Source organism: Syzygium oleosum, unplaced genomic scaffold (assembly GCF_021117445.2).
Source record: "Syzygium oleosum isolate NSW1041296 unplaced genomic scaffold, Sole_v2.1 Sole_v2.38, whole genome shotgun sequence".
Lineage (NCBI taxonomy): Eukaryota > Viridiplantae > Streptophyta > Magnoliopsida > Myrtales > Myrtaceae > Syzygium > Syzygium oleosum.
In genome coordinates, this window is record NW_026607522.1 from 1,985,269 (window position 1) to 2,129,447 (window position 144,179).

General features: G+C 39.4%; 10 protein-coding genes across 16 annotated transcripts; 6 read left to right on the plus strand and 4 right to left on the minus strand.

Moving 5' to 3' along the window:
* The first annotated feature begins 30,563 nt into the window (after positions 1–30,563).
* On the plus strand, positions 30,564–37,147 carry LOC115693821 (UPF0613 protein PB24D3.06c). 3 transcript variants are annotated; one of them, XM_056305719.1, is made up of 9 exons: positions 30,564–30,953; positions 32,028–32,104; positions 32,276–32,381; positions 33,250–33,342; positions 33,432–33,497; positions 35,575–35,720; positions 35,985–36,093; positions 36,425–36,489; positions 36,683–37,147. In XM_056305719.1, exons 1-9 carry the CDS (start codon positions 30,693–30,695, stop codon positions 36,738–36,740), a joined length of 981 nt encoding a protein of 326 aa, XP_056161694.1. In that variant the 5' UTR covers positions 30,564–30,692; the 3' UTR covers positions 36,741–37,147. The 3 variants fall into 3 exon arrangements, with proteins under 3 accessions (XP_056161694.1, XP_030476745.2, XP_056161696.1); XM_030620885.2 differs by having other exon boundaries at positions 36,705–37,147; XM_056305721.1 differs by having other exon boundaries at positions 36,642–36,814.
* A 5,631-nt stretch (positions 37,148–42,778) lies between these two features.
* Positions 42,779–45,626, minus strand: LOC115693823 (heavy metal-associated isoprenylated plant protein 32-like). Its single transcript, XM_030620888.2, has 3 exons — positions 45,261–45,626; positions 44,901–44,976; positions 42,779–44,649 (listed from the first exon to the last, which is right to left on the minus strand). Exons 1-3 carry the CDS (start codon positions 45,288–45,290, stop codon positions 43,193–43,195), a joined length of 1,563 nt encoding a protein of 520 aa, XP_030476748.2. The 5' UTR covers positions 45,291–45,626; the 3' UTR covers positions 42,779–43,192.
* A 3,933-nt stretch (positions 45,627–49,559) lies between these two features.
* Positions 49,560–50,728, minus strand: LOC115693817 (uncharacterized). The gene is made up of 2 exons (XM_056305645.1): positions 50,669–50,728; positions 49,560–50,305 (listed from the first exon to the last, which is right to left on the minus strand). The coding sequence occupies exons 1-2, from the start codon at positions 50,726–50,728 to the stop codon at positions 49,766–49,768; spliced, it is 600 nt and encodes a 199-aa protein (XP_056161620.1). The 3' UTR covers positions 49,560–49,765.
* Positions 50,729–64,078: 13,350 nt separating this feature from the next.
* Positions 64,079–68,086, minus strand: LOC115693825 (dual specificity protein phosphatase 1-like). 5 transcript variants are annotated; one of them, XM_056305728.1, is made up of 8 exons: positions 67,961–68,086; positions 67,247–67,409; positions 66,964–67,099; positions 66,487–66,607; positions 65,950–66,012; positions 65,250–65,395; positions 65,010–65,053; positions 64,079–64,564 (listed from the first exon to the last, which is right to left on the minus strand). In XM_056305728.1, the coding sequence occupies exons 2-7, from the start codon at positions 67,352–67,354 to the stop codon at positions 65,037–65,039; spliced, it is 591 nt and encodes a 196-aa protein (XP_056161703.1). In that variant the 5' UTR covers positions 67,355–67,409; positions 67,961–68,086; the 3' UTR covers positions 64,079–64,564; positions 65,010–65,036. The 5 variants fall into 5 exon arrangements, with proteins under 5 accessions (XP_056161703.1, XP_056161704.1, XP_056161702.1 ...); XM_056305729.1 differs by lacking the exon at positions 67,961–68,086 and adding an exon at positions 67,832–67,946; XM_056305727.1 differs by lacking the exon at positions 67,961–68,086 and adding an exon at positions 67,813–67,837.
* Positions 68,087–70,694: 2,608 nt separating this feature from the next.
* On the plus strand, positions 70,695–71,714 carry LOC115693818 (probable glucan endo-1,3-beta-glucosidase BG4). The gene has a single exon (XM_030620880.2). It carries the CDS (start codon positions 70,695–70,697, stop codon positions 71,712–71,714), a length of 1,020 nt encoding a protein of 339 aa, XP_030476740.2.
* Positions 71,715–76,711: 4,997 nt separating this feature from the next.
* Positions 76,712–77,737, plus strand: LOC115666386 (probable glucan endo-1,3-beta-glucosidase BG4). The gene has a single exon (XM_030588123.2). The coding sequence runs from the start codon at positions 76,712–76,714 to the stop codon at positions 77,735–77,737; it is 1,026 nt and encodes a 341-aa protein (XP_030443983.2).
* Positions 77,738–83,662: 5,925 nt separating this feature from the next.
* Positions 83,663–84,688, plus strand: LOC115663350 (probable glucan endo-1,3-beta-glucosidase BG4). The gene has a single exon (XM_030585356.2). The coding sequence runs from the start codon at positions 83,663–83,665 to the stop codon at positions 84,686–84,688; it is 1,026 nt and encodes a 341-aa protein (XP_030441216.2).
* A 14,308-nt stretch (positions 84,689–98,996) lies between these two features.
* On the plus strand, positions 98,997–100,022 carry LOC130135845 (probable glucan endo-1,3-beta-glucosidase BG4). The gene has a single exon (XM_056305646.1). The coding sequence runs from the start codon at positions 98,997–98,999 to the stop codon at positions 100,020–100,022; it is 1,026 nt and encodes a 341-aa protein (XP_056161621.1).
* Positions 100,023–119,383: 19,361 nt separating this feature from the next.
* LOC130135896 (probable aspartic proteinase GIP2) lies at positions 119,384–121,314 on the plus strand. Its single transcript, XM_056305732.1, has 2 exons — positions 119,384–120,204; positions 120,278–121,314. The coding sequence occupies exons 1-2, from the start codon at positions 119,656–119,658 to the stop codon at positions 120,983–120,985; spliced, it is 1,257 nt and encodes a 418-aa protein (XP_056161707.1). The 5' UTR covers positions 119,384–119,655; the 3' UTR covers positions 120,986–121,314.
* A 15,825-nt stretch (positions 121,315–137,139) lies between these two features.
* Positions 137,140–138,708, minus strand: LOC115665142 (probable aspartic proteinase GIP2). Its single transcript, XM_030587027.2, has one exon. The coding sequence runs from the start codon at positions 138,668–138,670 to the stop codon at positions 137,345–137,347; it is 1,326 nt and encodes a 441-aa protein (XP_030442887.1). The 5' UTR covers positions 138,671–138,708; the 3' UTR covers positions 137,140–137,344.
* Between the last annotated feature and the right edge of the window lie 5,471 nt (positions 138,709–144,179).

Genomic DNA, 144,179 nt, shown 5'->3' on the forward strand with positions numbered 1-144,179 from the left:
CGGCGGATTTTAATGTATAAGCTATTTTATCTCGACACTATATTTGGCCGTCAAGACCTCAGGTTCGATCAATAGGTCAAGTCTTCACCAAGGCCTGCTTCACGTAACAACACCCTCGGCTTGAACTGGTCCCGACTCATCGTCTTTGCGTAGCCCCTTAGCTAAACGAGAGTAACACTTGCACAAGGGGGACGAACATGCCTTATTCGATTATACTTGGGTTAGACCATGGTTCTCATGTGGATCCATCCCTCATTACTCAAATTATACCAATCATTGGAACTCGTAAAACCTAGATCCTAAATGGTTAAGATTCACCCGATCTATGATAGACTCAAATTATGCTAGAAATTGCGCGCAACAAGTTGTTTAATAAGGAATTAAGGAAGGGACCTATCGTACGGTCACCTACTTCCCATATCTCTCACTTGCAATTGGAGTGAATCCATAGGGCCAAAATAATACCATGCGTAGATTTTTTTAAAGGTGCAAGGGACAACATCTCTGTACGGCCCAGGCCGATATTCTCTTGACCTAACCTCGTTCAGATCTACAAAGCATAAAGCCAGTCTCTTGTGATACCAAGTGGCTAGGTTCGCTCAACCCTTCACACTTGCGACTTGTCTTTTGTACAGTCAAGAGTCAGAAAAACACGAAAGCAGCGAAATAATGAAACCCTATTCCCTACTCTAAAGGGAGAACGATTTTTTTTTTAATTTAAATGCATTCAAATAGAAAAGCTGATATAGATCATCTTACTGTTCAAAAGCACACCTACACGACTACTTGTGGAACGAGATAGAACTCCCAACATCATCAAGGAGTGACTCAATAAACCTTTAACGCTCTTTAAAAGATTAATGTCTTTTCTTCTTCTTTTTTCAATCATATAAGGTACCCAAATTATCAGCTTGACTATTCCCCGTGAATGCTTGCAAATAAATAGTCTTGTATACTCGTCTATAGATACTTTGGCATTGAAAGGCCAATCAGAAATCCAACCTTGGACTAACTTCCTTTATTTAGGTATGGAAGCAAGCACGCCTAAATTCACCGGTGAATCTCGGGCACATGAAATCCCCCACTAATTCCACGAACTAGATGAGACATGAGCTAAAGAAACATAGACGGTTTGTACTTGGCGGCATGGATGATCGAGCCTATGTCGTGTACTTAATACCTACACAGAGGGTTCGCCCCTTACAGTTAAGCAATTGGCAAAATGAACACGCGGGCACCCAAATTGGTCCCAGCCCTAACAAATAATAAAACATAATTGATGCCTCTTATGTCGACAAAATCCAAAATAAATCCCAAACCTCCAATTTCTATGTCCAGACTACTGAACTAGTCTACGGTAGGTAAGACAGTTGACCTACGACTTAGAAACTACCTATGCATAGGGATGACAGTTTTGCTAGCAGGAAAGACGGGTAAATCTAGCCTTTCAGGTTGGAGTTTTGAGTCAAATGGCAAGATAAAGCTAAGGAGGCAGGTAAAACTGAACCTCACAAATCTGGTATTGACCGAACAATGATTATATGGGTGAACTTGACTTTAGTCATCTCATTTAGGGTCAAATCTCCTTTTCATCTAAAGATGGGTAGGTCTACTGGTTATAATTCCCAAGGATCAAATAAAGTATTATGTCGGCAAAGGAAATAGTCTATCTTCCGTGAAGTAATAGCAAATTCAATTACTATGTAGTTGAGTGGAAATTTGACCTCGGTTTGTTTTGCGAAAAAAAAATAATTTTAAAAATATTTTCTTAAAAATGATCGCTTATATTTTTCATGAAAATAAATGAACGAAAAATATTTTCATCGTCCAAAAAAATATGCAGATATAAATTGTTGTCGACAATGAAAACATTTTTCATTAATTAATTATTTGAAGCTATACAAGTAATCATATTTAGAAAATTATTTATTTTTCGTGAAATAAACAGAGCCGTGGTCTTGCTGATGTGTCTATGAGTAATTTTTTCCTGTTAAGTGATGCAGAATGGAAGCGAGTAATCAAAGAAAGGAAAGAAGGGAGAAATTCAGAAAAAAAAAATAAGGGAGCCATTAGTCAATCACGCAAGGAAGCTGACTAGAGAAACTTCTAAAGCCAGTATATAGTTCTAGCGTCCACAACTAAACAATAATTCTTATAAGGGTTAATATCACGAAAAACCCTAAACTGGTACACATGTGACAAATTTACTCAAAACTAAATTTTTTACCGTGAAAAATCCTAAACTAGTACACCTGTGATAATTTTACCCAAAACTAATTTTTTGACCACCAAAAACCCCAAACCGGTACATTTATGACAAATTTACCCTCTGTTAAATTGAATTAATATCATGAATAATCACAAACTAGTACACCTCTGACAAACGGAGGGTAAAACCCCAAACTGATACACCCGTCAACTGCCACGTGTCATCCAACTTAGAAATTTGACAATAAAATTTAACGGAAACTAAAAAAAATAAAGTTGTCACATATATACTAGTTTGGGGTTTTTTGTGTTCAAAAAATTAATTTGACATAAATTTGTTGCAAGTGTATCAGTTGAGATTTTTGGTGGTATTAACCCTTTTATAAATTAGTTTCCTAAATTAGTCAAAAAAATAAGAAATAAAATATCCTAACAAAATAGGAATAAACAGATAAAATCCTAAAATAACTTAAAGGATAATCATCCATCCATTCTCTATCATTTTGTTAAGGAAGAAGAGGTTTTCAACGTCATTTCAAGCACAATACTACCGTCCCATCCACCAAGTTGGTAACAAAAGTCATCGAGAGAAGCACCAGCTTCATATAAAACTAGGATTTTTTAGACTGATATGACTTGACACTTAGCTTGTTAAGGTCGTGAAATCATGATGATTGTGTATGGACATATGCTTTGGTGCACAGCACACAGAACGACCATTATTATTAGCCTAATCTATCAATAAGGAGTTCGTTGATAGGCTTGATCAATTTGACGTTGCACCAAAATTCACCTTTAGAGTCCATTCTTTCAATTCTTTCTTACATGGAAATAATTACTCGAGCACCAATTTCCAACAAAAATTGACTCGTGATAATATGGAAGTGTAAATTATTGATGAGGATATCATTTTCCATCACCTCGCTATTTGCATCTCGAGTGTTGAACTACCATTTTATTTTGATTAACATAAAGTCTATTTGGTTCGTTGGATTTTCAATTTGGCTCGGTTTTACTCCGCCACGCAAGTTATGAGTTCAAGCTTTTGTCGCAAGGTTTTTGGTCCGAGAATGTATGGAGGAGACTCGCCGGTCACATCATCAGTTGGCGTAGTGCGTGACTACTGACCGCATCATGTCGAATAACACGAAAATTAGTTTATGATAAATGTGACACGAGATATACCAGTTTAGGATTTTTCGCAACTCGAGAATTAATTCGTGGCAAATGTGACACGAGTATACTGGTTTGAGGTTTTTTGTTGTGTTAGCCCTTAATAAGTTGATTGGCCTTTCCTTGGTTTTAGGCCTCGACTTGCCGTCATCCCAAGTTCAGCCTCCGCGCGGATCCGTCAACGGTACGAGCAGTGAGACCAATGTATGCGGCCGGATTTCTCGAAATCCGGTTTTTCTTCGATCCGGGGGCGGCGGGTTTGCCCCGGCCACGGTTTTCCCTTAGTCTGTCTTCTGGTCCGGCGCTCGTTTCTCATCCTTGGGCCCAGCCTGGCCTCCCAGAGAAATGGCCCTTCAGTCATCTTGGGCTTTCACGTGATATGAGCCCAATCTTTTTTAGCCATAAGTATTAGCAGAAAAGAGTGCTGAGATTGAGTCAAATCTAAGTTGGTCTTGGGCCCAAGCAAGCCCATTCACGAGGTTGGATTGGATTTGACTGTTCTTCAGGACTTAAACTTAACTTTGGCTGACTATCCGGCTGGCATGCCATTTCAATTTAAGATGGAATAATTGAAAAGATCCCAAAAAGAAAGGAGCAAAAAAAGGTGCTGACTACTGGAAATTGGTACGCGTCTATGCAAGCTATACATGTGTTCTGTGGATTTTTGCAAAGTGATGGTCATCAGAAACTCAATGGTTTCAATTTGTAGTTAAAGTCCAATCGAGGATGATTAATAGCCAATTAAATTGTCAAATTCAACTTTGGATGAAAAGTAAATGGATTGTAATATGCCTTGAAGTTTCGAGGGCTTTAGTATCGCTCGAATTACTAAGTAACGTGAAAACGGTAAATTGGAAACCCAAGGGAATTGCATGAAATCTTATTGAATTAAAACAGATGGCCTACATGGCTTACATTCTTGGAGGACATGCTTGCTCAATGATTGAAATTGAACATATATGCTAATGTAGATGATTGGAGTGCGTGGAGAAAGTAAAAAAGTTGCAAAATGAGACTGGAATGCTTATATAAGCGGAGGTAAATCTTGAAATCAATAAACCTAATCTAATTTGGAATTCAAGGTCAAACTCAAGTAAAGTCTAATTTGAATTAATATGCTATAAATGATCTTCTCATCTTTGCATCTTTAGAGACAAAAATGTGTTTGTTGTGATTTCGTGATGATGACATGTCTCTGATTGATACTTCTTGCATATTTTAATGGACCTCATTCCATTATGCATTATGATATTCTCTCGCAAGAATTTCAAACCATCTTGACTGGCACGCCACTTTAGGGATGATTTGTAACTGCTCCCGATTCTTTAGCGATGGTTATTACTTGGTTGATGGATCCCCCTAAACTTAGTCTTTAACTTTTGCGAATGCTTAGAGTCAATCGATTGTCGTCACATGTCATGTACTTCACTTGAATAATGTCCAATTAGGAACTAATTCATCGACGAGTTTATCAGGCATTCTATCGCTATGCTTTGTAGATTGAGTATATTGTCACAGCCTATATGATAGATGCGCTTATCGGTCATGTCAAGATGAGCCTTGTGGGTGTCGAGTATGTCTTGAATTTTCTATGGGCTTGGGCCAACATTAGGGCTTGTGAATAATATAAATATTATTTTTTTAAGTTATTTGATTAAGAAGTTGAGACAGAAAAAGTCTTAGATTTTTTTTAGCCACCTTTTGTAACCCTTGAATTTCATAGTAGATTTTGCTTCTCCCATTCCCGTGATTTTTCCCGCAAGAGTTTTCCATGTAAATCTGTGTGTTCATTATTCTTCTCAGTTTTAATTTCGTTATAGTTTCCATGTCAATTATAACAATGGGTCATGTGTATTGTGATGGCCTAATTTAGGCCTTTGGCTTCTTTACATTAGGGCCCGATTTTTCCGCTGCAGTTAAGTACTAGGACTAGAAAGGAAAAAAAGAAGATAACTTGGAGTTTATTGGGCCAATATGCAGTGCCAGACTTATTTGCGTTGAGCAGAATGGATGTGATGAAATTAGAAGATATAACACGCAATTATAACACGTTAAAAAAATGAAAAAAAAATCCAAAAAAAAAATTCATGAGATTAAGATTAATCTCATGTAGGTTTTGCAGGTAACTTGCCATAGAATGTCGGCATAATGATGAAACTTATATCCATTACAAAAGTGGACTCCTATTTATTAGATGGTGATCCATCGTCTCTTATTTAACATTCATTTGTTGTCTGATAAACAAAATGCCGACACCATTGCAAAAGTTGACTGCTGTTGATTAAATGGTGATTCATAATCTCTTAGGCTATGTTTGGTCGTCTAGATTTCTAGTCAGGATAGGACTGGATAGAATAGGATATGAAATCCAAGAGATTTGCTATATGCTATCTATTGTTTGGTGAATCGCAGTAATAAAGTCGGAAATTTTCACATCTTACCATATCCATTATCTGCTATGAACATCATATTAGTGTAAATGAACCTAAAAATTGTACAAACGAATATGATAAAAATCTCTCACGACAATCTTACCTACTTCATTTTTATTTGCTTAATTTTTTTTTTATTTTTCCACCTCTTTTTTAATTAATTTATTTTTTATTTCTTTTTCCCCTTCCATCATTCTCTAATAAAATTTTATTAAATAGTAAACTATACTAATATACCTAAAATATTTAATAAATATAAATACTCAATGCATTTATTAATGTATATGAAATTTATATCATAAGATAGGAAGAAAATTAAATATATAAATAAAAACAAGAATAAATAAAAACGAAATTATTTTTATGTTTTTTTTTATTTTGAATTTTTTATATTAAAATTTAAATATTATTTATATTCAAATATTATTTTAATTTTATTAATTTAACAAGTTTGTTATCCGAGAAAAATAACTTTTATATTATGGACATTAAAAATCCTATCCATCCTTATCCCATCTCCCTCATGGGATAATTTTATCCGGGCTATATCCCTTATATATCTGACTTTATCCTATCTTGGATAAGCACCAAACACGGGATGGGATAAAAGATATCCTATCGTGAATTTTATCCCGACCATCAACCATAGCCTTATTCGACATTCATTTGTCGGGTGATAAACAAGATTCAAACATGTGTTCGGGATCCCTAATCTCTCTCTCTCTCTCTCTCTCTCTCTCTCTCTCTCTCTCTCTCTCTCTCTCTCTCTCTCTCTCTCTCTGGGGCTAGATCCGGCCACAAAAGAGCTCAATGGCCAACGTCGAGCTCTACCATGGCTTCCATGTTGCCATGTTGTTAAGGCTCGTAATGACCGTGGAGGAGTTCGCAAGCTCAAAGTAAAATGAACACTTGATCATGATATTGTGAAGAAGACTACATATAAATATGAAAATGCAAACTTTCGCAACATGCAAAGCTGAAATTCATTATGTCAATGCTTTTGTTTAGTCTAAACCTTTTCTTTATGGTATTAAGAATAGTTAAATGTTACCAAAATATTGAGAAACGTGTAATATGCATTATGAATCTGTCTTCTAAAATTCAAGGTTTTGAAAAAAAGAGAGAGAGTAGATGTCCTGCATATTGATCATGAGTTTGAATCATAATACGCTCCTTAGAACAATTTCAATGCCGTGCTAAAGTTCTCATGACACATTAAAACTTTCATTTTGTATATTTAAGTCCTAAAACTTGTCACTGACGTCCATTTTAGTTCTTCCGTTAACTTTGTGCATTTTTCTCGAACGGAATATGCCATGTTGGCATGGCTAACATTAATGTTGGCAATTTTTATAATTTTTAATAACTTTTTTTCTTTTTTTCCTTTCTTTTTTTCTTTCCCTTTTCTTTTTGCCAAAGGTCGGTCGTCGGCCACCAACAGGCTAGCGACAGCCAGCGAGGGCTTACCTCGCCTGGGCAAGGGTCACCCATGCCTACCACAGGCGAGGGTGAACACTAGCATGGGCCCCCCTCGCCAGCGAAATCGAGCACTGCTACAAACGTCTCTATCACTCTAAAACTCAAGTGTAGCCATGACGGTCATTGGGCTCGTGCGACCCAGATCTATGGTTGTGCGAGGTCGGAGACCTCCATCAAAGCAAATTGATGAAGCTTGTGACCTCCATTGCCATACCTCTGGACCTTCGTGCATGGTGAAAGAGAGAGAGAGAGAGATGGAGGAACAAGTTGCAACCCTCCCTTGGGTGAAACACCGTGGGGATAGATGATGGATTACTAAGCCTACACTCAAGTTCTCCTAAGCCCTTACTAATTCGCAACTTTCGGATTAATTAACATGCAAAATCAATTTATTTAGAAGTCGCAACTAATCAATTTTTTATGAGATGATTAGAAACCCAAGTAAAGTGTGGGAGCATATTTTACTACTATGAACCAGAGATTCAATGAATTCATGGACTTAATTACGTCTTTAATACTCTTTCAGCACCTTTTCTCTTTTATTTTCAAAAATATTTTGGCAAGCAACTCGGATTGATTTTAAACTTAACAACTAACATGTGAGAGGTGATCATGCAAATGCACAAGTATTGAAGTAACAAGCAATAATCAAAGCATGAAATAAATAAATTGCTACAAAACAAGAATTAAAACATTCCATGAACTAATTAAGTAATTTTATCGGTTTTACTATGTGCAAAGCATGTTATGCAAACTCATAACTAAATCATGACTTAATTCTAATGAGATGCAAATAAAATAATTACTATTCTATCATGACATGCAATTTTAACTAAATGAACCTAAACATGCAGTCTCTAAATGACATGATGATATGTTATGGATGATGACGTGGCAAAGATGACATGGCAAACATGATGAGTGGCAAAATGACATGGCATGATATAATGACGTGGCAAGCATGACATGGCAAATAGTAATGACATGGCAAGATGTGATGACAAGGAAAGATGATAATGCAACCTATTCTATATTATATGCACATGCTATATTTTGGATTTTTCATTAACATTCGAAATAAATAATTAGGTTATCCAACTTGAATTAGGAAATAAACTAAATATGCAATCCTATCTAAAAAACTTCTGTAATCAATTAAGGGATGCAATCTCTTTTCTTTTTTTTGTATTTTTCAAAAAAGGAAATCAATCAAACAAGATAAGCTCAAAATTGCAAAAGATGGACTCAAAATCACATAACATATTCAATCAATTCAAACTTAGCAACAAATAAACTAACACCCTGATCTTAATGCTTAAAGATCAAGTTTATTGATTTTCCGTGCAATCCATAACCCTATCTTAATGCCTAGATATTGAATTACTAATTATGCGAACGTTTTGAATTAGGACATTTTCCTAATTTGGATATGCCTATAATCTCAAGATGATCAAATTAGTTCACAAAAACTTCAAGTTAGGCAATAAAATATTGAATTCAAATTTGGTTTGCATAATTACCTAATTCGAAGATTCATCTCCAAAACGGGGACCAACAGAGGGATGCTCATGGTGGTGGCCAGTAGTGTATTGATCAAGGATTGACGGCTCTGTGTGGAGAGGCCAATCAAGGATCGTTAGAGAGGGTACTCGACTTCCGTCGATGCAAGGAAGGCTTGCTCGATGACTGCTCGGTTCAAGGGTCGACGGGTGAGCTTTGAGAAAAAACATGCAAAAAGAAACTCGACGCTACTTGGCTCGGTGGGAACTTAGTTGGTCGTTGAGGATAGCTGCTTGGCTGTGCTAGCAATGGCAATGATGAGCGGTGGATGCTACAAATTGTGGCCGGGCTAGCATCGTGAAATGTCGACCAGTGGAGCAGCTCGATGCTAGTTGTTGTGGTGGAAGCTCAGCAGTGTAGGGTTACAGATGTGGGTGCTCGAGGGCTGGCAACGGCAGGAACAACAGGTCGTCGTCAACTAGGGAGGTCAGTAGCATCGTCATCGAGAAGGGATAGGCAGCAATGGAGGCGTCACGATAGTGCAGTGCAGGCTCAGATGTTCGCGACTGCTTCATTGTCGAGGATGGATCATGGTGAGGTTGAGAGGGGCAAGGTGAGGCAGCAGATGGCAGCAAGTGGCCGCCATCAATTAGGGTGAGCATGTGTGACATCCCTGAATTTGGGACCAAGATGACCAAAGGTGAATGGTAATAGAATGAGCGAGCAGCTCGATCCAAGGGTTGGCAATGGGATGGGCAGTTTGGTCGGAACGAGTGTACTGGGGGTTGGTCATGGTTCGATCAAAAGATTATCTATGAATTGGCCTAGGGATCGACAGCGAAATGACTCCCCGATCACGCAAGTCGATTAGAGTGAGACAACTGTGGAGTAACCCTTCGACCATAAGGGCTGTTAATGGAAAGGTTTGGGACGACCATGGATCAGTACCATATCGGTATGTGTAGGTCGTGGGTGATTCCGCACGGACATGCATCGGTCTCGGATGACAATGGATTAATCCCGTGGTACTGAATTCCACATGGCTACATGACAACCGAGGGTCGACCATGGGTCGTCAATACTCAAACATGGACCGGTCACGAATCGGCCATGGATCGTTGCAACAAGTCAGGTAGGCCATGGACGAGATATGTGCTAGGCCAAGAGCCTAGTGGCTTGGTTGCGGACCAAGCATTGTGCTAGCCGTGCCGGCCAGGCCTCGTGCCCGGACATGACCGGCCGTTGTGCCCATCAGCTAGGCCATGGACCAACTACGTGCCCGGCTGTGTGCCAGTCATTATACCTGACCCTTGTGCCAGGCATTGTGCTCGTCAGATCCAGCTCCGACCTAGTTCCGTACCCAAGAGACTTGGCTATGAGCCATGCGTTGTGCCCATATGTGAGCCAATGCACGTGTTTGGTCATGAACCGGCCCCTTGTTCGTACAGCCCATCATTGTTCTCGGTGTGTTGCTCGTGCAGCCCGGCACCGCAGCCGTGCACTCGGTCCCGTGTCCGGCCATGTGCCTGGCCCTGTGCCGTGTGGCCCGGTAGTGTGCCAGGCCCTGCGCCCAGTCAGACCCGGCCGAACAGGCCACAAGCCTGGTCAACCCGATTGGTTTGAACTTGTTTCATTCAACTTGAAGTTTTACTTGATTATACTTGGTCATATTTAAAGGTTTTAACATACCGAACCTCGGACCAAACGGGATTAATAAGAGTGTTTTATCACGGAAAACCCTCGAAAGGCAAGATGAATAAATATGATGCGGGGTTACAAGTTAGGTGTCGCTTAGCCAGTATCGTGTAAACCGATTGATCCGACCTAATTGTGCGTAGAATTAGCACTTGTAGAGGACCAAGGTGAGGTCTCACGCCTAAGGAGATGAGAAAACTAGAAGACATATTGACCAAGTCAAAAATTAATCTTCTTCTTGAAGCCCCATTATTGAGCCATGCTTAGGTGTTCCCTTCCATAATTGCTTAATAGCTGAGTTGTCCACCTTCATTATTGATGGCATAGTGACTCATTGCCACCAATAATGAGCTAGAGACAAGGAAGGAGGTCAGCCAAGGAGAAGCCGACAGAGAGAAATAAGGGAGAGAAAGAGAGAAAGAGGAAGAGAGAGAGAGAGAGAGAACCACATTAATGACTTAGATTTGCAAAATCATCTCATTATGATCTTTTGGCCTTTCTTCATTAATGCCCAAGATCCTTAAGATCAAAATAATGATAACTTTGTCTTTTCTTCATAATAGCTTGGTGAGGACCACTATAAATAGGTGAGGTCCTCACTTGAATTAGGGAAAAACACACACCAATCACCGTTCTCCTTCTTGTTTCACGCCCAAAGAAGCCTCACCGACCTTCCCATTTTCCCTCTTGTTATTTGGCCATCAAGAGTCCACGTCCAAGACCCGCCTTGCTCACGTGTTTGAGCCGCACGTGTGGTGTCCCAGGCACGTCCCTTCCTAAGAGTCACTCTAACTTTACGAGTACATAAGAATTCGCATGCGGAAGATGCTTCTGCTTAAGGACAGCATTTATAACATGAATTATAAATAAGGAAAGTCTACTACTATAATTGACTACACGGAAATTAAACTTTAAGTTTCTTCTTATTTATAAACATAGGGTGATACAATGGTGAGTTTGCATTCAGAGAGACTATATACAGGAACCGCTCCAATCCGAACTATCCACATCTACTCACCTACCACAACAAGCTTCAAAATTTTATCACCCGAGCACATGACTTTGTCTCAAAAAGTGCCAGTCATGTCTTCCCAAAAATGGTCCATCCCCCAACTCCTCATCATTAGCCTCACTAGATCCCGCTACTAGCATCGCCATCTGCCCCATCCTCCCCCAGGTGTGGAAGAGGTCCCACTAGCCGCCCTCCAGTACGAACATATATGGCTACGAACCCCAATAGTATGGGTCCCACTGGGGACCCAATGTCCACAGTCATAATGGAAATACATCTAACAAAAGCCATTCCTGGAAGGTCAGGGTCCATAAACTCAGACAGATGACTCTCGAAATCAACAGGTGCTCCATAACTAATGGAGGTCGATAGGGAAAGTATCGGCATGGCTATAGATCTGTAAAAGTTTGTCACAACAACAGTGACCTAGGCTCAACAAGTAAAATGTCTGTCAACCTATACCAAATAAGAATAGAATGCATATCAACAGGCATAGGTATAACAGTCTTCTAGCTGGACTTACTAATCACAAGAATCATATTTTATTGTTCCCATGCTAGTAATCATCTCAAGTGTGATACTTTAACTCGGCAATCATAATCAATAGCACGATTCAAACATACACACACAACTTCACTCTTGCTTGGGTATCATCATCTCACTTCAAGTCACATGCCCGGTGCGCTTGCTGGACACACAAGGAGGAAAACTCCCGTCTAGCGGGGTTCGGTGTGCACTCCGATCCACCGCGGTGTACGCCGAAATTCTCAACGGCCTGCGCAGGTTTCGTGATCGACTGACCATGGCATCCCGATCAAACTCCCGGGACATCTAGGGCATTCTCATCCTAGGCATCGTAGTCCACTAACCACAGCATCCCGCATTCCCTACGGCTCCTCGGGGCATCGTCGGTTCACTGACCGACGGCATTCAATAACCCAGCAAGCCCACACGCATAATCAACTCATATAGTGTACAGATCACCAACAATAATCTATCTTTTTCAATGTCACACAGACAACAACACAACAATCGAATCTTTCTAGCAATGCTTGCCAATTCCAAGTTTGTTTATGAACTTAGCCTTGCTTGCCCCATCATTTGACATCCAATCATGGTCTACCATAACTTATTTGAAAGCTCAAAATGTTTAGACTCTAACTCCAGAAGATACCAACGCGTGATTCCCACGTTTTCACTTAGAAAATAGTAAATATTTGAAAAAAAGTAAAACTGGTAGTTTTGCGCCGGTTTTGAAATCAGCTTAAAATAATTAGTGAATGAACTCCAAAAATTCTAGCATTTAAATATGTCACAGAGAACACCTTGATAAAAAAATTTCATAGGGATTAAAAGTTTAATTATTTCTGTAAATACCTCATTCGGGAGCTTAAAGTCAGACTAAAAATTATTTATTGGAACAGAATTCTTGCTTCTCAACATGAGCTCATTTCAGTAACCAAATCATCTCCAAAAATTCTAAACTTTAAATATGTTGTGGAGGAATAAGTCCTCAAGAACTTTTGTGAAGGAAGTTTGTTTATACTCATTCTAGAAAATTTTATAAAAAATCAAGAACGTGGAAAGATCACTGAAATAGAGTACCCGGGCAGTCTAGCACGGGTTGGAGATTTGGCGTTCGTGCTACCCAAAATAACTCCAAAAATTATGAAATTAAAATATATTATACTCCCAGATGTTTTGAACAACTTTCATGAAGAAAGTCTTGCAATATTCGAACCACAAAAATCTCTACAAAATTGGGAAGCAGTAAAGGTCCAGCAGAAACCGAATATGGAAATCACAACTCAAGTTCGAGAACAACTCAAAACTTGATCTACATGAATTTGGTGTTCAAAAACCCCCACAACCAAAAGCTAATTTCCATCACCACCATCCATTTTCATCAATATCCTACACCTACAACCAATTCAACATGCAAACCATTCCAATCTGATATAGGGAGGCAAAATTTCACTTGCCTTAACGGCTGAATACGGCGCGGTATAGTTCAAAAAGGAAAAGAGAACCACAGCAAATTCTCCTTAAGCCTTTTGTCGCACCTCAAGCCCACAGTGAGAAAGAAGTTGGTGGCATGAAGGTTTGGAAACAGCTCGCGAGGACGAACGGCAAGCTGGTGGTGTCGAGCAACGAAATTGATTCAGAACAGAAGAGAAACAACGAAGGAGGAGGTTCTGTTTTGGGCGGTACAGAATGAGAAGGGAAGAAGAAGAAGAAGAAGAAGAATAAGTCGGCGAGGGGGAAGGAAAAAAATCAGAGACTTGGTGGCTTAGCTGGATTGATATCCTTCGCCGGTTGACTGAAGAAGAGCAGAAGTTGTTGACCGGATAAAAGAAATGGATAGGTGGCTGTGGTGATGCAAGGGAAAGAGCAGCTAGCAGTGGTGGTGATGCTACTGTTAGTGAGAGGAAGCAAATGGCGTGGAGACTTAAAATGGCAGAATAATGTGTTGACCGAATGATTGAAAGTGGATGAAGTGCTGGTGATGGCGTGGAAGATGGAAAAGCAGAAGAATGAGATGACCATGTAAATTTGTTGCATGAAATCGGTGGAAAAAGAAATGGCATGCAACAATTCAACTCGAGTGGGTGACGTGACTAAAGTTTATAGTGTAAACGAAAAACATGATAATATCCAAGTCTTCCGAAGTTAACGTTTCCGTAGCTCGTCGACAGTAATTTAAATTCCCACATAACTTTCCGTTACATACGCTCGTTAAATTAACGAACAAAATTTTTGGGATGTCACAACTCTCCCCACCTTATGAAATTTCGTCCTCAAAATTTGGGTCCTTACTTGTTCCTTCAAATAGTTGTGGATATCGAAGTCTTATCTCTTCTTCACTTTCCCACGTAGCCTCCTCATCACCGTGATGTTGCCATAGTATTTTAACAAGAGGAATGGTTTTATTTCTGAGAGTCCGTTCGCCACGATCCAATATCCGTACTGGTCTCTCAATGTATTTTACCTTGTCGTCGACATCAATGGTCTCAAAATCTAGCACGTGTGAGGAGTCAGGCTCGTATTTCCTCAACATTGATACATGAAATACGTCATGTATATTGGAGAGCTTTGATGATAATGCTAACCGATATGCCAATTTTCCAATTCTCTCGAGTATTTCAAAAGGTCCTACAAACCTGAGACTCAATTTTCCTTTCTTTCCAAATCTTGATATACCTTTCATTGGTGATACTTTCAGGAACACGTGATCACCCACTTTGAATTTTAAGGGTTTCTGACGTCGGTCGGCATAGCTTTTCTGCCGACTCTGAGCCGTTCTTAGTCTATCCCGTATTACTTTCAATGCATCGGTAGTGGCTTGCACTAATTCTAGTCTTGTCAATTTCCGTTCTCCAACTTCATTCCAACAGACCGGGTCCTACAGGCTCTCCCATATAATGCTTCAAATGGAGCCATCTGAATACTTTTCTGAAAGCTATTATTGTATGCAAACTCCACTAAAGGTAGCTTCTCGTCTGAGTTGCCTTTGAAGTCAATAACGAAAGCCCGTAACATATCCTCCAATATTTGTATCACCCGTTCTAACTGTCCATCCATATGAGGATGAAATGCGGTACTATACTGAAGCTTAGTCCCCAAAGCCACCTAGAGACTCTTCCAGAAGATCAAAGTGAATCTTAGGTCTCGGTCTGACGTAATGGTCGCAGGTACTCCATGCAATCGCACTATCTACTTAACATATAAATCTGCATACTTCTCAAGTGAGTAGTCTATTCGTACAGCCAGAACATGAGCAGATTTAGTCAAACGATCTACAATCATCCATATTGAATCGTGACCACTTGATGTCCTTGGTAAACCTTGCACGAAATCCATTATTATATGTTCCAATTTCCATTCGGGAATTTCTAAAGGCTTCAGCATTCCAGCCAGTTTACGATGCTCTACCTTGACTTGTTGACACGTTAAACACCTTGCAACATGTTTGGCTATATCCGACTTCATTCCATTCCACCAATAATATTGACAAAGATTATGGTACATCTTCGTATTCCCGGGGTGAATACTATAATTACTTCGATAGGCCTCCGTCAAAATTTCCCACTTTAATTCCTTATTATCAGGCACGCATATGCGTCCACAGAATTTCATGACTCCTTCATCCGTTATGTGAAATTCTGACTTCTTTCCTTTCACGATTTCTTCCCAGACCTTTGAGATCTCGGGGTCCGTTTACTGTAGTGCTTTAATTCTCTGTATAATTACAGGCTCAATTCTCATCGTAGCCAATACACTGGAAAGATCCTCAATCTCAAGTTTAAAGTCAGATTCTGAAGCATTCTCAAGTAAACACCATTCCTTGACCATCAGACTAGCTACAGTCAAAGCAGACTTCCGACTAAGAGTGTCTACCACTTTATTGGCTTTCCCTGGATGGTATAGGATTTCACAATCATAATCCTTTAATAACTCCATCCACCTTCGCTGTCTCATGTTTAACTCCTTCTGAAAAAACAGATACTTCATACTCTTATGATCTGTATAAATTTCAAACTTTCCTCCATATAGATAATATCTCCAAATCTTCAGTGCAAAGACAATTGCCGCCAATTCTAAGTCATGCGTCGGATAATTCAACTCATACGGTTTTAATTGCCTGGATGCATAAGCGATGACCTTCCCGTGTTGCATCAAAACACACCCAAGGCCCATGTGGGAGGCATCGCTATACACAATAAATCCTTCCGATCCATACGGTATTTTCAAAATTGGGGCGGTAGTCAATTTTCGCTTAACCTCTTGAAAACTTTATTCACACTCATCGTTCCATTCAAATCTCGTGTCCTTCCTCGTCAATTGAGTCAATGGACCAGCTATATGTGAAAATCCTTCTACCAATCTCCGATTGTAACCAGCAAGTCCTAAGAAACTTCGAATCTCTATTACTGTTGTTGGTCTGAGCCAATTAACTACTGCTTCAACTTTAGCTGGGTCTACTGCTATACCTTCTCCGGTTACTATGTGACCCAGAAATTCTACTCGATCCATCCAGAATTTACACTTACTAAACTTCGCATACAACTTATGCTCTCTAAGAGTTTGAAGTGTAACCCTTAGGTGTCGTTCATGCTCTTCTGGTCTTTTCGAGTATATCAGAATATCATCAATGAAAACTATCACGAACTAATCCAAATAGGGTTTAAACACTCTATTCATTAAATCCATGAATGCAGCTGGCGCGTTAGTCAACCCGAATGGCATGACCAAGAACTTGTAATGTCCATATCACGTCCTGAACGCCGTCTTAGGAATGTCTTCCTTCTTAATCCTAAGCTGATGATAACCTAATCTTAAGTCAATCTTTGAGAATACGGATGCTCCCTGCAATTGGTCAAATAGGTCATCAATCCTAGGCAAAGGATACTTGTTCTTGATCATGATCTGATTCAGTTGCCTATAGTCGATGTAGAGATGCATCAATCCATCCTTCTTTACAAATAAAACAGGTGTGCCCCATGGTGATGCACTTGGCTGAATAAATCCTCTATCAAGCAATTCTTGTAACTATACTTTTAACTCCTTTAGCTCTGTTAATACCATCCTATATGGGGCTTTTGAAATGGGCTCTACTCTTGTGGCCAATTCAATAACAAACTCAACTTCTCGCTTGGGTGGTATTCCTGGCAATTCTTCAGGAAATACATCTGGAAATTCTTGAACTACCAGAATTTCTTCAAGTTTCGATTCCTTCCTAACTTGATCCTTAACCATTGCTAAATATCCTCGACAACCATTATTGAGGAGTTTATGTACATCGAGTGTTGAGATAAGTGGCATAGAAGAATTTATTCCCTTCTCGACAAATTCGAAGCTAGGATGATCTGGTGGGTTAAACTGAATCACCTTATCATAACAATCTACATTGGCCCGTTGCTTACTAAGCCAATCCATTCCTATAATAACATCAAAGTCGTACATAACTAAAACTACTAGATCTGTCCTCTGATCCACTCCACCTATAGAGATCTTACAATCCCTACATGTCAATGTTGATAATATCATATCCTTTAGAGGTGTAGAGACACTCAAAGGCACTTCAAGCAATTCAGACTTCAATCCAACTAATTGCATAAATCTTGTAGACACAAAGGAATGCGTAGCACCCGTATCAAATAATGTGTATGCCAATTGATCACACAAGGAGAGCACACCTGAAATAACGGTCATGGAAGCTTCCGCTTCCTCTTGAGTGATCGCATACACTTTTCCTTGCATCGGGGGTCTTTGCAAATTCCTTGGTGGTGGTGCTCCGCCCTGAGTTGGTTGTTGCGACTGTCGCGGTGGCGGTGCACTAGGTTGTGGTCTCTTTTGAGGGCAATCTTTAACAACATGACTAAGTTGTCCACACCCAAAACACCTCTTTAGCATCGGACACGGTGCATTCCCGTGTTGTCTCCCACATTGGCGACAGTTTCCATTTGGGAATGACCTCCGCTCCATCGACTGGTTAATCCATGATCTCATGTTGTTGCGTCTGGAAGGGCCTTTTGCCAAATCTGATGTTATCGCGTGTGGCTTGATGACTTGCCTTACCCTGTCCTATGGCCTCTAGTTCTCCTTCCATCAACTCCTGTTCAATGAGTTGGGCACGTCTATAAAGTACGTTATAGTCCCTTATATCGAAGGGTACTAACTGCCTTCCGATATTAGTTCTTAGGCCATTCAGAAATCTCTTGGCTTTATCCTCCCTATTTCCACCATATGAGGTGCAAACCTAGAGAGTTCAGAAAACTTAGTCTCGTACTAATCCACCGTCATATTATTCTGACATAGCTGTATGAACTCTACTATTTTCTGATCTTTAGCACAGTCAGAAAAATGCTTCTCATAAAATGCCTCCACAAAATTCTCCCAAGTTATTTCCGTACCTGCGGGAAACACTGTTTCTTTCGATGCTCTCCACCAGTGTTCCGCATTTCCTTCCAATTGATACACAGCCAAAAGTATCTTATCAGCATCGGTACAAGTCAACAGGTTGAATATTTTCTCCAAACTACGTATCCACCTTTCGACCTTGTTGGGGTCTTCCACTCCAACAAACTTACTTGGTTTCAATTTCAGGAATTGTTCAACAAGTCCTTGCACGCGGGGATCACCATTCCCTGCTACCACTTGATGTTGGGCTTGTTGCTCAAACAATGCCCCTACATTGGCCAAAGTCTCGAGAATTCCATCCACTCAAGGATCCCTTCCATGTGCAAAACCAAAGGATGATCCACCATTCCTCCTCATCTTGTCTTACAAGTCTTCTGCACATTGATCACCAATTACTTCAAATGATCAGTCATCACAGTATCTAGTAAGTAGCAGACGTTACTAACATTACATAAGTAACCATAGTTACTTGTATCTCCCAAATGCAAAACTAACAAACACATGCATTAAAAGTCTTATGGCAGACACATCCTAGCCTGTTCATCGCTAATGTACCTTATCTCTCCCATAAAACCAACCTTATTGCTCTAATGTAAGCTTCACCTTATCACTCCAATGTAAACCTATGCTTTGACACTAATCAAAGCGGCTGTGGCGTCCTAGGCACGCCCCTTCCTAAGAGTCACTCTAACTTTACGAGTACATAAGAATTCGCATGCGGAAGATGCTTCTCCTTAAGGATAGCATTTATAACATGAATTATAAATAAGGAAAGTCTACTACTATAATTAACTGCACAGAAATTAAACTTCAAGTTTCTTCTTATTTATAAACACAGGGTGATACAACGGTGAGTTTGCATTCGGGGAGACTATATACAGGGACTGCTCCAACCCGAACTATCCATATCTACTCACCTACCACAACGAGCTTCAAAATTTTGTCACCCGAGCACACGACTCTATCTCAAAAAGTGCCAATCGTGTCTTCCCAAAAATGGTCCATCCCCCAACTCCTCATCACTAGCCTCACTCGATCCCGCTACTAGCATCGTCATCTGCCCCATCCTCCCCCGGGTGTGGAAGAGGTCCCACTAGTCGCCCTCTAGTACGAACATATACGGCTACGAACCCCAACAGTATGGGTCCCACTGGGGACCCAATGTCCACAGTCAAAATGGAAATACATCTAACAAAAGCCATTCCTGGAAGGTTAGGGTCCATAAACTCAGACATATGACTCTTGAAAGCAACAGGTGCTCCATAACTAATGGAGGTCGATGGGGGAAGTATCGGCATGGCTACAGATCTGTAAAAGTTTATCACAACAACAGTGACCTAGGCTCAACAAGTAAAATGGCTGTCAACCTATACCAAATAAGAATAGAATGCATATCAACAGGCATAGGTATAAGGGTCTTCTAGCTGGACTTAATAATCACAAGAATCATATTTTGCTATGCCCATGCTAGTTATCATCTCAAGTGTGATACTTTAACTCAGCAATCACAATCAACAGCATGATTCAAACATACACACACAACTTCACTCTTGCTTGGGTATCATTATCTCACTCCAAGTCACATGCCCGGTGCACTCACCAGACACGCAAGGAGGAAAACTCCCGTCTGGCGGGGTTCGGTGCGCACCCCGATCCGCCGCGGTGTACGCCGGAATTATCAACGGCTCCGCAGGCTTCGTGATCCACTGACCATAGCATCCCGATCAAACTCCGGGGACATCTAGGGCATTCTCATCCTAGGCATCGTAGTCCATTGACCACGGCATCCCACATTCCCTACGGCTCCTCTGGGCATCGTCGATTCACTGACCGACAGCATTCAACAACCCAGCAAGCCCACACGCACAATCAACTCATATAGTGTATAGATCACCAACAATAATCTATCTTTTTCAATGTCAAATGGACAACAACACAACAATCAAATCTTTCTAGCAATGCTTGCCCCAAGCTTGTTTATGAACTTGGCCTCGCTTGCCCCATCATTTGACGTCCAATCAAGGTCTATCATAACTTATTTGAAAGCTCAAAATGTCTAGACTCTAACTCCAAAAGATACCAACTCGAGATTCCCACGTTTTCACTTAGAAAATAGTGAATCTTTGAAAAAAAAGTAAAACTGGTAGTTTCGCGCCGGTTTTGCAATCAGCTTAAAATAATTAGTGAATGAACTCCAAAAATTCTGCAATTTAAATATGTCACAGAGAACACCTTGATAAACAATTTTCATAGGGATTAAAAGTCTAATTATTTCTGTAAATACCTCGTTCGGGAGCTTAAAGTCAGACTAAAAACTGTTTATTGGAACAGAATTCTTGCTTCTCAACATGAGCTCATTTCAGTAACCAAATCATCTCCAAAAATTCTAAATTTTAAATATGTTGTAGAGGAATAAGTCCTCAAGAACTTTTGTGAGGGAAGTTTGTTTAGAATCATTCTATAAAATTTTATAAAAAAAATCAAGAACGTGGAAAGGTCACTGAAATAGAGCATTCGGGCAATCTAGCACGGGTTGGAGATTTGGCATTCATACTACCCAAAACAACTCCAAAAATTATGAAATTAAAATATGTTATACTCCCAGATGTTTTGAACAACTTTCATGAAGAAAGTCTTGCAAGATTCGAACCACAGAAATCTCTACAAAATTGGGAAGCGGTAAAGGTCCAGCAGAAACCGAATATGGAAATCACAACTCAAGTTCAAGAACAACTCAAAACTTGATCTACACAAATTTGGTGTTCAAAAATGCCCACAACCAGAAGCTAATTTCCATCACCACCATCCATTTCCATCAATATCCTACACCTACAACCAATTCAACATGCAAACCATTCCGATATGATAGAGGGAGGCAAAATTTCACTTGCCTTAACGGCTGAATACGGCACGGTGCGGTTCGGAAAGGGAAAGAGAACCACAGCAAATTCTCCTCAAGCCTTTAGTCGCACCTCAAGCCCATGGTGAGAAGGAAGTTGACGGCGTGAAGGTCTGGAAACGGCTCATGAGGACAGACAGCAAGCTGGTGGTGTCGTCTGTTTTGGGCGGTACAGAATGAGAAGAGAAGAAGAAGAAGAAGAAAAAGAATAAGTCGGCGAGAGGAAAGGAAACAAATCAGAGACTTGGTGGCTTAACTGGATTGATCTCCTTTGCCGGTTGACCGAAAAAGAGCAGAAGCTGTTGGCCGGAGAAAAGAAATGTACAGGTGACTGTGGTGATGCAAGGGAAAGAGCAGCTGGCGGTGGTGGTGATGCTGCTGTTAGTGAGAGGAAGCAAATGGTGTGGGGACTTAAAATGGCACAATAATGTGTTGACCGAATGATTGAAAGTGGATGAAGCGCTGGTGATGACGTGGAAGATGGAAAAGCAGAAGAATGGGCTGACTATGTAAATTTGTTGCATGAAGTCGGTGGAAAAAGAAATGCCGTGCAAGAATTCAACTCGGGTGGATAACGTCACTAAAGTTCATAGTGTAAACGAAAGACATGATAAGGTCAAGACGGTTAATTCGTAACACAACGTTAACGAATGAAATGATAGATAATTGTAGGATGGTCTTGTGGTGGTTGACAAGGTGATGGTACGGTGGTTTTGTGATAATATCCGAGTCTTCCAAAGTTGACGCTTCCGTAGCTCGTCAACGGTTATTTAAATTCCCACGTAACGTTCCGTTACGTACGTGTTACGTACGTTCATTAAACTAACGGACGAAATTTTTGGTATGTCACGGCACGCCTCTCGCTTTCTTTGTTTCTCACGTGTTCTAGTTTTATTGTTTGAGTAAGTGAATTCCCTAATACCGGGAAAGGAAGATGAGATACGTTGTGACATAGTTTGCTTGGTCCGTGTTCGGTCATTTGATTGATCGTGGTTGGTTCTTTCCATGGCTTGTTTCTGTTTCGTATTTGAATAGATACCGGAACTTGGCTAGTGATGTTCACGTGTGATAGCCATGCTTGATGTTCTCTAGTTATTTGTTGGCATGAACTTTGCTATTGATTTGTCATCGATGCCGGTGCGGTAAGACCCGACTCATGTTAACGGCGATTGATTTATCCTCGCTTGACATTAATGAGTTCACTTATTGGGTCTCCCCGACTCATTCCCCGTTATTTTCCTTTTTCAGGTCCGTAGGATGGCATCACCCCCAACCCGTTTCGGTGTTCCCGTGGAGATGCAAGTGGAGGTGCTTAATGTGATTGATGCCCGTGAGTGCCGCGTCTACCGCCGGGTTATGACCCATGTTATGGTGGATGAGGGCCTCGAGGATTTGATCCCCCACACGTATGTGACGTGGTACCGTTGGTCTAATGGAGACTTGGTTGGACCCCTACACGGGTTCAACGGGCCCTTTTGCGGAATGGGCAGGCCGGCTCCGTGGAACGCCATGGGTGGGGCATAGGATGGCCGAACGGACGGGTCACGGGGAGGAGACGTTCGAGGTGAAAGGAGCTATGACGTAGTAGTGGGATTAGGACTACCCAAGCCGAAATTTTGTTTGTCCATAAGTTGGCTTGCGTGCGGAAAAGCCTTTGAAATAGACATGGAAAATATGTGTGTTGTTTATAAGGGACCGAAGGACAAGCTTGTGAAATAAACACGAATCATGTAAATCCAACGTGCAACGATTTGCTCATGTTCTTCTTGTGATGTTTCATTTAGAATTGCTTCCGCTTGCGCATTGAATAAAATGAACGGGACGCACTAACTCATTCCTGCGAGTCACGAGCTCGGTCGAGTCGTGATCGATCAATTAGTATTGAAAGCGATTTCGGGTCAAGGCATCACAGCATGGTTCTAGAGTAAAACTTGGAATCTGGAACTGCCTAAGAACTGGACCGGTAGGAACATGTCGGTTCCAGGTTCCAAAGTATTAAAGGTAGGTTCTAGGTTCCAAAAATTGAGGAACGTGTTTCAACGGGTAGGTACCAAGTTCTACCTAGAACCTATAACAAGTTTTTGTGTTTTTTTTTCTGTATCTTCACATGATCCCGCGGTATTCCATAGCGTCCAATAATGAGTGTATAATCTGGAATCACTAGTTTAAGCTTTCATATTATGACTGAGACTTTTATTTTGTTAATATTTCATATTTTTCGTATGTCCAAATATAAATTGTAGTTAGTGAATTATAGTAATAAGTGGTGGTCATAAAACGTGATGTTTAACTGTAAGCAGGCAAAGGGTTGGTGTTGACGGCGAATGGAAGCGTGATGGTGAGGCCTCTTGGTAGCGATGGTCGGGCGACGATGCGGTGGATCTATGTGGCCAAGGTCAAGGATGGGAAGAAGAGGAAAATGGAAAAAAGAAAAAAAGAAAAAATTTCAAAAAATTTTCAAAAATTATTCACGTCAGTACCAGTTATGCCATGTAGGACGACTGGCGTTCACGTTAATGATTTCTAGCCAAAATTGGCCATGTGGACTTCATTGACATATTGTCAAGGGTTTATGACTAAATTGGTCAAATTGAAAGGTTTAAGACTAAATTAGCACAAATACAATAGATTTATAACTTTCTTGGTAATTTCCTCGAAGAAACAACATGTGCATTTTCATCCACTTGAAACTAATGGACTTGATGGAAGGATTGATTTAGACGAAGTGCTCGACTTTTAGGACTTAAATATATGAAATGAAAGTTTTTAGGACTTGAGTGTATGAACTGTAAAAGTTTTAGGACTTGTCCGATAATTATCCCTACTCTCCTCCATTGTTATTCTTTTATTTCCCTACCTCCAACTGTTATCGGGTTGTTCAAGTTTCAAACTGTTCATATTGATGCCACGTGTGAAGAAAAAGGTCATTGTACTAATCCATAAAAAAAATAACTTAGACTATTATATAAAGTTAAGAAAACATCCTACTTCAATAGGCTCTCAATTTTTTTCCTTCAAATATCCTCAATAACTTATGTTACAAATATTATGTCCATGGACAATTGCGTCATCTACAATTTTATATTATCTCCCACATATTTAAATTCCAGTCTTTTCTATTTTACAATATTCGTTCAAAAAAAATTTCAATTTTCTATTTCCAAAAATATGTGTATGATTTCCTTGCAGTGTGTATTTTCTTATAGTATATTTTCGTCAATTTCTTTGATTCAAATATTTGTTTATAGGGTGGTTTTGCTTAATATTTCAAATGTCGCTTTCTTGCATACACGCAAGCGTGTGTGCACGTTTGCTAGTATCCTTAATGGAAACTTTATCAAATCACACTTATCACTCATAATTTAATGGGAAGTGCAGTTCTAATATGTCATTTAGAGACTCCAACACGGAGGGACAAAGAAAAATTAGCTTTGAAAATATATAAACGAGGTTTATAAACATATGATTCAAGCTTAGAGTTTCAAACAGGAGGTAGCGACCGCCTCCGATAAGGGTTTGACCTAGTGTAGAGACCGACAATCCTTAGGACGAGCGATGCCCATGGCAAGGATCGCGATGGATAGCCTCTATCCAAGGAGAAAATATTCAGTGGTTTATGCACGCCATGTCACATACCTCTCTCTCTCTCATGTTTTCTTTGAATTTTGCTGTTCTAGCATAATCGAGACTTCACCATTTGAGAGCTGATTCAGACCTAGAATTGGAGAAAGATTTGCTCACTGCCTAGTATTAAAATTCCATCGCGTGGCAATGTTTTCCGTGTGATATTACTGTTAGTGTTTGTGTAGATGCTTTTTTATTATTATTATGATCTTGCTTGGCAAAGCACTTTAGGAGGAGGGGGATTGAGCTTTTGCATCCTCGTACTCTGCTGTTGTTGAGGCACAAGTATCCGAGTATTTGTACTGATAACATCGAATATGGTTATGTTTACTTCATCTTTCAACTATTGCCATTGTGTATGAAGATTTCGGCAAGTCTTTGCCGTGAATGGAGTCTATTCATGATGAATGGAAGTTCTTCAATGGCTGATTTAAGCAACTTCCCGATCCCTTTCGTTTTCGGGGGTAGAAAAAGGACATTTGAATGAAGGGACCAAATTGTTATTCGGTGCTTATCGCATCGGGAAATGCTGTGCGGGGATCCATTTTCTTGATATCCAGATCTCACTCTCAAAAAAATTGACTTTTTGCAACCGGCATTAAGAAAATTCCAACACGTTGCAACTCATCTATTGCAAACTCCAAGACAAGAAGGGAAGCCAATGCATGATCATATTGAATGAATGAACAAAGATGCACACCACAGAATTAGGACATAAATCATGTATGTTAAATGACTTTCACAGCCATGACAATGCAAAAGAATATTTTTGAACTGAAATTAGCCGATAGACCCACGGATAAAAAAACACATGTTGATACAGCATCTTGATCCTTAATCTAGCTTTCATGAAATGGATAGAAATCTCACAAGCTTCTAACACAAGCAGAGTTTGGTCACTCAAGTTGTTTCGGAATGGAAGTGGCAAAGGTAAAAGAACTCAATTTCATATAAATCTGCGACCGGTATCTTTTTACATGTAAAGAATGAATAAAATGTTCTGAGAGCCTCAATGCGTTCCTTTTCATCTTCCCTACAAGGCCTATGATCAGATGTGAGAGCCTCTGCAGTGCCAGCTCCACAAAGAACAGCTCAACAATCTCCAGCGTTAGACACCAAGTGGTTGCCCTTTCTAATCAACGCAGTTTTCCCAGCATGAGCTGCCTCGTGATTCCTCATTCAAAAAATCAAAATCAGTCTTCAAGAAACCATGCTTCACAGCGTCTCTGTTTCATCCTCGTCTCTTCTCACCACTTCATCTCTGATATTCTTATTCATGTTTTCCGCGGCAAACTCAGCAGCATATTCAACAAAACTTGAGCGCATTGCAAAAAGCTGTCACTCATGGAGAAGACAATGTAAGGAAGATGCAAATTTATCTTGTGTTCCCATTGCACTCGTTAAAGTGTGCTTTCGCAAGGGAATCAAATGCAAAGCCATTTGAACTTTGCAAGATAAATTAAAGTACGATTAACCATCAGAACGCAAAAATCAAATGCTAAAGTCACTTTGTGAAACTTTTAGCTGACCAAGAGAATTTGATTAACTGAGACACCCTTAGCAGTTAACTTTCTCCACTAAAGTTCTAAATTTTGCTTTGTGCCAGCGAGTCATTAGCATGTCCACCAACACGCTCAATTAACTTCGTAAATGAATGATCTTTATCAGATCGCATCGCGCAAGAAACAGGGGACAAGCACAACAGTTGTTATACACGTAGAAGCAAACAAACAAAAGGGAGGGGTTTACTCACAGCATTTGGAGGATTGATATCCATGGAAGTCACCCAGCATGCAAAGAGAGAGAGAGAGGGGCAACAAACGACAAGTCTCTGCTATCTTATTTCCAGGTAAGTGGGGTCGATGATGAAAAGCTTCAAGGAAAAAGACTGATCATTTGGCTTCTGGGTATTCTTACACAACAGCGGCACGCTTTTAACAAGGAAAAACTTTACCAAAACCGAAACTTTCTTTTGTTGGATTAAACCAAAACTGACAAATTGAAATGTCGGTTGAGTGTTCGAATCCCGGGTGCCGCAGGGTGACTTAACCGGTGCACGTATGTGGTGGCTAGCACGTGTCGCCCCCAGGGTTTACCTCCCGGCTGTCGGCCGTGCAGGGGTTCCCTGTGTTACCAAAAAAAAAAAAGACAAATTAAAATGTCTACGATTGGATTTCTGGGGGGTGGTTCATCCAAAGTATGTTCTTTTCGGGGGGAGGAAGAGGAGGAGAGGTGGAAGACGACCCTCCATCGCGGCCGTTGCCGGACCCCAAGGAAGAACATGCAAATGAGAGAGAGAGTCCCAATGCGGAGGCGACGAGGCGGAGGCGGAGTCTGAAAATATAGTTTTTCTTCTTATTCCAGATCAGAGCCACATGTCGCCCTACCAGTGGATCCACGTGAGTTTATGCACGCCACGTAGGCACGTGACGTGACATGCATAAATCACTTAATATTTTCCCCTATCCAAGGGTCTCGAAGCCCTCCTTGGGGCGTTGCTTGCCCTCAATTAGACTTCTTGAGCCCTTGCCTGTGGTGACAAGGTCGGCGCCTCCTCTCACTAATTTTATTTCTTATGTTATTGTCTATTGTCTTTTACTTTTTCTTTATTAATATTAAATTTATAAAAAAATAGAAAAGTAAAAGTTAGGTAGGTCAACCATCACGTGAGCAAAATTACAATAATTAGTGGCGATTAACTAATCTAGAATACATTTAGATTAAAGAGGTTTGACCAGCTCAAGATTGAATTGTTTTGGGTCGAAGTTTCAAAATTCGTGAAGAAATTTAGCCTATGTAGAAGGGTCAATCTCAAGAAGTTCAATCCATATATCACCATTAAATAAAATAAAAAAATTAAAAGAATCTTACCATATATTAGATAATAACCCTATAAAGAATATATACTTGATGATCTAGATTTATAGTTAGGATAAAATTAGATAAGATAGGATATAAAATCCAAAATTTTGTTATATCCAATCCACAATTTGGTGAATCGTAATAATAAAATCGGATATTTTCATATCCTATCATATACATTATTTGGTATGAATAGCATATCGATAATGAACATGAAATTGAGCAAACGGAGATGGTAAGAATTTCTTATAATTCACTGCTAAAGAAATAATAAATGCAGAAACAGAGATCACCTCCCTCAATTGATCTATAATTATTGTACGATCTACGTCTTAAACTGAAAAGGAGCTTATTGTAGCATTTCAGAGTCCTAGGTTCAGACTATGAGAAGAAATTTATACAGGTTACAGCAACATCGATGAGGTATATCAGTCAACATACGCCAAATCTAATAAAAGAGAGAAACATGATTATTCAACTTTGCAATTCCGAAAAATATATTGCTTTGACTCTCTTAACATTTTCGTGAAACTTCAATATAAACCACAAAGTTACGGAAAAGAAGGAGATTGAACTTTTTTGTTACTTTCGTGAACTTTTGATGTGAACCAAAAAGTTACGGAGAAAAATGAGCTTCGACTCTCTCATCGTTTTCGTGGAGCTTTGACATGAACAGAGAACTCTAAAGGAGTCGCGAAGCTTTAACATGAATTAGAAATACGAAGGAGAAGGAGACAGGGAGAATTAGAAAAATCCATTTCAAGTTTGAATTTGTTCAGTTAAAATCGGGGTTCTTCTACTTCATTTTTATTTACTTATTTTTAATTATTTTTCCTCGCTTTTTATTTCTTATTATTACCTTCCATCATTCCTTAATAGAAATTTTATTAAATAATAAACTATACTAATATACCTCAAATATGTATAATATATAGATACTAAATATATATACACAAAATATATATTACATGATAGAAAAAAAATTAAAATTATATAAATAAAAACGAAATTTGTCCATCAAATTTTTTTTGCTATTTTGAATTTTCTTTTGTTATATTAGAATCCAAATATTATTTCATATTTGATTATCATTTTAATTTTTTTTAGGTCAAGAAGTTTGTTATTCAAAAAAATAACTTTTATATCACAGAGATAAAAAAAATCACATTCACATTTATCCCACCTCCTCATGATATATATTTGGGAAATTATCAAATAAGGACCCAAAGTGGGTGCCTTTTTTCAAAAGAGGACCTCAAGTGGACAAGGTATCAATTAAGGACCCAAAGTGCCAAACTAGTATCAAATAAGGACCTGAGCTCGCAGCCGGCCAAATGTTCTCCGCCGGCGACCGGCCGACATTTCCGTACCGGAATAGGGGCAATTTTGTCCATTTTTTTTTTTTTTTTTTCTTCTTCCCCGGTCCCGTCCGCAACCGGCCCGAGCCAGTGAGGCCGGCGAGAGCTCGAGCTCGCGGCCATCTGGGCGAGCTCGGCCATAGTTTAGAGGGACGCATGTAACAAGAACGTCCGAAAACACAGAATGATTTTAACGGTACGAAGACAACGTAATATGTGCAACCGAGGACGAATATGAATATAATAACGACAGTAGTCAAGTAAATTGAAACATTCGATCCCAAAAAAAAAAAAAAGGTAAATCGAAATCGGCCCCTCAATTCCTGCGCGGTCTCTCCCACGCGCTCCGAGCTGCGCGTCCTCCACACGTCCTCCCCTCTTTCAAAATTTCACTCGTTTTTTTCTTGCTTCAATTTCCACGTCACCATTTAACAAAACGCAGCTTTAGCCCCCTCCAAAAAAAAATGGGGCTAATTCCAAAAAAAAAACACAAATCTTAGGTCGAGTGACAATTTTGACCCTAACTTTTTTTTATCTCATAAAAAATTATTAACTTTCACTCTTATCCCAAATCTAGCCCTCCGTTGACTTTTTGTCTGAAATCACCCTTATTTGAGAAAAAAGGTTATGGTGGTAAGCTTGGCGGATTTCGTCCATGGACGGGCGGTGGTCCACAACTTCAAATTACGACAAAACGACGAAGTCTTATCACAGAGATTCAATTTAGGTGAAGGAGATGCAAACTGTGACTTAGAGAAGAAGATAATAAATAGTGTTTTAAATCCAGTCAACAAGCTACGTGGATTTATTGCTAATGTGGAATAATCAAGTTGGATAATCAATGATTCTAAGTTGAGGGGGCCAGATTTGGGATTTAAGTGAAAGTTTGTGATTTTTTATGAAACAAAAAAAATTGGGGCTAAAATTGTCACTCAACTTAAAGTTTGTGCTTTTTTAAGAAAAAAAAAAGTTGGGGTTAGAATTGTCACTCGACTTAAAATTGGTGTTTTTTTTTTAGGAATTAGGCCCAAAAAAATGGTTAATATCATGAAAAATCCCAAATTGGTACACCCATGACAATTTTACCCTCTATTAGTTTCCGTTAAATTTTACCGTCAAATTTTTAAATTGGATGACAAGTGGCAGTTATTTGAGATCACAAATATATCGGTTTATAGTTTTTCGTGATATTAATTCAAGTTAACGGAAAGTAAATTTATCACGAATGTACTAGTTTTGAATTTTTAGTGATCAATCAATTAATTTTTAGTAAATTTGTCACGGTGGACTAGTTTGAAATTTTTCGTGATTAAAAAATTACTTTAGAATGAATTTATTATAAATGTACCAGTTTAGAATTTTCCACGATATTAATAAATAAATAAAAAACATGCCGAACTTTTTCGGTTGCTGCTTCGCTGTTACCACCTGACGACACATTTCGCTCTCAATTCTCTCTCCCTCCCTCGCATTCATCGATCGCCGCCGTAAGCCTCGGTTCGCCATGCCGTCGGACGCGAGGCCCTGACATGAACCCCGCCCTCTCCTCCACGTCCTCCCTGTCGGCCCCCTCCTCGGCGTCGGCGGCGGCGGCGGCGGCGTCGTCGTCCGCCGCCTCCTCTTCGGCGCCGACCTCCTGGTTCGCCGGCATCGTTCGCGGCCGCTCCGACAAGCCCGGCGGAGCCAGGATGTCCGGGAGCTCCGCCTCCGCCGCCGACGCCGCCGGCCCGATCAAGGGCAAGAACCAGTTCCGCGGCGTGCTCTTCAAGTACGGCACCAAACCGATTCAGGTCCGGTTCTTTCCCTTCTTGCTGTTCCGGTTCAGATCAGGTCCGTGGGAATGTTTGATTGGCTTCGTCTGGGTTGGTGATTGGATTTGAAATGTTCGTGTAGTGGAGCTAGAAGTGAATGCGCTATTGGGTGGCATCTGGAGTGGAAATGCAATTTTGACTGGAATTTGGTCTCGTTAGATTTCAGTTCTTCCTTAGCTGTTGAAGATTGTTTGTATCGCGGACCAGTGAAAGAGATTGTTTATGTTCGATGAATTAGCATGAGGATAGATGCGGTGGTGTCTTGTGAAGTACTGGAATGTGGAGGGTCTATTTCCAAATGTTTAGATGCAGTCGTGTCTTGTGAAGTAATGGAAATGGAGGGTCTATTTCCAAATGTTTTTGTTCACTGGTGGCGCATAGAATCATTAGAGTGACCAAGTGTTTCTTCGCGGTATGCTTCATTAGTTGGTTTCGAAAGTATCTGTAATTGTGAAATGCAAAAGATAGAAACTGTTCAGCTGCATACTGTTAACATTATTTGAAGATTCTACGGACTTTTGAAGAGAGAAGATATGAAAAGATATGTCTTTGGCATGAAGCAGATCGGGTGACATTACATGAAAGGTTTCTCTTTTACACTTGTGTCCAGTATTTCGAGTCTTCATGTGGATATAGTTATTATAACAGCCCTATCGAACCTCCAAATATTAGTGACAGAGCTGCAACAAAGTAGATAAAGTGAAATTACATGAGGATTTCTCTTTTGTCACAAGTGTCCTGTATTTCGAGTCTTCGTGTCAAAATGGTTGTTACAATGGCCCTAGCGAACCTCCTCAAATGAGTGATAGAGCTGCAACATATGAGCTTGCAACTTTTAAAAGAAGTGACAGTCTTACACCAAACCCAATTAACACATCCGTTCATGGCGGTACTTTTGTTCCATGTATCGCTTGAAGGCAGTTGTTGTCTAGACGCTCGCTTGAGGAAGCCTCAACCTTCAGGATATGCTTGATCATCTTAAAAGCTTCACGGCTGCTAGGTTCTCCTGTTAACGATCATAAGTTGATTTTTCTTATGCATCTCTGCATGCAGGTTGCATTTAAAACAGGTGAATACAAGCAGCAAGTCATTTTCATTGGCGGTCTCACTGATGGTTTTCTGGCGACAGAGTATGCCTTACCTTAACTGTACTATAGTTTAACTTTGTATTTTAAAAAGGATGCCATTTCTTTTTGACAGTGGTGCAATTTGATTTCTGAGAAATGTTCTTTGAAGGTTTAGGTTTGCTGTTTCCATTAATTTGTCAAATGGCTGGTGACATTGTCTGTACAAATCTACAGGTACTTGGAACCTCTTGCAATTGCTTTGGACAAGGAGAAGTGGTCACTTGTTCAGTTGCTGATGTCTTCTTCTTATTCTGGATATGGCACCTCCAGCTTGCAACAAGTAACATTTTTCTCTCTCAAAAGTGCTCTTTATTCCCATCTGCTTCTCTTGTGCTCTTTATTATTGCATTACTTCTCGCAGGAGCCATTATGAGACTCTGTATATATGAAGACCCATAGTGTCCATTAAACATATGTACACACATGAGCGTGTGCCATGTACCCATCCATTTGTTTGTGTTTAACACAATGTTTATATGCTTGTCAGCACACATGGGCTTTATGTGCTCTTGTGCAAGCTGCAGAGCCAATACAAGCAATATGCTGTGCTGCATCGATTTTTCTATAGCCTTTGGATCGTTGAATTGAGCAACATAAGTTTTCGCATTTCACTATGTTGATATGCTGTTCCTTTTCTTCTGATTGTGATGAGCTAATACCCTATCCTCATATGCTGTTGATTTTCGATCGAATATTCTTCTACTTTCCTTCTAATTAGTTTGTTAATCTTATCACTTATCGCCAATCCATGTCTGAAGCAAGTTTAGAAGTTTTTCCGTATGTTCTTGATAGTTGGGTAGGATTTATGGTTCAAGAAGAATGCAACACTGAATTCTATGGTTATCTCGGGTACCTGTCAATGTTGGAGCATTATTGAGTCTAGGTTGACCGTGTGCCTGTTTGGATCTGGAAAAAATGACACTAAATCTTTTTAGTTATTCATATACAAAGTTAGTGAAACCTTTGACAAGTTGAACACATTTCAATATGTTACTAATGCATTTGGTCAGTCTAATGGTCCTTGTTTACCAAGTTGATTTAAGCATATGATGGATGCCAAAATATTGGCATGGCTATATTCTTTTATCATATTCTTCATTTGCATAAAAAGGACTTTGCTTATGGTTCTTGAAATAACTAATTTGAAGGATGCCACGGAACTTGATCAATTAATCAGCTATTTAATCAACAAAGAAGATTCTGAAGGTGTGGTACTTCTTGGTCATAGTACTGGCTGTCAGGTTAGTGCTGATTGAGTTGTTTACTGGTTCTTTAAGTGTTACCTTCACGTAGAAATAGATTCATCCTACTTTTGTGGAAACAAAACTAGGATATTGTGCACTACATGCGTACAAATGCTGCCTGTTCGAGAGCTGTCCGCGGTGCCATCTTGCAGGTAGTTACTGATCTTTTTTATGGAAATCTTCTTTTGCTGTTAAGCTACATAGAGCTACATGAATTTGCTTGAAGTGGACACAGTAACATTCTCTCGTGGCTTGGGTGGCATGGTGATCTAGTTAATAGTTGTTTGAGCAAGTAGCTATTCCATGGCATAGTAGTGATTGGCGGTTTTCCATTTCTTTCCAATTTTCTTCTTTTCTTTAGTAGTAGCTGTTGCATGATCCAAAATTTCTATGTTTTAGCACCAAAAATTGGTTAATATCATGAGACATCTTCAGTTTCATTACCAGTCTTACCATTAATATGAACCACGTCTATCATTATACTGATTCAATCGTCATCACTTTGTATATATCCTGTCCAAATGGTGAAGCGAGCCAGATAACCTACTAAACATGAAGTGACGTCAAAATTCCGAAGTCAGTTAAATAGACAATTTGACGAGTAGCGTATGCAGCAAGTCACATTGAATACCACTTGAATGGGAACTAGCTAATTGAATAATGGATTTTGTTGCAATGCAGCAAAAATGTGTCTTCGGCAGGCACTGTGTAACGTGCTGCATCATCTTGATTGTACAATACGCCCAGACACATGACTTTTTTGAGAGTTTGAACTTGACCGAATAAAATGATGAGAGTTGAATGATTCTGCAGAGTATAGTAGTGAGAATAATTCTACCGAGTCCAGCAGTGGAAATAAAAATGGTCCAAAGTCGAATTTCGTCCCTTAATATTGTAAAAAGGGATTTTAAATCTTTGCCTATTTACATATATTAAATCAGAACATAAATCTCATATATACCAAATTTGAGAGGTGAGGACAACCTAAGAAGAAAAGACAAGTTATAAAGGAGGAACAACCTCATTCTGTTGACACCGGTACCAATGTGGGGTTAACCAGTATCGTGCGGGCATAGGCTACACAAATATCAGTTTAGATCTATGAACTTCTTAAAGATGGACCACATATCTCTTACCTAAATCACCATTGTGACTACTTGTAGTGTCCGGAAATAACTGTATTGAGCTTTTTGGAACTTTGTTCCCGCCTTTTCAGACAGTATTCTGCATGAACTTCTCTACAAAGTTCATGACATGCTTGTTTATAATCTCCAAGATACAATTTGCTAGATAGTCTGTGGAATGTAGTTTTTCTGGGATAAAATCCTGAAGAGAATTCTCCTGTGAACTTTATGCCCTGATATGCAATTGCTGATGGTCTGAACTCATTGTAGACTTTCCTTAAGGCCATTCATTTCACTGTCTAACAGGATCTGAAAAATTGCTATATGCACGACACTGATGTAAATCTGCATGTTATCCTTGTTTGCCTTTGTGTATATGGTTACATCTGCAGTAAATTTCCATCTACCATCCAAAAGTTTCCATGTCATGCTTTCATACTACTTTGGTCCTTTAATTTGATCATAATCTTTGTAATGACTCACTAAAGATGAAAGTATGCTCTTTTGATTTTGCCTGAAAGAGTTGTTAATTTATGCTCAAACTGCCATATGATGGTTTTGCTCTCATGCACTGAGTTTTTACAATCCACTGACGCTATCTAAAAGCTTGTGGCAAGTGAATACCCACTTGATCTATCTAAAAGTTACTTTTTTCATTGACTTAACACTTGCAATTTCATTCAATCACAAAAGTGAAGTGTTTTGCATATTCTGGATCATAAAAAGATAAAAGTTTTAGACTAGTGTTGATGCAGTACCTGTAGTAAGGTGGGGTTGGTTGAAGCCCGTGTTATGTAGTTCCACAGTAATAAAGTGGGATTTGTGGAAGCTTTCCTTTAGCAAGATATGGTAGCCCTCCTGAATCCATCATTTAGTAATGATGGAAAGTCTGTTCCGACAATTTAGCAGACATTTAACCTTTCTATAAACACTTGATGATAGGGTGTAGTGGAGATGCTGAAGAAACATCCCCACCTACGGTGACTCCTTGATTATATATATTTTAGAGATGCAAACATTTGGATTTATCCTTGGGCAATAGACTAAACTGCTGTCCGTGTGTGTTACTGATTATTTGTGTACTAATGCAAATTGGATATTTCAGGCCCCAGTTAGTGATCGTGAATACAAAGCAACTCTTCCAGAGACTGCTACTTTAATTGACTTAGCTTCAACCATGATAAAAGAAGGGCGAGGATCTGAGCTGATGCCCAGAGAAGCAGATGAAAGCTCTCCAATTACTGCTAACAGGTAGAGTGCCCCAATCTAAAGAAACTGGTGAATCAGTTAGGGTATGCCCGTGCTAAGCAATAATTAATGGTTGCTTAAGGTCAGTACAGACTATTCGGGGTGTCTAGGTAGTATTGCAATGTCTAATGGAGTATTACAATCTTTCTTGTTTTCTGAATTTACTTTTTCTTTTGAAAATTCACAATCCTATATTCTAAGTTTTATCTTGAAAACGTTGAATTTAGATTGCTGATGCAGCCGATTTGATCATCAATTAACTTGCAGGTACTATTCCCTCTGTGCATATATGGGTGAAGATGACATGTTCAGTTCTGATCTTACTGATGATCAGCTGAGAATGACACTTGGGCATATGTGCAACACTCCTTGCCAGGTATGGACATTGCCTTCTGGTGGTTCTCATAGGCTATTCTTTTTGCTTCACATCTCAATTTGTGATGAACATTTTGTGTGAAGTAACCTAAGTGAGTTACTATGAGGATGTTACAAACGTGTGTGACATGAAGTTTGAAGCGAGTGGCTTCTGACCATTTAGATGAAAACATAGAACTAAGAAATATTGTATAGTAAGTAGGTCAAGTGAGCTGTCATAACTAGCATGATCAGTGTCAATGAGTCTCTCTGAGACTTTGACTGCTTGTGTTTTGGTTGACTATCACAATATGCTGGTGCAATTCACAATTTACATTTCTCAAACTTTGCAGGTTATCTTTTCGATGGCTGATGAGTATGTGCCAGAGTATGTTGACAAGAAATCTTTGGTTGAAAGGTACTTGCCGAATCATTTCTCGTCTCTCACCTTTGAAACGGCAATGCTTGTCCCTTTTGCCTCATTTGAGTAATTCAAAACCTAATATATAGGTTATTGACTTGAGGTAGCTAATATGAGAATAATTTTCAATTATTGCTGATAAGAGGTAGATGATGAGGACTTTTACCATTGAAGTGGAATGGGATAACAGGGTATGTCTTCAATCAATGCAGATTGTGCAGAGCCCTGGGTGGGGCAGAAAAGGTTGAAATAGAGCATGGTAATCACTCGCTCTCTAACAGAGTTTCTGAAGCTGTCCAGGCTATTGTTGACTTTGTCAAAAGGGAGGGTCCCAAGGGTTGGGATGATCCATGGACCTAGCACGGCGCCTTTTCTACTTCCTACAACGTTTTTGCTTTACTCTCCCGTTTTTTTCCTTTTTAAGTCTCCAGGCATGTTAAATTTTTTTAATTCTTTTTTGCCTTTCTTTTTCCACATTATATTATCAATAGTTTCCATCTTGGTTTCCCTCATTCATTTATTTTCTCATTGTTAAAACTGTAAAGCAGTGAACCTTTGATTGGCTGAAGGGGTTGCCTTACAATTTCAATCATCAAGCCTGATTTTGTAGTTGTATGTTTTTAGAAAGAAATGGTCATATTATCAGGTTTGACTTTGTTTTGCTTCGACAGACCCAATTTGTGATGATCTGTTTATTTAGGAACGAATTTTCCACGACTGCATCATGCGTGTGTTTGTGTATATATAGAGAAATTAGGGACCAATAACATACTTGACTGTTTACTGGGTATTGAGATTGATATTTAGGTCTTCCATTTATTTGTCTTGTAAATCTTACTTTGATGCTATAGTAGCGGCTTGATATGGAGCAAAACTTCCTGATAATATAGGAACCTCTTGGCTAGTCTTCACGCACAATTAGCCAGCCACAAAGTTTCTGCATCCGGCTAAAATTGCCTTCCTTTGCCTATGTGCATTGATTGAAGAGTTTAGTTGTATTGTTTGCGAAGGTTCATCTTTGTAGGTGATCACATGATCCTCCCACTTTGTACTACAGGCCATCCAAAATTATACTAGCGAAAACCTAAAGAGAGTTACAGCCTCACCAATTGTTGCTCTCTGCCTCTTGTCATCACAATGAAGTTCCTCTATATCGGTAAATTGTTTACCTTTCATTTTGTCTTTATAGGACATTGTTCTGAAAAGAAGTTATCTGAGGGGATATACGATATTGTTTCTGGGTATGTCCCTGCTGTTCACAATAGTACTTAGCAGACCAGCTAAGCCAGGGCCAAAACCTAACCTAGTAGAGGCAAGAAAATCTCCAATCCATGGTAAAATAGCTAGGAAAATCAAGCTCAGCAAGAAAAGTCAAAGGTTGGGTATTGTGAGTGAACGAATCACCTTTCAGGAATTTGGGAGAACCCATAAAGAGAAGCCAATACAATCGTAAGTGGTGGTTTCAACTCCAATCGAACATGTATAGGAGGCAACTGCTCCCTTTGCTATCTTGTCCGCAAAAGTGCAAAAAACCCTAGGAAAGCTATAAAAGCAAAGGCACATGAGAAAGGAAAAGGAGTGAAAGAATGTTACATCACTTGAGGCTTTTGGTGAAAATTCTTATCCCTGGCCTTCTTCTTTTACCTTGCGAATCTGCTATCTTTTGGGGCCAAATTTCCCTTGGGAAGCTAACCATGCACGACCCCCAAACAAAACAAAAACAAAAAAGGTTAATCGCGCACATTCAAAGGTAAGATATTGAAAAGAGAGGGAAAGTTTAGTAGGGTCCCGATTGTTTTGGTCGTTAGCTAATTGAGTCTCGAATGGTTGTTGGCTAATCAAGTCTCGAAACTTTTTGAAAGAGACGCATTCGAGGCTTAATTTCATCGCAGGCAATAGTGGGTCACTAAAGAATGGGACAGTTTCGGCTTTTCACAAACTTAATTATGATTTTACCGTCATCGGTAAGTAAAACGCACGGATTTTGTTGATCATTGAGATCAAAGCTTGGCTATGATACTCAATTGAAAATTAAAACACGAAGTTTATGTGAATAGAGGGTATAGCAGGATCTTGTGCATCGATCTTTTCCGGTTTACTTAAAATCTAACTATCATTTTCCAACAAACTCTCATAATCGAGTGGCCCACTCAATTATCAACAAAATTTATGCGTGTTTATTTTCCTTGAATATGGTCGAAATCATGCTTAATTATATAGATAAGAAATCAAAAACCGGCAATCAAATGTCGCATGCAATGAGATTGTGACTTTTTTTGCGCCTCCTTCAAAAGACTTACGACTCAGATGACTGAAACAGAATAACTAGGATCCAAGCAATTGACGACTGAATATCTAGAATTTCTACTGTATTTATCCCGTGAGGAGAGCCTCGTGAAGTGAATCACCGCCTAAACAAATAAAAACATTTAATATGAGAGGGAAAAAAAAAAAAGCTAGAAGCGGCCAAAAAGTGAAATCAAGAGGGGAATATTTGCAGTGGAAGTCAGCAATGTCTAGGGACCAAGGGACAAGTCAAGAATCTCAGCGGACTGGATTACTTTTATCATAGAAGGATAGGAGCCAAAAAACTGAAATCGCCATGATCTTGTATGATTTTCTTGCCCTATGTTTTGGTTTTATTACATACATATAATATGGTCCATCTGATCTTCTTCCAAGGGGGTGTCTTCAGTTGTGGTCCATTCAGATTTTTGTGGATATCATATAGTTAAAAATAGATAATATTTGTGTCCAGAGCTATTAAAAGACAGGCAATTCTTATCTGTTTGTGAATGGTCTCTTGTGTGCAATGTTTACTATATATGTGATTTATTTACCCAACTAATTTTCCCAGGATTGTTTTCTGCAAGAAATAAGGCTTTGAGAAATATTCGTACTTATCTTCGGCATATTCAATTACCAATAACAATATCCGGCAAAAAATAATTATCATTAAGAATTTGCATTCGATCTTTACCGGAGTAAGTATCCTTTTCTATTTTGTATATTCTATATTATAAAGAGAAAATTGAAGTTTTGTAATCACTTATTTGGCCTTTATATTTATTCCTACATTGTAGAGTAGAAAGCCACTAGATAAGGACATAAGAATAATAAAAACATATAAAAAAAACTAAAAGTTTCCTTCAGTTCAAAAGATAACCATAAATCTCCTGAATCACCTAGCTTGAACGTAGCATGTGTCTCAACACTAATATGTTAATTATATATAGCTAAAGTCCAAGTGACAGAATAATCGCTTATAAACTCGTTACGTGGTACTTCACTTTACTTCTCTTATTACCTGTGGCCCATTATTAAATTGACCGGTACTCCCAAAACTTCTATAATCTAATCGAGTTCAAAATTTAAACTTCCAAAAATGGATAAAGAGAGAATATCCTCAAATAATCTTTGTCAAAAAATAGTTTCTTGGATGAAATAAATCTGATATAGTTTATTTCATTTTGCTTTATCTATTGCCTAAGAATAAAATAAATGATTTCCTTTTATTTAACTCGGCACAACTTATGTGATGACGAATGAAGTTAAGTAATACAGTTTCCATAATTCAACAAAATCGATTTAACTAATGATATAGTTTATCGCACTACATCAAAAAATTTTGCATTAACTTTAAGTCCAATATGATCGAACATATATATATATTGAATAAAAAATTATACCCTTGAAAAGTTTTTTTTGTTTTTTTGGGTCAAACCCTTGAAAAGTATTATAAAAGTAACAATCTTAAGGGGCTCTTGTCCCGAAAATTTGAAATACACAGACGAATAAAAATATAAAAATGTTGAAATTTTTATGCCCACCAATCTGGATGATCCCCAAGCAGAAGACCATGTGACTCTGCTGGGAAACCCTTGAATGCGCAGTTAATTGCAATTGCAGGTTGCATGACTGCCCGAGATATTCCCTTCAAGAATATCAACCACAAGAGGACAAAAAATTGGTAGAAATCACATAAAATAAATAAATCAAAAGCCCGATTCAGAAACCCTAGACACTTGCATTGTTATTGTTAATTTGTTGTACCAAGATATCAAAGCCCGACAACATTTGCTTCTTCTAGGTTTTATTTTTATTTGTCCTAAGTTCATCGAAAAAAGTAAGCGTTTGAGAAGTTCCTCAAACCTTGTTAGGCGCCTAATCGATCCATTCATAAGGAATGTGAGCGGAAAGTATGACTAATCGGACCTCGGAAGAGGTTATATAATCAGGATTTATCCACCTTCCACGTGACTTTTACATGGTCTAGTTTTTTATTGGTGTCACGAACAAAAGTAACTTTAAAAGTGTGTGGCTGTTCAATCGCGGTTTGGCTGAATCTATCACGTTAGCAGTAGTATTTATGAGAGAAAAGCAAGGGGAAATTTACATTCACAAGGACAATGAGTTCGTCATGCGCTTACCTCAACTCATGCTCTATATGTAGTGTTGTAGACAGATGCGGAAAAACAAATACAGAACACAGGGATTTATGTGATTCGATCACAAGGTGATCTACGTCCACGGGCGAGGCAAGACAAGATTCCACTGTAATCAAAGAGAGTACAATTTTCAGAAGTTGAAACAACGATAAAAGCTCACGGCTCACAAAACTCTCCGAAAACAAAATTCTCTCTGTACATTAATGAGAAAACCTAGCCGCGGTATAAATAGTGCTCCCCAAAAAATTTCCTCGGGGCCGTAGCCCCCGAACCCCCCGAGACATTTGTTCGCTTTCTCCAGCTCAAGTGGACCGCCATAGAGATTTGTTCGCTTGCTACGAGTTGGGCCTATCGGCCCAACCCTCCGCGTCGCGAACTAAATCTCAATTTTTTCTCCACTTTTGGGTCCCACAAAAATATGTCAGGTTGGATGATGAACCGGACCGAGTACATAAAATTCAAGACATATTTAACATGTAGTTTAGGAACCGTTTAATCGAGAGAAATTGTAAATCGGGATTACCTTAAATTTGGATGAATCGATAAAATCTAAGTCAGGTTGCTCTCGATATGTGTTATCCGATTATATCTCTCAATCCTATCTTTGATAATATGACCTTCGGTTAAGTCTAACCAAATTTTGATTTCTTTGAAAAAATCTAAGTCAAAATTGAAGTTTCTACTTATGGCCGGAAGGACTACATTGAAATATTGTGCAACAATTTAGAATTAAATTGATAAAATTAAAAAGTTTAAGACCAAACCGACATCTGTTCAATAGGTTTAGAATTAATAAGATAATTTTCACATAAATTAATATAGCGGTCTAATCCCACTCTAGTTTTGAGAGTTTTAACTACCAATTCTCTCACGAACCATCGAGCCACTTGTATACTTCCTTCTTCTAACACCGACATTGTATGCTATAATTACTCCGATAACAAAATCGCTCACCTTAAAATGCCTCACACCGTAAGCAGTGAGGTTAGGTTTATGTGGTTTGGCGCCTGCATGCACAGTGCACGTACAACCAAAGTTTTGGTTACCAAACGCATCACACCCATCAACCTCATCTCTCTCATCCCTATGCAGCCTCCCATGTGGGATTCCCTCTCTCCCACTCGCCCGGTCAAAATATTAGCACGATTTCCCTCCTCTCGGTTTCACATTTTGTGGACCCAACAAATTCACCAATCCTAACTTCACCTTCAATTGTAGTAAACAAAAATAAAATATCATTTCGCATTCATTTATATATATGTTAATACATTGGGAATTGTGTTTGAGAACTTAGATGATAATCCTACCTAGAGTTCTTCGCGGGTAAGCTCGCGGATCTGACGAGGCTGAACCTTGCCTTTGTTCAAGAATCTCATTTGCCTTGGCTCATAAAAAGTCATTAAATAATATCATCGTGTACACATATACGAAGACTCTATTTGTTTTGTGGAAAAAGAATAATTTAAAAAATATTTTTCTAAAAATAATCGATTGTATCGCTTGAAATAACTAGGCGATGAGATTTTTTTTTATTAACGACAACAATTTATATCTAAACATTTTCGTGGACAGTGAAAACATTTTCTAAATCATTCATTTTTCACGAAATAAACGAAACCTATATATTGACCATCAGATGTCGCGTTGTTTCGATGTGACGAATTTGAGCTAAATGGAAGCCTAGTCGAAGGGTGGGTTCAAAGGTTCGTATGGCAGGTTCAAGGGAGAGTTCCAGACACTCGACCGCCCCTCTAAATCGAAGCCCCGGCACCAAGGAAAGGCCGACAGCAACCCGAGTTGGTGCCCCGACCAGATAAGGCTGGGGAAAGAGATGGCCCTGCTAGAATGACATGTTGGCATTATGATCGATTGCAGGAAACATGAAGGGGTATGGAAGAGAGATCGGGAGAGAGATGGGTGCACTTTTTTACCCTAACTCCCCTTCTCCAAAAACATCTTATTCTGTTCGCAGCATATAAACATATATGAACAAACAAAAGCAAGCCCACTAAGCCTTCAAGTCCTCAAAGTTCACTAGAACTTCATCATAATTAAATCAGCTTCTGCCATTTTATGACAATGATCCCACTGACAAGCAAGCTTCAGTTAGCTTCTTCTGGTCATGGTCAAGATAAGAACCATTTCCATTGTGCACAATCCTTCATTCTTCCCACTCTCAAGCGAAAGGTCCACCTCCATCAACCGCAGAACCGCCCGCCATGGGTGGCGGCGCTCCTCTTTCGGGAGCTCCGTCACATCACATTGCAGCTTGATGTGTTCTCATCACTGAAGAAGTGGGTGTACTGATCCCCCGGTGGGGGCGGGTATGGATATGGGTACGGATAAGGGTAAGGCGGCGCGTAGTTGACTGCCGGAGGCGGCCGGGCATACATCATGGGTTGGAACCGCTCGTTGCCCATCGACCGTTGTTGATTCATTAAGGCGGCTAAGTATTGTTGTTGTTGTTGCTGTTGTTGCTGCTGCTGCTGTTGCTGCTGCTGGAGATACGGGTTGCCCGGGATGACTGCCTGTCCGGTAGCACCTTGAAAGTAAGAGCCGCCACCGGCTCCGCCAGTGGGCAGGCCCTGAACGGCCGGGATGCCGCCCATTTGACCCACGGATAAATTGCCCATTTGGCCAATCGGGATATTCATTCCGCCCATTTGCCCTAAATTTCCATTTCCCATGGCCACGCCTTTTGGTCCCCCTATGTGGAAATTACCATTGTTCATAGGGTTCAACCCTTCGTTCTTTCCGCCACTGCCGCCGCCGCCCCCTCCTCCCTTTTTGCCATTACTGTTGTTGACATTATGACCACCATTTTGACCACTCTTGTTATTAGACCCACCACCACCACCATTATTACCAGTTTTGGCATCTTGAGGCAATCCTCCACCTCCATTTTTCCCACCACCTCCACCAGCTTGATTTTGATTTCCTCCACCACCACCTTTTCCTTTCTTACCACCATTTCCACCACCACTCACCTGAGCAGGCAACGCCACACCTCCACCTCCGCCGCCGCCGCCCCCACCGCCTTTCTTCCCTCCATTTCCACCAGCATTCCCTCCCGTCTGCGCACTCATCATCTGTGGATGATTACCATTCATCATCCCATTGAACATGAAATTTTGACCCAGGAGCCCCTGCCCACTCCCCATCATGGGCTTCATTCTACTGAGATGCTGGTGTGCATCATCCAGAGCATCGTCAAACTCGTCATAATAGTCCTCATCATCGTCATCATACTCGTCATCAAAATCATCGTCACACAAATCCTCCTCAGGCAAATTGAACTTCACTGTCTTCTGGCTCTGGCCCTGGCTCTGGTCCTTGAAAGGCATCTTCAGGTCCTTGAACTGAGGCAGCTTCAGATCTTGAAACCCTTTGATCTGTTGGAGTTGCTGGAGCTGTTGCAAGTTTGGAAATTGTTGATGTTGACCTCCCTTTGGCTGGTTGTTGTTGTTGTTCCCACCCTTTTGGGCCTTGTTGTTGCCACCCACTTTGCCATTGTCGATTTGCATGTTCTTGAGCTGGTTGTTGAGATGGCTCTGGTTGTTGTTCTTGTTATTGTTGTTGGGCTTTTGAGCACCCCAAATCTCTGCATGTTTTCCTGATTTTGCCAGCTTCTTGATGAGCAAAGCTGGGTCTACATTCCCTGCAACCGTCACTTTACCCTGCTCTGAGTCTATGGTGGTTTTGAACACACCTGCAACATTTAAAAGAACAAAAAAAATGTGGTTAACGTTAAAGAAACAAGGATCTTGAAGCTAGACAGGCTGAAAAATTAATTAAATTTGGTCAAAGAGAGGAAAAAGAATTAAGAGATCCACAGAGAAGAAAGGAGACCTGCTATAGTCAATTATAACGAGCAAATTAGAAAATTGACCCTAAAAACTTCATGTAAAAACAAAAAGTGCTGAAATGAAAAGAAGCTAATGACAAGACAAGGAGCAGTACCGTCAATCTTCTGCAAGATTTTCTTGATCTTCTGCTTACATCCATCACAGTGTATGTTCACTTTCAGCACGCAGGTCTGCAGGAAAAGAAAAATAAACAAAAAGGAAATGAGCCACCAGTGAAATAACACGGAAGCTAAAAAGAACTCACCAGGACAAATGGGCACAACAAGAAAGGAAGCAATGAGAAGCAAATTGCAAAGAAAAAGGGGGGAAAAACCAAAAAAGAAGAAGAAAGAAAGCAAAGACAGTGTACAGCAGGTAAAACGAAATGCAGAGGAGCAAAATACTCGGAGAGCTCTCAAATGAACTACATTTTTGTACAGAGAAATGGTGGAGGAGGGGTAGGAAGATGAGGCACCTGGATCTTCAAAATCTCTTCTTTACTCATGACTTGGAATTAGAGCAGATGGACACAACAATGTAGGGGGGAGAGGAATGTTGCTCCACAGATCCGAGGAACAGGAGGAGCTCAACGAGAGAAAAACCCCTGCTCTTTCCTTCCGGGCTCTCGCAAGAAGCAAAGGCAAATGCGTCTGCGCGAGTGACAGAGAGAGAGAGAGAGAGAGAGGAAGGAAGGAATGGCTCTGTAGCTCGTTCGAGCAAAGAGCTTTGGAATCCAAGAAAGGCTCAGCCTCAGAGAGAAAGAGAGAGAGAGAGAGAGAGAGAGCAGTGAAGTGTGAAGTTCAAGCTTCGGTCACTCGACAGTGGAGCTGCTTTGGGGCGCGGTTAACGGGTAAAATTTGTACCAGCCACGAGCGTCTAAGCCGTAGCCATGTGGCCATTGGGGCTCGTGGCTTTGGCTTGCGGGGGCGTGTCGGTGTTGGCTTGGCTTCGAGCGACTCCTTCTGTAGTTTTTCTTTGTCCTCTTCTCTGATCGGAACTAGAGCGCATCGGTAGACAGAACCCCCAAATTTTTGTGTACACACAAGATCGATGTTTGACCCGGCGTGGAAGCCAACATGTTTGTAAGATAAGCAGTAGTCAAGCGTGCGTTCATTTGGAGCTTAATCTCTTTCGTTTCATAAACGAATTATGACCCGTTTACGAAAGACAAAACATGGTCAACAAGTCTCGATAAGATATGATTAGATGTAGGTAATGACATGTTTTATGTATTTTTAATGTCGAACACGTTAAGCGTGTCGTGCCGTGTTACTTGCTTAATTGACGGGTTGTGTTTGAGTTTTAAAAAGACGGACACGATCAATAAAAGCACCATGTTCAGATTAGGTCTTGATTTGCCCGGTGCGATTATAACATGAGGACACGAATCACTAGCCTTAAGTGTAGAACCCTATGTTACCTAGTACAGATGCACAAATGGTTGATGTGGAGGCTAATTATCGGTGGGATTAAAGAAGATGGAAAGTTGAGTCAAATGTGACACATGAAAGCTGTAAGAGAGTATAGAAAGATCGTTCAATATATAACTATGAGATATTTATTTTGGATGTACGACATATTTTTCGTTGAAGTTACTCCTACGATCTATTATTGCATAAAAATAGAGAAGTCAAAATATATGGAAGAAAATAATTTTAATTCAATAGTTAACCATATGCTATCCCGAATATTGCCTTGACCCGCATTATGGATGAATTATTCATTTAGCATATACTATGTTTGATAAGATCCACGATATTTTAATGTCGAATTATCTACACGGGCGATGTTATCTTCATGATACGATGAATAGATAATCGGAGCAAGAAAAAAGACACGAAACTCAAGGAAGACATATGATCAATGTATATAAATACGAAATAGCTACATCTTGGTAATAAGATAACTAAATATCATGTTTGACAAAAATGGCACCCTTATATTGACAATAAGCGAAACAAATTAGGAATCTATTTTTACAAATTGAAATGGTGGGTTACGGCGTGGATGCGATTTCTCCTAACAGAATAATGACAAGGCAAGCTCAACCTGATCACCTAATCAGTCGAGCAAATCGATCAAGATGGAAAATTACCTCAAATCGGGTTTAACTACAACTTTGTCATTACAAATTCATTATTTCGCAGCATATTTCTTTTTACGTACACTTATCGTAAAATTCAAGATAAAATCGACAATTTGTGCATGACGAATATTCTTCTTAATGAATCGCATCTCGTGCATTCATTACTCAACAACACACCGTGATCTCAAATGTCTTTGTAGAATCAGATCATGACGATCCTACGAATTACACAATTCAACTCAAACGCGGCCTCAAAAGGTAAATTTGGGCTACTAAGGGTGCGTTTGATAACTATTTTGTTTTCGGAAACAATTTCTACTCAGAAATGATTCTTTTTTATTCTGTGCCCAAAAACAATTTCTGAGTATTTGAAGGCGTTTGGTAACTGCTCAAAATTTCTATTCGTAGAATATAAAAAGAACATAAATGCGTTTGGTAACTGTACAAAATTTCTATTCCAAATTTTTTTCAAGTGTTTTTTTAAACTTGGTATTTAATTCAGATGGAGCACTCACCAATTTATTTTTTTCTTGTAAGTGAAGGAAACATGATGAACATGGTGATATGTATATACTTGGCATATACATGGTGATATGTATAAACATGGTATATAATTGGTATAAACTCTTCCTTCTATCACTTCTATCAGTGCTCTATCTCAATTTGAAGTACATACTGTGTTTTTTCTAGTGCTTTTATAATGGCCGTAACTCTTTCTCTTATTGCTACACTGCATTGCACATGCATGAATTGTCAGTGAAGAATTTTTTACGAAAAGAAATGATAATTATTTGACAATGCAAGATAAGGTTCATTTTTCAGCAGTTTGCCCAGTAGGGAAGTCATTGCACACAGTTTGCCAAATGTCTTCTTTGGAAAGTTGGACGTAAACATTGATTCTTACATAAACATGCGCAGCACTTTAAAAAATTCCAAGTGCACACCAGATATGCCATGAGCAGAGGAAGCTGAATAAGTAAATTTGGAGTACCAAATGAACTACTCTCATCTCATGGTGATATGTATAAACATGGTGATATATATACAAGAAATGCCACTAAAATTCATTGCTTCGTGCTTAAGTGTACAACCTAAAGGTCGTACTTAAACAAGTCAGCAAACAAGAGAGGCACTCAAAAACTCAAGACACATAAGGATCCTCTCCCATTGTCATCTAGTATTTAAAAATAATATTACAAAAGTCGGAAACACAATATCATGGAATCTCGGGCATATTGTAATCCCTTGCCATTTTATTTGCAATACTTTTTCTAAGAATGTTTATCTCAGATGCTTGCTCATGTGATGTATCATCTGCAACCTCCACTTTTCTAGCTCCAAACGGGTACTCCGGATCTCCATAAAAGGAAATGTTTTTGTCCATCCTGTTCTAGTCATGAATGTAATTATGGAGAGCACAACATGCAATTACAATAAGTGCTTGCTTTTTAATTGTAAATGGAGGCATGTGTCTTAAAATGGTGAAGCGATTCTTTAATGCCTCAAATGACCTCTAATGACATTCTTCAGTAAAGAGTGCCTATGGTTAAACAATTCTCTTGATGTTCTTGGCCGTCTCCCACGCCCCCTATAATTGTTCAAATGATACCGTTCACCTTTAAACGGAGTTAAAAATCTCGGAAGTTTTGCATAACCAAAATCTACCACGTAGTATTTGCCTATAACATGGTATATATAAATTTGTTATGATATGCAACCATAATACAATCATAAAGAAAGTTTCTTCTTATAGACAGAACAAATACCTAAAGGTGGTCGAGGAAATTGCAGTCGAGGAGTCTCGAGTGCTGCCGAAAGCACCTGACAATCGTTGGCTGATCCTTCCCACCCAGAATACACGAAAGTAAACTTCATATCAAATGAATAAACACACAGCACATTCTGGGTGATGTTCTCTTTCTTGCCTCTAAATGGGACCTGCTGAGATACAGGGACGGAAGCATTGATATGGGTGCCATCAATAGCACCTACGCAACCCTGTGCATTTATGAAAATCTAATGTTATACAAGATTATCAACTACATGTATTTGATAGTATAAACTCTAAAAATAAAAATCATACCATGAAGTATCGTTTATAATTATGATTCATAAGAATTTCCTGTGGGACAACATCAAAGGACGATGATTTGATAACCTCTTTTGAGAGTTTGAGAATTGCTTTCAACACTATATTAAAATACTTGCTAATTGTTTTTCCTAAACGTTGGAATCTCTACAATAAATCTCTATTGGAGTTATTGTGACAAACCATAAATAAGAAGATCATAACCTATTCATCTATTCTAACATACCGACTATCTTTCAACCAACCTTTTGCCCTCATTAATTCACTTAGGTTCAAAAAAACATGTCTTTCCATCCTAAAGGCTTCATATATTCTATTCGAATGTCCACAAACAATCTCCCTTTTCCATTCGGATCCTGGTAGCTTACTATCCCTAATAGGTTCTTTCGTATGCATTGACATGTCCTCCGCAACGATGCACAACCATGCTATCAATATGTGAAAATCATCATCATTTAAGAATTGTTCATTTGGATCTACCTGCCAATTAGACACATTATTTGATCTCCCTTCCATAGTACCTATATCATCACACAAATACAAGAACATCAATATAGATATCTATAAAAAAAATCCAATAACAACCGATAACATAAGTCGTAGAGTGAAAGCAAACCAAATATATAAATAGCACCCAAGCAGTTTGTCGTACCCATGGCACCACAAAAGTACAAGAGTCTCGAGATCAAAATCTCTAAAAACCAAATATCAATTACTAATATAAGTCATACAATCAAATGAAACCCCATGCAATCCACATTACATTTCCCAACATCTACTAAAGAGATTGAAGAAGTGCATTTTTCTATTCAGCTGTGGTTTTGATGAAAGCCTCCCTCCATGTGGCACTAACATATGCTCGTTTCACTACTTTGCTGTAAAGATTTGGTCCCAACTCAGGCATACTAAGTAGGCCATCAATGACAGCAGATACGGAGAAGGGGTCCACGGGTGGTGGTGTGACCTGTGAGGTGGCAGAGCCACTCACAGATTGACTTGCCTTAGGTTTGATCAGCTCCTGTATAGCTTTGCAAGTGTCAGCAATGCAAAATGAGGTACTCTTTCTTCTCCTCTTGGCATTTGGAGTCCTATCTAATTTGTGCTTGTCATGAACTGGAGCTGTAGTATTGTCGGATGTAAAGATTGTCTCATCAATGTAGTGCTCACTTAAGTCCTCTGGATCACCGTCTGCATCACCACCATTGTCACCTTCCTTTGACATCGTCAAATCTTCGGCATTTCCTGTGGCATGATCCCCGGTAGCATATGTTCCACCAAATACAATACACAGCTCGGGATACTGGGAAAATTCATCCTTCTTGAATTTTGTCCACTCACTATTTTCCTTTAATTTTCACAATAATGACATATGTCAACCACATAATCAAACATTTTAAAACTTACATCTACAATGACATCAAAATAATCAAAAGTTAAAAGATACCTTGATGTAAGATTCCCAAATAGTTGAATTGTCGACAACTTATGTTTTATTCACATTATCCCAGTCAAATTCGGATTGCAAAAGAAGCTTCTTAAAACTACCATACTGTTTTCTCAGTTTGTTCACCTTGAACTTCAACTGAAGTAGGGTATATTGGTATTATGTTTGTTTAATAAATTCAGCCTGTATTTTATTCCACCCAGCTTTGTTGTAAGTATAAGAGGTGCGATTTCCCTTTTTGACCTCCTCAACCAACAAACTTACAAACAGGTTGGTTAAAGGCTCGGTCCACTTTGCATTGAATATCTCTTTCTCAGATGCCATGTAACCTTGATAAGTTGAGAATCATATGAATTATGCGTTAAATCAATCACATAGTCATGTAGAAGTTACCAGCAATACACGCAACCATTCTCAAGAGAAGCAACAGCACGAGCAAATTTGGAAAATACAATCTCAAACTACAATTCGAGCTAAATAAAGAAGCATATGTTCTGGCAAAGCTAAAGGCACAAAGAAGGGGAAAAGGAAAATGGCATAGGGATACATCATAGTCAAAACCAAAATCAGAATCTGTAAAACCAAAATTGTAATGTCTAGAATATAACCCAGAAGAAAGAGCTTGGGATAAGAAGAATGAAGAAACTTTGGGCACGCATAAGAGGAAAACTATTGTGGGAGAGCAATGATCTCTGAATCTACTTCGGTCTTCCAAGAGGTGGAAATGAATCCATTTAGATGGATGAGAACAAAAATATAAGAAACCAGACATCCCATGCCTGATCGTGAAAGATTCTCAATCCAAGGATTCAACCCAAAATCTACCTACCTAAAAATTTCTCAGCCCTGACTAACAAAGAAGACGCAACTGGACATGAAAAATACAAATTATACTTTGATAAGCTAATCCCATTTACTTTTGTCACAAAAAGAAGAGGTTAATCTTGTCTGCTCCCTGCACTGGAAAGAGTGTTAGTTGACAATTATCTCTTCCATGCTACTGAAATGAAAATCGATCTGGAGCAGCTAAAACCAGAATCTCTAAAACGAAAATCCAACCAGTGGACTAGCTAAGAAAGGCCCGACAATTGCACCAATCAACCAGCACAACAACTCCATAGTCCAAACAGGCTCAAAACTCTCTACAAGGCTCTCAGCTATCGAAACGATACGAATGATAACCAAAAATGCACATGATCAGCCGCCACTCTTGGAGAGTGATCCGAGAATGTACCCAAGACGAACCACGGAGTGGAGGCGACGAGGCAATGCGGTGTTTGCACGGAGGGGAGTTAAGGAGGGTCGAGCCAAAAGAGATGGAGGGCCAAAATCAACGCGATGGATCAGCACGTCAACCTGTACACACACCCTATGAGTTACGGCTAGCTAGGACAAAAAGATCGTTGCGCTCACTCGAGCAAGAGCGAGCCCAAATGGGTGAGGGCAGCGCTCACTTGAGCCTCGCCGTCGCCCAGATCAGCGAGCGTGGCGGCACTCGCTCAAGCAAGAGCAAGCCTAGATGGGCGAGGGCGGCACTCGCTTGAGCCTCGCCGTCGCCCAGATCGGCGAGGGCGGCGCTTGCTCGAGCGAGCCCTTGCCCAAATCGGCGACGGCTGCCCTCGCTCAATAGTGGCGACGGCATCCCTCCATAGTTGCAAGTCATCAGCAAGAACTCACCTTAAACGAGAAGCTTTGTCGATGAAGGAGCAGCCATCATCATGAAGGAAGATGCCGGTGAAGGAGCACCCGTCGTCGTGAGAAGAAAGCACCGGTGAAGGAGCAGCAGAACAAGCTCTGGGCATGTGTGAACTGCACGAGCATAATGAGCTATTTGTTGGTTTTGATTCTTTTTTTTGTTCCTGAATCAAGAAGCAAATTTTTTTTTTCTTCTTGATTCTGTTCCAAAACTGATTTTGGGAACAAATTTGTGTAAATTTGTGCCTGGAAACAAAAAATTTACCAAATATATTTTTGCTCTAAAACCAATTCTAAAAACAAAAAAATAAAATCACTTACTATTTGACCAGTTACTAAACACAGTCCCAATAACACAAGTTTGCTCTGATCCATAGCCTAATTACAAACTAAGGGTGCGCATGATAACCATTCTGTTCCAGAATGAGTTCTTGAAACAGAAATAGATTTTTCTATTTCTGGTTCCAGGATGAGTTTCTGAAAAAAGAAACCCGTTTGATATCGACCAAAAATTTCTATTTCTGGAACAGAAACCCGTTTGATAACAGCACAAAATTTCTATTTCCTAAAATAAAAACCCGTTTGATAACAGCACAAAATTTCTATTTCCTAAAACAAAAACCCGTTTGATAAACAACATAAAATTCTATTTCCAGGAACAAAAATCCATTTTTTTAGAAATGGAAGAAAATCCAAAAAATTCCTAAAAATCTCAAAAAAATTCAAAAAATCCAAAAATATTGAAAAATTCTAGAAAAATTCATCACAATTTCCAAAAAATAAAAAAATTCAGATTTCGGGAAAATAGGAAATTTGTTGAATTTTTTCAAAAAAAAAAAAAAATCAAAAATTTCAAAACTTCATAGAATGACTTAAAATACCTGTGGCCACCCACTTTTAGTGAAATTTAAATTTTTTTAGGTGCCCAAAAAAAATCAAAAAATCAAAAATTTCAAAACTTCACAGAATAGTTTAGAATACATGTGGCCACCCACTTTGAGTGAAATTTAAATCTTTTAAGGTGCCCAAAAAAATTCAAAAACTCAAAAATTTCAAAACTTCACAGAATGGCTTAGAATACATGTGGCCACCCACTTTGAGTGAAATTTTAAATTTTGGAGGTGAAAAAAAAAGAAAAAATAAAAAATTTCAAAACTTCACAGAATGACTTAGAATATCTGTGGCCACCCACTTTGAGCGAAATTTAAATTTTTTTAGTTGCCGAAAAAAAAATAAAAACATAAAAAATAAAAAATTTCAAAACTTCACAGAATGACTTAGAATGCCTCTAGCCACCCACTTTGAGTGAAATTTAATTTTTTTAGGTGCCCAAATGGTATTTTTGATTTTTTTTATTTTTTAATTTTTTTTCGGCACCTAAAGAAAATTAAATTTCACTCAAAGTGGATGACCACATGTATTCTAAGCCATTTTGTGAAGTTTTGAAATTTTTGATTTTTTGCTTATTTTTATTTTTTTCTGGCACCTAAAAAAAATTAAATTTCGCTCAAAGTGGGTGGCCACGGGTATTCTAAGCAATTCTGTGAAGTTTTGAAGTTTTTTATTTTTTATTTTTTCGGTACCTAAAAAAATTTAAATTTCGCTCAAAGTGGATGACCACAGGTATTCTAAGCCATTCTGTCAAGTGTTAAAATTTTTTATTTTTTGCTTTTTTTTTTATATTTTTTTCGGCACCTAAAAAAAATAAAATTTCCGCTCAAAGTGGGTGGCCACATATATTTTAAGCTATTTTGTGAAGTTTTGAAATTTTTTCTTTTTTGCTTATTTTTATTTTTTTTTGGCATCTAAAAAAATTAAATTTCGCTCAAAGTGGGTGGCCACAGGTATTCTAAGCCATTTTGTGAAGTTTTGAAATTTTTTATTTTTTTATTTTTTTCGGCACCTAAAAAAATTTAAATTTCGCTCAAAGTGGATGGCCACAGGTATTCTAAGCCATTCTGTGAAGTTTTGAAATTTTTTATTTTTTGCTTTTTTTAATTTTTTTCGGCACCTAAAAAAAATTAAATTTCGCTCAAATTGGGTGGCCACAGGTATTATAAGACATTCTGTGAAGTTTTTAAATTTTAGATTTTTTTGATTATTTTTTATTTTTTTTTGGCATCTAAAGAAATTTAAATTTCACTCAAAGTGAGTGGCCGTGGATATTCTAAGCCATTTTTGTGAAATTTTTTATTTTTATTTTTTTTTAATTTTTTCGGCACCTAAAAAAATTTAAATTTCGGTCAAAGTGGGTAGCCACAGATTCTAAACCATTCTGTGAAGTTTTGAAATTTTTGATTTTTTGCTTTTTTTTCCCACCTCAAAGATCGTGACTTCCAGATGAATATGTGTTTTGAAGAAAGAGTTCTCTCGGAAATGATTCTCATTTTTTGTCTAGAAATAGAAAATCTACTTTTTTTTTGTTCTGATTTCTGGTTCAGAATCGGTTCTGGAATAAAAAGTTGTCCCAGAAATAGAAAAATGCTATTGCGTTACCAAACGGATTTATGTTCCAAAACTGTTTCTGAGAACAGAAAACTAATTTTGGACAGAACAAGAATGATTATCATGCGCTACCTAAATTGCCTTGGATTCACCGAGTGGGATTTGATTTGTGGTCAATAAATATGGTCATGGCGAGGGAGGGGACTCGGCTACGGGTGTGATCTGACGGATTTTATTACTCATGACCAACCGCAGAATCGGGGGTGGGAGTCTGTCAGATTCTGAATCCAAAAGTAGTCGTGCATTTAATTGCGTTATTTATTGAGCTAGATTGGCCTAGTAATAGAAAGAAAGAAAGATAAATGGACTGCGATAATCAAATGTACAATTCCTATGTAGAAAAAAATAATGTGGTTGGAGGGTATGCTACTGTATCTTAGAAATTTCCCGTGAAGGAGTAAGTAGACCAGTCACCAGTTCATTTACTAAATTTCTATATTGAGCTTACATGACAGAGTATTGATGAATTTTCAAATAAGTGGATCATGCTAAAAGCTTGATAAAAGCCTACCTCATATTGAAAAGTCGAAGTTTGGTGCTTTTGTTTTGGACATTTTTAAAAGTTTTTGCTAATATTATATTATGAATATGTGTATCGGAATTTTTAAAATTTGATATGAAAATGTAATTGAATCCTAAAAGTTTTAATAAGTACAATCAAGTCTAAAAAATTGTCAAACTGGTACAATCAAAATTTTCATTTAACTTCGACTAATTTAGCTAATTGAAAATGCTGATGTGGCTTTTTTTATTATTTTTTTCTTTTTTTTACGTGATGTTAATGTTAACTAAAGCATCTAGTTCACTACTAAAATGACGTTGTCTTGGTTCAAATCATAATTTTTTTACACCAAATCTTAGTTAAATTAGATTAAGAAAAGAAAGAAGGTTTGATACAAGGAATGCAAAGTAAAAAAAATAAAAGTATAGAAAAACTAGGGCCTACGGACCCTTGCCTAGTGAGGTTGCACCTCACCAGAAATGGTTGGCGAGGGCATGCCGGGGCTTCAGCATGGATGGTGACCCTTGTTAGCCACAGGTTAGGGCTTGTATGCCCTCACTTGGATTTGGAAGAGGGCTATGTGAGGGTCAAGGCCAGCCATCATTGATGCCCTAACGACTAAGGTTGTACATCGGTCCCAATCCAACTCGAGAATCAAACTAAACTGGCCTGTTCTGGCTAATTCCCAAGGGAATCGGTTTAATTATCAGCAAATAACAAGTTTGGTTCTCAGTTCCACATAAGGACCACTCTGATCGGACCGACGAATCAGCCAAGATTTCTTAATTTTTTTTAGTCTAAAGCAAACCCTAATTAGTATATTATTTTTTCTTTTAATGTTGAAAACTCCCACCTACAGAGAATAGATAGAAAAAAAGAAATCACCGATTTCTAGGACCGACCTTGGAATTGGACTGGATCAATTGGTCTGGTTCTAGGACTGGGTGGGCCGATTCTTGGCTCTTCAAACTGGGAACAGACCTTACTTGGTCCGATTCCAAGTTTCCAGTTGGGAACCGACTCACTTTAAAACCGATTACCCCTACTAACGACCCTTGCTGGCCCTTTTTGGTGATGATCGCCACCCCACTAAGGGAGAACCTACAGGCCCTCGCCTACGTTTTTTTGTTTTTCCTATTTTTCCCTTTCTTAATTTGTATTTTTTAATTAAAAAAAAGAAGCTTTTAGCCTCTTTTATTTTTTAATCTAATTTAACTAAGATTTGGGGTAAACAAATTAAGATTTGTATCAAAACAACGTCGTTTTAGTGCTTTAGTTAACGTCAACGCTACGTATTAGAGAGAAAATAATAATAAAAAGGCTATGTCAGCATTTTCCATTTGTCAAACCGGAAAAAATTAACGAAAATGCTTGATTGCACCAATTTGACAAAGATTTAGAACTTAATTGTACTCTTTAAAAGTTTAACAACTCAATTGTATGTTTCTTTTACGTGTTTTAGAATTTCTAATGAACTTATCTGATTATATTCAAAACAATAGTTGATACTTTTTTTTAAAAATGATTAATACCATAAAAAACCCCAAACTGGTACACTTATGATGATTTTACCTCAAACTAATTTTTTGACCACAAAAAATCCAAAACTGGTATACCTGTGACAAATTTACTCCAAACTAATATTTTGACCACTAAAAATTTCAAACGGGTACATTTATGACAAATTTACCCTCCGTTAATTTCCGTTAAATTGAATTAATACAAAAAAAAATTCACAAACTATTACACCTATGACAAACGAAGGATAAAACATAAAACTGGCGCATTAGTCAACTGTCGTGTGTCATTTAAGAAAGCAATTTGACAGTAAAATTTAACGGAAATAAATTGAAGGTGAATTTGTCACATGTATATCAGTTTATGATTTTTCGTGATATTAACCCTTTTAAAAAAGGGAAAACACCATCAAAAACCTCAAACTATGCCACTTGTGACAAATTTACCCTGAACTTTTTTTGTGACACGAAAAACTCCAAACTATGCCACTTGTGATAAATTTACCCCGAACTTTTTTTTGTGACACGAAAAATCCAAAACTATGCTATTTATGACACATTTATCCCACAATACTTTGGCTAATGGGCATTTTTGTCGTTTTCCTTTTTCTTTTTTTTTTCTTTTTTTTTCTTTTCTTCTCCGGAGAGGGCAGCCCAAGCCGGCATCGAGCAAGGGCAGCCTCCCCCGACGCCGGCGAGGGTCTCCCTCGCCAGATCCGGTGTCAGGTGAGGGCTGCCCTCGCCGGATCTGGAGAGGGCGACCCTCGCCGGCGTCGGGCAAGGGTCGCCCTCGCCTGGACGAGCGAGGGTAGCCTCGCTCGACGTCGGCGAGGGTCGCCCTTGCCAGATCCGGCGAGGGCTGCCCTCGACTCTCGCCGGAGAAGAAAAGAAAAAAAAAGGAAAAAAAAACAGAAATAAGAAAAAGACGAAAATGCCCATGGGCCAAAGTATTGTGAAGTAAATGTGTCACAAGTAGCATAGTTTGTGATTTTTCGTGTCACAAAAAAAAGTTCAAGATAAATTTGTCACAAGTGGTATAGTTTGAGGTTTTTCGTATTATAAAAAAAATTTCAGGATAAATTTATCACAAATAGCATAGTTTGAAGTTTTTGGTAATATTTTCCCTTTAAAAAAAAATGTGACTAAATAATCTCCCCGTATGGATGATGGTCCATTGGAGGTTGCTCTTTTTTTTCCGGTGTGTATTATGATGGTACAAGCAACTTTTGCTTGAAGCGTACGTTTCACATGGGTTGTGATGATAGTTCTCGTTTGCATGAATGGTCAGTTCTTCGTCTGCGACAGTATTAGCTTATTCCTAGGCTCGCTCGTTTGAAAACGTATGAATTCTCGAATGGGCCAACCGATGGTTCGAGGTTTTTGTTAGTGTTTTAGTGATTTGAAATTGTGATTTTCTCGAATATTAGTTTTAATTTATGGAATATACTGTGAACAATTTCATTTACTTGTCGCAGAGCCATGTTGTGATTTTCGAAAGTCAAGCGAAATTATACATTTTTTTTAATGAGAGAATCCAATTCTTAATTATCAACAGGGTTTTTTTCGAGACGTGCAAGCCTCTTTTGCTCACAACTTCACACAATTTTGGGATTAATTTTTTAAAAAAAGCACCAACTTTATTTTAAGTGACAATTATGATCTGAACTTTTTTTTTTGTCTCAATAAAAAATATCAATTTTTACTCGAGTTCTAAATTTGACCCCCGTGGTGTGAAATTTTCAAATTGTATGTGTCAGATTTGGGATTTTAGTGAAAATTGATGATTTTTTATAAGACAAAAAACAGTTCGGGTCAGAATTATCTCTTAAGGTAAAGTCGGTATTTCTTTTTTTTAAATTGGGCCCACAATTTTGATGGATTTTTGTGGGAAAAAATGAGAAGGAATTTGGTAAAATGAAAGCAAAAGAAAAGGAGGGAATAACTCAAATCATGAGGGGTGGGCACTTTTTCTCTGTTTCTTGCTTTTTCTGGGCCCTTTTCTTGTTTTTTTGACTCGTGAAGTTTCGAGTGGGCCCTGTCCTTGTGCTGCTTGATTGGATTTAAAAGATTCGTTTTCTTGTCCCCCCACACATACAATTTGTTTTCTAGCCTCGTGAATGTAGGGCACTTCCAATTAGACATGTAACACAACCTAAATTATTTAATGTAAACCAGATCTAAGTTCTTCTTTCCCGTTTATTTTAGCGGTCGGGCAGTTTCTGAACCAACTCTTCATGCACCCTCGACTAATTTGCCTGCTCATGCGATCTTAAAGGCGCACTAACCCATATTGATCGGATGCATTTGGGATTTTGCTCATTAAGTGCTTCAAAAAAGACTCAAAACTAAAGATCAAAAGGGACGGAACAAATTGCATTCCTACCTAAGTCAACATCTTATTGCTAGATCTTTCTTTCAAGTTAAATCATTACATTTATTTTTTAATTTCTAGCAATAAGTTTACAAGGACAATGTGATGCAAATGATACTGGATTGGGATCCACTTTATTTAAGGAAAGAATTTCCATCTTCAGTTTACTTTTCTGAGTAGAGAGGATGATGATGCATTTACTTTTATGATATATTAATGATCCTGATTTGCTCTTTTCTTTTCGTTTTTTCTTTTTTTTTTTCGATTCCACTTCAATGTTCACAGCTCTCCTTTAAAGTGGCAGCCCATTGTCATGGTTACAAATCTCTACCTCAATCGCGCAACACTATCACCTGCCTAGGGTGCGTTTGGGAGAGGTTTTGAGAAATGCAAAGTCATTTTCTCAAAGATCTTTGACTTTAAGGTACATTTACTCAGTAATTAGGTGACTTTTGGTGAATCTTTTGCAAAGTAACTTTGTTGATCAAAAAAATAAATAGAAAAATAACGTTTGAACCATCGAAAAGGCTAGGCGAATCGATGCCGAGATCAAGAAATCTCTTGATAATGGCTTCAGCGCCAAAAATCTCTCATCTTCATACAGTCATATTTCAACGCTCAAAATTGAAACCTCTACTCTCAGAAGAAAAAACTCAATCATTACCACTAAAATCACCCTTCCTCACCACCAATTCACTAACCTTCATGTAACTTTCACCACCATGTCCACGTTTTAGCAAATCATCCGGAGCGAGATGAAGAACAATATCTGTGAGTGCAAGGCCCCCGCTATTTTGATTCAAAAAGATGAGTTGGTTTGGCTATTCCTTTCTATTGAAAAGGAGTCAACTAGGAGAGAGAAGATGAACAATAACCGAGGAGGATACATAAAAAATTTATGAAGGCAAGATTGGAAGAAGGAAAATTTCATTAAACCCTAAAAGCACCATTGACTTTTTGTTTACGGGTGGCTAGATTGAGTTTTACTTCTTATTTTTTTTAATCCAACACTTCATTTGGAGTGACTTTTACTTTCGCTTTTTTACATTTTACTTTCCAAATTTTGTGACGTGCGCACTACGACTTTTTTGTTAACTTAAAAACTTGAGAATTCAACAATATATAATTCATTATTTTTAAAAGTTTGAATAACATTTTAGGTAGGAAAAAGCTATGAAAAACCACAAATTATACTCATTGTGACATTTTTACTCCGAATTTTGTTTTGTGACATCAAAAACCCAAAAACTATGCCAACTGTGATACATTTACCTTAAAATTTTTCTTGTGACATAAAAATTTTCAAACTTATACCCATGTGACATATTTACCATCCGTCAAAAGTTTCGTGAGATGATTTTTCAGCCAAAATAAATTTCTTTTTATTTCACCTAAGTCATGTGGGCATTATGTCAACATTATTTGCTTTCTGGCGTTCATGTGTGCAGACCTTTAACGATTCTCGTTGACAGAATTTTGATGAAGGATAAATGTGTTACAGAAGTACAAATTTGAGATTTTTGGTATCACAAAAAAATTTAGAGTGAATGTGTCATAATGGACATAGTTTATGATTTTTGATGACTTTTATCCTTTTAGATATCGGTGGAAAAATAAAAAAGGTTACTTTTAACTTTTGAGAAATCTCACAAACAAACCCTAAATATTGGGGTGCACACATTTTTTAATTTTTTGTGACTCGGAAGACCATAAAGTTTCACAACATCTGAATATTTATACGTAGGTTCACATATGATTTAAATCATAATCTTTAGAACTTTTGTATATATTTCAAATTTTGACAAGAAAGAAAAAAACTATAAATATCTCTTTACTCGTTGCTAATGCTAAACAAATAGCCCTAAGAATAAAAGGGAAATCTATGGTCCCTCATATCTATCGTTCTAAAAACATTGCATCTAAGTGCATTTCATCGTATCTCCTATACAAAACATCGTACCGCACAAACTCTTCATAAACAAATGGTCGAGATTTCTTATCTTACGATCGGACGACCGCCGGTCTCCAAAGATCCGATCATCGGGGATTTGTAGAACAGTCCCTTGAGACTAAACAGGCAGCGAAGATGGCAATAAACAAGAATAACGCACCCAGAAAATTATTGGGCGTGAAAAGTTGGCCCGGCTCATCGACTTTAGCATATAAAGCGGCCGTCGGCATAGAGAAACAATTATTGCGAAATTTGAAAGTGGTTTGCTCAACATAATGATGACAATTTGGGAACACAAACCCTCAAAAGTGGAACTTTCCGTACCGTCGGGCGATTAAAACAAATCCTCCTCCGTCGTGGTCCATCGATCGGCGCAAAGCGTTTCGTTTCCTGGTTTCCCACGCACACGAGCCACAAGAAAGACAAGCTACCCCCTCTTCCGAGAGTCTGAAGCATTTCTTCAGAAATCAAGTCGAAATTTGGGCAAGCCATTCATGTTTCCTTCTATGTTATTCAATCCGGACCGGTCAGGAACCGATCTGGCTTCCAATTCAATCGCCGTAGAGCGAACATTCTCCCGGCTCAGTTGGTTTAGAGCTAGGCGTACATGCTTGCGGTTACGGGTTCGATCCCCTTACTGCCGTCGTGGCTGACCTGAACCGATTAGCTCCGGGGTTAACCGGTTCTTGACCATGATGATCACCAAAGAAAAGTCTAGCAATGATATGGTTTCCGATTTAAATGGTTCAACCGGGCGATTCGACTTTGGTTTAAAACTGTGGTTTCTGTATTATATTTGTGTCATTAAGAATGTTTCTACGTGATTACGAAGTATTTACGTTGAAAAATGGATGAAAATGTGTCACCCGTGTCATTTTCACGTTAAATTGTGTCGATATTAATTTCTTTCAATAAATTCATATTGTTTTATCGTTGTGTGCTGAGAATTACCACATCTAATGTCAGTTATTCAGGATTCGTAGTGTGCATGATTTTACATCCATTTTTATGCCTAAACCAAAATGAAATTTGTTGTGTAAAGAGGACCGTACAATCGATCAAATATTACGAGATAAATGGAGAAATAAATGAGAAAGAGAGAAATCCACGCATTATGATGTACTTAACTTGGTCTTAGTGGGTGTACGTACTCCACTAGGGAAGCCGCAGCGGTAGCGATGAATCTATTATTAACAATGAAGATTACAAGCTTAAATAAAAAAAGAAAACTCTCTCACACCTAAGCCTTGATCACAACCAATCAATCTTCACCCGATGTTTCACTCAATTTCTCAGGTGCTTTCCTGATAGAGAGACCTTAGAAACATTCAAAAGAGGATTTGATGTGTATCTCAAAAAATAGGCTTTAAATCACGACTCACGGCATCTCCCGGGTGCCTAGCCCGTGGCCAAAAACCAGGGTCCATCCCAAGCCCCGGCTCTTCGGACGCTGTGTCAAGCCTATCCTCAGGCCTATCGATTTCTTCGGGCTTTGATCCTTGCTCGAGTCATTGGCTAAATCTCAAACATCTACTCTATACGTTGTTGTATGAAAAAATACGTACAGTCGAAGAATTTGAAAAGAAATGAACAAGATTATGATCGAAATAAGACTCAATCCTCGGAATTTATGTTACAGAGTTCACACGACGAATTTAAACAAAAGGTAAAGATAGTGAAAAAGATGACCTTATACGTATGATGCTCGTCATAATCCCGTATTTAAATAATGTGAGATCTACTATAACAAGTTTATATCCGAATTGAACGACATTTCTTTTGTTTTTTAAATGTCTCTTTTGAAACCCAACTCTGGTTCTTAGGAGAAATGCGAAATCTGATGCGTTGTTAGTTTGGTTCTTTATCAATTTGTTTCTTCTTCCCTTTTCTTTTCCTCACGAGACGACGAAAGCTTTATATGATTTGCCGCGGAGGTTATCTCTTTATTCCCCCTTTATTTCTCAAAATGCTCAATGCTCTTTTCGCATTTTGCCAACTCTCGAAGAAACTTCGTTCAAAAAGAGAGACACAGACTAGACAGAGTCCCAGTTGCCATGTTGAGTGTTCGCACTCTAAAGTCAAAGATTCGACCATGCATTGAAAGAAGAGGAAGATCTTTCCGGGGATCCATCATAGAATTAACAATTACTTCAAGAAAGTGAAGAACAAACAAAGTTCTGAGTTATCCAAAACTTTCGAGGTACAGGAATGTACCATGTGATATTGTCATCCACCATAGAAATGTCCAATTTTCGTCCATTGCTAGAAATCCAGAAAATAGGCATTTGTTTTTTCATTAGACCCATCAAATGAGTGGACCGAGTCAAGTCGAAAATGATCCAATCTAAGTTGGTCAATTTAACCCGTTTTGATCAATTTCCATGCAATACAAATTTAGTGACCCATACTCGATTTATATCTGACTCGACCGATATTGCTAAAACACTTTCATATTAAATCCAATTTAGGAAAACTCGACAAGGAGTGAACAAGCGCAAGATCGAATGAGAGCGAAAAAAAATGAAAAGAAAGTCATAAAAATGGGTTGAGTCTAAGCAAATTGTGAACCCATTAAACACCTATATTATTTTGAGCTTTAAAATTTTAAACCCATTTATGACCTATTTACCGAATATTATTAACCCATACAACAACTTGAGCCATCCAATATAGGTTAATAAATGGATTTATGACCGTTTTGATATGTTTATTTTTCACGTTAACTACATGCCACATCATATATATTCAGCTAAAATTGCTCGTAATGAAGTTAGCGCCGTGCATCTTGCATCTCAAGATTGTGTAGTTGGTCATACATCATCTGTCGACATTCACGTGGAGCATCGCCATCCTCCGGCATCTTTTCTAAGTTATCAAAGGCATAACGTAGAGACTATTACACCAAATCGATGCAATATACATCATATCTACAGATCAATTTGATTTTGCAAGAGAGTCTAACACCACACGAGATAGAAGATGTTTTAGGTTTAGACAATAAGCTACGGTTTATGCTATAACCTCTTTCAGTGAAGGGATAAGAGAAACCTAGAATTCTCCAGCGAAAACATCATTTAAGACCACAGGAACTGCAAGCTCTTCACTTGCAAATATTTCAACACTCCAAACACTAGAGCAAATTGTACCAACATGCATTAATTATTGATCAAAGGCCTGAAATTTGCAGTCTCAATTCAGGCTAGAGACTATCAAGAGTATAACTTACATATTTCGCGAATACCTTGTTCTTCACAAATTGGCAAAATAACAAAAGTAACCTTAAAGGTGGATCATGCAGAAATCGACTGTCAGGACGGATTCAAGCTTCTTAGTTCGACGATCTTTCAAGAGTTCCCCTGCATTACACCTAAAAGCAAAAAAAATTGATCTTTCCAGCCTACTTTTCTTCGGCGTTGTCATAAACCTGATTTAACTCTTCTACCGGTATCTTTAATATTCACACTAATGTGATCTGCATTTCAAGTTCTCTATTTACAAGATGCTTATTTGATATGAAGTTCAATACCAAAACAAATTGCAGGATAGGTGCGGCAAGACTGCGCAGAAATGTCTCTGTATTCATCCCATTCTCCTCACCTCTATGTGCTTGCTCATACACCTGGGAAACAAAATTGTTAATACAGTAGAACAATCGAATCATGGACATATTAATGGAGGCCTCTATGCATAAGCTGCGATTAAGATCTTAGGTGTTATAAAAAAAATCAAGCTAAAAGACCTACTTTGGCAGATGATATGTTGGGGTAATCAAACATGACAAAGTATTTTGTTTAAAAGAACTAATGCACGGAACAACTGGCCTATGTGACGTGCGAAAGGAATATTTTATTCAAGTAATCAACATTTTTTGACAAAGCCTTCTCGAAATTTTCTTTTTTCTTAGAGTAGCATGCATTCATAAGTCTGCTTTCTCCTCCACTCTTTTGCCTTCCAGAATAAGAAACTGCAACGTTCATTCTACAAGATTTACAAAAGAGAAACTATATTTTGACATGCATAACGAGATGGCAATAAAGAGTTTGCTATTTGAAATGACATAATACCTTTTGTCATGAATCTGCATATGACTTTCAAGTAAGTGCCAAAAAACTGTGCACAAATTATGCAGTGACACTTTAGGATGTTAATTGTAAACACCTAATACATGAATGGAGTAAGAATGCACAACCAGGTTCTATATGTTACCCAAAAGTGAACTACAGTTTCCCCTTTTCGTTCATGTCGGATAGACGCTTATCAATGCATGAAAATAAATGCAACAAGTATTGACAATGATTAGGCACCTTGCAGAAATTTCTCATACTCCTGCAGTTGTGAAATGAAACCAGAATTAGGAGATGCTTGTCGCCGTCTGCTCTTCACATGTTCCAAAGCTTGAGAAAGGCTCATGCCATGCTTTTTCATGAGATAAGCAACAACGATTGTAACACTGCAAAATACACATCTTTAGTTCGATAAATCACAAATCTAATTAATGATTAACAATGTAAAAAGGTAATCATAGCTTTAGCAGGCAATTAAAGTCAAAGTCCAGCATATATCAGAATAGGAAGTTCCAAGAAATCCAGTAAGATTAAATAGCAACTAGCATTCCATGTTTGTCTGTAGTCCGGAGTATCATTTATGGCACTTGACCTTTCAGACATAAATGCTGACACGTAAATCGTAACCAGTATGTTTATTCTTCTAATCCATTCAGGTATTTAATTGAAAAGATGAATACATATATGATGAATTTGTATCCACAAAAATGATCTTGGGAGCCTTTAGATGAGGTTTGAAGTAACTTCTAAGTTATGTACATAAAGTAGCCAATTAGGTTTGTGAGGAAACCTAGAAGGCGAAGAATGATTGCATTAATGAGTACCTCTACAAGATAGAAATAGAAAAATTCAGAGTGACGGTAATTCCTCATACGAAACTATTGGCTCTATGGAGATAGTAATGCTGACAAAGTCAAATTGTTTCAAGAATCTGAAAAACCTTATAACATGTCCTTTCAAAGACAGGCAGAAATAGCATTCACATTTCATTTGATGGTGGGAGCTGATACGAGAGCAAAACATTGAAAGGTCAAAAGATTTATCTCCTACATTGTTCAAATGTGTGTCGGGATGATCGTGATTTCATAGTCATCTTCACATGGACCAATTCCCAACGTCAACTTCATAAAAAAGATCCTTGTAAAGCAGTTCAAACATCATGAAAAAGTAAAAAAGTTTGCCTGAACAGACCTATTAATTCAAAAGATTCCCTACAGGAAAGATATATCTCCCACGATCACAATAGCCATAGTCGGAGACAGCATCGACGTTATTAGTCATTTTCACATGGACTCAATCCCGATGTCAACCACATTAAAATGACAATTGAAATGCTGTTCATGTATACTGAAAAAAGTCTGACCAAGAAAAATACATACTGAAAATGATGTAGTAAAGAATATTGTCTGAGTAGACATGAACTATGCCCTGACAATGTTAATAAAAGATATCATCCCAAATGTAATAGGAGAATCACCTTCTGGATTTCCCAACGAAGCAATGAACCAGCACACCTCCACCCAATCTCTTGGCTTCATCAATAAATTCAAAGCACTCATCAAAGTGTTCTCTTATGTTTGTGTCTTCCCTATCCCCGACTACCTCAATCAAAAAAAAAATTGCAACAAAATAACCAGGTCAAATACTTTAGTTCCATTGGTCAATGACAAAGATGATCTATCCAAATAAGTATTAACTTCGGTTTATGAAGATTAAAACGGAATATTTGCCTCCAACGTATATAACTTTACAACAAAAAACAAAAGCATTGTGCCTTGGATTGCACTATCTCACAACTTGTAATTCAAGTCTAATTATTATTTGCCTTTTCAAACATATCGGATTGCGCCGAACTTGTGGAATTTATATGGAAAGAAGCCAAAATATAGCGGACAAACATTGTGTGCTTGTTGCAACTATTAAGGAAAAACATCCAATACAAGAAAATAAGTACCTGCAATGACTTTATACACGAAATCGTCTGGATATGCAGGTTTCAACGTACTAGCCACGGTTAATATGTGCGTCACATTAAGGCGTTTAAGATCATCTTTGTTATTCGCAGCGCCAACAGATCCCAAGAACAGATCCTTAACGTCAATCACATGAAACAACATCAGCAGCAGCATCCATCAAACAAAAGTAGCAAAGGAACACAAAACGAACGCGACAACCAACCTAATGCATGAACAATAGATTGAGGTAAAGTGCCAAAAAAACCGCCGTAAGTTGCATACCTCTTCGATTTTGCACAGAACCTTGTCTTCATTAACACATCGAGTTAAATTCATAACCCGCAGAAGCGCTTGGATCTGACCCCTGATGGATTCATCAAACTGAGCCATTGCCAGAATAAAGTAATCCCAACTCTTCTTTTGTCAAATATCAGTAATTCAGTATCTAGATGAGCACAACGAGGAGCGCCAATTAGCAGAGAGGAAGAAGAACATGTACTGATACAAAACGATGATTAAGAATCGACCCCATCGCCTTAGCAACAACCATCGATCACACCACATGAAAGTTAATCGCCAACCGAAACACAGAATTCCCTGATCATTCACACCCATTAATCAACACATAAACCTGATCAAATCTTGCACGAACTCGAGCCAGCTAATCCACAGAGAAATCAAGCAAAACGTCTAGACAAACCATGCAGAAAAACAAGAATCAAGAAGACAGGACTCGAGAGACGAACAAGATCATCGGACACCAGCCCAACACAAAAATGGGAGAAACCCAAAACTCCTCTACATGAAATTCGAACACCCAAGAAAAAATCCGGGTCGGTGACATCTACAAGATTGAAATCGAACCACCTGGGTTCTTCTTGCTTCCAAGTGGAAACGCGAAGTCGATGAGCGAAGCGAGCAACTGAGGAAGATGGACCCGATCGAATGCGATCGATACAATCGAAGACAGAAGGAAGAATCATGGGAAGAGCTCACCTTGGCGAATGGTTGATCCACGAGTGACCCTGACGACGACGATGACCACTTGTATATCTTGCAGTTCATTGCGATCAATTCGAGTTGAGATTGTTCGTCGGCGTGATAGGCCCAGTTTGATCCGCGACGGAAACGGGCCGGGCCGGGCCGGTTCGGTCCAATTCGGTTTTGCAGCCTTCAATTTGTATTTGTGTTTTCGATTCAGGGTCAATTCCCAAAAAAAAAAATCTCCAACTTTACCTTTAGTGACAATTCTGGTCCAAATTTCTTTTTTGTCTCATAAAAAATCATCAATTTTCACTTAAATCTCAAATCTGGTCCGAACAATTTGAAAATTTCACATCATGGTAGCCAGATTTGGGACTCAATTAAAAGCATTGAGACAAAAAAAGTTTGGGCCAGAATCGTCACTAAAGGTAAAGTTGGAGATTTTTTTTTTGGAATTAGCCCTTTCGATTCTATATGAAAATACTCCAAACCTTTTTTCTTTTTGGAATTTCAGGAACATCGGAATACGGTGAAGAATTTTTCAAATTTTATAATTGTAATCTTGGACTTATGCTTGTACTCGAGAGAGAGTGAAGGGTGGCTCGTCTGATTTTGGGATATTAAAGTTAACTGCAATGTATGAACTTGGCCCGACTAATACCTACCTAATTAAAATGTCAGGGCTGATTTTTTTGTGAAATGAAAATTAGATCGGAGTGCCATGGGATACTATACTAGTTTGAGATTTTTAATGGTATTGATCCTAATTGTTTTGGTTCAAATGACGGATTCGACGACCAGCAAGATAAAAGGGATGAGAAAACAGGGTATAGCCCCAATCGAGATGTTTGAGGATACCGCTAATGACTTTTCTAAATTTGCTTATTAGTGATTTCTTTTGTGTACTTCTGATGCCATTGGAATTGACAAAACTATACTTGAAAGGCATAGTTAAGGGGTGGGCTTGTATTATTATTTTTCAACTCGTAGGCTTGTTTGTAGTGCCTAGTAAGGTTCTCGTTCAATCTATTTATCACTCCAATAACTAGCACTCTTTTAGACACAATAGATGCGTTTCGAGTTGGCCAAAAGAGCCAATTAATTTTGTGCAATCAAAAGCTTCACTTTGGGAAATAGTCATTGCTCAAGCTATTAGCAAACCTAAAAAATCCTTTTCAGAACCCTTCAGAGCTGGCGTAATTGATTAGGACAATAGAGGATTATGCAGTTTAGGAATTACAGGCCACGTGCTCGAATTCCATCACTACTTTGGGTCAAAACCGAACCGCATAGACCAAAGATATGTAGTTTCACAAGGTTTATAAGGTGTTCTATTTGGAGAATTTTCAGGTACTCAGTTATCCACGCTCGTGACTCTGGATTACAAAGAAAGGGAAAGAGAAAATGTCTCATATGGTTAGAAGCATAAGATTTTCAAAAAGACATCGCAAATGGCGTCCTTCTTTGTAGTCTATGCTCTTGTGTGCGCGTGCATGAGATAGAGAGGCGCAACCTTCCTATAGTGATTCTGGATAATATCGGTGGTTGGTGCACCATGTATAGAGCATAATAACTGGACAAAAGGAAAAAACAAAATAAATCACATACCACCTCCCTCAATTTAATCTATCCTTGATCTGTTATCTATGCGTATAAATTCTTTTCTTTCGTTATATATGCTTAAAAAGAAGGTCTTCTTGGCTTTTAGTTGGTTCCACAAACTATAGTTCTTCCAAATTGAAGGAGATGGCATGCTTGGGGGAGCTCGGAGACATGACTTTGAATCTAGACAAAGCCCTTCGGTTCAAAGTGCATTTGATCAAAGCCAAGAGTCTTTGCTTATGGCTCTGCATAAACCAATCGAATTCAACTTTTTTTCCTCAAGCAAAATCGTCGGACCAAAAGAATAATAATAATCGACTGCCTTATTAATTAGTTCGTACGATATGTAATTACCTTTTTCGTATAATCCAGTCATGGAAAATCAATTGATAGATTCTTACACCCCACCGCTATTTTCCACATAAGAAATAGCCTTTTCGTTTTCAAAAAACACATAGGCCACTTTGGAAATGTATATTGCCCACGATGGAAACGTGAATCATGATAAAAAGAGGTAAGGCCACTTTGCAATATTCACATTGTATCATGCAGTTATAGGATTCTAATTCATGCGGGTTCTAATTTTGCAAATTATTATCCCTTCCTTGATCTTTTTATACGGCATCTGTGAACATTTGTTATATTGTCAGAATATTTTCGTACCTTTTTTTTTTAGGACGAAATCTTTTCTTACCTCAAACGAAATTCGAGATATATGTTTTAATGTCCGTAAACGTCAATGTGAATCATGGACGGGCTCCTGTTTCTTCCAATAAATTTTCATATATATTATGGCCTTATCTGTATAATATATAGTTACCAGTATATATAGAGAGTGACACACACACAAGAACAAGAACAAGAGCAAGAACAAGGTGGGCAGCAGAAGCTAAGTGCATCGTAGGTAAACTCCGAGCTCATGAAATTGTTAGCTTCGCTTCGAGCATTACCTGCGAGCTTTTGCATATTTCTTCTCTCATATGGCGATGTTTTTTATATAGAAGAAACTAATTCTCGTGTTTTTTTGGTCATTGTTGGGAAAACATTAGCATCGGATTGATATTACTATTATTTTTTAGGTCTTGGATTACTGACTGATGATAAATTTTTATGTGTTTGGAGTAGGGCAACAACAATCCCAAAGATGGCATTGGTCAATATCATTCTCATGCTATTTACATTCGGTTTTCTTCACCACCAAATGGCGATCACGGAGGCGCGGCTCGACGTCGGCGTGTGCTACGGGATGATCGGGGACAACCTCCCTTCTCCGGCGGCTGTGGTCCAACTCTACCAGCGCTACAACATCGGGAAACTGCGGCTCTTTGATCCGAACGCTGCCGCACTCGCTGCACTGAGAGGCAGCGGGATAGAGGTCACGTTGGGCACCAACAATGGGGATTTACAAAGCATCGCGTCGAGCGTCAATGCGGCTAAGGCATGGTTCGACACCAACGTGCAACCGTACATGAGTGGTGTCAAAATTACGTATCTTTCAGCCGGTAACGAAGTGGTCCCTGGAAATTTAGCTCAGTTCGTACTTCCAGCTATGCAGAATCTACAGAGTGTTGTTAATGGCTATGGATACAGTGGTATGCGGATCACCACTGTGGTCGCGGCTTCTACCTTAGGGACTTCTTACCCGCCGTCGAGCTCCACATTCGCTGATGCGGCTCGTGCCGACATGGTTGGAATCATAAAATTTTTGTCAAGCAATGGCTCGCCATTGATGATTAATGTTTATCCATACTTTGCGTACGCCTCCGATCCGGCCAACGTGAGATTGGATTACGCTCAATTCACCGCGACCACCCCGGTGGTTCAGGATGGTTCCTTGAGTTACTCGAACTTGCTCGACGCGGTCGTGGACGCCTTTTATTGGGCGATGGAGAAGGAAGGTGTGACCGGTGTGGATTTGGTGGTTTCCGAGAGCGGCTGGCCTTCGGCTGGAAACGGTAACCTCACCACTCCAGAGCTTGCACAGACTTATAACCAGAACCTTGTGAAGAGGTTTCAGGCCAATGCCGGGACGCCTAAGCATCCGGACCGTAGCTTGGGAGGTTTCATCTTCGCCATGTTCAATGAGAATCAGAAACCTGCCGGCATCGAGCAAAATTTCGGGCTATTCTATCCCGACGGGACGCCGGTTTACCACGTATTTTAATGAATGCATCCCTTATAAGACAGTTGACAGAGGCACATATAGTTTTTTTTTAATTGGGACCAGTGAGGTGGTGTGCAATATGTAGTATCCTATTATACTCAAACATCTATGTTTGGTTCATTATAAGTTTGCTCTTATATTCCTCTCTAATAAATCTTGGTTTTCAAGTCATTGAGGTGATCAGATTATGTTCTACACAATAGAATGCAAATACACAGTAAAAGCATGGGTTCAATACCTGCTAAAGGCAAAAGTTCAAACCGGGCATGTAATGTAGCGACAGGCACATCAACCCTAAGTTCCAAATGTGTCTCACTAGATATCAATGCTTATCGATGTTGCTATCAAACTGTCTGATACATTTGTCAGTGTTGTGGTCGAGTTGTCTATGTGATATATGCGTTCATCAACGATATCTATGAGCACATTCGTTTATGCTTTTTAAAAGTTAACAACTTTTTTTGCTATCCCACCAAAATTTTAGTTATCGCAAAAAAAGATAATGAAAATATTATGTGTGAATTTACGTGCCAATATTAGTATATTGTGAAAGAATATGTACTAATTCAAAACGATGATGAAGAATCAACCCCATCGCCTAAGCAACCAACATCGATCATACCACATGAAAGTTACTCGCCAAGCGAAATACAGAATTCACTGATCATTCACACCCATTAATCAACACATAAACCGGATCGAGACTCACATTGCATCTTGCACGAACTTAAGCCAGTTAATCCACAGAGAGATTAAGCAAAATGTCTTGACAAACCATGCAGAAAACAAGAATCAAGAAGACAGGATTCGAGAGACGATACACCACACAACACAAACATTGGAAAAAACCCACGAAACTTCTCCAGATGAAAATCGAACACCCAATAAAAATCCGGGTCGATGACATCTATAAGATTGAAATGAAACCACCTGGGGTCTTCTTCCTTCAGGTGAAAACGCGAATCGATAAGTGAAGCAAGTAACCGAGGAAGATGACTGATTGAATGCAATCGACATAATCGAAGACGAAGAAAGAATCGTGAGAGGAGCTTACCTTGGCGAATGGCCTGATCATGAGTGATCCTGATGACGACGACCTCTATTTCTTGTAGTTGATTGCAATCAATTCGGTTGTTCGTTGGCGCGATAGGCCCAATTTGACCTGCGATGGAAACGGGCCGGGCCGGGCCAGGTCGGTTCAGTCCAATTCGATTTTGCTCATAACACTGGTCCTTATTGTGGGTTCTTCAATTTGTATTGTATTTTTGATTCAATATCAAAATACGTCAAACCTTTTTTCTTTTGGAAGTTCGAAAACTTCATAATACGGTGAAGAATTTTTCAAATTTTATAATTGTAATTTTGGAATGTTTTTTTTTTGGTTGAATTATGGTTTTACTAGAGAGAGTGAAGGGTGGTATGTCTGATTTTTGCATGGTAAAGTTACATACAATGTATGAACATGGCCAAACTTAACCCTGCATAATTAAAATTTAGGGCCGATTTTTTGTGGGACGAAAATTACAGTGGGGTATCATGGGGTACTAATTTGAGATTTTAATGGTATTAACTTTAATTATTTTGGTTCCAATGATGGATGCGATGACTCAACAGATAAAGAAGATGATAAAACTGGGTACATTCCTAATCGAGATGTTTGAGAACATCGTTAATGATTTTTCTAAATTTACTTATCGGTGATTGCTTTTGTGTACATTTGATGTCATTGAAATCGACAAGATTATACTTGAAAGGCATAATTAAGGAGTGAGCTTGTTTTGTTATTTTTTAACTCATGGGCTTATTTGTAGTGCCGGGTAAGATTCTTGTTCAATCTATTTATCACTTAAATAACTAGCACCATTTAAGACATAATAGATGCGTTGTCAGTTGGCCAAGAGAGCCAATTGATTTTTTGTTATCATAAGTTTTATCTTTTGGGAAATGGTCATTGCTCAAGCTATTATCAAACCAGAAAAATCTTTCTTGTAACCCTTTAGAACTGGCGTAGTTGGTTAGGACAATGGGGGATTATGCAGTTCATGAACTAAAGGTCATATATTCGTATTCACCGCTACTTTGAGTCAAGACCAAACTGCACAGGCCAAAGATCCGCTGTTTCGTGAGATTTGTATGGTGTTTTATCTGATGAACTTTCGGGTACTCAGATTTCCACGCTCGTAACTCTAGATTACAAAGAAAGAGGAAAAGAAAATGTATCATATGCTTAAAAGCATAAGATTTTCGAAAAGATAGCACAAATGACATCCTTCTTTGTGGAGTATGTGCTTGTGCGCGCGCGCGAGAGAGAGACAGAGAGACGCAACCTTCCTACAGCGACTTTGCATAATATTGGTGGTCGGCGTACCATATATAGGGCATAGTAACCAGACAAAAGGAAAAAAATAAATAAATCACAGACCACCTCCCTCAATTTAATCCATCTTTGATTTGTTGTCTATGCGTATAAATTCTTTTCTTTCCTAATATATGCTTAAAAAGAAGGTCTTCTTCGTTTTTTAGTTGGTGCCACAAACTATAGTTCTTCCCAATTGAAGGAGATGGTATGCTCGGGAGAGCTTGGGGAGATGACTTTGCATCTAGATAAAGCCCTTTGGCTCAAATCATATTTGAACAAAGCTAAGAGCCGAGTGAGAAAGTCGCTTATGACTTTGCATAAATTAATCAAACTCGACTTTTTTCCTCAAACAAAATCATCTCACCAAAAAAATAAATAAATAATTAACTTTATCGTATAATACAATCATTAAAATTCAATTGATGATTCCACCCCCCCACTATTTTCATATAAAAAAATAGGATTCTTATACAAAATATGGCCTTAGTAAGAATATTGTAGATACATGATGCTAAAAAAAGGTAAAAGGTTAATTAGATTATAGTTTTTGGAGTAAATCTAATCTTGTGATAGGTTTGGTATGAGTTCAAAAGGGGAAGATTCATTTTATAAACCCCAAAAACTGGAGAAAAAGTGAGGATTTTTATTGCAATTTGGCCAAGATAAAAAGGAGAATATACATGATGAAATTCTTATAAAATCTACAAACAAAAAGTTGATTAGATTATAATCGAATTCTCGATTTGGATGCAGGGAATTCTGTTTTCAAATTATAAGAAATCCTGACAAGCTACGATTACAATTATATTTATAATTCGGTAGGTGAAGTCTTGCTCAATGCACGTTGACGCCTTGCAAGTAATAAGACGACTAAATGCTCCACATATAAAAAAAGAATCCTTGCAAATGAACTTTCAATAGGCTATCTTCGGACAAATTAAGTTTAGGGTATTTGTATTATGTTTAATAAAGAAATGTTTCATTTGTAAAGCACTTAAAGCATCATTACAGTAATTCAAAAATAATAATATATTTTATTTGGATGTTGAAAAAATCTCTTTTGTCTTGACTTTTGTCTATCTTTCGCCATTTCAAGAATCCAATGGCTTCTGCGCTTGGTTGTCCTCTTTTAATGGTAGGTTTCGAATCCTTTATAGGTATCAGATTGGGATCCAAAATGTAAAAAATCGTCAATGCAGTGAGAAAAAACATCATCTTGTCTCTCCAATGAGCAAAATTGTTGCCATCAAAACGGTCCAGTTTCACCTTGTCTTGATTCATGATTTTTTGAGTCCGACTCCATTGTTGCAGAAATAGTTCCTTAAAATTTTTGGAAAAAAATCAGAGTTTGAGCCGTGAATACACTTTTTCAAGGATTTTTTGCCCTGCAAAGTCACTAATACAATAAAGTCTCAAGATGAGAATATCAGATATCAGTCCTGGTATTTTCTATAAGAACTCTCAAAAGGAAACAATCGAAGAATAAATGCTGTACCTTTTAAGAAAGAAACGAAAAATTGAGAGGCAAAAAAGTATGGAACGAGAAACATTGAATACATAATAGGGAAACCCTTTTGTGAACAAACTATTGTTTCAAAAGTGCACAACTTGTCATTTTTTTTATAAATTCGAAATTAAAAAAAACTGCAAAATAAATGGCTGTATTTTTTTGAAAAAGGAAAATCAATAATGAAAAATAATAGTAAACGTTTATTAGAACTAATTTTGATACCGGGCGCACCCACACACAAGTTGTATGGGGTCTAGCCCACTTAGCCTATTGTGCTTAATTGTTATGTTCGAAGACTTTCACACTTATATATTGGCCTACACACTCTCATCTTTTCTACGTGGGACGGAGACAAGAACAAGGAATCTCTTTGTACAAACAAACTATGAATAGATGGAATGCTTGGGAGAGCTCGGGGAGATGACTTTGCATCTAGACAAAGCCCTTTGACTCAAAGTGTATTTGATCAAAGCTAAGAGCTAAGTAAGTTGAATCTCGAACTTGTGATACTAGTGTCGCTACCCCCAACCTCCAATCCCTTTACTAGCAGGGCCGCATGCCTATTGGCTATAGGATTCTAATTAATGTGGGTTCTAATTTGCAAATTATTATCTCTTCCTTGGTCCTTTCTAACGGCATCCCTGGATAATGATGCCTAAAAAAAATCTCTACTTATCTTTTTTTCTTTGGAAGAAATCTTTTCTTACCTCAAACGAAATTTGAGATATACTTCTAATTGTCCTTAAATGTCAAAGCAAATCATAGATAAGAATGGGCTCTGATTTCCTCCGATTAATTTCCATATATCATGGCCTTACCAGTAGAATACATAGTTACCAGGTATCTATATCGCGTCGGGCAGCAGAAGCAAAGTGCATAACAGGTAAACTCTAGGCTCATGATATTATTAGTTTCGCTTCGAGCTTTACCTGCGAGTTTTTGCGTATTTCTTCTCTCATATGGCGATGTTTTTTAGATAGGAGAAACTAATTCTCGTGCTTTTTTTTTTTTGTCATTGTTGGAAAAACATTAGCATCGGATTGATATTACTATTATTTTTTAGGGTTTTGGATCACTGATCGATGATAAATTTCATGTGTTTGGAGTAGGGCAACAATAATCCCAAAGATGGCATTGGTCAATATTTTTCTCATGCTACTGATGTTCGCGTTTGTTCACCACCAAATCGCGACCACGGAGGCGCGGCTTGACGTCGGCGTGTGCTACGGGATGATCGGGGACAACCTCCCTTCTCCAGCAGCTGTGGTCAAACTCTACCGGCGCTACGGCATCGGGAAGCTGCGGCTCTTCGATCCTAACCCTGCTGCACTTGCTGCGCTGAGAGGCAGCGAGATAGAGGTCACTTTGGGCACCAAGAATGAGGATTTACAAAGCATCGCGTCGAGCGTCGATGCGGCTAAGACATGGTTTGACGCCAACGTGCAACCGTACACAAGTGATGTCAAAATTACGTTTCTTTCGGCCGGTAACGAAGTGGTCCCCGGAAATTTAGCTCAGTTTGTACTTCCTGCTATGCGGAATCTGCAGAGTGTCGTTAAGGGCTATGGCTACAGTGGTATGCGGATCACCACTGTGGTCGCAACTTCAACCTTAGGGACTTCTTACCCGCCGTCAAACTCCACATTCTCTAATGCGGCTCGTGCCGACATGGTCGGAATCATAAAATTTTTGTCGAGCAGTGGCTCGCCATTGATGATTAATGTTTATCCGTACTTTGCATACGCCTCTGATCCAGTCAATGTGAGATTGGATTACGCTCAATTCACTGCGAATGGCTCGGTGGTTCAGGATGGCACCTTGAGTTACTTGAACTTGCTCGATGCTGTAGTCGACGCCTTTTATTGGGCGATGGAGAAGGAAGGTGTGACCAGTGTGGACTTGGTGGTTTCTGAGAGCGGCTGGCCTTCAGCCGGAAATGGTTACATCACCAGTGTAGAGCTTGCACAAATTTATAACCAGAACCTTGTGAAGAGGTTTCAGGCCAATGCCGGGACGCCTAAGCATCCGGACCGAAGCTTGGGCGGCTTCATCTTCGCGATGTTCAATGAAAATCAGAAACCTGCCGGCATCGAGCGAAATTTCGGGCTATTCTATCCCGACGGAACACCGGTTTACCGCATGTATTTTAATTAATGCATCCCTTATAAGATAGTTGACAAACGCATATTTTTTTTATTAGCACCAGTGAGCAATATGTAGTATGCTATTATTACATTCAATCAACTATCTTTGGTTCGTTATAAGTTTGTTCTTATATTCATCTCTAATTAATCTTGTTTTCAAGTTATTGAGGTGAGTAAGTTATGTTTTCTACAATAGAATGCAAATACATGGGTTCAATACCCGCTAAAAGCAAAAGTTGAAACCGGGCATTGTAATGTAGCGACAGGCACATCAACCCTAAGTTCCAAATGTCTCATTAGGTATCAATGCTTATCGATGTTGCTATCAAACTGTCTGATACATATGCTGTTTTATTAGTGTTGCTGTCAAGTTGTCTATTATATGCGTTCATCGAATAATATCTACAGGCATATTTGTTTATGCTCTTTAAGAGTTGACTTTTTTTTTTCATCGCACCAAAATTTTAGTTATCGCAAAAAAGATAAAGAAAATACTATATGTGAATCTACGTGGCTACATTAGTATATTGTGAAAGTTTAAGTGTTTTTTTAGAAAAGTCAAAGTCCGGTAGCCGCAATATTTATATTAAGTAAAAGAACAAAAAGATATTGGTGTTGCCAATTTACCTTTGGTTGTTAAATACAAGAGATGTTTTTTGAGTTTGTTTGTAAGGGATGTAACTCTCCTTAAGCCTTCTTGTCCTGTAATAAAAATAGATGTATAAGAAAAAGAAATTGAACTTTCCTTTTTTTCTTTTTGTTTTATTGTAATTTTCTTTTTCCGTGCTTTGCTCTTGTAGTAATTATGCGTTATTAATGGCTCAACATCAATTCACGTTCTTCGACTCTCCAATTTTGACGGACGCGGTAATGGACGAATCAATGGACGCGTTAAATCGATGCATATCTTCAGCTCTAGTGCAACGGTTTTGTGACGCGTTAATAAAAAAATTAATGGATTCGTTAATGGATGCCTTTCTTCAGCCCTCGTGCAACAATTTTTGCGGATACGTTAATGGGCGAATTAATGGATGCATTAAAGGACGCATCTCTTTAGCTTTGGTGAAGAAGTTTTTCAGAGGATTTCTTCAGCTCACAATAATTAGTTTGAAGTCTTCCTTAAATACCGAATGAGATAGAGTTATTCAAAATAAGAATTCCTTTTTAGAAATTCACTCCTCTAAGTATGTCGGTTTTAATAAGTGTTCGATAGAGTCATGTTAGTATAGTGCTAATACAAATGGGTTCGAGGTATTGTATCTTGAGAGACATAGTTCGTGAACTGTTTAGCACTCTTGTTAGGAACTAATCGCCTTAAGGAGATTCGGTTAGTCGTACCTCACCTACTGTTGAATTTCCTGTTAATTATCCACAAAAAAGGTTGTGATTCAACATCTTTATATATTAAAGATTATATAAACATTGACTTGGTCATTATTATAAAAAATAAAAAAATAAAAATTTGTATCTTTATTATCTCTTTCTATATATTCTTATTACAACAAACAGTATTGCGTTACGTATGTTACATGTATAACAGCTCTTCCATTCATGTTGGATAGATGCTAATCAATGCATGTAAATAATGCAACTAGTATTGACAATGATTAGGCACCTAGCAGAAATTTCTCATAGTCCTGCAATTGTGAAATGAAACTAGAATTAGGAGATGCTTGTGGCCGTCTGCTCTTCAAATGCTCCAAAGCTTGAGAAAGGCTCAAGCCATGCTTTTTCATGAGATAAGCCACAACGATTTTAACACTGCAAAACACACATCTTTAGTTCAATTAAATCACAAATCTAATAAATGATTAGCATTGAAAAAAGTTAATCATAGCTTTAGCGGGCAATTAAAGTCAAAGTCCAGCATAAACCATTAAAGTAGGTTCCAAGTAATCCTGTATAAATAGCCACTAGCATTCCATGTTTATCTGTAGTCCGGACTATCGTTTGTGGCCCTTGACCTTTCAGACATAAATGCCGATATGTAAATGGTATCCAGTATGTTTATTCTTCTAATCCATCTAGGTATTTAATAGAAAGGATTGCACCGAGTAATCTGTGGAATTTCATATTGAAAGAAGCCAAAAATAGAGGACAAACGTTGTGTGCTTGTTGCAACTATTAAGGGAAAGCAGCCAATACAAGAAAATCAGTACCTGTAATGACTTTATACACAAAATCATCTGGATATGCAGGTTTCCACGCACTAGCCACGGTTAATATGTGCGTCACATTAAGGCGTTTTAGGGCATCTTTGTTATTTGCAGTCTAATATTTAGTATGCTATTATACCTAAACATCTATCTTGTGCAATATGTACTATGCAATATGTAGTATGCTAGTATTGAAAATCAACTGATAGATTCCAACCCACCACTATTTTCATATATAAAAAAAAAATAGGTTTTCTTATAGAAAATATGGCCTTAGTAAGAATCTTGTAAATACATGATGCTAAAAAAGGGTAAAAGGGTAATTAGATTGTAGTTTTTGGAGTAAATCTAATCTTAGGATAGGTTTTATATGAGTTCAAAAGGTGAAGATTCATATTATAAAACTCAAAAAGTGGGGATAAAATTGAAAAATGGAGAAAAAGTGAGGATTTTTATTGCAATTTGGCCAAAATAAATATGGGAATAATCATTTTCTACATACATGATGAAATTCTTATAAAACTTTCAAAAAGTTGATTATCTTATAATCGAATTCTCGACTCGAATGCAACGAATTCTGTTTTCAAATTATAAGATATCTTAATAAGCTACGATGACAACTATATTTATAATTAGGCAGGTGAAGTCTTGCTCAAAGCACATTGACACCTCGCTAGTAATAAGACGACTAAATGCTCGAGATATCAAAAAAGAATTCTTACAAATGAATTTTCAATAAGCTATCTTCGGACAAATTAAGTTTAGGGTATTTGTATTATGTTTAATAAATAAATGTTTTCATTTGCAAAACACTTAAAGCATCATTACAGTATTTCAAAAATAATAATAATTATTATTTTTATTAGCATGTTTAAAAAATCTCTTTTGTCTTGACTTTTATCTATCTTTCGCCATTCCAAGAATCCATTGGCTTCTGCACTTGGTTGTTCTCTTTTAATGGTAGGCTTCGGATCCTCTATAGGCATCGGATTGGGATCTAAAATGTAAGAAATGTTCAAGGCAGTGAGATGAAACTTCATCTTGTCTCTCCAACGAGCAAAGCTGTTGCCATCAAAATGGTTCAGTTTCACCATGTCTTGATTCATGACTTTGATTGAGTCCGGCTCCATTGTTGCAGAAATAGTTCCTTAAAATTGTTGGTCAAACTTTATGGCATGAATACACTATTTTAAGGAATTGTTTGCCCTACAAAGTTGCTAAATGCTTATTGGCAAAGATCCTCCAAGATACAATAAAGTCTCAAAATAAGAATATCAAATATCAGTCTTGGTATTTCTCCGACAAGGAAACAATTGAAGAAAAAATGCTATTTTTTAAAGAAAAAAACCAAAAATTGAGAGGGAAAAAAGTATTGAACAAGAAATGTTGAATATATAATAGCTAAACTCTTTTACGAACAAACCACTGCCCTCAGCGGCTGCGCTGGCTTCGGGCTCCCCTCCCCCCACGAAGGGTAGGAGTTCGAATCCCAAGTCGCGGGCGTTAGGGATTCTTAAGCGTGACGTCGTGGTGGTGGGTCCTGCGCTAGCATCACCCCGGGTTTACCTCCTCGGCTGTCGGCCGTGCGGGGGGTTCCCGGTTACCAAAAAAAAAAAAAAAACTCTTTTACGAACAAAATATTGTTTTAAAAGTGCACAACTTGTCATTTTTTTTAAAATTCGAAATTAAAAAAAAACTGCAAAATAACTGCCATTTATATCTTTTTGATGTGGGACAATGCACCTCTTAGTTTGTTTGTAAACAAACAATCAACAATTCAGAAGGGGAACAATTGAAACCAACGACTGTATAATTTTGAGAAAGAAAAATCGAGAAATAAAAAGTATTGAGATAGAAACGACGAATTTATAACTGTGTTTTAGAAAATATACAACCTTTGCTCTGAAAACGTTGCCTTTTGAACTAATATCGTTTCAAAAGACAAACCGCAAATTCGAATAAAAAATAATTATTGTTTTTTATTTTTCAATTTTATAACTTCTAACAAGATACAACCAATTCGAGTTGAGATTGTTCGTTGGCGTGATAGGCCCAATTTGATCTGCAATGGAAACGGGCCGGGCCAGGTCAATTCGGTCCAATTCGGTTTTGATTAAAACGCAGGTCCTTATTCTTGGGTCTTCAATATGTATTGTGTTTTCAATTCAATATGAAAATGCATCAAACCTTTTTTTTTTCTGGAATTTCGAAAATAATCATAATACAGTGAAGGATTTTTCAAATTTTATAATTTTAATTTTGGAATTATGCTTTTACTTGAGAGAGAGTGAAGGGTGGTTCGCCTAATTTTGGGATTGTAAAGTTAAAGATGTATGAACTTGGCCAGATTTAAACCCAGCTAATTAAAAAGTTAGGGCTAATTTTTTGTGTGACAAAAAGTTAGGGCTAATTTTTTGTGTGACGAAAATTAGAGTGGGGTATCACGGGGAACTAATTTGAGATTTTAATGGTTTCAACCTTAATTATTTTGGTTCCAATGATGGATACGATGACTAGAAAGATTAAAGAGATGACAAAACTGGGTACAGTTCGAATCGAGATGTTTGAGAACATTGTTACTGATTTTTCTAAATTTGCTTATTAATGATTGCCTTTGTGTACTTTTGATGTCATTGGAATCTACAAAGCTATACTTGACAGGCATAATTAAGGGGTGAGATTGTAAAGCCAAACTTTTGTGTACTTTCTCTCTCGGCTCTTAGCTTTGATCGAATATGCTTTGATCTTGTAAACTATACTTTTTTTTTTTTGGTCAGATCGTAAACTATTCTTGAAAGGCATAATTAAGGGCTGAGCTTGATCAGAGCTAAGAGCCGAGAGAGAAAGTTGCTTATGACTTTTCAGAAATCAATTGAATTTGACTTTTTTTCCTCAAGAAAAATTGTCGGAACAGAAAAATAAATAAATAATCTACCGCCTTATTAATTAATTCGCGGCGATATGTAATTACCCTTTTCTTATAATCCAATCCTTGATAATCAATTGATAGATTCCTCCACCCCACCACTATTTCGATATAAGAAATAGCCTTCTCGTTTTCAAAAAACACATAAGCGACTTCGGAAATGGGAATCACGCTATTGCCCGCGATGGAAATGTGAATCATCATAACGACAGGTAAGCCCACTTTGCAACATACACTTAAGTATCGATAAGAACAAATATTCACACTGTATCATGCAGTTGTAGAATTCTAATTAACGTGGGTTCTAATTTTGCAAATTATAATCTCTTCCTTGATCTTTTTTTACGGCATATGGATAATATGCCGTAAAAAAAAATCTCTTCTTACCTTTTTTTCTTTGGACGAAATCCTTTCTTACCTCAAACGATGTATAATCTTTTCCTATGCTTTATGGATAAGGATGGGCTCTAATTTCCTTCGATTTATTTCCATATATCACGGCCTTACAAATAGAATACATAGTTACCAGGTATCTATATATATACTGGCAAACAAGAAAAAGTATCCATATTGCAGCGGGCAGCAGAAGCTAAGTGGATAACAGGTAAACTCCAGGCTCATGATATTACTAGTTTTGTTTCGAGCTTTACCAGCGAGTTTTTGCGTATATCTTCCCTCATATGGTGATGTTATTAGACAAAAGGAACTAATGCTCCTATTTTATTAGTTTTTATGTCATTGTCGGAAAAAACATTACCATCGGTTTGATATTACTATGTTTTTTTTAGGGTTTTGGATTACTGAATAATGATAAATTTTATGTGTTTGGAGTAGGGTAACAAGAATCCCAAAGATGGCATTGGTCAATATCATTCTCATGCTACTGACGTTCACGTTTGTTCACCACCAAATCGCAACCACGGAGGCGCGGCTCGACATCGGCGTGTGCTACGGGATGATCGGGGACAACCTCCCTTCTCCGGCGGCTGTGGTCCAACTCTACCAAAGATACGGCATCGGCAAGGTGCGGCTCTTCGATCCCAACCCTGATGCACTCGCTGCGCTGAGAGGCAGTGGGAGAGAGGTCACGTTGGGCACCAAGAATCAGGATTTACAAAACATAGGGTCGAGCGTCGCTGCGGCTAAGGCATGGTTTGACGCCAACGTGCAACCGTACGTGAGTGGTGTCAACATTACGTATCTTTCGGCTGGTAACGAAGTGGTCCCTGGAGATTTAGGTCGGTACGTATTGCCTGCGATGCAGAATCTGCAAAGTGTTGTTAACAGCTACGGATACAGCGGAATAAAGATCACCACTGTGGTCCCGACTTCAACCTTAGGGACTTCTTACCCGCCGTCACAAGCCACATTCTCTGATGCGGCTCGTGCCGACATGGTCGGAATCATAAAATTTTTGTCAAGCAATGGCTGGCCATTGATGATTAATATTTATCCGTACTTTGCGTACGCCTCCGATCCGGTCAACGTGAGATTGGATTACTCCCAATTCACCGCGACCGGCCCGGTGGTTCAGGATGGCCCCTTGAGTTACTCGAACTTGCACGACGCGGTCGTGGACGCCTTTTATTGGGCGATGGAGAAGGAAGGCGTGACCAATGTGGATTTGGTGATTTCCGAGAGCGGCTGGCCTTCTGCTGGAAATGGTAACTTCACCACTCCAGCGCTTGCACAAACTTATAACCAGAACCTTGTGAAGAGGTATCAGGCCAACACCGGGACGCCTAAACATCCGGACCGTAGCATGGGAGGCTTCCTCTTTGCGCTGTTCAATGAGAATCAGAAACCCGCCGGCGTCGAGCAAAATTTCGGGCTATTCTATCCCAATACTTCGCCGGTTTACCCCATTTATTTTAATTAATGCATCCCTTATAAGATAGTTGACAAGGGCATATTTATCTTTATCTAGCACCAGTGAGCAATATGTAGTATGCTATTACTATATTCAGCCAACTATCTTTGGTTCATTATAAGTTTGCTCTTATATTCCTCTCTAATAAATCTTGGTTTTCAAGTCATTGGGGTGATCAGATTATGTTCTACACAATAGAATGCAAATACACAGTAAAAGCATGGGATCGATACCTGCTGAAAGCAAAAGTTCAAACCGGGCATGGAATGTAGCGACAGGCACATCAACCCTAAGTTCCAAATGTGTCTCACTAGATTTCAATGCTTATTGATGTTGCTATCAAACTGTCTGATACGTATGCTGTTTAGTTAGTGTTGCTGTCGAGTTGTCTCTTCTATGCGTTCATCGAACAATATCTACGGGCATATGTGTTTATGCTTTTTAAAATTTAAAGACAACTTTTTGCTTTATCCCACCAAAATGTTAGTTTCCACAAAAAAAGATAATGAAAATATTTTATACGTGAATTAACGTGCCAATATAAGTACATTGTGAAAGTTTAATTGTTAGTAAAAGAACAAAAAGAAATTGGCGTTTCCAATTTACCTTTCGTTGTTAAATACAGGAGATGTTATTGGGTTTATTTGTTAGGATGTAGCTCTCCTTAAGCCTTTTTGTCTTGTTAAGTTGGTGCAATCAAGTCCCAAAACTTATTAGCATTTTTCATTTGTCAAGTTGGATGGAGTTAATGAAAAGACTAATTCCTAAAACTTGTTAGCATTTTTCATTTATCAACTTGGATGGAGTTATCGTCCAAAAAAAAGTTGGATAGAGTTAATGGGAGGACTTAATTGCTCCAACTTGATAAATTTTAGGACTTGATTGTGCTTTTTAAAAGTTTTATGACTCAATTGCACTTTCGTGACATATTTTAGGACTTCTAATACACTCATCCCTAAGAAAAATATAATGCCAAATATAATCAATCAAGGACATATATGCATAATCTCGAGATAAATACATAATCGAGTAAATATCCTAATATTGCTAACAGTTTTTGAAGCGATATGGGAAGCCACACATAGAATCATTGTGCGCCAGCGATGCACCGTTGGAAAATAGATTGAAAAAAGATCTTCGTGGTGCCTGGCCTGTGGTGTTTTGAGCTGGTATCGACCTCGAAACGATCGAGAGAAGTTAGGGAAGGATCCGCCACGCTAAACCCCAGGAAGCAAGTGAAATGTAGGTGGCAGCATTGGGGATCTCTCTCACGCCTCTCGAGCTTTCGTTCGTGATCAAGAAAACCTTCTTTGTCAAGCTTCGTGTCTCCGCATCAAGGTAGAAGAAGATGAACACCTGCACACGCTGTTTAAAACTGATCTGGTTGAAACAAGGCGAAAGGCGCAAAACTGTCGTAATTCACTAAGTCGATTGTCTCGGTTTTTGATTGCTGTGTTCGAGCTCATTCATCCTAAAGTACATGATACTTCATACATATGTAGATCCTCTAGGGTGTTAGTTTAAGTCTCGTGAAGTCGGGCGTCGGACCATTGGGCTCGACGATTGATTTAATCACTTTCTTGAATTAGTTTGGTTCGATATAACCTATTTTGGTGTGGTTTACTAAGAAGGGATCGACCTCGGTTCGGGAGGTCAGAGCACCGTCCGAAAGGGGCTGATTTTACCCCATTTATTTTAAGGGTTAATACTACGAAAAACACTAAACTGGTACACTTGTGACACATTTACCCCAAACTATTTTTTTGACCATAAAAAACCCCAAACTGGTACACCTGTGACAATTTTACCCCAAACATATCACAAAAAACCCTAAACTGGTACACATGTGACAATTTTACCCCGAACTAATTTTTAATATTATTTTTTTGAATTTTTTTTAATTTTTTCTTTTCTTTTCTTTTCGTTTTTTTTCCTTGACCTTCAACCTCAGGCCGGTCGCCGGTCGGCGACCGGCCAGAGGCGGAAGCCGGCGAGGGCCGCCCTCGCCTGAGTAGGGCGAGGGTCGCCCTTGCCCTGGGCGGGCGAGGACGGCCCTCGCCCGACGCAGGCTAGGGTCGCCCTTGCCCGACCCTGGCAAGGGCGGACCTCGCCCGACGCCGGCGAGGGCAGCCCTCGCCGGCTTCCGCCTCTGGCCGGTCGCCGGACCGGCGACCGGCCAGGGTTTGAAGATGAAAAAAAAATAAAAAGAAAAGAATAAAAAATAAATAAAAATTCGAAAAAATAAAAAAATAATATTAAAATTTTAATTCAGGGTAAAATTGTCACATATGTACCAGTTTAGGGTTTTTTGTGGTAAGTTCAGGGTAAAATTGTCACAGATATACCAGTTTGGGGTTTTTTGTAGTCAAAAAAATAGTTCAGGGTAAAATTGTTACAGGTGTACCAGTTTGAGGTTTTTTATGGTCAAAAAAATAGTTTGGGGTAAATGTGTCACAAGTGTACCAGTTTAGGATTTTTCGTGGTATTAACCCTTATTTTAATTAATGCATCCCTTATAAGATAGTTGACAAGGGCATTTTTTTTATATTAGCACCAGTGAGCAATACGTAGTATGCTATTATTATATTCAATCAACTATCTTTGGTTCATTATAAGTTTGCTCTTATCTTCTTTTTTTTTTTGGTGACCCCGGGAACCCCCGCACGGCCGACAGCCGGGAGGTAAACCCTGGGGGCGACACGTGCTAGCCACCACACACGTGCACCGGTTAAGTCACCCTGCGGCACCCGGGATTCGAACACTCAAAAGTTTGCTCTTATCTTTTTTTTTTTGGTAAGGTAAGGATTGTATTAACTTTTCAAACTGAAGCTTACAAAGATTGTAGCCAAACACAAAAACCCCGCACATAGAGCGACACCTAAGTGTCCCAACAGGTGCAAAGGTGTTAGGCTAAACAAGGTACGGAAGCAAAGCAAGAAGGCTGAAAAGACAGCCAACTAACTAAGAAAAATACATACAAAGACCGCATCAGCAGGTTACGCGAATATGGACGAGGAAATGCCCCAATTAGTTTGTATTTTCCTGTTGCGGCGAGTGTCTTGAACAGGATGCATAGATAACCCTCTATCCCGAACAACCTTTACAAGATGATTGCGCATGGCTGGTAGGAACATCGCCTTGTTCCTGAAAAGTATATGATTCCGTTCGGACTCGTATAATGTGGCACAAGGCACCAAGAGAGAACCGAGCTATCCGATGATGGAAGTCGTTACTACGTAATGTATTTGCTTGCCCAGCGGAGATTATCTACCCACGGTTTGTTCCTCCAAGAGAGATTGCAAGTGTTTGCCCAGAACAATGCAAGGGATCGCGTGCATTGGCAACCAAAAAACAAGTGGTCTATAGAATCCGGTCTACATTTACAGAATGCACAAACAGCTTCCGAAATTCTGTTGTAGTTGAGTAACACAACCCGAGTTGGGAGTCTATTTTTGGAGATAAGCCATAGAAAAAAGGCATACCTTGGTGCAATGCTACGGTCCCAAATAAAGGAGCTCCGTAACACTTTTGGTCTCTTGGTTCGATGAACTCCCACGCCGATGCTTGTGGAGAATGTCCCAAGAGAATGGCTTTGCCGAGATGAAGGTATCGGGACTGTCACCGATTGTTGGTAATGGGTCGGTCCATGAGTTGAAACTTCCCATGAATGAAGATGCATGCCATGAAGAGCAAAAGAAATCCTGGACAGTTGCACTTCTCGGGATGCCAGAGGAATATATTTCTCTATTAGAGAACAATTCATAAAGAGGGCCTTTAGGGTGCCAATTATCAAACCAAAATGATACAGATGAGCCATCACCTATATGCCAACGAAATTGCAGTCGAAATTGGGACCGTAGATCCAGGATTTTCTTCCAAGCCCAAGAGCAGAAGGTGGGCTTCGGTACCAACCAAAAGTTTTTATTCTTGAGGAAGGTAGAATGGATCCATTTGCACCATAAGGACTCTTTATCTGAAAATAGAATCCATATGTGTTTTAACATCGCTGCTCTATTGCAATCGAACAGCCTACGAACGCCCAGCCCACCTTCTTCCTTAGGCAAACAGACTTCATTCCATGGGACTTTTGCCCCCCCAATACCCAATTCGGGACCTTTCCACAAAAATTGCCGAAGAATCATTTCTATTCTATGCAGCACAGATTGGGGGATAGTGAAGACATTGGTCCAATATACTTGCATAGCATAGAGAACAGACCTGATTAGTTGCAGACGCCCAGCAAAAGACAGAACACGATGGGACCAAGAGCGTGCCCGAGCCGTTATGGAGTTAACAAGCGAGTTACAATCCGCTTTCGTTATCCTCGAAGCGAGGATGGGTACCCCGAGGTAACGGAAAGGGAGAGTGCCTTCAATAAAACCCAAGGTAGCCCGAATACGATCCTTAGTATCTGCAGGCTCCACCAGAAAAATACACTTCACTTTTGTTGGGGTTCGGGTAAAGACCCGACCATTTGGAGAAGAGCTGAATCCCTTCTTTAAGGAGGGTGGCAGATGTGATATTTCCCTCTAAAAATAGAAGGACATCATCGGCAAAGAACATGTGTGTTAGGCAAGAGGGCTTACATCTCCAGTAGAATTTAAAACCCGGGAGCCTAGTTTGTGAATTCAGAATTCCAGAGAATATTTCCATAACCAGTGTGAACAGGTATGGAGATAGGGGGTCGCCTTGCCGTATTCCTCTTCCACTCGCAAAGAAACCATGTAATTCTCCATTGATAGCTATCGAGAATTTAGGAGAAGTGACACATTCCATAACAAGTTTCGTGATCATCGTAGGGAACCCAAAGACTTCCGTGAACCGATTTCAAAAATTCCAGTCTACAGTGTCATAAGCCTTCGGAAATCAACTTTGATGGCACACTTAGGTAGATAGGGTTCATGGTGAAAGCCTGCAAATAACTCCTGTGCGAGGAGTATATTGTCTCCTATTCTCCTACCCTTTACAAAAGCATTCTGCTGAGGACTTATAATTGACGGCAACACAGCAGCAATTCGGTTAGCCAGGATTTTGGCTATACACTTGTAAATTGTATTACAGCATGCAATTGGTCTAAAGTCGTTCATTCCCGTGGCATTTGAAACCTTGGGGACAAGTGTAATAATAGTGGCATTGATCTCCTTTAGCATGCAGCCTGAAAAAAAATCCTTAATAGCCAATATAACCGACGGCCCAACGACTTGCCAAGAGGAGATAAAGAAGTCAACATTGTACCCATCCGGCCCCGGGGCCTTACCTTTGGCAAGGGAGAAGAGAGTCTTACGAATTTCGGACTCCGAGACCTCCTTGGATAACAGGTTGATTTGTTCACTACTGAGAGTACGAGCTACCATAGGCTGGATGTCAGCATAGGAAGGCCGATCATCAGAATCTCTTGCATCATCAGAATCTCTTGCGCATAATAGAGTCTGAAAATGCGAGATAATATGGTTATGGACTAATGTCGGGTCTGAAAGGAGGACACCATTAGAGTCCGAGACGGAGAGGATACGGTTGCTATCTTGTCGCTTGTTGACGAAATGATGGAAATATTTGGTGTTCAAGTCCCCATCATTCAGCCATCTTATCCTCGATTTTTGTTTGTAAAAAGCTTCCTCCTGGAGACGTAGATTGGAAAAGATGAGAAGCTGCTCCTTTTCAAGGTTCGCGGATCCATATTAGAAGGATCACAAGCTAAGGAATCTTGGGTGGACGTAAGCATCTCTCTTGCTTGAGCCATGCGGGCGAAATGTCGAGAACGAGTCTCTATTCAACTGCTTCGAGTCTCCCTTTTAGAATTCTGAGTTTTTGGCACAGCCGGAACATTGGAGTTCCAGTGATCTGAGACTCCCACACTTGCTTAACAATATCCGGAAAAGCCTGGTGAGATAGCCAAAAATTGAAGAATTTGAATGGCTTTCTCGATGAGACTGCATGTTCAATTCTGATGATCATCGGGGAGTGATCAGAAACTCCGGAAGCCAAGAAGTTTGCCTCGGAATAAGAGAACGAGCTGGTCCAGCTTAGCATTAATCAGCACCCTATCAATCTTCCTTTGCTTGCGATTTACTCCCACTGATTGACCAAGAGAACCGGTGGCCGTATATCTCAGTCATCATGACCACTTGGTCCAAACAAATGCCGAAATCATCAAAGGTCGGCAACCATGCGTTAGAACTACCCATTCTATCAGAGTTGTCCCTTATAGCATTAAAATCCCCGGCAACCAGCCAAGGTTCATTTTCAAACAGACTACTTGAAAGCATAAGATCTGTCCAAAGAGCACGGCGAGCCACAAAAGTATGCTCTCCATAAACAACCGAAAACAGACAAGTCTTATTTAGTGCCAACAAACGAACCCGACCATGGATAACTTGGGTGGTTCTAGAAAGGACTTGGAGGTCTATTTCTTGCGGATTCCACCCAATCCATATTCTACCACGCGGCGAAAGATCATAATTGGTCTTCCACTCCCAGCCCGGCACGAGTCCAACGGAGAGGGATTCAAAAAGGGTCGGATTAATCTTTGTCTCAAGGATGCCAAGACAGGATAAATTGTGAGCTCTAACGAGGGCTCTTATTTCTGCCTGTTTAATGGAGTCGCCCAGACCCCTAATATTCCAAACGCCAAAAAACATTAAGGAAGGGTCTAGAGAAATTACCTCCTTTTAGTGCCAGCCCGTTTTTTTGGTTTACGGCTGGCCGCCTTAGCAGTTGTGGGACTGCTCTCTTGAACTGGGCCCCTAGTAACAGGCACAGGATGGTCTTTGGTAGCAAGATCAGCATCATCCGTCGAGATTGCAGCCAAAGAGTCGGCCATTCCAGAAGTAGAGGGACGGCTAGCTGGCACTTCGGCTTGATTCAATGGAGCTTTGCGTTGAGTTATAGTCGGGAGAGGGGAGGGAGACTCATCCTCAGATTCACCACCAACATTGCTACCATGATCACCTATCTGGTCTTCCGAGTCAGAGGAATCCGGTGAGGATTCCAAAGAGGTCCCTGCATTGACCTGGTGGGTTTGGCGATCCCCTTTTTGAGAAATCTGGAGGGGGACCGAGAGATCACCACTATCAGGGGAGGCATTATTTACTGAAATATTGCGGGGAATGCCCTTTTTGTTTCTCATCGTCTGCCATGAATCAGCGTTGTGAGGGGCTTTATCAGCACTAATAGGAGGACTAGGCTCTGTAGAAGGCCCAGATGGTATCACACTTGTGGGAGGACATTTGTGCCCAAAGATGCCACAAGTCGTGCACGAGATTGGGCGCCATTCATATTCAACCTTGATCTTCCAGATTTCCTCATTCATATAAATGTCAATGGAGTCAGCCAGATTTTGTGTAGCACTAATTTCGATGCACACTCTAACGTATGATATCATCTTCATCTTCTCTGTTTGAAGGTCAACATGAAGAGGTTTTCCGATTGCACTGGCAACAGCACTAATACCAGAGCCGACCGGAGGGAGACAGGCATGTCCCTCAACTTCACCCAAACCTAGGAAGAGACTTATCTTTGGTCTTTCACTAGTTTCGAGTAGGATGCCATTGCTGTAACATCATGGGGACTCTGAGAATGGTTATAGGCCCCCCATCCAGAATTTTCCGACGATAGAATTCGTCCGGAATGTGGAAAAAAAAGAAACCATCAGGATTAGCTAAGACTTCAATAACATTTGACCCCTAGACATTTTTGATTGCTGTTTCTGTCAACTTGAAGGGGAGTTTTTTCCCCACAAAGTATCCAACGATACATTCTTTCCATTTCGGATTAGCTTCTTCCAATATATGATCAGATATTCTAACAACATGTTTGCCATCAACAATAGTTGGAGGTATAAAGGAGAGGCCATACCCCTTTTCCATCGTTCTAGCAACCATCGCCCATGATTTCTGGGTTATTTGCTGCTTCATTCCCTGAGGGGGATCCTTGGAAGATGCTGCCCCTTTGCTTCGACTTCGATGAGATCGGTCACTTGGAGGGACTAAGGCGATCCCAGCATCAGACGGGCGTCTGTTGGACCTGGAACGGCCCCTACTTCGACCCCGAGAATTTCGTTGCTCATGATGAGCCACATATACAGACTTTTTCTTTGGTTGAACAGCAGGTTGCTCTGTTTTCCCAGAATGGTCGGGATAGGGCATCGACTCTAGACGGGCCAGCATTGTGTGTGGGAGGCTTAGAAGGTCCCTTCGGCGGGACAACCTCGCTCCATGTTTCCCTTCAGACGCGGTAAGGGATCCCCAGAACTTTGCTTTTCAGTCATGGTCAGCTTTGAAGGAGGGGAGCCATATAGCAGAGGGTACGTTTCAAACCCAGTCGAGCAGCACCCAGCTCAGATTCTGGGTAAAGTCAAGTAAGGATTCTACCCCCGTCTTAAAGATTCAACCCACGCCCAGACTAGCAGAATGCAGAGGATTGATCCGAGAACCGGGAAGTATCGCCGGATAATCCCCCAAAACCGACAAAGAAGCCGTAAAACCGTAAAACCCAAATTTCCAGATCTGTTCTCCCGAGTAGCAGACACAATGATCTCTATATTCAAGCGGGAGAAAGTGAAAGGCTAACCTTGCGAGTCTAGCCACCAAGTTACAGCCACAAACGGTGGCTGGAACACCCCAGGAGGCGCACCTTCTGGGCGAGTGAACAGTACCGCGAAAATCAGAAAACGGGAGAGAAAGTGAACAGTACCCGCGTGATCAGGATCAGAGGCGGGAAAATGTGAAAAGTTAAATTAAGTTTGCTCTTATCTTCATCTCTAATAAATCTTGTTTTTCAAGTCATTGAGGTAAGTTATGTTTTCTACACTAGAATGCAAATACATGGGTTCAATACCTGCTAAAAGCAAAAGTTCAAACCGGGCATTGTAATGTGGCGACAGGCACATCAACCCTAAGTTCCAAATGTGTCTCACTAGGTATCAATGCTTATCGATGTTGCTATCAAACTGTCTGATACATATGCTGTTTTATTAGTGTTGCTGTCAAGTTGTCTATTATATGCGTTCATCGAACAATATCTACAGTCATATTCGTTTATGCTCTTTAAGAGTTGACTTTTTTTTTTCATCCCACTAAAATTTTAGTTATCGCAAAAAAGATAAAGAAAATACTATATGTTAATCTACGTGCCTACATTAGTATATTGTGAAAGTTTAAGTGTTTTTTAGAAAAGTCAAAGTCCGGTAGCCGTAATATTTATATTAAGTAAAAGAACAAAAAGATATTGGTGTTGCCAATTTACCTTTGGTTGTTAAATACAAGAGATGTTTTTTGAGTTTGTTTGTAAGGGATGTAACTCTCCTTAAGCCTTCTTGTCCTGTAATAAAAATAGATGTATAAGAAAAAGAAATTGAACTTTCCTTTTTTCTTTTTGTTTTATTGTAATTTTCTTTTTCTGTGCTTTGCTCTTGTAGTAATTATGTGTTTTTAATGGCTCAACATCAGTTCACACGTTCTTCAGCTCTCCAATTTTGATGGACGCGTTAATGGATGAATCCATTAAATCGACGCATATCTTCAGCTCTAGTGCAATGATTTTATGATGAGTTAATAAAAAAACTAATGGATGCGTTAATGGACGCCTTTTTCTTCAGCCCTCGTGCAACAGTTTTTGCGGATACATTAATGGGCAAATTAATGGATGCGTTAAAGGACGCATCTCTTCAGCTTTCGTGAAGAAGTTTTTCAGAGGATTTCTTCAGTTCACGATAATTAGTTTGAAGTCTTCCTTAAATACCGAATGAGATAGAGTTATTCAAAATAAGAATTCTTCTTTAGAAATTCACTCCTCCAAGTGTATCGGTTTTAAGAAGTGTGCGATAGAGTTCTGTTCGTACAGTGCTAATACAAATGGGTTCGAGGTATTGTATCTTAGGAGGCATAGTTCGTGAACTGTTTAGCACTATTGGTAGGAACTAATTGCTTTAAGGAGATTCGATTAGCCGTACCTCACCTACTGTTGAATTTCCTGTTAATTATCCACAAAAAGGTTGTGATTCAACATCTTTATATATTAAAGATTATATAAACATTGGCTTGGTCATTATTATAAAAAAATAAAAATAAATAAAAATTTGTATCTTTATTATCTCTTTCTATATATTCTGATTATAACAAACAGTATTGCGTTACGTATATTACGTGTATAACAGCTCTTCCATTCATGTTGGATAGATGCTTATCAATGCATGTAAATAAATCCAACTAGTATTGACAATGATTAGGCACCTGGCAGAAATTTCTCATAGTCCTGCAGTTGTGAAATGAAACTAGAATTAGGAGATGCTTGTGGCCGTCTGCTCTTCAAATGCTCCAAAGCTTGAGAAAGGCTCAAGCCATGCTTTTTCATGAGATAAGCCACAACGATTTTAACACTGCAAAACACACATCTTTAGTTCAATTAAATCACAAATCTAATAAATGATTAGCATTGAAAAAAGTTAATCATAGCTTTAGCGGGCAATTAAAGTCAAAGTCCAGCATAAACCATTAAAGTAGGTTCCAAGTAATCCTGTATAAATAGCCACTAGCATTCCATGTTTATCTGTAGTCCGGACTATCGTTTGTGGCCCTTGACCTTTCAGACATAAATGCCGATATGTAAATGGTATCCAGTATGTTTATTCTTCTAATCCATCTAGGTATTTAATAGAAAGGATTGCACCGAGTAATCTGTGGAATTTCATATTGAAAGAAGCCAAAAATAGCGGACAACCGTTGTGTGCTTGTTGCAACTATTAAGGGAAAGCAGCCAATACAAGAAAATCAGTACCTGTAATGACTTTATACACAAAATCATCTGGATATGCAGGTTTCAACGCACTAGCCACGGTTAATATGTGCGTCACATTAAGGCGTTTAAGGGCATCTTTGTTATTTGCAGTGCAATATGTAGTATGCTATTATACTTAAACATCCATCTTGTGCAATATGTAGTATGCAATAAGTAGTATGCTAGTTTTGAAAATCAACTGATAGATTCCAACCCACCACTATTTTCATATATATAAAAAAAAATAGGTTTTCTTATAGAAAAGATGGCCTTAGTAAGAATCTTGCAAATGCATGATGCTAAAAAAGGGTAAAAGGGTAATCAGACTATAGTTTTTGGGGTAAATCTAATCTTAGGATAGGTTTGATACGAGTTCAAAAGGTCAAGATTCATATTATAAAACTCAAAAAGTGGGGATAAAATTGAAAAATGGAGAAAAAGCGAGGATTTTTATTGCAATTTGGCCAAAACAAAAAGGGGAATAATCAATTTCTACATACATGATGAAATTCTTATAAAACTTTCAAAAAGTTGATTATCTTATAATCGAATTCTCGATTCAAATGCAACGAATTCTGTTTTCAAATTATAAGACATCCTAATAAGCTACGATGATAGCTATATTTATAATTTGGTAGGTGAAGTCTTGCTCAAAGCACATTGACACCTCGCTAGTAATAAGATGACTATATGCTGGAGATATCAAAAAAGAATTCTTGCAAATGAATTTTCAATAAGCTACCTTTGGACAAATTAAGTTTAGGGTATTTGTATTATGTTTAATAAAGAAATGTTTTCATTTGGAAAACACTTAAAGCATCATCACGGTATTTCAAAAATAATAATAATAATAATTTTTATTAGCATGTTTAAAAAATCTCTTTTGTCTTGACTTTTATCTGTCTTTTGCCATTCCAAGAATCCAATGGCTTCTGCACTTGGTTGTTCTCTTTTAATGGTAGGCTTTGGATCCTCTATAGGCATCGGATTGGGATCTAAAATGTAAGAAATCTTCAAGGCAATGAGATGAAACATCATCTTGTCTTTGCAACGAGCAAAGTTGTTGCCATCAAAACGGTCCAGTTTCACAATGTCTTGATTCATGACTTTGATTGAGTCCGACTCCATCATTATAGAAATAGTTCCTTAAAATTGTTGGGAAAAAAATCAGACTTTATGGCATGAATACACTATTTTAAGGAATTGTTTGCCCTACAAAGTGGCTAATTGCTTACTGGCAAAGATTCTCCAAGGTACAACAAAGTCTCAAAATGAGAATATCAAATATCGGTCTTGGTATTTCTCTAATAAGGAAACAATTGAAGAAAAATCCTATTTTTTTAAGAAAGAAACCAAAAATTGACAGGAAAAAAGTATTGAACGAGAAATGTTGAATATATAATAGCTTAACCCTTTTACGAACAAACTATTGTTTCAAAAGTGCACAACTTGTCATTTTTTTTAAATTCGAAATTAAAAAAAAACTGCAAAATAATTGCCATTTATATCTTTTTGATGTGGGACAATGCACCTCTTAGTTTGTTTGTAAACAAACAATCAACAATTCAGAACGGGAACAAATGAAAACTATGACTGTATTATTTTGACAAAGAAAAATCGAGAAATAAAAAGTATTGAGACAGAAACGACGAATTTATAACTGTGTTTTAGAAAATATACAACCCTTGCTCTGAAAACGTTGCCTTTTGAACTAATATCGTTTCAAAAGACAAACTGCAAATTCGAATAAAAAATTATTATTGTTTTTTTATTTTTGAATTTTGTAACTTCTGAAAAGATACAACCAATTCGAGTTGAGATTGTTCGTTAGCGTGATAGGCCCAATTTGATCTACAAAGGAAACGGGTCGGGCCGGGTCGGGTCAATTCGGTCCAATTCGGTTTTGCTTAAAATGCAGGTCATTATTCTTGGGTCTTCAATATGTATTGTGTTTTCGATTCAATATGAAAAGACATCAAACCTTTTTTTTTTTTGGAATTTCAAAAAAAATCATAATACGGTGAAGAATTTTTAAAATTTTAAAATTTTAATTTTGGAATTATGCTTTTACTTGAGAGAGAGTGAAAGGTGGTTCGTCTAATTTTGGGATTGTAAAGTTAAAGATGTATGAACTTGACCAGACTTAAACCCAGCTAATTAAAAAGTTAGGACTAATTTTTTGTGTGACGAAAATTAGAGTGGGGTATCACGGGGAACTAATTTGAGATTTTAATGGTTTCAACCTTAATTATTTTGGTTCCAATGATGGATACGATGACTAGAAAGATTAAAGAGATGACAAAACTGGGTACAGTTCGAATCGAGATGTTTGAGAACATTGTTACTGATTTTTCTAAATTTGCTTATTAATGATTGCCTTTGTGTACTTTTGATGTCATTGGAATCTACAAAGCTATACTTGACAGGCATAATTAAGGGGTGAGATTGTAAAGCCAAACTTTTGTGTACTTTCTCTCTCGGCTCTTAGCTTTGATCGAATATGCTTTGATCTTGTAAACTATACTTTTTTTTTTTTTGGTCAGATCGTAAACTATTCTTGAAAGGCATAATTAAGGGCTGAGCTTGATCAGAGCTAAGAGCCGAGAGAGAAAGTTGCTTATGACTTTTCAGAAATCAATTGAATTTGACTTTTTTTCCTCAAGAAAAATTGTCGGAACAGAAAAATAAATAAATAATCTACCGCCTTATTAATTAATTCGCGGCGATATGTAATTACCCTTTTCTTATAATCCAATCCTTGATAATCAATTGATAGATTCCTCCACCCCACCACTATTTCGATATAAGAAATAGCCTTCTCGTTTTCAAAAAACACATAAGCGACTTCGGAAATGGGAATCACGCTATTGCCCGCGATGGAAATGTGAATCATCATAACGACAGGTAAGCCCACTTTGCAACATACACTTAAGTATCGATAAGAACAAATATTCACACTGTATCATGCAGTTGTAGAATTCTAATTAACGTGGGTTCTAATTTTGCAAATTATAATCTCTTCCTTGATCTTTTTTTACGGCATATGGATAATATGCCGTAAAAAAAAATCTCTTCTTACCTTTTTTTCTTTGGACGAAATCCTTTCTTACCTCAAACGATGTATAATCTTTTCCTATGCTTTATGGATAAGGATGGGCTCTAATTTCCTTCGATTTATTTCCATATATCACGGCCTTACAAATAGAATATATAGTTACCAGGTATCTATATATATACTGGCAAACAAGAAAAAGTATTCATATTGCAGCGGGCAGCAGAAGCTAAGTGGATAACAGGTAAACTCCAGGCTCATGATATTACTAGTTTGCTTCGAGCTTTACCAGCGAGTTTTTGCGTATATCTTCTCTCATATGGTGATGTTATTAGACAAAAGGAACTAATGCTCCTATTTTATTAGTTTTTATGTCATTGTCGGAAAAAACATTACCATCGGATTGATATTACTATGTTTTTTCTAGGGTTTTGGATTACTGAATAATGATAAATTTTATGTGTTTGGAGTAGGGTAACAAGAATCCCAAAGATGGCATTGGTCAATATCATTCTCATGCTACTGACGTTCGCGTTTGCTCACCACCAAATCGCGACCACGGAGGCGCGGCTCGACGTCGGCGTGTGCTACGGGATGATCGGGGACAACCTCCCTTCTCCGGCGGCTGTGGTCCAACTCTACCAAAGATACGGCATCGGCAAGGTGCGGCTCTTTGATCCCAACCCTGATGCACTCGCTGCGCTGAGAGGCAGTGGGAGAGAGGTCACGTTGGGCACCAAGAATCAGGATTTACAAAACATAGGGTCGAGCGTCGCTGCGGCTAAGGCATGGTTTGACGCCAACGTGCAACCGTACGTGAGTGGTGTCAACATTACGTATCTTTCGGCTGGTAACGAAGTGGTTCCTGGAGATTTAGGTCGGTACGTACTGCCTGCGATGCAGAATCTGCAAAGTGTTGTTAAAAGCTACGGATACAGCGGAATAAAGATCACCACTGTGGTCCCGACTTCAACCTTAGGGACTTCTTACCCGCCGTCACAAGCCACATTCTCTGATGCGGCTCGTGCCGACATGGTTGGAATCATAAAATTTTTGTCAAGCAATGGCTGGCCATTGATGATTAATATTTATCCGTACTTTGCGTACGCCTCCGATCCGGTCAACGTGAGATTGGATTACTCCCAATTCACCGCAACCGGCCCGGTGGTTCAGGATGGCCCCTTGAGTTACTCGAACTTGCACGACGCGGTCGTGGACGCCTTTTATTGGGCGATGGAGAAGGAAGGCGTGACCAATGTGGATTTGGTGATTTCCGAGAGCGGCTGGCCTTCTGCTGGAAATGGTAACTTCACCACTCCAGCGCTTGCACAAACTTATAACCAGAACCTTGTGAAGAGGTATCAGGCCAACACCGGGACGCCTAAGCATCCGGACCGTAGCGTGGGAGGCTTCCTCTTCGCGCTGTTCAATGAGAATCAGAAACCCGCCGGCGTCGAGCAAAATTTCGGGCTATTCTATCCCAATACTTCGCCGGTTTACCCCATTTATTTTAATTAATGCATCCCTTATAAGATAGTTGACAAGGGCATATTTATCTTTATCTAGCACCAGTGAGCAATATGTAGTATGCTATTACTATATTCAGCCAACTATCTTTGGTTCATTATAAGTTTGCTCTTATATTCCTCTCTAATAAATCTTGGTTTTCAAGTCATTGGGGTGATCAGATTATGTTCTACACGATAGAATGCAAACACACAGTAAAAGCATGGGATCGATACCTGCTGAAAGCAAAAGTTCAAACCGGGCATGGAATGTAGCGACAGGCACATCAACCCTAAGTCCCAATTGTGTCTCACTAGATTTCAATGCTTATTGATGTTGCTATCAAACTGTCTGATACGTATGCTGTTTAGTTAGTGTTGCTGTCGAGTTGTCTCTTCTATGCGTTCATCGAACAATATCTACGGCCATATGTGTTTATGCTTTTTAAAATTTAAAGGCAACTTTTTGCTTTATCCCACCAAAATGTTAGTTTCCACAAAAAAAGATAATGAAAATATTATATACGTGAATTAACGTGCCAATATAAGTACATTGTGAAAGTTTAATTGTTAGTAAAAGAACAAAAAGAAATTGGTGTTTCCAATTTACCTTTGGTTGTTAAATACAGGAGATGTTATTGAGTTTGTTTGTTAGGATGTAGCTCTCCTTAAGCCTTTTTGTCTTGTCAAGTTGGTGCAATCAAGTCCCAAAACTTATTAGCATTTTTCATTTGTCAAGTTGGATGGAGTTAATGAAAAGACTAAGTCCTAAAACTTGTTAGCATTTTTCATTTATCAACTTGGATGGAGTTATCGACAAAAAAAAAGTTGGATGGAGTTAATAGGAGAACTTGATTGCTCAAACTTGATAAGTTTTAGGACTTGATTGTGTTTTTTAAAAGTTTTATGACTCAATTGCACTTTCGTGACATATTTTAGGACTTTTAATATACTCATCCCTAAGAAATACATAATCGAGTAAATTTCCTAATATTGCTAACAGTTTTTGAATCGATATGGGAAGCCACACATAGAATCATTGTGCGCCAGCGATGCACCGTCGGAAAATAGATTGAAAAACGATCTTCGTGGTGGCTGGCATGTGGTGTTTTGAGCTGGTATCGACCTCGAAACGATCGAGAGAAGTTAGGGAAGGATCCGCCACGCTGAACCCCAGGAAGCAAGTGAACTGTAGGTGGCATTAGGGATCTCTCTCACGCCTCTCGAGCTTTCGTTCGTGATCAAGAAAACCCTCTTTATCAAGCTTTGTGTCTCCGCATCAAGGTAGAAGAAGATGAACACCTGCACACGCTGTTTAAAACTGATATGGTTGAAACAAGGCGAAAAGCGCAAAACTGTCGTAATTCACTAATTCGATTGTCTCGGTTTTTGATTGCTGTGTTCGAGTTCATTCATCCTAAAGTACGTGATACTTCATACATATGTAGATCCTCTAGGGTGTTAGTTTAAGTCTCGTGAAGTCGGGCGTCGGACTATTGGGCTCGACGATTGACTTAATCACTTTCTTGAATTAGTTTGGTTCGATATAACCGATTTTTGGTGTGGTTTACTAAGAAGGGATTGACCGCGGCTTGGGAGGTCAGAGCACCGTCTGAAAGGGGCCGGTTTTACCCCTATATAGATCTCCTTTTAGCAAACCGGACCGAGGTGACCGGTTCCCGTTAGAGGTGCATCACGTGTAATATTTCCAAAAACAAAAAAAGGTCAAAAGTCAATAGGTCAACGAAGCTACGAGTGGACTCTCGGCTGAAATAAAAGGAACCGAGAGCTCTCGCCGAGAACGAAATGTAAAGAGAAGAAAGGAGAGGAAAAGAGAAGAAAAGAGAGGAAAGGAAAGAGGAAGAAGAAAAAGAGAAAAGAGAAGAGGGTTTTGTGCCGAGGGAGTTTCGCCAAGCCGATTCGACTTCGATTAGCAACGTCCGGTAAGTATTCGCGCCCCTCGTTCGTTCAATCGGAATATTTTTCCGAGTTAGGGCTCAATTTCGGAATTATGTGTTATTTGAGCGGTGAAGTCCGATTTTTGATGCGTTGAGCTGCGTATATATATAGAATTGGTAGTTTGGGGTGTTGTGGGGCTATGGGATGCTACGGAACTAGATTTAAACTCACGGTTTGCCGGTTACGAATTTTTGAAGTTGGCCGCACAAGGTGAACAGTGCGCGACCAGTGGCTTTTAGGCCGATTTTCGTCGGTTTACGGCTCGATTTTGGGATGGTCAAGTTGGGGTTATTGTAGTGCTATGAATGGGCTTTTTATTGACTATAAGCCCGCTTGAAACAGGGTTTGGTGGAAAAAGTTATGGCGCGATCAAGTTTCGCGTTGCGGATGATTTGGATAATCGCTTTGGAGGAGCAATTTGTGGGCATGTTTGAGTCGTTTTAGTTAGTGTCTAAGCTTAGTTTAGTCTAGTCGTTAGTGAAATGGTGTTTTACTTGGTGTTGACGTCGATTCTCGTTTAATTGATAGGATTACGAGATCTTTGATTCGAGTGAGAGCCGTGGTGTGATTTTTGGGGATTCCAGGTGAGTGGTGCTATATCTTCTTTGAGTTTGTAAGCTCATATTTCGAAAGCGATATGAATCGGATATGTTATGACTTAAATAGCATTGTTATTGCATAAAAGCTCGGATCGGGCATTTACTACCCTGTTGATTATTTGAAATGGCTTATATATCGATTATCGTGAAATAAATTGAGGAAATTCTTTATGAAAAGAATTCTTTTGTTAAAGGTTATACATATCGATTTATGAAAAATTTTGAGAATGATTTGGGAATCATTTTTGGAAATGTATTGTGAAAGGATACATATGTGTATCGCGTTACGAACTAGTTTATGAAATGAGTTCGGAAATGATTCAAGAAATGCTCTACGAAATGTATTTCCGGCGGACGAGCCGTGTTGCGAGAAAGTTATTTGTTTGGTTTCTGAAATGTATTCTGGATTAGATTTCTGATATTGGATGACGATTGTTTGATGCTCAATATCGCTGTGTGCCCATTGAGGGGCTTGGGGGTATGCATACCGGATTAGGATATCCTTCTGGGCTGAGCCACCGGCTTTGTAGGTGGAGACCTTGCCAAGGGGGAAATCTTGGTAGCCTTGTCACAAGGCTTTATGTCGTGACCATGGTTTGATATTGAGCAGTAGATTCGTCGATAGAATGGACCATCAATGTGTGATGTGATATGAGATTCATCAATGGAATAGACCATTGATGTGTGATTTGAGATTAGTCAATGGAATGGACCATTGACGTGGTTTTTTTAGAGATTGATCAATGGACTTGACCATTGATAGTTTGAATTGTGATGATGGATTTAAATGTGTATTTGGGACTTGTACAAACCTTTGATGAAATGAAACAACTCGTATTTGAATTGATATGTATTTGATATCTTGAGTTTGGCTTTCGAAATTCTGGTATGGCTTTTATGTATACATCCATAGTGGTTGCTCGATCTGCTTAGAAGAGATACGCACTGCTTACTGAGCTGTGGTTGCTCACCCCACTCTTTTCCCAACCTTTCAGGTTCTTTGTTTAGCAGCCAATAGAACGAGAGCGATGTCATTGGGACTCTTGGGTGGTTTGAGGCTGCGTCCTTTGGATGAAAGGACGGCCGTGTCATTCCCCATCTTGGTAGGTTTCGGGGTGTGACATTTGTTGGTATCAGAGCTTAGGTTATGATTTTTGGGGTATAGAGTCTATGGGACATTGTGAGCTTGTGTCTTAGTTTATAGCGTGAGTCTTTTGTTAAGTATTAGGTTGTATATTTCTTTTGGCGTAAGTGGTCATGGATTATGATCAGGAAAAGCATGCTTTGCCTTGTAAGGGATAACAAAAGCGAGTTTTGCCTTTGGTACTGGGAATGTATCCTAAGGTCCTTGAGGAGCGGTTTTGACAATGAGGTAAAGAGGGTTATTATGATCTAAATTTTGACTCGCAGAAAGTAGAGCAAGTTGGACAAGAAAGAAGGGGGCTGAATTTTGCGGTCCCAGGCCAAATGTTGTCGAAATTGGCTCAAATTTTAATATGTTATTGGTAAAATCGAGGGCTACGAGTTGATTGGTTTCATTCGTTGAGAATCTCCTCCGAACTCTCCATTTGCGGTTAGTATTTTCTCCTCCTTTTATGTAAATTCACCTTTGTGATGATAGAAATGATGTTATATTGTTGATGTTATGCCTTTAGTGTGTAACTAGAGAAGAACTTTGTGTATCTTACTATTCTTGGTGATTAGTGAAAGTTTTTGTGAGGATCCGTTGTTTTTTTTCCCTCATTGGGTTTTCTACGTTAAATCTTGGTGTCATCGTCGCATTTATCTCCTTATTATTACAAAGTTGAATTGCTGAAATATTATTGGTTGTTACTAGGATTAAGTCGATTTCGGTCGGTTTAATTGTGGGGGGAGATATTGATCCTGAATTGGACTTGGTTCTTGGTGAATTGCTGTCCCAGTTCTCCCCAGCAAACAAAACCACCCCGAAGGGACCAATGAGTTTCTCATTTATCCATTCAAACTTTGTATTTTCCCCTTTACATTTCTGGCCCTCCAAAAGAGAAGAAATTTCAAAACAGTCCCCCAACGTGGAATCTAGTCAGCACAAAATCTTGGATGAATCCCCAGCCCTTATCCACTTATCCATTTTCTTCACTTATCCAAGCCGCCGCGACTCTCCGCAACATCACCCGCCGACACTCTCCTCTTCTTCTTCTTCTTCTTCAACAACCACTCATAAGCCCATCAACTTCTCTCCCTCTACTTTCATGGCTCTGAAGAAGGAGAACAAGCCGTCGAGCGTTCGTTAAATCTTGAATGGACTAATAGAAGGCGAAATTTTATAGAACATAAGGACGTCAATTTACTTGGAAGAACCTGTTTGCAGAAGGGGAACAGATCATATGATCAAAGTTCGTGAAAAGTGACTGGAGTTGGTATTTTATAGCTGTCTTTTTAAGGGTCAGAGTTCATTAAAATCAGCCTGAGTCTGGAGCAAATCAGACCCATCCTGTCATTTTTGGATAAATAGATATAGATGTCAAGTAGACGGCCGAAACAGAGTGCTCTACTTTAGGAATTGGCCTTTAGTGCTCTGCAGAAGGACGCTCTAATGGTCAAACAAAGCCATACATAGGGTTACTTGATGGGATAACGATTTCAACGGCCATTTTGAAATTTGGAATAAGATTAAAGTGGCTGGTAGCATTCAAGAAGCTCACGAAGAACTCTCTCTCCGTGTTGTGTTAAGTCCTCGTGCTTTTCTTCGTACAAAATAGAGTGATTTCTGATTGTAAATCTCTATAGATAGTGTTAATAATTGTAATTTGGAAAGAGAGTGATACTGTTATGAGAAGTGCTCAAGAAGCTTCGAGTAGAAGGAGCACATTCCGTACAAGCCATGACATATAGAGGATTACATAGTGGATTCTCGCCTTATTGAGACTGTTAGAGTTGAGAGAGTAGAATAGATCAAGTAAAAGGCCGAACCACTATCGAATCACTATAAAATTGATGCGCATTTCCTCTGTTCTTGAACTTTTTTTAATTCCTACTTGATAAAAGATTGTGATTTACACCAGTGTGTAAGTTTCTACAGCACCAATACACCTTTTGCTCATTGTCTGTAGCTTATTTAGGCAAAAATTTCAAGTTTTCCAGAAAAAACTTATTCATCCTCCTCTTAGTTGTCATGCCTAATCAATTTCATAACTGACATTACAATGTTGTTGATTTGCTTCTCTATTTCGCTTCAATTTTTCAAATTCTGGAAACTGGATACAAACTGTGTTGATTTTCTTGAACATAGGATAAGCAATAAATCAAGTTTCGTGCAAAACATAAGTGCCACGTCGGGAGAGAATTACTTGCCCTTGCCTAGTAATTCGTTAAATTATTACTTCATTACACTACACTGAGGTTTATCTTAGGAGGTTCGCGGCACTTACCCTATCAAATGATGTTTCTGGCTTAGTTGAATTTATAATCAATGTTAGATATGTTTGACTTAAGGGTGAGCATGGCTTCAGAGTAAAACCTCAGACTTGAGACTTGGAACGGTGGGAACCTGTTCGGTTTCAAGTTCCAATGTATGCGATGTAGGTTGCAAGTTCTAAAAATTAGAAAATTTGTTTGGACGGGTAGGTTCTAAGTTCCAGGTAATTGGAATCTGGAACCTCGAACTTGGAACTTGGAACAAGTTTTTATGTTTTTCTTGGTTTATGTCTTCGCGTGATCCTGCAGTATTCGATGGTATCCGATGATGAGTGTATAATATGGAACCACTACCTTCAACTTCCATTTTATGATTGAAACTTTTACTTTGTTAATGTTTCATATTCTTCGTGTGTCTAAGTATAAGTTATGTCCAGTGGATTGTAGTAGCAAGTGATGGTTATTAAAGATAATAATTCATTGCAATTATTCAATTAATAATACAGGCGAAACTTGGATAGACCCTGGAATCTACCCGAAACCTGTGATAGGTAGGTTCTAAGTTCCAAGGTATACATTATAGATTCAAGATTCTTGAAAATGATGAACCTATTCTAACGGGTAAGTTCCAGGTTTGAGGTGAAACCTGAAATATTGTTGCTATTATGCATTAGGGGTGAGCGGTTCCAGGTAACCGCTCACCCCTAATGCATAACAGCAACAATATTTCTTTTACATAAAGAGATTTTGATCGTAAAATATTTATGATAATGATTATTTACTAATCATTCTACTTTAAAAGGCGAACGTGAAGCGACCCCTCCCTCCCTCCCTCCTCTCTGCCTCCGAGAGCCCGGCGATGCCTTCAACCTTGTTGCATGCGCCAAGACTGCCCTCGAGCTTGCCCGCCCCGGCACCATCTCCTGGCAAAGTAATTCAGCTCAGTGACCACATCACCTATGAGAAGGAAAATGGTGATTTGTTCTGCCACTGAAAACATCAGGTACGAGGTGCATCCTTCAGAAACAGTTTATGGTTAGAGCGCATCGTGCATGGCAGTGAATTTTGTTTCATCGTCAGGTGGTGGAGTTTGGGTGCTTCTCGCTTGAAAAACTGTGAAGAGGAAACTCCTGTGGATTTAACAAGTTCCAACAAGAAGAGGAAGAAGAAAGTTCCCGCAAAGGAAGAGTGGTTTTGGAGGACCATTTAGGGAGTTTCTGTTTCTAGGTCTCTGTTTGAGGGTGAAATGCTGAAGCTTCTGCTTGTTGCATCCTATCGTCTTCATTGAACATGTCGGAATCATCTGGTAGTGATCTGTACATTATTTTATAAGGTTGTTATTATGAGAAAGCCCTGTTCGAGGCGCGTCCCTCGCTTTCATGCCCTTTCCTCTCTTTTTCCGAATGCGTACATAACCATCAAGGATGTCGGATATAACAAACATATATTTCCATTCCTCGTGCTGTCGTCAATCGGAGTAGAATGTCCGGCACGTTGACTCTGATTCGAAAATTAAAGTTGTCGTCCAAGTCCTCACTCGATCAGGTTGGGTTGCGTGTTTTGAGCTTTTAGGTTTGACTTTCTGACAAGATATCAGAGCCCGTACACGTGAAAAGGGGTGTTGAAATATTATTGAACATCTTCATCTATTGGTCTAAGTTTTGAGATTTGACTTTCTAACTGTTCCAATGGAAATGGCTCTATAGTGCCGTGTTGATTTGCAACATTTGGTTATCCTGCGTGCCTTCTGCCGTTGGATCAAAAAGAGTTTAATCTTATCGAGTCGGATGAAGGAATTCCAATATCAAACCAAGCCACCTCGAAGGGACCGACAAGCTTCTCATTTATCCATTGAAACTTTGTCTTTGCCCTTTTTATTTCTAGCCCTCAAAAAGAGAAGAAATTTCAAAACAGCCCCCCAACGTGGAATCTAGTCAGCACAAAGTCTTCGACAAATTCCCCAGCCCTTATCCGGTCATCCATTTCATCCACTTATCAAAGCCGCGGCGGCTCTCCGCAGCATCACCCGCCGTCACTCTCTTCTTCTTCTCCTTCTTCTTCTTCAACAACCACTCATAAGCAATCGACTTCTCTCTCTCTCTCTCTCTCTACTTTCCTGGCTCTAAAGTAGGAGAAGAAGCCGTCGAGCGTTCGTCAAATCTTGAAAGGACTAATAGAAGGTGAAAGTTTATAGAATATAAGGACGTCGATTTACTTGGAAGAACCTATTCGCAGAAGACAAACATATCATATAATCGAAGTCCGCGAAAAGTAACTCAAGATGGTGTAGCCGTCTTTTAATTTTAAGTGTTCGAATTCGTTAAAAGCAGCCTACTTGTGATTTTCGAATAAACAGAGAAGACATCAAGTAATTGGAGAAGCAAAGTGCTCTACTTTGGGAATTTGCCTTTAATGCTTTGTAGAAGGACGCTCTAACGGTCAAACAAGGTCATACCGGCGGTTACTTCGTGGCATAACCTTTTAACGGATATTTTGAAGTTTGGAATCTCTCTCTCTCTCTCTGTTGCATACTTTCCTTTGAGCAAAATGGAGCGATTTCTTATTGTCAATCTCTATAGATGGCGTGAATATTTGTAATTTGGAAAGAAAATTATAGTGTTGTGAGTAGTGCTCGAGTATGTAGAAGTGACTCAAGAAGCTTCGAGCAAGAACAACAAATTTCGTACAAACTATACCATCTCAAAGACTAGATAGTGGATTCCGGTCTTGTTGAGACTGTCAGAATTGGGAGAGTGGAGTAGATCAAGCGGAATGCCAAACCACTATAAATTTGATACACATTTCTTCTATCCCTTAAACTCTTTTAATTCCTGCTGGATAAAAGATTGTGATTTTACACAAGTGTGTACGTTTCTATAGTACCAATGCCTACACCAATAATGCACCTTTTGCACATTGTCCATTGTGAAAAAGTTTCAAGTTTTTTGAAACAACCTATTCAACCTCCTCTTAGTTGTCGTGCCTAGTCAATTTCATAACTGACATTACAACACCGTCGATTTGCTTCTCTATGTTGCTTCACATGAATGAATTTCTGATTATGGCAACTTCATATTAATCATTGTGTTGATTTTCTTGAACAGAGGTTAAGGAATAAATCAAGTTCCGTGCGTAGCGTAAGCCCCATGTCACAAGAGATTTACTTGCGCTCGCTGGTAATTCATTAAACTAGTAATTCGTTAAACCGCGCCGAGGTTAGTCTTGGGAGGGTGGCAACATTTACCCCATTGAATGATTTTTATTGGCTTAGTTAAAATTTTAATTCAAAGATAGTTATGCTTGTAAAATAAAAACAATATTTCTTTCACATAAAGAGATTTTGATGATAAAATAATTATGATGATGATAATTTATGAGTCATTCTACTTAAAAAGGCGAACGAAGAAGCGACCCCTCCTTCCTCCTCTCAGCCCCTTTTGGCCCTCTCCCCCAGCGCGATGCCAACATCAACCTCTCCGTCCCTAGCAATGCTTTCAACCTTGGGGATATTTGTCCAAAAAGTCATAAAGCTATTGTACGACAGCCAATTCAATCCTAAAATTTTCAATTGAGTCAATTTAGTCCTAAATCTTTCAACGATTTGCCAAGTTAGTCTTAAAACTTTTAATTGAACCAATGTAGTCCTAAACTTTTTGAAATTTTATTTGTTTAGTCATAAACCTATTATTTAGATAATTAGCCAAAACGACCACATTACATTGGCAAATCGTCAAAACGTTTAGGATTAAATTAGCTCAATTAGCGATCAAAAAAAAAAATTGCCTCAATTGAAAAGTTTAGGACCAATTGGCAAATCGTTAAAAGATTTATGACTAAATTGATACAATTGAAAGGTTTAAAACTGAATTGGCCGCCATACAATAAGTTTACGATTTTTCGGACAATTTTCTTTTGATCTTGTTGTCCTGGCACCATCTCCTGGCAAGGTAATTCAGCACGGTGACCACATCACCAATGACCGGCCACATAGTGGATTGCTCTTGAACGCACATCACGGCAATGGCTAGCGCACATGGTGCAAGCCCCCTTGCATTAGAAGGAAAATGGTGATTTGTTCTGCCATTCAAAAACGTCAGGTATGAGATGCATCCTTCAGAACGTTAGATGGAGGCGTTTTGGGTGCTTATTGAAAAACCAGGAAGAAGAAACTCCGGTGGAAGAAGAAACTCCGGTGGACGTCACAAGTTCCAGGAAGAAGAGGAGGAAGAAGAAAGTTCCCGCAAGGAAAAGGTGGTTTTGGTGGACTTTCAGGGAAGTTTCTGTCTCTAGGTTTCTGTCTGAGGGTGAAGTACTGAAGCAACTGCTTGTCGCATTGCATCGTCTTCAGTGAACATGTCAGAATCATTGGTGGTGATTTTTATATTATTTTATAAGGTTGTTGTTAAAAATTATTTCAAATAAAAGTAAACCCATGATTTTATGATTATGATATATTTTATGAATTTAAGTCCTCATTACCTCTCCCTATTGGTAATGAACATTCATAAGGTCAAGTGCTAGGACAAACCAACTAACATTTTGGAGGAGTGTTAGAGTATGGCTTAATCTCTTTTGAGTGTTGAATTTGTTAATTTTCATCACTTAATTGGGATATTAAACATGCCCTTACTTTCATCGAAAATATATATTGATATAATTTATATGAGTTGGAATAGTAGAGTATAAATTTGTACATGTATTGATTATCAAAAAAATATTCGCCTATATTTTTCTTTTTTCGTAATTTTTTTTAAGTCGGAATGATGTTATGTTAACATATAAGTAAGAATTTTTTTTTTTTGCCAACACTTGTATATTTTAACACGGACCGGCTAGTCTTGGGACCGTGTATATGTTAACATATAAGTAAGAATTTTAAAAATTCTTTTCAGTTGCTCTTGCTAATAGTCAATCAGGTTTGGTTAAATAAATGCCCTAACACAGAACTTGAGATAACAAACTATTACACAAAAGTCCACATAAAATGCAGTTGTGCATTTTTCCAACCGAAGACGTATTGTGCTTTCTACCGGTTATTTCTCTAGTAGAGGACACTATATGAAAAAGGAGCAAAAGTAAAATGTACATCGTCCAGAGCCGGTCCGGTCCTCGGCTAGTCTTGGGACCATGTATATGTTAACACGGACCGGCTAGTCTTGGGACCGTGTTAACATATAAGCAAGAATTCTTTTTTTGTCAACACTTGTATATTTTAAACATTCATGCTAAGATGTCATGTTAAATAAATAAAAAAAAGAATACACAAACAACGTACCCACTTTCACTCCGATATAAAATACATAACTCTATTTCACAACTACAAGTTCGCATATTGTGACTTAACTGCAGTTCTAATCTAATTGAATGGTTTCCTCAGAGATCATTTTTTTCCTTATATTTAAAAATGGTTAATACCACCAAAAACTCCAATCGATATACACGTGCTACATTTTCCCCACACTAATTTGCGTGTCACAAAAATTCTTAAACTAGTACACTGTATCACATTTCCCCTAAACTAATTTTTGTATCACAAAGAATCTCAAATTAGTACACCCCGTGTCACATTTACCCTAAATTGATGCACTCGTGCCACATTTACCCCTAAAAATCTTAGATTTACCCATATGTGATAATGATATATTAATTTGGGATAAACGTGGCACGTGTGTACCAGTTTGAAATTTTTTATGACATAATTAGTTTATGGTTAATATAGCACAAATGTACCGGTTTAAGAGTTTTTGTGACATAAAAATTAATTGGGAAAATACCACTAAAAACCCCAAACTATGCCACTTGTGATAAATTTACCATGAACTTTTTTTTTATACAAAAAATTCCAAACTATGCCACCTATGACACATTTACCCCACAATACTTTGGCTTATGGATATTTTCGTCCTTTTCCTTTTTCTATTTTTTTTCTTTTTTTTTTTCTCTCTTCCTCGACGAGGGCGAGGGCAACCTCGCCCGACGCCGGCGAGGGCCGACCTCGCCGGATCCGTCGAAGGCAGCCCTCGCCGGGGAAGAGAGAAAAAAAAAAGAAAAAAGACGAAAATGCCCATGGGCCAAAGTATTATAAGGTAAATATATCACATGTGGCATAGTTTGGGGTTTTTCGTATCACAAAAAAAAGTTTATGATAAATTTGTCACAAGTGGCATAGTTTGGGGTTTTTTGTATCACAAAAAAAAGTTCAAGGTAAATTTGTCACAAGTGGCATAGTTTAGGGTTTTTGGTGGTATTTTCCCAAATTAATTTGAGGTAAATCTGGCACAGATGTACTAATTTATGATTTTTTTTTGTGTTATTAGCCTTATTTAAAACTTACTTTTCTCTGATTACTCCATATCTCATAGGTTTACGCTTCTTCATTTCACAAAAACTCTCCATCAATCTCGCACTCATGCTCGTGCCTTCCGCCTATCGTGCTCTCGCAAATCGCATCTTGCACTTGCCTTCCCACTTTCTTGCTTCAATGTCCATCGACGGTAAAAATCCACGGCAAGTTTTCATCCCCAATCCTGCGATATTAGGGTTCACAATTCGGCTTCCCAATGAATTTGCCGTCTGATTTGCGTGAATAGACGTTAAATAACCTGCATTGCAAACACTGTCGATCTGCTTCTCTATTTTGCTTCGCATGAATGAACTTTCGATTCTCGAAACTTGATATAAACACCGTGTCGGCTTTCTCGAACTTCGGTCAAGCAATAAATCAAGTTACGTAGCTGCATATTGAAATATGTGGCACAAAAAGGAAGAGTTATCTAAAAGGAATAGGTACATGATGTGCCTTTTCCCATTTGATGTGCCTCAATATGCTAACTTTAAAAATACAGGGGTATATCTGAAAACAAGGTGCGGACTTGTAGTTTCGAAAGTAAACATAGGGTACCCAATTGATAGATCGCATTAGCGGATGTAATGGAATGTCTTTCTCTACGGTGGTGCCGTGCTGTGCACAGCCTCCACCGTCGAATAAAAAAGGTCTAAACACCATCGAGTTCGGAATGAGACGTTTTAATTATTGTGATCATTATTGGTTGGTTTTAGCGGCATTGTTGACAAGATGCGAGAAAAGGGCACTGGACATCGATTGAAAGACGACCATTTAAGTGAATCTGGTCGTTAGGGAAAGAGCATACATAGAGGGATATTCTCTTTAGAAGATAATGTGAAAAGTCGGTCAACAGGAGAGGAAAAAAGGAAAATAAGAATAAATAAAGAGAGGGCGAGATATTTAAATACTAATGGGAGCGAAGCAAATAAGTGGGGTCGTTCACGCCACTCTCTTCCCTTAATTTTTTGAAGAAATAAAAAATATATATAATCGATTTGATTCGGCGCGGATCCCCCTTGAAACTGGGAACCGGACCACTCAGATACCGGTTCCGCTTTTAAAAATCGGGAATCGGATCGGCACTCTCAGAAACTGAATCGAATTGGCCAGTTCGGTTCTGTCCGTCTTGCTCACCCCTAACTCTCCCTCTCTCTCTCTCAAAACGGGGAAGCAGTTCACGTTCTTTATAGATATTCAGTGAAGAAGGATCGCACTAGACTTATCACAGCATATGTTAAAACAGGTAAAAAGCTCGCTCTTTCTTCAGACAGATAAACCGAAACCAGAGCACTCGTCTGGATTGAACCAGACTTGTTTTGCCGTACTTGGATAAGATAAGGAGAAAAGATCTCAGACAGGAGCAGTGTGTTTCGCTTTGGGAAATGGCCATTAATGCTTCAAGAAGGACGTTCTAATGATTAAAGAAGGTCACACCACCGATTATTTGGGATATTTTTTAAGCTTGGAAGTCTTTAAAAATAAAATTAATATCACCAAAAATTTCAAATTAATTTATTTATAATAATTTTATTTCGAATTATTTTTTTAATCACAAAAAATCTCAAACTAATACATTTATGACAAATTTACCTCGAATTATTTTTTTAACCACCAAAAACCTCAAACTGGTACATTTTTGATAATTTTACCCCAGACTATTTTTTTGACCACCAAAAACCCTACACTGGTGCACCTGTAACAATTTTACCTCCGAACTAATTTTTTGACCACTAAAAACCCAAAACCGGTACATTTGTGACAAATTTACCCTCCGTTAATATCCATTAAATTGGATTAATATCACGAAAAATCACAAATTGGTAGACTTGTAACAAACAGAGTGGTAAAACCCAAAATCGATACACCTATCAATTACCACGTGTCATTAAACTTAGCAATTTAACAGTAAAATTTAACGGAAACTAACGGAAGATAAATTTGTCACGAATGTACCAGTTTGGATTTTTTGGTTGTCAAAAAATTAGTTAGGAGGTAAAATTGTCACAATTGTACAAGTGTAGGGTTTTTGGTGACTAAACAAATAGTTCGAGATAAAATTGCCACAAGTGTATCAGCTTGGAATTTTTAATGGTTAAAAAAATAATTTAGGGTAAATTTGTCACAGGTGTACCAGTTTGAAATTTTTCGTGGTGTTAGCCCTTAAAAATATTCCAAAGTTGTTGATGGCATTCAAGAAGCCCATGTTGCATTGAATTCTCTTATTTTCCTTTGTGCAAATACAGTGATTTCTAATTGTAAATCTCTATGGAAGAAGAACATATTTATAATTTGAAAAGAGTGTCATGAGAGGTGCCTGAATATGTAAAAGGGACTCCAGTTTCAAGTGGAGGCAGCACCTGTCAATTCTCAAGCACCAGACTTATTGAGGCTGTTAGATTAGGAGAGTGAAGTCTCGACAAAAAAAAAAAAAAGTTCGGCCAAGTGGAAGGTCGAGCCACTATTTTGATTCGTATTTCTTCTATTATTTAAACTCTTTTAATTTTCGTTTGATATATTATGGTGATTCTGCAGAAGTGTATACGTTTCTACAGCCCTACTGTACCTTCTAGACACTATCGATCACGTATTTCATAAAAAAAATTTCAACTTTACAAAGACAACCAATTCACCCTTCTCTCAGTAGTTGCCGTGCCCGGTCCAATTCATAACTAGCATTACAACACTTTTAATTTGCTTCTCTATTTCGCTCTGCACAAACGAATTTTCGATTATGGATACCTGATATAAACACCGCGTCAATTTTCTTGAACACGAGTCGAGCAATAAACCAAGTTAAGCGGCTGCATATTGAAATATATGGCCATCATCAATATTAGAAGTGAAAAATGAGTTTTTCTCATTTGATTTGCCTTAATTTGCTAACTTTAAAGAATGCAGGGGTATATCTGCAAAGAGAAAATATGGCCATTCGTAAACCCATGACTTACTTAATCAGAGTTAACCACCGTTGCTTAAACGGCAACGTGCAAAGTTGGGGCCAAAAACCTTAAAAAGCGCAAGGGTGCAAACTTGTAATTTTGTGAAAGTAAACAGGTGGGACCCGATTGATGGATCGCCATGAACGGATCCGATGAGACGTCGTTTTCCACGGTGCCGCGCTGTGCGCGCCCTCCACCGTCGGATCGAAAAAGGTCGAGAAGCTCTAGGAATCAGAACAAAGCCAACCCCCCACGAAGGGAAGCGACGTCGAGATGTTACGGCGACGGGAGGAGGAACAATGAATCCGGGCATCGTTTCGGACAAGGTTCGTCGATGTCGTGCTCCGCCGGCCAGCTCCTTCGGCGTCCGGACACGTGGCGGCATCCTATTGGCTCGGGATCTCCACCGTCTTATTGTAAAACCTGCAATATTTTCCTGAAGAGAAATGAAATTAAGGGTGCGTTAGTTCGGGAAAAAAATTCGTCATAAAGGAAAATACTTTTCAGAAAATCATTGTTCAGGAAAATGATTATTGTTCCTTTGTTTGGTGATATGTACCTCAATATGTTTTTTTCGTGTTTGGATCTCATTTACAAAATGATTTTAATCTCATGACTTTATATCTGGCACAAAAAAAAATCGAAATTTATAAATAATTTCTTTTTATTTTATTTTTTCTTTTCCTTCTTCCTCCTCCACCGATCGCCACGCCTGTCGCCGATCGTCGAGGCCCGGCGATCAGCAGAGGAGGAAGAAGGAAAAGAACAAAAATATTAAAAATTTCAAGAGGAGTAATTCCAAGAAGTTTTTTCACCTTTTTAAATTTAGGAATTCACTTTCCTAATTTTATACATGAATATTTTCTTTGATCGGCAAGTGTTTTCAGTTGACTAATCATTTTAGATGAATTAAATGGGTGAAAGTTCGGAAAAATAATTTCGGGAAAACACTTTCCCTTAAACAAATGCACCCTAGATAACAAAGTAAATTTGTTGAAATATGATAATTGAAATAAAGAATTGACAATAAAAAGTCGAACATAAAGTGCACTAGTGGCGTGCGAAAAGAAATAGTTAATTATATTAAAGATGGTAATTAAAGGGAAAATTCATGAAGAATTGAACTTCAACAAATATACCATAAAAAGAAATTGGCATACATTTTTTTAAGGGTTAACACCACGAAAAACTCCAAACTGGTATACTTATGACAATTTTACTCCAAACTATTTTTTTGAACACAAAAAACCCCAAACTGGTACACTTGTGATAAATTTACCACAAACTAATATTTTGACCACTAAAAACTTCAAACTGGTACATTTGTGACAAATTTACCCTTAGTTAGTTTCCGTTAATTGAATTAATACCACAAAAAATCATAAACTGGTACGCTTGTGATAAATGGAGGGTAAAACATATAACTGGTACATTAGTTAATTGTCGTTTGTCATTTAACAAAGCAATTTGATAGTAAAGTTTAACGGAAACAAACTGAGGGTAAATTTGTCACAAGTGTATCAATTTGGGGTTTTTGGTGGTCAAAAAATTAATTTGGGATAAAATTGTCACATGTATATCAGTTTGGGGTTTTTCGTGGTATTAACTCTTTTTTAAAAGAAAATTTCTAAAGTTTAATGATGACTTAAATGTTAACATATAAGTAAGAGGATTTTTTTTGCCAAAATTTGTATAATTTGAAAGGTATCGGATGTTTTGTATTAAATGAAAGTCAAACTGGGTGAGACACATAATTTGAGAAAAGTAAAAATAAAAATAAAAAATGAAACTTATTTTGAATTTATCATATCTGCATTTCCGTTTTGGGTATTTGTATTGATTTATCTCGAGACAAAGAAGACGCTACAAGTCTACGAGTAATATGAAATTGCCAGTTTTACACGAGAATACCGAGACATTCGAATCAAGATGTCATGTGAAATGATAACAGAGGGGATACACAAAAAACATACCTCATTTTTTGCTCCAACATAAAAAAAAAAAAATTATTTCCTTTTTTTAAACTTCACGTTTGTACCTTGTGACTTAACTGTAGTTTTTATTTAACTGAGTGGGCTTATTAAAAGACCATTATGCTATTATATTTAAAACTTACTTTTCTCTAGTTACTCTGTCTCTTTCTTTCTTTCTTTTTTCGAAAAAAATTATATTCGTTGCTCAAAACGATACATGAGAAGTACATAAATTTCATAGCAAAGCAAATCGAAGCAAAGCAAAACCTACAATCCTACAAAACAAAGCAAAATCCAGAAAACAAGGAGGATCAACTAGCACCAGTGGGATTAAGCACACACTCGTTCCATATAAAATAGTAAGCAAAATAATCGGCGACTGAGCACACACTAGACATTCCTTCTCCAGTAACTACGGCTTTGCCAATTTCCGCTTCCTCTATACCATCGCCGTGTGAAAACAACCAAAATAGGTTGAACAAACACAAATCTAACGTTTGAAAGAGCAAATCTTCGTGGTTCAGTAAGATGCCAGAGCTCCTGTGATCACCATTGAAGTCGGAGGTTGAGGACATATATAAGGATAGAGCACAAGGGTATCGAATCCCTAAAAACATATTTATTAAACTCCTATATTTAGATCGGGACAAGATAGCTCCCAAATCTAGAGCTAGGTCGGGAGAGTTTAAATTCTTAGATTCATACCTAGAATGGAAAAAGAGAGCTCCCAAATCTAAATCGAGAAAGAAGGAAAAACAAGAAAAAAAAAACGAATAGAATCAACAAGAGGGGGAGGGGAGGTTGGGACTAGCACAAACCCTTTGCCATGGCTGAAGGTTGAAGAAAACGATTACTTCATCTCTTTTAGTCTCCATTTATTTCACGGAAAATGAATGATTTTGAAAACATTTTCCTAAAAATGATCATTTACATCGCTTACAAAAATGAGTGAATTTGAAATAATTTCATCGTCCACGAAAATTGTTAGACATAAATTGTTGTCAATAATAAAAATATTTTTCATTAACTAATTATTTCAAGCGATGCAACACTCAGTTGTTGATTTGGCCAATTTAGCGAAGTTTCCTAGAAGAATCAATTCAGCCCCCTCTTGGTTGTCGTGCCTAGTCCATTACATAACACTTCAATTTACTTCACTATTTCGCTTTGCATGACTGAATTTTCGATTATGGAAACTCGATATAAACAACGTGTCGATTTTCGCGAACATAGGTCAAGCAATAAATCAAGTCACGCGACTGCATACTGAAATATACGGCGCAAAAAGAAGGGGCATCTGAAAGGAATAAGTATCAGATGACCAACATCTTCTTCCAAAGTGAAAAAGAAGAATGTGCCTTAATTTGCTAACTTTAAGAATCCAGGGGTATAACTGGAAAAGAAATGGCAATTCGTGAGTCACGACTGAGTTAACCAGAGTTAAGTAGTTAACCGCTGTTTAGTTAACAGCGACGTGCAAAGCGGAGCCAAACCATAATGCACGAGGGTGCAAACTAGTAATTTCGCAAGTAAAAGTACATTTTGTGGTATTGAGAAGAAAAGCGACGCTTCTCGTACCTCTCTGAAAAGGACAAAACGGTGCCGTGTCGATTCGCACCGTCAGGTTCTCGCGGGCACCCTCCACCGTCGGATAAAAAAATTATCAAAGTTGCGGATAACGATATAAATAATTCATAAATTTTGGTTCAATACATAACATGGTCTACGAATTTTTTATTTGTTTAATATGATGCATGAACTATAAATCTTCAGACTTTTAATTTTGTTTAATGTGGTCTATGGACTTTTGGTACTTGTTCAACTTAGTCTATGGACAATACAAAAATATTCAATATTATCATTTCATTAATTCAAGTTCATTGACAGTATTAAACATTTTCATATAATTCGGAGACTAAATTAAATATGTACCAAAAATTTATAGACCACATTGAACAAATCAAAAATTCGGAAGCCATATTGCATATTGAACTAAAATTCAAAAATCAATTGTGTCATTTTCCCAAACATCATCGAGTTGGGATGCTCCTTTTGTGGTTGTTAGCTAACCACGGAGATCATTGCTACCCTAGGGGTGCCTTGGACCAAATCTATTACAGTCTGATCCGAGGCATAAGCCGCCGCCCCGCCCCGCCCCCCCCCCCGAGGCGGACCGATAAGCAAATCATTTTCGTTCGAGCTTTTGCATTTTGACCTTATTTTTATTTATTTCTGGCCCTCGAGAAGAGAGCAAATTTCAAAATAGTCCCTCCGAACGTGGAATCTGGTCAGCAAACCCAAAGTTTTCGATAAATCCGCTGTTCCTTATCCGCTTCCCACGTGTCCTCCGCTTATCAAAAGCCGCGGCGAATCTCCGCAACCTCCAAACCACCGCCACCCTCCTCCTCCTCCTCCTTCTTCAACCACCACTTCCATGGCCGCTCCGTCTCTGTACCTTCTGCTCCTCTGCTCCCTCGCGTGCCTGGTCCCCTCCTCGCGCTCCCGCACCCTCTTCCTCCCCTTGGCCAAGGACCCTTCCACGCTCCGGTACGTGGCCACCGTCTACCACGGCCCTTCCCTCGACCCGGTCGACCGCGCCGTGGATCTCGGCGGCCCATCTCTCTGGCTCGACTGCTCCGCCTCCTCCTCCCCGTCCGCCGTCCGTCCAGTCCCCTGCCGTTCGATCCAGTGCCTGGCAGCGACGTCCGACGCTTCCGGGCTCCGCCGCGCGTGCGCGAGCGGGGCCTCCGCCGTCTGCGGCGTCCGGCCAGAGAGCGGCGCGGCCGGCGAGGCCGCGGCGCGCGGGGGGGTGCTCGCGGAGGTAGCCGTGGCGGTCGATTCCGTGGACGGGTCCGGGGAGAGATCGGTCGCGGCCGTCGACCGGTTCCTGATATCCTGCGCGCGCGGGCCGCCGGGATATGGAGCGACCGGCGTCAGGGGGACGTTGGGCTTGGGACGGAGTCGGATTTCGCTGCCGTCGCAGGTAATGTTTTGTGTTGATTGCGTTGGCTGATCTGAATTTCGATGATAATGAGAAGACCGACCCTTTTGTCCAGGTGGCGACGGCGTTCGGCGTCCGCCGGAGGTTCTTCGCGTGCCTATCGGCGTCGGAGGGCGTCATCGTCGCCGGCGACGGGCCGTTCTTCCCCCGCGTCGACGGCGACATCTCCAGATCCCTGACCTACACGCCCCTCGCGACCGCCAAGTCGGCGCGGTCCTCGGACTACCTCATCAACCTCACCTCCATCAAGATCGACGGCAAGCGGCTCTCCCTCGACTCCTCGTCGCCGCCGCACTCGATCAAGCTCAGCACCGCGATCCCGTACACCGCCGTGGCGAGCCCGATCTACCCCGCCTTCGGCGAGGCCTTCGCGGGAGCGGCCTCGGCCATGGGGATGGCCAGGGTCCCGCCGGTGGCGCCGTTCGGGGTGTGCTTCGACCCGAGGACCGTCGCCGCGACGGGGGCCGGGCCCGACGTCCCGGCGATCGATCTGGTGCTGCAGAGCGAGATGGTGAGGTGGAGGATCGGCGGGTCGAACTCGATGGTGAGGGCGAGCGACGAGGCGACGTGCTTGGGGGTCGTGGACGGCGGCGACGGGCTGGGGAGCACGGTGGTGCTGGGAGGGCACCAGCTGGAGGACGTGCTGCTGGAGTTCGATTTCGGGGGCTCGAGGCTGGGGTTCGGCCCGCCGCTGTCGGCGAGGCGATTGGCCTGTTCCGACCTGAGGTCGGAGTTCAATTCCATGGCGTTTCCGTCGCTATAGATGCAATCCTTTCAAGATGAATTTGGGGTGTACAGAAGTTCTGATTGAAAGAAGCCAAAGGGACAAGGAACCAAAATTAGAAATAGTACTGGAACTACCATAGCTTTAGTTCTTACTGTTGAGCCAGAATTGTATATAGGAGTAGCGACATGGCAAGTATATGTATTTTTGTCGGTTTTGAGATCGGGTATGCGTATATCTTTTTATTCAATCGAGTACCTCAATTTTCTAAGTTTAGATCGGTCCGAGGTCGTTGGTAAGATCGTGAATGGCAATGCCAATTTGATCGCTAACACCATTAAATAACTATTGACTATTCGTGTTTCGCATCTGATATGACTTCTTGAGACGATGCCACATCATAAGGATTGGTTAAAATCGTCAAAATCGGCTCTCTCTCTCTCTCTCTCCCTTTTTCTCCTCATTACCCAACAACCGAAAGAGATAAAGGCGAGTTTTTGCTAAGTTAGCAAGTCACGTCATTAAAGTATGCTTAGTATGCTGATTAAGCGAATCACACCAGCAAAATCTCATAATTTATTTAGTGGAGACCTCACATCGATCCAAACTTGAAAAGTTGAGGCATTTGACTGCACTAAAACAAGTTTAGACACTCAATTGAAAATCGGCCAAAAGTTGTATAATTGCTTTTCCTTATAAATTCATAAAACTTTAATTTTGCAGCATATAAAAAAAAACCAGATTTAGGGAAAAGGGTATGAGAAAGCAACTATCACTGACTTTTATCATTCTCATCCTTAGTATTTGCTCCAAGTTTTTTTTTTCCCAGATATTCTCAATTTATCCCTATGTTCTAATTCATTCTTTTTTTTTTCAATGCTAACATTAAACTTTTTAAAATTAGTTAAATATACTTCTATCATCGACTTCGAACCAATTTACGATCTAAACTTCACGCGACCGATGAGAGACGACCGATTATTTAATGGGTTTTTTTACTTACCTATCTATATAAAAAACATAATTTTCATAAAAAAACATTATTTTAATACCACGAAACTTTTCCCCATTAGTATGGCTCTCAATATGATATGACAATTGTAAAATCCGAAATACAATATTTAGATACTTCTATGATAACCGCGAGAGCTTCGATTGAAATAGAAAAATCATGGAAATTTTGGATCTTTCCTTAAATTACTAGCTACATCTAATATATCAAGCATTCATCTTAAATAACTTGTCTCGAATCTCTATTAACCGATGCATAATAAACTCGACGCAAGTGTACTCGTTGGTCACACAACCAAATGTGCTTGTATGAATTGATATGCTGAAAAGCTAGTTTTAAATGATAGATATTATATCAATACTATATTTATGTGGGATATACAAGTATGGAGATTGCGTCAAGTCCATCACACGCGAGTGGGAGATGTGGGGTTTTGAGTAGGGGTGTCCAAAAAGCCCACGCCGGCCTGGCCCGACCCGCGCCGGCCCGATCGACCCTAAAATTTGGGTTATTTTGGGGTTGGGTGTTATCTACTTTGGATAGGATTTTTAGGTATGGGTATTACTAAGTTTGGATAGGGTTGGGCCCGACCCATTGACACCACAAAACCACCCATGGGCCACAGTCCACACATCTCCCTCTCTCTCCTCAACTCAGAAAAATCAACACTTTCTCTCTCTTCTGTATCTCCTTCTTCTACGACATGATCTAGGGCTTCGGGGATGCTCTTCTCCTTCGCATTCTCCTCTTGAATTTGTGGCGAGATCCGCTTCCCCCCCCTCCTTCCTCCGGCACATCCCGATTTGATCCGATTCGATTCGATTAGGGTTTCGATTTCCTTTCATCCGCTCCTCCCGATGGGACCGGAAAGTCAGCGCCTTTGCTCGCCCGCTCCCTCGCCGTTCCTCCGACCGAGCCTCGGCTCCGACGTCCCTGCGATTGTCTATTGAATCCTCCGGTTGTGGATTTCCCTTTTGGTGGGGTGGTGTTGTTCTTCAGGGGAGAAAGCGGAGACCTTTTTCTGTTTTGGGACATCTCTTTTCGTCGATTGGGACGGTTCTTTGCTCGATTTAGGCTCTGTCTTTTGCTTTTGCATTTTTGATTTGATTCGTCTCGGATGGTTAGTTCGGAGGGATTGAGGGAGTCGTCGCCCCCCGTGCCGGCAATGGCGATGGCAGTGAGGCAATTCGGGGTTACGATGCCGATTTCGGTGTTGGGGCCCAAAGAAGCCGATGTTCAGAGAAGCATGGAGTTGGAGAAGGATAAAAAAACTGGAAAGGTCGTAATTGAGTGACGAACCCGAAACCTGACCCGGCCTAACTCGACCTGACCTGGATCTTGGAGTATATGCTGAACAGGGTCTTGGGCCGGGTCTGGGTGGGCCAAGCGCAACCCTATTGATTTTGGGTCAGGTAGGGTATCATGAAAGCCCGACCCGACCCGACCCGACCCGACCCGACCCATTAACACCCCTAGTTTTGAGCTTGGGCCACTCATAAGGGCTTGGCCCGGCCCAAGCCCAACTCATTTGCATTAGAAGAATTACAAAAAAGTATTAAACCTATTACAATTGTGCTAATTCAGTCATAAACCTTTAGTTTTGCCAATTGAGCCCCAAACCTTTTGTATTTATGCCAATTCAGTTCATTCGATCAATTTTGGCTAGCCAGCTCTACCATGGCACGGTCGGCAATGAAGTGGATAATTTTTAATAATATTTTTTCAAATATTTAATTATTTTTTCCTTTTTTTCTTTTCTTTCGCTTTCTTTTCTTTCTTCCTTCATCATTTGGCCGGTGAGGGTGAGGTTGACCTCATTTAGCCACTGGTGAGGCGAGCCTCGGCCAAAATTGGCCGGATGGAGGATTGACATAAATGTAAAATGTTTATGACTCAATTGGCAAACACAAATGTTTATGACTGAATTTGCACAATTGAAATAGGTTTTTTTTTTTTGTAGTCTTCTCCATTTGCATTTGAACGTTACCAAAATGGAAAGATAGCTTCTTTTGTGTACCACACATGTACCACGCCATGAGTGGGGCATGCAAGTTACGATAGGAGGAGGAGAAGTGCTCGTGCGTCAAGTGAGAAACCAAGAGCAACACCAGGATTCTCCTATAGAGAAAAATCCAAGGAAGCGTTATCTGCCATGGCATATTGGTCCTTTTCAAGGTACAAACATAATACAAAAGGTCACTAACGTTGTCTGTCTTCCACATAAACTGCCCATGTCCACATTTTCTTTCTTTCTTTCTCTCGGGACCATTTGATTGGCAATTTAAACTTCGTACAGATTGCTTTGTTTTTTTTTTTTTTTCCCTTTTTCCTTCCACAAATAAAATTTGAAAAACTCATTGATTTTAACTCCTTTGCTTTTTCTGAAATTTTTTTTTGTTCAAATTTTTCTGAAAGTTGAATGGTCATCTATCACGTTAAAATTTGAAAAACTCATTGATTTTAACTCCTTTTCTTTTTATGATTAGGTATCATAAAAGAAGGATTAACATTTGTATGATCGCACCGCTGCAAAATTTATGATTCATAAGAAAGATTCTACTTACTGAATTCCAAACAATGCGTCGGTCGATGAGTAGTGAACGGCAGGAGATATATCATTACATGGCCGAGAGTCGACCACTTGAGAGGATAAAGGATAGGAAGGAAGAGTCCTGCTTTGTGTTCGCTCCGTTCAAGCTGTAGAAAGAAGAGTCAGAAGGTCAAGAAATCACGACCATCGTTTAGGCTCAAAGCCCTTGTCCTTCCGGTCACCAAGGATTCCTCAACCCTCCAGCACCTCACCACACTCCACCAGAGAACCCCCCGTTAGTCCAGGTTAAATTGACCCTCGACCTCGGCGGCGAGTTCCTCTGGATCGACTGCGACCGGGGGCAACATGTTCTAGCAATTCGGGAATTTTGTCTAGTTAAGGTCAAAATTGAGCAAAGCCCTGAACTAATGAATTGAAGGAGACTTAAAAATGGTTTTAATTTGATAGGTCATATGCCTTAATTGGAGTTCATTAGGTCAGGCAAAATCACCCTGTAATCCAGGTCATGGTTAGGAAACCCGTGTTCAGGAACCTGGGAGATACGTCGCGTGAAATCGGAAATTTCAAGGTCTTATGGTCAAAATTGGAAAAGTCATAAACTAGAGAAATAAAAAAAAAAGGCTTCAAGGGCTTTAATTTGATAGGTGGCTCGTTAAAATTGAAGGTCATTAGTTCCGTCAAATTGGGCTTACAATCATCGTGTTTGTCAGCGGGAGTTAGCTTTAGGATCAGAGTGACCAGTTGAGGTAAATTGCAAATTTCAAACATATAGCGGCAAAATCTGAAAAAGTCATGAACTGATGAAGTGAAATAGACTCTCAGGGCTTTCTAATGATGGATGAATTGGTCAAATTGAAGGTCCGGAAGATGGTCTATGGATGGAAAACAAAACCGGAAAATTTGGGTGAATAGAGGAACTTGGGTCAAATTTTTGTGAGTGTTGAGGGAATTAATTTTCTTTATATGTTCTGATGAGTGTTGCTTGACTTGTCCTTCTTGTTGCTTATTAATGATAAACGTGATGAATTTTGATTTTGATTCGGATCTAATCCGGTTGTTGATAAGAATCATGAGAATCTAATCTAATTTCCAATGTTCGAAAAGGGCATTTTACTGAATGTTGCTAGTCATTTCGGGTACTTCTTAAACTAGGCTAGGCATAGAAAATTAGAATCCATTTTGTAGCATTTTAGCGTAGGAGTCCTCGGCAAAGAATCCTCTTGTTAGCTAAGTCTTTGTTTGGAAGAGGGGGAGGCGAGGAAAACGAGAAATGGGTTAAGGGTTCATTTGTTTTGTGGCAAATATACCATTTCTGGAAAATATTTTCGGAAAAATGACTGCATTTTTTGGTGTTTGTCTAAAACCTAAAAAAGGCCTGAAAAATATTTTCAATCGTTTGGTAAAAAGAATCTGATGGGAAAAATTATCAAAAAATTCTTATTTTTTTAATTATTTATTATCTTTATATATTTTTTCTTTTCTTTTTTTTCTTTTTGCTTCTTCCTTAGCAAGTCGCCAGCCACGGCGACGAACCACAAGCGATCTCCAACCTCGCCCAAGGTCAGCAAGGCTTGAGGCTCAAGGCTCACCGCCCTAGGCCGTGAGCTTGCCAGCCTTGGGCGAGCTCAAGCCTCGCCACTAGAGGCCGCCAGCTCGCTTGATCAGGCAAGGTTCGAGATCTTTGGCCATCGCCGTGGCTAGCGATTGGCCGAGGAAGAAGCACAAAGAAAAAAAAGGAAGAAAAGAAAAAAAAAGAAAAAGAAAGAAAAAAAGAAAAGAAAAGAAAAGAAAAGAAAAGAAAAAATTAAAATAATAAAAAAATTCTATTTAAAAAATAAAAATAATTAAAATTTGATTTTTTTTTAAATATTTTTATAAAAACAAAAGTTTCATTAACCAAGGACCTCGCTCGAGAGCTAAAGACCCATGCACGGCCTTTGCGGATCTAGGCCTAACGGTCAGGATTAGAGCTCGAGCATCGGTGACCTAAGCACGACCTTTATGGACCCAAGTTCGGGTGCCGAAGCATCGGGTACGAACATTAGGGGTTTGGGCCTAGCCTCGATGGACCAGGGTGTGGGCGCTAGGGGCCCGGGACACCGAGGTCCCAGGCTAGGCTGCTGGAGACCTAGTCTTGAACGTTGAGACACGGGAACCAACGTTGGGGTTTCCGTGCCCAAAAGTAGAGTTTTGGGTCTAAGTGCCGATATCTAGTCATATGTTGGAAAACATTTTTCGGTTCTTTCAAAGATGAATCATTTCCTAAATTTGAGCTATCGTAGGAAAACATCTTTTAGACTCATTTTTCTAAGCAAACCAAACGCCGAAAAATGATGAAAATGTTTTCCGCTTAACAATCGGACCTTCAGGGCCTGGTTGGTAACCGGCAAAACAGTGCTTGATTCTATTCTTTTGTTCCCGGGGAAAAAAAAAGAACAGAAATCCGTTTGGTGAATTTTTTATTCCCAGAATCAGTTTTGGAACATAATCAAGAATTAAAAAAAAAGTTGATTCTTGATTCTGAGAACAAGAATCAGAAATAGAAGACAATTTTTTTTTTCTTTTTCTTCTTTCCTTCCTGGCTGTGGCCGGTTCTTCTTCTTTCTTGGCCTGTGGCCGGCGACCGGCAACCGGCGACAGGCCAGGGCTAGTGAGGGTGTCGTAGCCCTCGCCGACTAGGGCGAGGGCTGGACCCTCACAGCTTGGGCGAGGGTGGCCCTCGCCGCTCGCGGCCTGGGCGAGAACCGCCCTTGCCGAACTTGGCAAGGGTCGCCTAGGCCGCGAGGGTCCTGCCCTTGCCCTCATGTGCGAGGGCATCGCCGGTTGCCGGCCATGGGCCAAGGAAGGAGAAGAAGAAAAAAAGAAAAGAAAAAAAAAGAAAGAAAGAACTATTAAAAAAATTCAATATATTATTAGTAAAAAGAAATTTTGTGCAGTTTCCAAATGCATTTTTATTTTTTTTCTATTCCAAGAATAGAAATTTTGGGGCGTTACCAAGCGTCTTCAAATGCTCGGAAATTATTTTCGGGAACAGAATAAAAAAAAATCATTTCTGAGTAGAAATTGTTTCCAAGGACAGAATAGTTACCAAATGCACCCTAATTGTAGAAAAGGTTGAAGTTTATATCATAAGAAAATATAGAAAATATTGAAAACTTTACTTCCCTCTCAAACTTTTCCCGTCCCAAACAATGCATAAAAGTTGCTAGTTATATCACTGAAAAATGAAAAGAAAAAAGTAATAAACAATACATAAAATTAGTAAAAAAAAAACTAATCCATGCATAGAGTTAAGAATTGTGATGAAAAAGAAATGAATGTAATGTTATGTATATTACCAAATGAAGAATACAAGACCTATAGTAAAATTAATGTAAATTACAAGTTACTTAACCCTAAATAGTAATCTCAATATAATCTAACATCCCCTTTAAACTTAAGGTGACTTGAAAGTATTGAGGAAACCTCCTAATAGATTTTGGTATTGATAAAATTATCCATGTTAATCTTATAAATCTGACATGTACTCTGAAGTATTTTGATACAGGTAGATGTATTCTGGAAGTGGCAACTTTAATACATTGAGAGAACTAAGTTTTCTGAAAGACCTCAGACTTTACGAGGTTCAGAAGGAAGACTTCAGACTTTACGTGATTCAAAGCGAGAAATTCAGACTCTACCATAAAAGTCACTCAAACTCTATTTTCAGTAGACAAACAACTTCAGACCTTACTTATGAAAGGTTCAGACTTTACGGAAGACCCACACTGACTTAAGTTCTGAATGTAAAGCAAGAATCAAAAGTTATTCAGACTCAGAAATTATTCAAAACGAAACATAACGGCTAGTGATCTGGCGTAGGTTTCACAGAATGAAAGTTTTGATTGATTAAATCTAAGGCTATAATTGATTGACAATCAAACATTATGGCAAATATATATTACAACGGATAAAACTCTACTTATGAAAATCAAGATTCTGGTTGTATGGATGACCAAATTTAGCGGGATTCAAATTTTGTCAACCAATGGCTACTCAATCAATTTTATACAAATCTATCCAAGGTGAAGATTGGAAGATGATCCTCTGAAAACTATCCAACGGCTATTTTGGAAGTGGGGGAGTATAAAAGGAGATTATTGAGGAGCATAAGGTACTAAACGAAATCAAAAATCAACAAGTCCAAAGTTTGAGCATACTCCAATTCTACTACTTAACTTTCCTGAGCAAAACACTGAGATCTTGAGGGACATTTTGTAAGAGTGATTATGTGAGATAAAGAGTTATATCGTTCACCGAGTGATATCACTTAGAACTTGTAATCCTTTTTTATCATATAGTAAAATCCAGTCAGTAGGTTGTCAGGGTGGGAGAATGGACGTAGTCTTGATCTAAGCCGAACTACTATAATTTCTTGTGTGCAATTGAAGTTCGGAGAAAAGATCCAAAAAATGCCTAGGTGGATGTGTGTTTAGTGAAGATGTCAACAATGTGGTCTATAAATGAAGTGGAGATGAGTTGTACAATGCCATTTTGCACATTATAACGGGCGAAATGACAATCAATTTCAATTTGTTTGGTGCACTCATGGAATACATCATTATGTACTATTTGGATAGTACTTCAGTTGTTGCAATGAAAGACTGTTCCACTATTATAATGCACTCTCATGTCTTCCAGTAGTCATCGCGACCATAATAACTCTGATGTCATATCAGCAAGAGTTCGATATTCTCCTTCTATTTAGAGTGAGTGACAATCGTCTGTTTCTTACTACGCCAAGAAAAGAGTGAGCTGCCAAAAAAAAAAAAGACAATGGCTCGTAGTCAATCAATAATCTTGAGGGTCACTAACCCAGTCAACATAAGAATAAGCCGTCAACTCCAAAATAGAATGAGAAAAAAAGTGAACGTCATGAAATAGTGTACCCTTGATATAGCGAAGAAGCCAAAGGACTGTAGCAAAATGAGTCCAATGGCAGCGTAGTCATGTACTGACTGACAATTTGAACAGTATAAGCGATGTCGGGTTGAGTAATAATGAGATATATTAGACTGTCGGCCAGTTGGTGATAGAGTGTAGGATTTGAAAGGGGAGTCCCATGTTTGGCATCAAATATTGCATTGGTCTCAATAAGGGTTTGTAGCGACCATGTGTTCCGTGAGTTCTGCTCGAGAAAGAAGATCAGTGGCATACTTGACTTGAGACGGATAATAACGAGAGAAATCTAAAGTAACATCCTAACCTAGAAAATAGTTCAGTTGTCCAAGATCTTTCATTTTCAATTGTTTACTAAGGTATTGCTGGAGTTTTGAAATGCTAGTACAATCATCTTTAGCAATAACAATGTTGTTTACATATAAGAGCAGCATGGTAGACCCATGAGATGTGTTTCAAACATAAAGAACATGTTCATTGGGACTGGATATAAAACCAATGGCGTCCATTGTGGAATTGAACTTGGAATATCATGCATGAGGAGCCTATTTGAAACCATATAATGCTTGACGTAATCTACATACTTTGTTAGAAGAATGAGTGTATTCATGATGAGGCACCATTTATAATTCTTAAGAGAGATTGCCATTTAGGAATACATTTTTAACATCTATCTGAAATAGAGGCTAATGCTTAACTGCAACAACATCAAGAAGAGTACAAACAGAAATAAAATGTGCTACCAGAGCAAAAGTCTCTTCATAATTAATTCCATACCTTTGAGTAAAACCTTTCGTTCCAGCCTAGTTTTGTAGCGGTCCACAATGTCATCCACCTTTGTTTTATTCTTGTACCCATTTATAACTTCTGGCAGACTTACCGGGAGGCAATTCGACCAAATCTCATGTATGAGATTTGTCTTGAGCTTGCAACTCATCCGTCATTGCTTGTTGCCAAAGAAGATTAGCGCTAGTTTCTCTATATGAGCGAGGTTCAGAAAGGGAAGCAATGGTCGAGTAACAATGATAATCATGAAAACAAAAAGAAGGTTGAATTACTCTAGTGGAACAACGGACAAAGGAGGAAGGAATGTTTGCTAGTGGAGGATCCGCAAAAGGGGGCAAACATGTCAAAAGTTACTGTGGTGGTATTGCCAGAAGGACCTACATTAAGATTATAAGAAGACATTTTTGGAGAGGAAGATTCACAAGGAGACGGAGGTGTAAGATCTTCTGGGAATAAATCCATAGAAGGGTTGGTGAAGGAAGGGCCATGAGTCGATGATCGGAAGGGATGAAGGGATGAGAACATCTTGTGTTCCCAAAAGATAACATGACGAGACACATGAAGATGGTTAGAGATAGGACCCCAACATCTTTTCCTTTTATGCTCAATGCCATACCCAAGGAAGTAACATCAACGAGCATGAGGTTCTAGCTTTGTGTGTTCATGTGGAGGAAGATGTCCAAAACAAGCACTACGGAAGACTTGAAGAAGACTGTAATTGGGGACAATGCCATACGAATGCTCATAATGAGAAATCTTACCTATGATAGGTGACGGAGTACGGTTGATAGTGCATGCAGCAGTAAGTCTAGCCTCTTTGTGAAACTGTTATGGACAAGAGGTAGATGCTAGAAGAGTGCGTGTAACATCTAAATTATGCATATGTTTACGTTTTGGACAAGAGGTGGAGGATTGGTGGGAGGAACTCTGTTGAGATGCATGTGTAAGTTGTGTTAGAATAGTCTCATATCGAAGAATTGGTGTTGTGTAGAGCAATTAAAATATATTAGTTGGTCCATAACTCATTGCTTTAAACTTTTGGGTGAAAATGGCTGCCACTAGATGTATCGACAGGCTAAGAATTGAGCTCCCTCTTGGCGATCTCTCTGAGTGTAGGTGTCGGACTTCTATTGCATGCTGCCAACAAGTAGGTTCAGAGCTGATGTTGATTGGTGGCCCACTTCCAATGTTTATCAGTGTTCGGTAAAAATCTTGAGGACGGAATCTGGTGACCAATTGGCTTATGGGCAAGTAAGTGTTGTGGTGCAGCAACGCGGTCCAAATGACACCTTTCATGGTTCGGTCCGAATAAAGAGACCAGGGATGAAGGTGGGCGTTGAAAATTCAAGCCGAGATAAGTTGATGCAGAAGGATATCTGGATTAAAGGAGATCAAACTTAATATTGAGCCTACACGTGGAGGATGTGCCCTTGGAGTTCGATTTGGGGGTTCGAGGTTGGGGTTTGGCCCGTCACTATTGACGAGGCAATTGGCTTGTTCTGAGTTGAGGTCGGGTTTCAGTTCCATGGCGTTTTCGTAGTTGTAGATGCTATATGTGTAATTACACATTACTGTTTTTCCTTTTGATGTATTAAGTGCGAAAAAGTGGAGATAAATTTGGTGTCTTTGAGGACGAATTTGAAGATCATTGCATTGGTTTTAGAAGAACAAGGATAAACAGACTTCTGATTACAAGGAACAAAATTGAAAGAAGCCAAGGGATCAGGAACTATGTCAGAAATAACACAACAACTAGCTTGGTTCTTACTGTGGAACCGGATCTGTAAATTGGGCTAATGACAGTGTAGTATCTGAATTTTTGTTCGGCTTAGTGTAGGGTATCTATATAACCTTTATTCAATTAAGTACCTCGATTTTTAAAATGTCGATTAATTTGAGGCATCTAGTAAAATCGTGGACGGAAATGCCAATCTGGACAATAACGCCATTAATAGCCATTAACTATTCAAATTGACATCCAATGTGGCCTCTTGAGATGATACCACGACGGTACAAACATATTGGAGGGCTAAAATATTTTAAACCAACTCTCTCTCTCTCTCGTCATTATCTAACACCTATATAGAGATGGCACAATTTTGCAAAGTAAGCAAGTCATGTCACCGAAATCACAATATATAGTAATCTATTGAACAGGGGCCTCACATTGGTCAAATTGAAAAGTTGAGACATTAGATTGTACAAAGAAAAGTTTAGACACTCGATGGTAAAACGGCTGAAAGTTCAAGTGCTTATGATGTCATTGTTTTTTGTAAATTCATTGAATAGAAGGAGAAACGAGAAGGGGAAAATTACCAAAAACGTCATAAATCTATTGTATTTGTACCAATTCAATCCTAAACCTTTCAATTGTACCAATTCAGTCATAAACGTTTTGACAACTTGCCAATTAAGTCAAAAACATTTCAATTATACCAATTGAGTCCTAAACCTTTTGATAATTTACCAATTTAGTCATAAACTTTTTAATGATTTGCTAATTTATGCTGGAAATAGCTGATGTGGTGGTCTAGTTAGCGCTAACCATCCTACATGACATGGTTGGCGCTGACGCGGACAATTTGAAAATTTTTTGTTTTCTCTTCCCGTCTTCCTCTAGTCGGTCGCCGAAAGCTTGCCCCTACCGGCCACTGGCGAGGTCGACCTTGCCCAGCGACGGCGAGGTTGAGCCTTGCCAAGGTCAACCTCGCTAGGGGTGGGCAAGGTGGACCTCGCCGTCCCTCGCCTCTGGCTCATCGCTGGCCATTACCGAGACCCGACAACTAGCTAGAGGAAAAAGGGAAAGAAAAAAAGAAAGAAAAGTAAAAGAAAAAAAGAAAAAAATTTATTTCGAAAAATTATTTAAAAATTACAAAAAAATTTCCGCGTGAGCGTTGGCCGTGCCTTGTAGCATAGCCGGAGCTGATTAGATCTCTATGTTAGTGGTTTCCGGCCAAAATTGACAAATCGTTAAAATGTTTATGGCTATATTGGCAAATCAAAATGTTTATGACTAAATTGATAAGTTATCAAATGGTTTAGGACTGAATTGGCACAATTGAGAGATTTTTGGCGAAATTGGCAAATATGCAATAGATTGAGGAATTTTTTGGTAATTTTCCCCAACGAGAAGCTTTCGAATTTTTCTTTGTTGTTCAATGTAGCATTAAACTCTTTTTCGTTATATATAATCCTTCATTTTTAACACATTAGCGTCCACGCATCACTATCATTAACGGTGCATTTATGCTAAGAGAAGGGGAAAAAAAAAACAAAATGAAAAGCGAAAAAGGATTTTTAGGAAAAAGAGAATGAGATAGCAACTGTCACTAACTTTTGGTCTATGCTCCAAGTATATTCGCATATTCTCGATTTATCACTTTGGTTCTAATATTTTTTCTTTTCAATGTTACTTGTGACATTTTAAAATTAATCCAATGTACTTCTATCATTGTCTTTAACCAATTTATGATCTAAACTTATGCGTTGTCGCGACTCTCCCAAAGTGAATGGGATTACCAATTCAGTCCTCAACCTATTGCATTTGTGCTAATTCAGTCCTAAACCTTTCAATTTGGCCAATTCAGTTCTAAACCTTTTGTAAACCAGCCAATTCAGTCCTTTTGGCCGGCCGGCGCTGACGTGGCCGCCGGCCGGCTGACGTGGCGCCGGCCGGCGTCCACGTGGCAATATTTTAATATTTTTTATTATTATTTTCGAATTTTTTTTTTCTTTTCCTTCTCCCCCCTGGCCAGTCCGGCCAGGGGGGAGGCTCGCCGGCGAGGCGAGTTGGGCCCTCGCCGCCGCTGGGCAAGGGCGGAGCTCGCCCAGCCAAGGTGAGCTCCGCCTCGTCGGAGCTGGGCAAGCTCGCCCGGCCAAGGCGAGCTCCGCCTCGCCGGAGGCTGGGCAAGCTCGCCGGCGGCGGCGAGCGAGCTCGCCTCGCCATGGCGAGCTCCGCCTTGCCGATCCGGGGCGAGGCGGAGCTTGCCCAGCCAAGGCGAGCTCCGCCTCACCCGAGATACGGCGGCGAAGCTCGCCCGGCCATGGCGAGCTCCGCCTCGCCGGATCCAGCCGTGGCGGAGCTCGTCCGGCCAAGGCGAGCTCCGCCTCGCGAGATCCGGGCCGGGCGGAGCTCGTCCGGCCAAGGCGAGCTCCGCCTCGCCGAGATCGGGGCGAGGTGGAGCTCGCCCGGCCAAGGCGAGCTCCCTCGCCCGGATCGGCGGCGGAGCTCGCCCGGCCATGGCGAGCTCCGCCTCGCCAGATTTGGGCGAGGCGGAGCTCGTCCATCCATGGCGGCCGGGCCTCGCCGCTCGCCCGGCCTCGCCATGGTGGGCGAGCTCGCCTCGCCGGAGCTCGACTTGGGCGGGCGAGCTCGAGTCTTCGCTGAGGTGGGCGAGCTCGCCTCGCCCGGCGGCGAGGCCCGGCTCGCCTCGCGGGGCCGGGCCCTCGCCGTGAGCCTCCCCCGGCCGGACGGGCCGGGGGGAAGAGAAAAAAAAAAAAAAAAAAATTCTAATATAATAAAAAATATTAAAATATTACCACGTAGACACCGGCCGGCGCCACGTCAGCCGGCCGGCGGCCACGTCAGCGCCGGCCGGCCAAAAGGACTGAATTGGCTGGTTTGCAAAAGGTTTAGGACTGAATTGACCAAATTGAAAGGTTTAGGACTGAATTGGCACAAATGCAATAGGTTGAGGACTGAATTGGTAATTTTCTCCAAAGTGAATCTCAAGGAGTTCAACAGATTTCTGGATGGGCCCTTAATCGGGACTAAGATCGAGAAGCTACAAAGCCAAGGACACTAAACGGTAAAGTCTCTCTTTCGCGAAATCAGGATTATGTATTGCTTTCAACTTATTTGAAAAAAAAAGGAAAAAATTAGGGATATAAATTAGTTCGAAAATTTCACATGGTATCCACAAAAATCCGACGATCTATGACGAAAGAAAACGAAGTAACTCATTAATTTCGTCCATAGAAAAGAGACTGTGAGAGCGATTAGCATAAAATGACAAGTCTATTACAACATTTTTATACCTAGGTCATAAATTTGCGTATAATCCTACGAAATCTAGTTTTAATTCGCCGTTGTTTATTTTCTTTCTACCACTTTCTTTTTTATTGTTCAAACAAGGGGCTAAAGGGTAGATTATGATATAACCGATTCTGACAGGGACCCTAAATACAAGCCCCATTTTGTTATTGTTTTTTTAAATATTAAGATGTTTGTTAATGTCAATGATATTCATGTTGAAGCATCAAACATTAACAAAAAGAAATTGTTAGTGTGATTGTCAACGAAGATGCAAAATGAATATGGCCATTCAAGTTAAGATTCTCGGCCTCTATTTCTCTTAGAACCGAATATCGAATATGAAGGTACTTACCTTTGAGATGCAAATGTTGACTATGAACGATGATCAATCTAAATTACTGAGATCCTAGAGTCTTCATTGTTGATGATCGGCATCGGTGAATAATAAACGAGCCTGGAGAGAGAGAGAGAGAGAGAGAGAGAGAGAGAGAGAGAGAGAGAGAGAGAGAGAGAGAGAGAGAGAGAGAGAGAGAGAGAGAGCCTTTGAGAGGTCGAGAAGAATCTTAGATTGAGGGAGAGAGTGAGACTGTGACGCGGAGAGATGGAGAGGAAAAGGGTGAAAGAAGACAAGGTGCTAGGCACTTTAGGTTATATACATAGGGTTTGGAAAAAAAATTATAGGGTTTTTGGGGTTGGACCAACCCTAAAGCCTCATGACTAAAGATCAACCCGCATAGTATTGCTTCCAGCGGCCTCAAGACTAGGGACCGATCCAATCTCCCTGGGAACAGGAACATGACCGGCTGGGTTGGGCCGATCCAGGGTCAACCCTAGACCAATACTCACCCCTAATTTGGGTATGAATTTTCTTAAAATGGATTAAATAGGAAGTGTTTAGTAATATGAGTCGGGTATGGATCACTAAATTTGTATTGCATGGAAATAGATTAATTTGGGTCGGACCATTTTTCAAACTGACTTGACCCAAGCCTGTTTGACGGGTCTAGTCTCATATTGTCTATGAAATGTTGCAATTGAGTCATGAAAACTTCGTACCATCCGATCAAGTCATAAACACTTCGTACCATCATAAATACTTCGTACCCGTTTGACATGTGTTGAGTACCTCCGTTGATTGTCTCAATGGTTACTATATGTAGATTAGTTTAGTTTAGTTGTTTTCTTTAGTTTTATAGGATTGCATATACGTTGTTTATTAGTTTTTTCTTCTCATTTTTCAGTGGAGACCTCTCAAAGGCATTTCAAAAGTTCCATAACACTCATTTCTTATCCTATACTCTCCTGTTATATCAATTCTTAAAAGTTTGAGAGGGACGTAATGCCTATAGAGTTTTATTGGTAAATCTCTAAGCATGGGTGGTCATAATCTGGAATTAGGAAATATATAATTTACAATCTTTCATGAGTATATCATTATAACTTCTTATTGGCTTAACATTTAAAGAGTTCTATCGTACATTTCATATCAACGAGTAACTGGGTGATTAATTTGCATCTGTGCAAGACCTTCAAATTGTGTTCTTATATAATTTGGTTAGTTATTATTTATAAAGATAACTCAGATGTCTTTAGTAATAAAAAAGAACGAGAATTTAATCTCCTGTTGTTCCTTGTTATTAATTTGAAATTATGTAATTTGTAGCCCTCAATGATTTTACAAACAAAGATAAAAGTCAATGGACATGCCTATGTTGTCGTAGAACTCATGAACGTCTAATGCATGCAAACACTTTCCTCGACAATAAATTCCGCCTTGGCGGAAGTTAAAATATTCAACAACTAAAATATTATAGACACATCCAACTATAATGACAAGGACAGCTTTCAAAGCATGTAAACGAGCTTCTGCATAAGAGACAACATATACTAGAATATCTTATCAACCAGTAAACATTTATTACACATCTCTAGAGATGAAAATGATTAGACAAGTTACAAGTATCAAAACAGGCCAAAACGCAAATTTTATCTTTGACAAGCGGGTCACCCGATTCACGCCACAACAATGTCTGGCCATTTATTAAAGAGTAGTAACTCACGGTGGGACCATTCCCACTAAGCTTTGGTAGTGAAGTTGAAGTTTGAGCAGGTCGTCTGCCTGAAATGCAGAGAAGAGCTGAACCCAAAGGCCGACGAGGCCAGATCAAATTGCAGCAAATGGTCCTCCAATTGATGCCCTCCAATCACTACTGGAGTCAATGGATTCAACCCACCATCCACAAAGCCCAAGCACAGCACACCCTCCTTCACTTGCACCATCGAATTAGCCCCAAATATCCCCCAATGCCAAATCCTCTTCCTATCCCTACTTGGGAACACCAAATTGATCGTCGGCACGGCCGGCCCGGTCCTTGTGCTTGAGATGTTCCTCGAGTCAAAACATGCCTCGAAAGGCTTAATTGGCGCCACTCTCGGGACTGTCGAAAGTTCCTTGGCGAAAGCCCCGACCACGGCCCTGTAGATCGAGGTCTCCAACACGGTGTACGGGTCCACGGTGCTGATTTTGGTTCCTCCATAGCCTTGTTTGTTGATGACCAGGAGGGACAAGTTCAACGGGACCGGGTTCTGGTTCACTTTGATGGACTTGAGTTCAATGTAGTATTCCGATGAGGGATTGCCAACGTGACCTGGCACATCGCTCGCAGGGGTAGTGATGAGGGGAGTGAAGTAGAGGGACTTGGAGACATCGATCCCAGGGAGCATCATGTAGGGGCCATCACCAAAGAAGGCCACTCCACTGGAGCTTGAGGATGGGCTCAAGCAAATGGCAAACTTCCTAGCAAAGCTGAAGGAGGCTGAGAATTGGGAGGGGAGTGAAGTCCTGGTCCTCCCTAGCCCCGCCATCCCCAGGACCCCACTAGCCAGGCCCTCCAGGTGGAAACTCCTGCTGCAGGAGAAGAGGAACCCGGGCACCGAGACGGCCCGGCCCGGCCCCAACCCGTCGGTGGACTGGACCGACAACACGTCCCGGGCCAGCTCGGCGCCGGTGATAGTGCCGATGATGGTGTTATCCACGTGGACCGTGCACGTGTTGTTGTTGCACAGGGGCCCGGCCCTGGAGCGGCAGGAGCTGCAATACTTGTGGGGCGCCCCGGGGGCTTGCGAGCACGAGGCCGAGCGGCAGTGGACGGGGCTGTAGGTGGCCGATGAGAAGCCTCGGTCGCACTCGACCCAAAGGAACTCGCCGCCAAGGTCGAGGGTCAATTTGACCGGGACTAGGGGGGTTCTCTGGTGGAGGGCGGCGAGGTACTGGAGAGTCGAGGAGTCCTTGGTGACCGGGAGGACGAGGGCTTTGGGCCTGAAAGAGGCTTGGGAAGTGATGGGGAATGTGACTGATAGGATAGAGCAAAGCATGAGCAAGTGGAAAGAGTAAGAAGCCATGGCGATAACTGAGAAATTTGAGAGAGCTACAGAAGGATACATGACCGTGTGCTTTTAATAGCGCCCAAGCCTCTGAATTTTCCATAATTGGCATTGAATGGGTGTGGGACTCCAATAGCGTGTTGGTACAGAGAAGATGGTCGTGTTTTCTTGACCTTCTGACTTTTCTGTCCCACAGATTGTACGGAGCGCAGGCACCAGAGGACACTTCTTCCTATCCTTTATCCTCTCGAGTGGCTGCCGTTGGGATGTGTAAATTTAGTGAGTAAAATCTTTCCTATGTCTCCTTCATGATACCCAACTAGGTGCGAACTCGCGCTTTGCACGGACTGATAAAAGAATATTGTTAAACGCTGAAAATAAGTGACCGTAGTTATTTTTACCATCCTAGATGACTACGCAGCTTTTTAGAAAAGAAAAGGAGTCAAAATCAAGGAGTTTTTCACCAGGAAAATTGTTGACATAGTTACTTAACTTACTATATATTGAAGAAAGACAATTTTAGTGACTTTTTATTTTGTATTTGCGCTGGGGAAAGAACTATTCCATTGCACAGATATCATCAAATAAGTACAATAACAAAATAAATAACTCAAGCCCTATCATATGACCTTAGCACACAGAGTGTCTTGGGCAATTTTCTTGTGGTGGGCAGGCTAAAGTGAAAATTTAGTTGCAGAATTATACCTTTGGCAAGCGGTGAGCATACTAGCCTAGTGGTTAAGGGTTACACTCGTGAGATCACAAATTTGAATTATACATTTAGCAAGCTTGTGCTTGGGCATTTACTACTTCATATGGAGAGGTTTTCTGACTTTTGATGTCAGACTCATATACCATAGTTGGACTGAAGTAGTTATAACTCAAATTGAAAATTTCGTAATGGATGGAGACTCTCATAGTGATGCTCAAAAGGGGCAGTTGTGTCGGCTGCCTCTTCATTCTCTTTAAATTACAAAAGAAAAAGGTCTCCGGAGTGTTTGACCTTTCAACCTCAATACGTAATTGAAGGTAAGAAACAGTCGAAGGGCTATAATATCACCCCCAGCAATATCTGATCGGTGGTTAAATGCTCTAATATCATTAGGGCCGTCATATTGGTAGCTCAGGTCGAAAATGATCCAACTCATATCGATCTATTTAATCCGTTTTGACCCATTTTCATGCAATGTAAATTTAACCCAACCCTTAACCGACTCATGCCCGACCCGATTCATATTACCAAAACACATTAATATTTAACTTGATTTAGGAATACCTATATCCACCCATTTAACCTACTTTAAGCTCTTCATGTGTATATCAAATTAAAAAAGCAAATTAAACAATAAAAAATTAGTAAATTAAATAAAGAAAGTAATGAACCTATAAATTGAAATATTTATAAAGAACTTAAGGTTGACAAAATGGGTTCCATATCCATTTGGTGACTCAGATTTAATGAGCCCGACTTCGTATGGGTAACTCGTTTTTTTTTTCCTAAATAGATCATTAATGGGTTGAAAAAAAATAAAGCCACAAAAATAGGTCATAAATGGGTCAAAAGCCCACACCCACACTCATTCAAGCAAGTTATTTCTGATTTAGCAATTAGCATGATAATTAATAGTTAATTACTAGCTATAGGTCAATAGACAACCTCAGACGCGCACTCGCTGATATTGCCGCGACAGCGAATGACCTTGGTGCAGGGCGGTTCTACGCCTCTCAAGTACTTTATTATTATCCCCTAATAAATTTGAGCAAAGACATGAGAAATAGTTTAGGGAAAATTTCAAATCAGGGCCTAAAGTATCTTTATTTTCTTAAATAAAAGCCTAAAGTATCATCATTTTCTCAAATAAGGGCTAGAAGTGAATTTTGTTCAAATAAGGGCCTGAAGTAGCCTAAAGTATCTTCATTTTCTTAAATAAAAGCTTAAAGTGCCATCATTTTCTCAAATAAGGGCTACAAGTGAATTTTGTTCAAATAAGGGCCTGAAGTAGCCATGTCGATTTCAAAGAAGGGCCTATTCTTTGGTTTTTTTCTTTTTTTTCCCCTTCTTTTCTTTATTTTTTCCTTTTTCTATTTTTTTCTTTACTTTTCGTCGGTGGCTGATCTCAAACAATGGTTGGTGATACCCGGAGAGGCCTGGGCGAGGCTACCCTTGAAAAGCCACAAGTGAGGGTCGCCCACAGACCCTAGCCCAAGACTTGAATTTGTGTGAAAATAGAGTCCTCTGCTAACTCCGTCCAATTTGACTAACAAAAAATATTGACATTGTTTATTTTTAATTTTATCTCTCCCACGTGGCATGCTATGTGGCATTAAGGTTAACTAAAGTACTAAAAAGACATCGTTTTGATCTGAATCCTAATTTTTTAAAATTAGATAAAAAATCCAAAATTTTTTTCCATAAAAAGACAAATTCAAAAAATACAAAAAGCTAAAAATAAAAAAATAAAAATAAAACACACACCGCCTGGTCTTCTTTTTGTTTTTTTCTAAGTTTGAGCTTTTTTTTTTCTTTTGAAAAAATATATTTCTTAATTTTTAATCTAATTTAACTAAAATTTAGGTGTCTTTGGACAAAAATGCACTTCACCGATTGGAAATTTAGCCAATCGGCGAGGTTAGACCCTTATTTAAAACTGTTATGGTCACTTTAGACCCTTATTTGGAACTATCATGGTCACTTGAGGCCTTTTTTTTTTAAAACGAGATTTATTTAAGGCCTTTATTTAAAAAAATGATGGCTCCCTTATTTGGAATTTTCCCAATAGTTTAATATCTCCTAATAAAAACTCGTTTCAAAGAAAGAAAAAAACCCCTAATAAAAACTCAGTCCCTTGCGCTCTCTCTCTCTCTCTCTCTCGTTCGCAAGCTGCACTTGATAGCTTCTTAGAACTCTGTTGCTTTCTTCTAATAAATCTCACGCCCTTGTTTGTTCCCTCCATTTCTTCAACCTCGATCTCTTCGTCGCGCTTTTGCACTAATTCAATCGAGCTCAATCGTCGATCCCAGGTCGTGCTCTTCACTTGGCATGATACTCCCCCTTCGCCTCGCATTCCTGATTCGTGCGGGGATGGTGCCCGGGGGGAATTTTTGGGTGCCAAGTTAGGGTTCCGGGTTGGGATTTGATCTGAGTTCGGAGGATTCGAAATAGCCAGGCTGGTCTGGTCTCGGCTTTCGAACTTGGAGGTAGTCATGGCCACGGGCCGGTTTCGGCCCGGTCAAACCCGGGCCTGGCCCGTTGACCGGGCCCGCGGTTCGGAACCGGAACCGGCCTGTGGCCTACGACCCGGTTCCGGGCCCGGTTACAAAAAAAAAATCAAAAAATTTAAATAAATAAATTAAAAAAAAAACAGAAAACCTGCAATAGGGACTGCACGTCTGCAGTGCTGCCTTGTTATGGCCTGTTGCTGGGCAAATGCCTTTGCAGGCTGCCTTGGCAACGGGCAAAAAAAAAAAAAAAAAAAAAAGATAACCGGAACCGGTTCATACATGGCCACGAACCGGCGGTTCCGGTTCGTGGCCATGACTACTTGGAGGATGGCAAGTTCGAGCGGTCATCATTTCAAAAAAGAGCGACTGACTTTGGAAAATAGGTTGAAATATTTAGTGACCCATTTATGGATTTTATTTTTCTCAACCCATTTTTGACCAATTTAGAAACAAACGAGTTATCCAAAATTGGGCTCATTAAATTCGAGTTCCTGACCAAAGAAAAAATCTAAGTTACAAAATGGCTATTTTGCCAGCCCTAAATATCACGCACATATTACTTCAAACACAATCCAAAAAAAAAAAAAGTAAAAGAAAAACTCTCCCCTCACTCATCGTTCTCTCTCTCGGGTCTAAGCGTGAACTCCATCCCACCATCATCACTGCCGTCCACCCGGTCGCTATGTCCACACCATCTTTGGAGCTTGTTGACAACAAGTCGGGTCCTTAAAGGATAAGAACACTAGGAGTGCCATAATTTTTGTACGGCGCTCATTTGAATGCCATAATTTTTTTTTTCGCTCACTTGAGTGCCACAAATTTGAAAAAATGATCACTTAAGTGCTACAAATTTGAAAAAACGATCACTTAAGTGACATCGGTGATTTGCCTCGCCAGAAAATTCGACGTGGACGCTGGTCGTCCGACGTGGCTTCGCCGGCGCTGACGTTGATAATTTTTTGATATATTTTTGGAATTTTGATTTTAATTTTTTTGGGAATATTTTGAATTTTTATTTTCCTTTTTTTTAGCTTTTTTTTTTAATGCCACGCGAGGGTCATCGGCAACCCTTGCTGGCTGCGAAGCCCTCGCCTAGATGGGGGAGGGCCGCCTTGCCCTGCATCGCGAAGGTCCGGGCAAGGCCATTGCGGCCTTGCCGGCAATGGTCGAGGCTACAAAGACCGTCGCCAAATCTGGGTGGCCGCAAGCAAGGTGTCGCTGCCAGATCTGGCGAGGCCGCCGGCAAATTTGGCGACGGCCTTCGCGGCCTCAACCATTGCCGGCAAGGCCGTGATGACCTTGCCCAAGCCTTCAAGGTGGAGGGCAAGGCGGCCCTCGCCGGTAGTGGGCGAGGCTGCGAAGGCCGTCGCCAGATCTGGGCGGCCGCCGGTAAGGTGTCACAGCCAACACCGCCTTGCCCGCGGCCACCTAGAGCTGGCAATGGCCTTCGCGGCCTCGTCCACTACCGGCAAGGCCGCGATGGCCTTGCCAGAGCCTTCATGGTGGAGGGCAAGGCGGCCCTCGCCCATTGGGCAAGGGCTTCGCAGCCGACGAGGGTCACCGATGACCCTTTCCGGCCTTGAAAAAAGAAGAAAATTAAAAAAGGAAAAGAAAAACAAAAACAAAAAATCAAAATAAATAAAATTCAAAAAAATAATAAAAAACATTTAAAAAATTCACGTCGGATGGAAAATTAATTAAAAAAACCATGTAGGACGATTTGCCAGAAGTGGCACTCAAATGATTTATTTTACTCCAATGTGGCATTTAAGTGAGTGAAAAAAAATTATGGCACTCAAGTGAGCGCCGTACGAAAGTTATGGCACTCCTGCTGTCCTTATACCAGTGTTTAATTACTTCTCCAGTTTACTAGAAGTCTGAGTTGGTGCGAAATCTTGACCGACTTTGCCAACAAACTTTCCTATTTGGATTCAAATTCTTCTTGAAGGCCACGTTCACTTGATAACCTACATATGTATAATGAGAGATGGATTTTTTGGTATTTTATTCCTCTTTTAGCCGCACAACTCTAAACTCGATGATTTCCGCACATATCTAATTGATGTCATTTTCTTTGTGAAGAAGTGAGTGTTTCAAGGGAAAAAGTCATACAAAATCTCAAATCATGGCCACTGTGATACATCCACACCTAAATTTTTTTTATGAGACATCAAAAACTCCAAACTATGCTAATTATGACACATTTACTCTACACATTTTCTTGTGACATAAAAAATCCCAAACTTGTACTTATGTGACACATTTATCCTCCGTCAAGGTTTCGTTAAATGATTTTTCAGTCAAA

Excerpts from the sequence above, each read along its gene's own strand:
- LOC115693821 (XM_030620885.2), top strand. The coding sequence starts at position 30,693 with ATGAACCCCGCCCTCTCCTCCACGTCCTCCCTGTCGGCCCCCTCCTCG. Across the intron at positions 32,105-32,275 it reads GATGGTTTTCTGGCGACAGA|GTACTTGGAACCTCTTGCAA; the intron begins GTATGCCTTACC and ends ACAAATCTACAG. Across the intron at positions 36,094-36,424 it reads TGTGCAACACTCCTTGCCAG|GTTATCTTTTCGATGGCTGA; the intron begins GTATGGACATTG and ends CAAACTTTGCAG.
- LOC115666386 (XM_030588123.2), top strand. The coding sequence starts at position 76,712 with ATGGCATTGGTCAATATTTTTCTCATGCTACTGATGTTCGCGTTTGTT.
- LOC115693823 (XM_030620888.2), bottom strand. The coding sequence starts at position 45,290 with ATGAGTAAAGAAGAGATTTTGAAGATCCAG. Across the intron at positions 44,977-45,260 it reads AAGAGATTTTGAAGATCCAG|ACCTGCGTGCTGAAAGTGAA; the intron begins GTGCCTCATCTT and ends CTTTTCCTGCAG. Across the intron at positions 44,650-44,900 it reads AATCTTGCAGAAGATTGACG|GTGTGTTCAAAACCACCATA; the intron begins GTACTGCTCCTT and ends TAAATGTTGCAG.
- LOC130135845 (XM_056305646.1), top strand. The coding sequence starts at position 98,997 with ATGGCATTGGTCAATATCATTCTCATGCTACTGACGTTCGCGTTTGCT.
- LOC115663350 (XM_030585356.2), top strand. The coding sequence starts at position 83,663 with ATGGCATTGGTCAATATCATTCTCATGCTACTGACGTTCACGTTTGTT.
- LOC115693818 (XM_030620880.2), top strand. The coding sequence starts at position 70,695 with ATGGCATTGGTCAATATCATTCTCATGCTATTTACATTCGGTTTTCTT.
- LOC115665142 (XM_030587027.2), bottom strand. The coding sequence starts at position 138,670 with ATGGCTTCTTACTCTTTCCACTTGCTCATGCTTTGCTCTATCCTATCA.
- LOC115693817 (XM_056305645.1), bottom strand. The coding sequence starts at position 50,728 with ATGGCATCTGAGAAAGAGATATTCAATGCAAAGTGGACCGAGCCTTTA. Across the intron at positions 50,306-50,668 it reads AGCCTTTAACCAACCTGTTT|GAAAATAGTGAGTGGACAAA; the intron begins GTAAGTTTGTTG and ends TGAAAATTAAAG.
- LOC130135896 (XM_056305732.1), top strand. The coding sequence starts at position 119,656 with ATGGCCGCTCCGTCTCTGTACCTTCTGCTCCTCTGCTCCCTCGCGTGC. Across the intron at positions 120,205-120,277 it reads GGATTTCGCTGCCGTCGCAG|GTGGCGACGGCGTTCGGCGT; the intron begins GTAATGTTTTGT and ends CCTTTTGTCCAG.
- LOC115693825 (XM_056305728.1), bottom strand. The coding sequence starts at position 67,354 with ATGGCTCAGTTTGATGAATCCATCAGGGGTCAGATCCAAGCGCTTCTG. Across the intron at positions 66,608-66,963 it reads CGTGTATAAAGTCATTGCAG|TCGGGGATAGGGAAGACACA; the intron begins GTACTTATTTTC and ends TGATTGAGGTAG. Across the intron at positions 66,013-66,486 it reads TTCGTTGGGAAATCCAGAAG|CTCCCACCATCAAATGAAAT; the intron begins GTGATTCTCCTA and ends CTCTCGTATCAG.